The sequence below is a fragment of the Pristis pectinata genome, chromosome 29 (genome assembly GCF_009764475.1).
Source record: "Pristis pectinata isolate sPriPec2 chromosome 29, sPriPec2.1.pri, whole genome shotgun sequence".
Lineage (NCBI taxonomy): Eukaryota > Metazoa > Chordata > Chondrichthyes > Rhinopristiformes > Pristidae > Pristis > Pristis pectinata.
The window spans coordinates 14,085,744-14,189,287 of record NC_067433.1 but is presented as its reverse complement, the minus strand read 5'-3'; the positions used below and the strand labels follow the sequence as shown (position 1 = coordinate 14,189,287).

The following is a 103,544-nucleotide window of genomic DNA, read 5'->3' as shown; positions in this document are numbered from 1 at the left end:
GCTAACTTACTCCTCCAATCAATTTGGGCCAACTCATCTCTCATACCTTTGTAATTTCCCTTATTCCACTGAAATATCGATACACCAGTTATCAGCTTCTCCTTCTCAAACTTGAAACTAAACTCAATCATATTGTGATCACTTGTTCCCAGTGGTTCCTTTACCTTTAGTTCCCTAATCACCTCGGGTTCACTACACAGCACCCAATCCAAAACAGCCGATCCCCTGGTGGGCTCCTCAATAAGTTGCTCCAGAAAAACATCCCTTAGACATTCCACAAACTCACTCTCCTGAGTACTACCGCCTTGCTGCATTTCCCAGTCCACCTTCATGTTAAAATCCCCCATAATTATCTTCACATTGTCACTCTGACATGCTTTTTCTATCTCAATCTGCAACTTATGGTCCACTTCCTGACTGCTGTTCGGGGGCCTATATATGACTGCTATTATTGTTCTTTTACCCTTGCTATTTCTCAGCTCCACCCATAAGGATTCCACCTCCTCTGACCCAATGTCCTTCCTTTCTATTGATTTTATATCGCTACTAACCATCATGGCCACACCTCCCCCTCTGCCTACCCTCCTATCCTTCCTATATACTGTATACCCCTTGACATTCAGTTCCCAATCACATCCATCATGAAGCCACGACTCAGTGATTGCAACGATGTCATATTTATTAACCTGTAGTTGTGCCACTAGGTCATCTACTTTATTCCTGATGCTACGTGCATTTAAATATAGTATGTTTAGACTGGTATCTGCTATTGATTTTATTGTACCTCTATTGATCAGCAGATTATCCTGACTTTCTACCTGTCCATCCTTCTTACTATCTTCGCTACCTACTATCTTAGACATGTTCGTGTAGACCTCATCCCCTATCCTAACATTCGGTATCCGAACATCCTCATCCCCGATCCTAACATTCTGTATCCTAACATCCGGATTTGTTGTACTTCTATTATTCAGTAAATTATCCTGACTTATCACCTGCCTGTCATTCTTGCCATCCTCAATGGATTCGTTTCTATACACTTTCTCCCTCACCTTAGCATCTTGTAACCTAGCATCCTGGTTACCATCCCCCTGCCAGATCAGTTTAAACCCTCCCCTACAACTAAATTAAACATTCCCGCCAGGATATTGGACCCTTTGGAGTTTAGATGCAACCCATCCTTAGCAAATAGGTCTTGCCTCCCCCAAAAAAGGTCCCAGGTATCCAAGAATCTGAAGCCCTGCCCCTTGCAACAGTCACTCAGCCACGCATTTAACTGCCAGAGCTTTCTATTCTTCCTGTCATTGATACGCGACACGGGTAGTAGTCCTGAGATTACTACCCTTGAGGTCCTACTTTTCAACCTTCTCCCTAATGCCTTGTATTCCTCCTTCAGGACCTCTTCTCTTTTCCTACCTACATCATTGGTACCTACATGTACCAAGATTTCTGGCTGCTCACCCTCCCCCCTCAGAATATTCTCGACACGGTCTGTGATATCCCGTACCCTGGCACCAGGGAGGCAACACACCATCCGAGACTCATTATCGCTATCGCAGAATCTCCTATCCGTACCCCTTACTATCGAATCCCCAATAACCACTGCATGTCTCTTCCTCTGCTGGACCACAGTATCAGACACGGTGCCAAGGTCCTGGCTGCTGAGGTCTTCCTCTATGAAGTCATCCTCTCCAACCGAATCCAAAATGAGATATCGGTTTTTGAGGGGGACTGCCACTGAGGTGCTGTCTACATAATCTTTATAACTCCTGTCTATCTCCTGCTCGCTCTCCCTAACCGACCGAAGGTCATCCAGCTGCTGCTCCAGACTCTCAATCCGTTCCTTGAGGAGCCGCATCTCGGTGCACTTTGCGCAGATGTAGTTATCAGGGAGTCTGGTCGTCTCCCAGGGGCCCCACATCTGACACTCCAAACACAACACTAATCCCAGATGCATACTGCTGAATATCACTGAGCTCAACACTAAACTAAACTAATAACTCACCCCTCTCTATAATCTCGCCTCTTTCCCGCTCTCGCCGAAGCCCGTTGAGCCAAAGCCGAACCCACTCTGCTCCCTCTCACTCAGCTGCCCGCTCCGACGCTGCCCGCTAGATATGCTAGTCTGCTTTTTAAATCTGCAAGAATGAATCACACTGAGACCTGACTGGTCAAATTTGCAGAATGACGTGAAATGACACGGAAGTGTTGCTATTGTGTTTTCCTCTGAGGAAAAATTGATTTTCAATATTTTTCAGAGAGAAAAAAAAGATATGCAATACAATTTCCCAAGCCTACTTTACCAAACTTTTTATTTTGTTACATGTTTTGATTTACAATATGTTCTGATGTGAGTTCCGTTCTCTCGGATACATGTAACGAATTGCTGGAGAGGATTCCAATTCAAATTCCAGTTCAAAGACCTAAGCACAAACCTTGAGTAATTCTCTCATTGTCAGCACTGGGAGAAAACTGCTTATCGAAGATGCCATCTCTTGGATGAAATTTAAACCAACACTTCACCTGCAGGTTTCTTGTCAAATCACACACGAACTAACTTGGTAATATATTGCCAGTCCCTCATTGTTGCTGGGTCTAAATCCTGGAACTACCAGTCTAAATAGCTTCATCAGAAGGACTTCAGCAGTTCAAGAAGGTGACTCACTGCTGCCTTCTCAAGGGGAATGAGGGAATGGCAATAAGTGAATAAAATGATAAACGTAAAAAAACTGCATTGTAAGGTTTCAAGGAAAAGGCTGGAAGGTCTTGTTTAATTCTTACCTACAAGTATTTCTCAAATAACATAATTGAAAACTACTATCTGATCATTAACTCATTACTGCTGTGGAATCCTGTCTCTCCTGTATTACAGCATTAACTGCCTTACAAAGGTACGTATTCATTGGCTGTGAAGTAGTTTTGGTTGTCATTGCACTGTGGGAGTAGCTTTCAAAACACAACTCTGTCAGATTCGGTTTCTTTTCTTAATGTAACCAAAATTCTACAGATACTGCAAATCTGAAATAATAATGGAAAAAGCTGGCAATACTCAGTCAGGCAGGCAACATCTGTGGAGAGAAAAACAAGAATTAATGTTCCAAGTCTTCATCAGGTTTTTTTAATTTTCTTTTCTAACTCAGAAATGAATCTCTGTCAATTTGTCTACAACAAGAATAAAAACTGGCCATTATATAGCACCTTTAGTTGTCATTAAACAAACTTTGATGCTGAATTTGGACATAGAGTGGATGATCCAAAGTTTACTCGAAGAGGTAGGTCTTAACAAACATCTTAATGGAGGGTAGAAAGGTGGATGGAGTGGGTTAGCAGGGAGCTCCAGAGCTTAGGTCCTCTGTCGCTGAAGGTGGATCAGCACTGAATTGGAGGAGTGCAGGTAGCCTGTAGGTCTGGAAGATGAGTAGAGGGGCAGAGCTATGGAAAGAATTGAAACAAGAAAGAGAATTTTGATGAAAGGCAACACACTCAAAATGCTGGAGGAACTCAGCAGGTCAGGCAGCATCCATGGAGGGAAATAAACAGTCGACGTTTCGGGTTGAGACCCTTCATCAGGACTGGAAAGGAAGAGGGCAGAAGTCAGAATAAGAAAGTTGGGGGAGGAGTTCCCATCCAACACTGACATTGCCCCCTGCCTCTCCCCACCCCACCATGAGACTTCCAACCCTCAAGGAATGATTTGAACCTCCAGAGAGTGTGGAGTAACCTCCAGGGCACTGCCATTAATGACCGTGGAGGGAAAAAAAATTGGCCGCAATGAAACAGAAAATGCTGGAAATACTCCTCTGTGAAGAAACAAACAGAGTTTTGAGGTCAATGACATTTCATCATTGAATTCCAAGTATGTCATGAATCCGAAATAACAACACCGTCATTCTTTCTGGTAGGTGCTATGAGTGGTGGTTAGCACTTTTCAGAATTCTCTGTTTAATTCCATATTGCACTATATCCAGTTTTATTTCCCCTTATTTCCAAACTTTGAGCACTCTATTCCCAGCACCACTTCTCTCTATTCTCAATCCTACATCTCTACTCCCAATATGATATCCCTCTTTTCCAATCTAGCTCCAGTCCCATACCCCTCTGCAAGTACATGTCCATCCAATCCCACAGCACTTAGTCAAGCAAATGTGTCTGGAGTCCACATTCTGATTATTCGCATTAACCATAACAAAGACCCTAGTGTCCAATAATCAGACCATGTGGTGTTTGTTGTGTATTTCAGGTGCTTATAACTGTAGATGTAACAGAAATGGATGTAGTTTTTCTGGAGCAGTTATGACACCTGCTTCACCAGCTCCCAATGCCCATGTTGAGAAAAGGTAATAGTGCTTAGCATTGATCATTAACAGACTATGTGGTCAAAAATATATTTTTGTGGTGACTCACCGTCCGAGCAGGCGAACCGGCTCGACGGTCGGGGTGCACATCGTCAGAGCGGCGAGGCCCAAGGTGGCGTTGGGCCTTCGTCTTTCCCGAGCGACGGGGGAGAACCTGTGCACGCGAAAAGACTCTAATGACGTAGCACGTACATCATTTCCGCTCTCGGAAGGCAGGAACCTTTTCACTTAAAAGGCCCGCACACGGCGGGAAATAAATCAGTCTTGTTCTACAACTCACAGGCTCGTGTCTTTATTTTCGCATCGCAGTAGCAGCTGCTACATTAGTGACCCCGACGGTCCAAACGGATCTTGGACCCTCACAATGACCAACAACACAGCAGCCAACGCAGTGGCTCTCAAGCTGCCCACCTTTTGGACGCTTCTGCCCCGCATGTGGTTTGACCAGGCCGAAGCCCGGTTCCAACTTCGCCAGATCACCTCCAACTCCACACAGTACTACCACGTGGTGAGCTCCCTGGACCAGGAGACAGCCACCCAGGTCGGGGACTTCATCCAGTCTCCTCCGGAGGAAGGCAAGTACCCGGCTTTCAAGGACCTTCTCATTCGGACATTCAGCCTCTCCCGTCATGAGCACGCCGCCCGCCTGCTTCATGTCGACGGCCTGGGGGACAGATCTCCATTGGCCCTGATGAACGAGATGCTGGCGTTGGCTGAGGGGCACAAGCCCTGCCTGATGTTCAAGCAGGCCTTCCTCGAACAGCTGCCCGATGACATTCACCTGCTGTTGGCCAACGCTGACTTCAGCAGCCCACGTGAGGTAGCTGCCCGGGCAGTTGTCCTGTGGAAGGCAAAACGCAAGAGCAGTTTGTCTGTCGGCCAAATCGCCAGACCGCGGGCCCAACGCCTACTTAAACGAGTCCCAGCAGCCGAGTGACCACACCCCAGAAACACAGATGACGACACTGACGACCAGCTGTGTTTCTACCATCAGAGGTGGGGCGTGGAGGCCCGTCGATGCCGCCCACCCTGCAAGTTTCAGGGAAACGCGAGGGCCAGCCGCCGCTGATGGCTACGGTGGCTGGCCACCAACACAGCCTCCTATTCATTTGGGACAAACAGTCCAGGCGTCGTTTCCTCGTCGATACTGGAGCAGAGGTCAGTGTTCTACCCCCAACCGGCCACGACACTCACAGCAGGCAACAGGGACCTGCCCTCAAAGCCACAAACAGCACAACGATATGGACTTTCAGTACCCATACAGTCCAATTACAATTCAACGACAACCGTTTTACTTGGAACTTTACCCTTGCCGCCGTCGCCCAGCCACTCCAGGGAGCCGACTTCCTCCGGGCCCACAGCCTGTTAGTCGACCTGCGAGGGAAACGGCTAGTGCACTCCAGAACCTTCCAAACTTACTCTCTGGGAGAAGCCAGCCTACCAGCCCCGCGCCTGGACTCCGTTTCCCTGTCTGGCAACGAGTTCACCAAGCTCCTAGCTGAGTTCCCATTGGTTCTGGCACCTCAGTTCACGAATCCGATGCCCAAACACAGGGTGTGGCACCACATCACTACAACAGTACCACCCCTTCATGCCCGAGCACGACGACTACCTCCAGACAAGCTCCGCCTGGCAAAGGAGGAGTTCGGCCGCATGGAGGAACTGGGGATCGTTCGCAGGTCAGACAGCCCCTGGGCCTCCCCCCTGCACATGGTCCCCAAAGCCACCGGCAGGTGGAGGCCCTGCGGCAATTACTGCAGGCTAAACAATGCCACCACCCCAAACCGCTACCGCGTCCCTCATATCCAGGACTTTGCGGCAAACCTACACGGGGCCCACATCTTCTCCAAGATAGACCTCATCCGGGGATACCACCAAATCCCCGTCCACCCTGACGATGTCCCCAAAACTGTGCTCATCACTCCGTTCGGCCTCTTTGAACTCCTTCGAATGCTGTTTGGTCTTAAGAACGTGGCGCAGACCTTCCAGTGGCTGATGGACGTGGTAGGCCGCGACCTGGACTTTGTGTTCATTTACTTAGATGATATTCTCATTGCCAGCCGTAACCGCCAAGAACACCTTTCCCACCTCCACCGACTGTACTCCCGCCTCAGTGATTTCGGCCTCACTATCAACCCGGCCAAGTGCCAATTTGAGTTTGACTCTATTGATTTCCTCAGCCACAGAATCACCAGCGAGGGAGAGCAACACCCCTACCTGCCAAGGTAGACGCAATCTGCCATTTTGCCCGTCCCAACACGATCAAAGGCCTGCAGGAGTTCGTTGGGATGGTCAACTTTTACCATCGTTTCATCCCTGCGGCAGCCCGTATCATGCGCCCCTTGTTCTCGCTGATGTCCAGCAAGGGCAAGGACATCGCCTGGGATGACGAGGCCGCGGCTGCCTTCATTAAGGCCAAAGAAGCCCTAGCAGATGCCGCGATGCTGGTCCACCCCAGGACAGATGTCCCAACCGCCCTCACGGTGGACGCATCCAACACGGCGGTCAGTGGGGTACTGGAACAACTAATCGAAGGCTGTTGGCAACCCTTGGCATTTTTCAGCAGGCACCTTAGGCCACCTGAACTTAAATACAGCGCTTTTGATCGGGAGCTACTAGTGCTGTACCTGGCAATCCGGCACTTCCGGTACTTTTTAGAAGGCAGGCCTTTCACTGCGTTCACTGACCATAAGCCATTGTCTTTCGCCTTCTCTAAAATCTCTGATCCCTGGTCAGCCCGCCAGCAGCGACATTTGTCGTACATTTCCAAGTTCACAACGGATACCCAACATGTCTCTGGAAAGGACAATGTCATTGCTGATGCGCTCTCCAGACCAACCATCCACAGCCTGTCCCTGGGTGTGGACTACACGGCCCTGACTTTCGCACAGCAAGTCGATGACAAGCTGCCCAGCTACAGAACCGCAGACTCAGGCCTGCAGCTCCAAGATTTCGTAGTTGGCCCAGGTCAGCAGACCCTCCTGTGCGACGTCCTATTGCTCCTGCAGCCTGGCGGAAACGTGTTTTCAACTCAGTACACGGGTTGGGGCACCCGTCCATCAGATCAACTGTCCGACTAGTCGCCAGCAAGTTCATCTGCGATGGCCTGCGCAAACAGGTCAGTGAGTGGGCCAAGACCTGTCCACACTGCCAGACATCAAAAATCCAACGACCCACCAAGGTCCCGCCACAGCAGTTCGAGCCTACCCGTAGAAGGTTCGACCACATTCATGTCGACCCCATTGGTCCCCTGCCAGTTTCAAGAGGAGCACAGTACCTCCTTACCATCGTGGACCAGTTCATGAGGTGGCCAGAGGCAACCCCTCTCTCAGACATCACGACCAATTCCTGCACCCGGGCGCTGCTCACAACTTGGGTCTCACGCTTTGGTGTTCCGGCCCACATCACTTCAGACAGAGGTTCCCAGTTTACCTCCAGCCTATGGTCTGGATTAGCAAACATGCTAGGAACGCAGCTGCACACCACCACAGCCTACCACCCTCAGTCAAACGGGTTGGTAGAACGTTTCCACCGCCATCTGAAATCAGTCCTGACGGCCCGCCTGAAAGGTCCTAACTGGGTCGATGAACTTCCTTGGGTTCTGCTCGGCATACGTACTGCCCCCAAGGAGGATCTTCATGCTTCATCAGCTGAACTCGTGTACGGTGCACCCCTGGTCATTCCAGGGGAGTTCATACCCACCCTTAGGGGGCAAGAGGAACAACCCGCGGCAGTCCTGGGAAGACTGCGCAAGAGGCTCGGCAGCTTGGCACCAATCCCCACTTCGCAACATGGTCAGTCCCCATCCTGTGAGCCCAAGTAACTACGAGACTGTAAGTTCGTTTTCGTTCACAGGGGCACACTCCAGGCACCGTTGCAACAGCCATACGAGGGGCTGTTCCAGGTTGTCAGAAACAAGGGGTCCACCTTTATTTTGGACATTGGGGGCAAGGAGGAAGTCTTCACAATGGACCGCCTCAAACCACCCCATTTAGACCTCCAACAACCGGTTGAGGTCCCAACACTGCGACACAGAGGCTGACCACCTAAGCAACAGCTAGCACAGCCTGCGAACTTTGGGGACCATATCGCTGGTTCTGGGGGCGGGGGGGGTGGTGGGGATTGTGTGGCGACTCACCTTCTGAGCAGGCGAACCAGCTCTACGGTCGGGGCATGCGTCATCGGAGCGGCGAGGCCCAAGACGGCGCTGGGCCTTCGTCTTCCCCGAGCGACGGGGAGAACCCGCACGCACGAAAAGACTCTAATGATGTAGCGCGTACGTCATTTCCGCTCTAGGAAGGTGGGAACCTTTTCACTTAAAAGGCCCGCACACGGCGGGAAATAAATCAGTCTTGTTCTACAACTCACAGACTTGTGTCCTTATTTTCGCATCGCGGTAGCAGCCGCTACGTTTTGACCCTTTTGTTTAAACTGCTGGTTATCAAATAAATATTTCTTTAAACTTCGAGAAGGAACTTTAATGAGATTTTGAGGAAATGCTCAATGGAACCTTTCCAAAACACAATCATCTCCGTGTAGACGCAGCTGGATAGTACAGACAGTTACCACTCAATCACACTATCACCCCCAGACAATATATAGCTCTGAAAAAAAATCACTTCATACAATTTTAATCCAGAATTAAAATGGAAGACACAATGATCAGTCTAAACTCATTGGCTGGCAGATTAACCAAGATGAAGGTGCTATATTTTTTGCGAGATATATTGCAAATTATGGCCAAAGCGTGTTTAAATGTAGCAATCCATAATACTTCCATACATGGACTGTTATGTTTTGTGTAATAGTGTTTTGGAGATGTGCCTTGGTTGTGCCAGTGTAAGCTGTAGCTTGATTAGCTGTACTGAAGTCTTTGAGACAGGAGGTTCTGCTTGAAAGACTTATACTATTAAATTAGGCTGAACAGTGAGGGAATGCTGCACTCCAAAAGGTTCTGACTTAAATTGAAACCCCATCTGCTCTCACGTGGATGTAAAAGGTTCCATGACATTATGTCAAAGAACTACATGGGAGTTATCCCTGAACCCTGGCCAATATTTATCCCTCACTCAAAATTACTGGAGAACAGGTGATCAGTGGTTATCACACTGTGGTGTCAGTGGAAGCTTGCTATGGGTCAATTGTCATTTCTTACATTACAGCAAATCCAGAGATGTTTATATGCCCAAAAATGAATATGTTAAAAAACACTTCAAAAGTATTTCAATGGTCTAAAAATCCTTTTGCCATTTAGATTGACATTCTTTTCAAAAGGCAGTCAGAAGGTGTAGTACATACAGTCACCAGCATATTTTCATTCTGGAGAATGATTTATTCTATTTGACCAATAATCAGGGACAACACCTGTAATTCAAGAGCCCAGTGAACTGTTATCTTTGGAGCTTGGAAGGATGAAGGATGTGTAGAAAGTGTAGGAACAAGAGAATACATTAAGCATTGGTTAATAAATACTACAAAAAATTGAGTTTTGTTTTCAGTTCTGTGTTGGTCTTGTTTTCAAAATTATTACTTTTCTGATGCATGTAGTGAATGTTAAAGCAGGTATGGGTGGAGAAGTGGTACTATTAAGAAAAAGGATGCTTTTCGTCCAGTTTGGACTGATTAACTCCAGGAAATTTCCACTTAGAGTCATAGATAGAATCATAGAGTTGTACAGCACAGAAACAGGCCCTTCAGCCCACCTTGTCAATGCTGACCATTGCACCCATCTATACTAATGCCATTTACCACATTAGGTCCATGGCATTCTATGCCTTGGTGATTCAAGTGCTTGTCTAAATGATTCTTAAATGTTGCGAGAGTACCTGCCTCCACCACATCTTCAGTCAGCACATTCTAGGTTCCAATCGCTTTCAGTGTGAAAGATTTCCCCCTCAGATCCCCTCTAAACCTCTTACCTCTCACCTTAAGCCTTTGTCTTCTTGTTTTAGACATCCCCACCTTATCTCCATTACTGTTGTTTTGGATCAGGCAAGAGCTCTGTTGGTGAATGTAGGATTTTATTATCTCATAGACATCCTTACATCAGGAAGGCTACAGATCATGAGAGATAAACAGAACTGTTTGATCCCAAAGCACTGATATTTATCAGACCATGTGATTCTTTACTTAAAGGTGGATTTCAATTCTCATTGCTTGCACTGTGATCATCTAGATTTCACAATATCTTCCTCCAAGGAGTTGGTTGTAGTGGATTACCATAGGAATTGAGTGGATAACAGGGAAAATGTTTCTTCAGGTTGGAGGATTGAACCAGGGAGCTTACTCTCAGCATAGGGACCATCAGCCTTTAAGACTTTAGAAGTGATTTATTTACACACAGGAATATACGTGTTTGTAATTCTCTATTTCAATAGGACTGTGAATGCTGAGTTGTTGGCTTTGTTCAGGGCTGAAACTGATGGAGTTTCAAATACAACTAGAATGAAGTTGAATGGAAATTGGCCAGGATCACACTCAATGAATGGCAGAGCATCCTTGAGAGGACTTGTGACCTACCTTATCTTCTTATATTGTTTGGCTTCCAGATTCTGAGAAGTTACAGAGCAGAGTTCTCCAGTTAGCATACATCACCCATACCAGAGCTTTTCACATCAAACTCTGTTTCCCATATCACTTTCCTTACTTTGTTAGATATTCTTATCCAAAGACTTTAAATAACAACATACATACCTCTGGTTAAATATCTACTTTCATTAACTTGGTAACAACATTTCATCCAATTTATTCATTTGCTTTCCTGGCAAGACCTCTCCATACATACATATCTCTGACTGAAATTTCTGAAGTCATGCGATAATAATTAGTTTTTATCAGTTGAAAGAACCTCAACATTTAAACCTTTTTTTCTTGCTGATTAATATTATTTCTGTCATCATTCTGAGAATTCATCACTATACAAAGGACCCTTTCATTGCCTCAACATCCTTCCCTTCCAATCAGTTTTGGTGTAAATGAGGTCATCCATCTCACGTCAGCATTCTGAAATCCCACCTATTTCTCCATTCCACTTTAAATTTTCATTTTACAACTATAATAAATGCTGTAAATGGATTTTGCTTCCTCTCTTGTTTGGGGTTGAGTACTGTAAGTCTTAACTCTCATCATGATCCCGCTCTCTCTCCCCCCCCCCCCCCCCCCCCAGTCATTTCCTCCCTTTACTTGTGGTTGTAAATTTATAATTCCTTTGTCATAATCAGTGGAAATCTTCTCACGATTCCACACAATTTTTCAAGGTTTTAAGAGGAATTGTTTTTATGCAGTCTTGTTCTGCTAGGTGGGGAAGCTTGGACATGGGATGGTGTGTGGTGAGGGAACAATATATAAAAAAAAGTCCAAACCATTCTGGAGTGAAATGGACCTACACTGAGAGGGTGGTAGTGGAACTCACTTTTCCAGAAATGACAATTGGTATGAAGTCAATTGTTAATTGTAAATCTGGGATTGATAGATTTTTCATTACATGAGATATTCAGGGATACGTAAAATTCATGTGTATGGAGTTATGTGACAGGTAAGCCTTGATCTTGTTAAATGGGATGGGGGGGGGGGAGGTTTGAGGGTCAACTCCTGTTCCTGTAATCTTGTCTCTGTTTGTGTATTAACAATTAATCAATAAATCTGTATTAAAAAGTCCAGTCGAGAATTTAGGATAATATTTATTACCCAGAGAGTAGAAAAAATGTGAAAATATTTTATCAAGAATCCATACATTTTTTTGCTGACAGAAAACAGCAAGGTGGAGGATACAGTACAGGTAAACTAACAACACACCAACTTGTTATCACTGTCCATCATCTAACTGTATGCAAGGAAGTCTTCATATTGGGACCAAGGAACAACTGGTTCTGGGAGATCTCTGAACTGAATAATGTGGTTACATTTGAGGGGAAATTAGATAAACACACGGAGGAGAAAGGAATAAAGGGATATGGTGATTGGATGAGATGAAAAGGTGTGAGAGGAGTCTTGTATGTTGGCATAGACCAGATGGGCCAAATGGTCTGTTTCCCTGCTGTAGACCTGATGTAAATATTATTCTATTTACATTGGGTTGTTAAATTGCCATCTTTCATTTACAGGGAAATAGAAGTGAGATAGAAATGTGGGCTCCACATATGAGTAACTGTAAACTGAATACAGCAATTGTACATGTTCATTTAATCTTAGCATGCACCCTGTTCAAAAAGTACAAACACAGTTGATTATTAGTAAATGTAGTTTGCCTATGGATTACATACTTTTCTTGCTGATAGGAAGCAGCAAGGTGGAGGATACAGTACAGGTAAACTAACAACACACCAACTTGTTATCACTGTCCATCATCTAACTGTCCGCAAGGAAGTTTTCCTATTGGGACCCAGGAACTGGTTCTAGGAGTTCCCTGAATTATGGTTTGAACAAAATGGCAATGCTGTGCACATCTGTATCTCGAAGAAAAGGTAAGTTTCAATATATGATGATTCAATCAATCTTGCAGAAGGGGTTGTGAAGAAAGTATTCACAAATGAGGGGTAAAGGTGTTTGCACTACTTACGTGTGTTGCCTGGAAGCATTTCACACAATTCAAGTTAGAGTCCGTCACCAGATGAAATTACGAGTTAAATGGATATCATGCAGAAAAAGATTATGCACCATAGGCCAGAATTGGAGACAAAGTGATCCTTTCAAACACGAACATAACTTCTGTTCATACAGTGTCTTTAATGCCAGGACAAGTGCAAGGAAAACAGGCACTGAGCAAGGTTGGGAGAGTGCAGGGAAAATCAGAGTGAAATTCAGGTCACAGAGATAGTTTGGAGGAGGCAATTAAAGGAGCTATAGAAATTGAGTGAGGAGGGAATACCAGGGTGTTGGTTCAGGTTGACAAAGAGTTTACTACCAATCACGGGGGACAGAGGACATTGGGAACAGAGAATAGAAGGTCATGGAGTGATACAGCACAGAAAAAGGCAGATCGACTCACCTAGTCAGCACCCCTTACACCAATCACACACTAAAACATGTTTTATTCTTCCCACATTCACATCAATTCCCCCCAAATTTTATCACTCGCCTACACATAGGATGCAATTAACCTACTAAACTAGACATCTTTGGAATGTAGGAGGAAAGTAGAGCTTCTAGGGGAAACCCATGCAGACACAGGGAGGGTAGCAGAAGTCAGGATTGAACCCGGGCCACTGGAGCTTTGAGGCAGCAGCTCCACTAGCTGTGCCACAGTGCTGCCCCTAAGGCTGGAGGTTGATGTAGAGGGAAGCAAGATAGTGGAGAGATGTGAAGGTGGCAAAAGGAATTTTAATTTAATGCAGCAAATGATGTGGATCCACTGTCGTCAGTGTCAGCAAAGATACTGAGGCAGTTTGCATGGGGTTATACTCAGCAGTTGTCGACACAGTGGAATTTACAAGCCTAATCACATCCTTCCTACAGTGAGGTGACCAGAATTGCACATGATAGACCAAGTGTGGCCTAACCAACATTTTGTTCAACTCTAACATGACGTCCCAACTCTTATACTCAATGGCTCGGCCAATGAAGGCAAGCATGCCATAAGTCTTCTTCACCACCCTGTCTGCCTCTGTTCTATTTTCAGGGAACTATGTACTTGAACCCCAAAGTCAACATCTTGGTTGGCATGAATGAGTTGGTCTGAAGGACCTGTTTCTCATAACTCTATGACTATAACAATACTCTGTAGGGCCATGCCATTTACTGTATATGCCCTGCCTTTCCAAAACTCTACAACCTTCCAAATAGTGACCTCTACTCTGTTCCTTCGTGGGGACCCGTGGTGAAGAACTGAACAGATTTGGTGTTTCAAACCCATCGGTAAGTCTGAGATTTCTGTGCATGACAGGGTCTCTGCGGAAGACCAGGATTTATTCGGCATTTCTTTGGCAACCACAGAAATAGCCAGTGAAATTCAGCCTTACATAAGCGTCAGGAGAGATAAGTTTACTTCATTTGATAACACAGGAGGAGCCCACGGTATAGAAATCTCACTGTCTTCGCATCACATTTAGTTAAATATAGCAGCAGTCTGGCCTTAATAAGTCCTTAATGTTACTGTTAGTCAGATCAAAGCATTTAAAATTGTTAAAACTGAGCAATGACCCAGTTATTACGATGGAGTACAATAGCTTCATGATATGCTACTGGATGGGTATTTCAGAAACTAGATAAATGATCTAAAGTTACTAATTTAAATGGCATATTGACTCTGAAGGAATTTAAATTCAACTGATTAAATAAAACAGGAATAAAACCTTAGTATCAGTAATAATGACCATGAAATTACCAAATTGTCAAAGGATCCCATCTGACTCACTTTAGCAAAGGGAATTTCTGTCCTTGACGAGTGACTTCAGACACATTAACATGACCTACTTTATTCTGCCTTTTGAAATGACACTCAGTTCAAGGACAGGGCATGAACAACAAGCAACAATGTACCCATCAAGTAAGTGTGGGCCAATCCACTCCCACTCCCACTTAAAGATGGTGTGGCACAGTAGTAAAGCGGGGCAGTACAGTGGTGTAGCTGGTAGAGCTGCTGCCTCACAGTTCCAGAGACCTGGGTTCAATTCTAACCGTGGGTGCTATCTGGTAGAGTTTGCATATTCTCCTCGTGACCACGTGGGTTTCCAAAGATGTGAGGGTTGGTAGGTTAATTGACCATTATAAATTGTCCCTAGTGCATAGGTAAGTGGTAGAATCTGAAGTTGATGGGAGTGAGTGGAGAATAAATTGAGATTACTGTAAGATTAGTGTGAATGTGTGCTTGATGGTAGAGGTGAACTTGGTCGGCCAAAGGGCCTATTTTCATGCTGTATGACTCAATGACTCTAACTCAACCAGTAAGCCATCACACTCAGAATTTTTATTCACCTTGAAGGAATGGATGGATCTTGTCAGCTCATCCAGATTAATGGATGGTTCAAACTCTCCTGCTTACTGTCATCTGAACCCTCCGAGACTGGAGATAGGAAGTTCTGGGAGGCTGTGCTTCTGCGATGTAGCCTGCCACAGAAGGATTTTCAGATAATTAATATATTTGGCAACCATGATCAATCCTCTTCCTGAAGGCTGCTGATGAAAAGTTCTCTCTGTGAACCTTTTAGAAGAAGTGATCATGACTCATCCTGCTCCATGGAGTGCACTCAGGGTTGGAAGATAAAGGAGTGAGTCTTGCTAGCTCTATAACTTTTGGAGTTCCTTCTCACCTTCTCCCACCCCTGATATTGCAAGCTGAAGTCAACACTTCATCGTCTGACTCTCTCTTGCTTTTTGAATGCCTTAAGGATGAAGAACCCCTTGATATTCGCTTTAACTGCATCAGAAAGTGTGCAGGCATAAGAAGGGGTCATGATTCCAAACAGCCAAAACACTTGGGTCAGATCTCCCTCTATGTGGTGATGTCTCCATCTTCTGAGAAGATGTAACACTGAAGGTTAGGGGATTGATGAGCATCTGTGACCAGAGTTGGGAGCCAGAGTGAATTGCAGCAAAAGCGAGCCCGCATTCTTTGAAAACTAGTCTGAGTGATCCCTTGTTCACTTTAACACTGGGTCCACTTAGTCAAAGGGTCTGGGAATATGGTTCAGGGGAGCTGGGACATTCACTGAGAACTGGGTGGTATGTACTGTCAAGGTGAAGTAGAAACTGGGATTCTGGGAGCAACATTCCCTCTTGATTGTGAGCAAGGACCTAGTTATCAGGTGCAAGGTGTTCATGCTGTTGCAGTAGGTTGGCTCACACCCCGTACTTCCACTTCAGGAGGCACCCAAACCATGTTCCAATTCATCTGGAGCTTAAAAATGGATCATGTCTATGGAGACATGTTGTACAAATCTCCAGAGAAAGGCCAGGGAGGGAAATGTACCCAACATGGCCCTCTTCCTGATAGCCATCCTTTGTGTGTGGCTGCATCAGGCTGTGCGTTGACCCTGGGTATACAAAGTGCAAGTTTCACTACATGCTGGGTTCTAGTTTTCCCACTGTGGTGAAGGGTGAGACTGGTCACTTTGCCAGTGAATGCTCCATTCAATTGGACTGAACTCCACCACCTGTCCCACAAGTCAATCAGTCAATAGTCTGAACAATTGTCACCGAACACTCAAACAAACTTCTACAGATATACTGTTGAAAGTGTCCTGACTGGCTGTATCATGGTCTGGTATGGCAATCTGGGCCATACCATCTTCTTGCAGCCACCATTGGGCAGGAGGTAGAGAAGCCTGAAGTCCCACACCACCGGGTTCAAGAACAGCTACTTCCCTTCAACCATTCGATTCTTGAACTAACCCACAACCCTAAGAGTTTAGCAACACCATGACCACTTTGATCACTTTGCACCAACATGGACTTTGGTTTTTTTTCTAATTGTGTCCTTTCTTGTAAGAATTGTGTTTTATTTATGTTTATGTTTTTCTTGTGAATGCTGCTTATCTGACACTATGTGCCTGTGATTCTGCTGCAAGTAAGCTTTTCATTGCACCTGTGCATACATGTACTTGTGCATATGACAATAAACTCGACTTTGACTTTGAACAGAATGTCCTCAAGGTTCTGCAGGAAAATCAGATGGTAGATTCTGTGGGATGGTTCCCAAGCAAACTGCCGTCACCACTAGTTTCAAACAAACACCAAGACGTGTTTGGTGGTGAAAAGGCCCCTTCCTGTCAGGCCCTTCACTCGTAGTCAGAATCTCAGTGCCACCACAAACTTTGCTTAACAAGCTTGCATTGAGGGTGAGATCATTATCCATCACCTTCTGGAATATACATTTGTGTAATACATGATCACTCTGGAATATACATCCAGTCTAGAATATACGATCAGTGTGAAGCATGCTAATATGCTAGGGCATTTCGAGATAAAGAAGGAGGTAGTGTTGGGTCTCTTAAAGAACATTAAGGTGGATAAGTCCCCAGGGCTTGATGGAATATACCCCAGACTATTGAGAGAGGCAAGAGACGAGATTACTGGAGCCTTGACCAATATCTTCATGTCCTCTTAAGCCAGAGGAGAGGTCCCAGAGCTCTGGCGAGTAGCTAATGTTGTTCCATTATTCAAGAAGGGAAATAGGGATAATCCTGAAAACTATAGACCAGTCAGTCTCATGTCAGTGGCAGGGAAGTTACTGGAGAGGATTGTTAGGGATAGGATTTATGAGCATTTGGAAAACCATGGCCTAATAAGGGACAGTCAGCATGGCTTAGTGCGGGGCAAGTTGTGTCCAACTAATGCTTGAGTTCTTTAAGGAGCTGACGAGGGTGATTAATGAAGGTAGAGCTGTGGATGTTGTCTACATGGATTTTAGTAAGGCCTTTGACAAGGTCCCTCATGGGAGGCTCACTCAGAAGATTAAGAGGTATGGGATCCATGGTGAATTGGCCGTTTGGATTCAGAGTTGGCTTGCCCATAGAAGGCAATGAGTAGCAGTCAATGGGACTTACTCTGGCTGGAGGTCTGTGACTAGTGGTGTTCCGCAGGGATCCGTACTGGGACCTCTGCTGTTTGTGATATATATAAATGACCTGGATGAAAACGTGAATGGGTGAGTCAGTAAGTTTGCAGACGATATGAAAATTGGTGGTGTTGTGGATGGTGTAGTAGACTGCTTGCTAAGGGATACATCAGGATATAGATCAGTTGCAGATATGGGCAGAGAAATGGCAGATGGAGTTTAACCCAGCCAAATAGGAAGCGTTGCACTTTGGGAGATCAAATGTAAAGGGACAGTACACTGTTAATGGCAAGACCCTTAACAGTGTTGATGTGCAGAGGGATCTTGGGATCCAAGTCCATAGCTCCCTGAAAGTGGCTAAACAGGTTGATAGGGTGGTAAAGAAGGCATATGGCATGCTTGCCTTTATTAGTCAAGTTCAAGAGTTGGGAAGTTATGTTGCAGCTTTATAAAATTCTAGTCAGGCCGCATTCTGGAGTATTACATTCTGTTCTGGTCGCCCCATTATAGGAAGGATGTGGAGGCTTTGGAGAGGGTGCAGAAGAGGTTTACCAGGATGCTGCCTAGATTAGAGGGCATGTGCTATAAGGGCAGGTTGGACAAACTTGGATTGTTTTCCCTGGCGTACCAGAGGCTGAGAGGAAGTCTATAAAGTTACGAGCAGCATAGGTAGGATAGATAATCAGAATCTTTTTCCTAGGTGGAGGTGTCAAATACTAGAGAGCATAGCTTTAAGGTGAGAGGGGGGAAATTTTAGGAGATGTGCAGGTTAAGTTTTTTACACAGAGAGTGGTAGGTGCCTGGAATGTGCTGCCAGGGGTGGTGGTGGAAGCAAATGCGATGGTGGCATTTAAGAAGCATTCAGACAGACACATGAATATGCAGGGAATGGAGGGATATGGATCATGTGTAGGCAGAAGGGATAAGGTTAATTTGGCATCATGTTCGGCACAGACATTGTGGGCTGAAGGGCCTGTTCCTGTGCTGTACTGTTCTATGTTCTATGTGAATTTGCAAGTTTTATGAAAGAAGTGGCTGCCCTTGTCAGTGGTTCCACATCCCATGAATAAAAGAAATTAAAATTACTTGTCTAGTCATGAATCTGGTTTGTGATCAATTCAGTACAAGGCTTGTGCTCAATTTCATACTTAATGGAAGACTTCACATGTGTGTAGCAATGGCCTTCGATGGTAGTGAGCGATTTCCTGTTCTCAGCAGGAGACTGGTTTTGTGTTACTGAGCTGTCTGTAGTGGCCAGAAGCAGCAGACCATGCTGAATGGTTGACTCTGCAACAGCATGGACTGTCAGTTCAGCTGGGCCTCTCACTGAGTTTCTCTGTTCTTTCTTTCTTTTCGTGAAGAATGGGCAATTAATGCCAATATTTCCAGCAAATCTGAGATTTTATCAATATGTCTCCTCTAGGTATTTGTAACATTTATCAAATATAGAGCATAGAACAATGCAGCACAGTACAGGCCCTTCGGCCCACAATGTTGTGCTGACATTTTATCCTGCTCTAAGATCTATCTAACCCTTCCCTCCCACATAGCCCTCCATTTCTCTATCATTCATGTGTCTATCTAAGAGTGTCTTAAATGGCCCTAATGTATCTGCCCCCATAACCTCTGCCAGCAGTGCATTCCACACACCCACCACTCCCTGTGTAAGAAACTTACCCCTGACATCCCCCTTATACCTTCCTCCAATCACCTTAAAATTATGTCCCCTCATGTTAGCCATTGTCGTCCTGGGAAAAAGTCTGCAGTTATACAAACATAGAATAACCTTATCATGTCAACAGCTGCTGTAAGACTTCAGAATGACTTCAGCATGTGTCACTTGAGGAAATAGAGGGGTCTGTGGCCTATGATAAGAGCTTCCCATCAGAGGAAACTAGAGCAACAGAAAGGGAGAGAGGCCAGTGGTCCTGTAACTTAGATATTCTGTGGAAGTTGCCTGGTGTACGAACGATCCCTTCTACAGTCATACAGCCACACTGTGGCAGGCTTCAGTTCTGTTCCTGGGATTGAAGAGACACCAGCTTTAGTCAAATCCTGCACAGCATCTGTAGTAGAGACCAACAGTCTGAAAGGCACTTGTAAACAGTGTCCTTCTGGAAACTAAGGTCCAAGTTACAAAACGTTCATGCCTTAATATGACCAAGGCCTAGTAATTCAAAATAAAAACAGAAAATGTTGGAAATACTCAGCAGGTCAGGCAGCATCTGTGGAAAGAGAAATAGATAATTGGAGAAACAAAGACACGAGATTTTGCAGATGCTGGAATCTGGAGCAACACACACAAAATGCTGGAGGAACTCATCAGGTCAGGCAGCATCTGTGGAGGCAAATAAACAGTCGACGTCTCGGGTCGAGACCTTTCATCAGGACTGGAAAGGAAGAGGGCAGAAGCCAGAATAAAAGGTAGGGAGAGGGGGAGGGACACGAGCTGGCAGGTGATAGGTGAGTTCAGGTGAGAGGGGGAAGGCAGGTGGGTGGGGGAAGGGGTATGAAAGGGAGTGATGTATGAAGCTGAGAGGTGATGGGTAGGGGAGGCAAAGGGCTGAAGAAGAAGGAATCTGGTAGGAGTGGACAGTAGATTAAGGAATAAATGAAAGGAGGTGGGGAATAGGAAGGAGGTAGTAGGCAGGTCATCAGGGCAGGGAAGGGGAAAAAGAAGGGGTGAGGGGAGGACGCAGGAATGAGGGAAAACAAAGGGGGGGGGAACAGAAGGGAGGGGTTACCAGAAGTTAAAGAAATCAAAGTTGATGCTATCAGGTTGGAGACTCCCAAGGCGGAATATGAGGTGCTGCTCCTCCTACCTGTGTCTGGCCTCAACGTGGCAGTGGAGGCCATGGATAGACATGTCAGTATGGGAATTGGAAGTAGAGTTAAGATAAGATTAGATTTCTTTATTAGTCACATGTACATTGAAACACACAGTGAAATGCACTTCTTGCATAGTGTTCTGGACGCAGCCCTCAAGTGTCACCACACTTCCGGCACCAACATAGCACGCCCACAACTTCCTAATCCGTATGTCTTTGGAATGTGGGAGGAAACCGGAGCACCAGGAGGAAACCCACGCAGACATGGGGAGAACGTACAAACTCCTTACGGACAGTGGCCGGAATTGAACCAGGGTCGCTGGTGCTGTAAAGCGTTACGCTAACCGCTACACTGGCTGGCCACTGGGAGAAACAAGTTAGTTTAAGTAGCAAAGTAACAGAGGGTCTACTGTCCACTCCTACCAGATACCAGGGAGGGGATCTCTCTGACAGGGCGAAGTAATGGTGCAGTTAAGGGCCAGTTAAGCTCCTTTGTCTGTGTGCTGTGTTGCTATTGTTGAACTTGTTAAAGATTTTCCCTCTGTTGCATCCATCACCCTACCCAACCTGTTCTGCCGCCTAGACTAACTTGCTCCTCCCTTTCAGTGCTGACAGAGTCCCAGACCTGAAATATCAACTGTTTCCCTTTCCTCAGATACTGCTGAGTTTTTCCAGAATTTTCTGTTTTGATTTCAGATTTCCAATGTTAGAGGTTTTTAAATTTTATTTGACCCAGAATTTCAAACGTACCCAAACTGGTGCGCTGGGTGGGTGCTGAAGCAGGGTGCTCATGATATGTTTTGTCCTGGACCCTCCATTCCACTCCAATATGAATTCATGTGGCCACTCCTAGACTCTAATGAACAGGCAATGCATTTCTCTGGCCAGGACCAGTGGTGATCATGTGAGTGGCCGGGACAATGGTGGGAATCTGGAGCGGGAGGGTTGAGTTCAGCACCTCCCTCCATGGGCCTCAGTGGATCGTTAGGTGAGGTGGGTGTCACACGAAGAGATCAGATAATGGGACGTTTGGGGTGTTGGTATATTGGTGGGGGGGGGCAGCTTGTGCCCTTTGTAATCAGGAGGAGGTGGGAACAAGGAGGGGGTGAGGATCAAGGTCTCCAAACGTGGGCCTCAACAGATCACTGGGTCAGAAGTGACATCAGAGGGTCAGGCCTGGGTCTTGTGGGGTTAGGAGTAACATCAGCGGGTTGGGGGTGAGTTTTGGTTGGAGACGTGCAGGAGCAGAAAGGTAAGTAAGCAACCTACTTTAGAAGGGTCTCAGACCAGGGCTATGTTACTACAACATAGTTATCCCAGGTAACCAGTGATGACCTCTCCCAGGATAACTCTCTAACTCCCCCACAATGCCCCATAAGGAACTCTGCATCAGGAATGGTTTAACGCATGAAGGGGAAATCCTATCAGATGTGCAAGGTTGATTGACCCTGGGAAGTTTCCAAGGTGACTCGAACTTCCAGTTAAGTCCACGTTCAACCACGTAACACTGACGTAACACAGCGTGTTGGGATTGAATTTCTGGCTCAAATGTTTAAAAGGGCTTGTATCTCAGAACAGCACCCAGGAATAACCGCGCCAATGATAGGTATAGCTTTACCAGAGCAAAACAGGCTGAACCAAGGGTTTGAGATTCTCAGGACTGTAGGGAGCAGTAGGCGAAACAGACTCTTGATCCTGCTTAGCTATTCAATAAGATCACATCTGATCTGAGTTTTACCCTCAACTCTATTTTCCTTCTTGATCCTCATAACCATTGACTCCCTTGTAGTTCAAAAATCCATCTGTCAGCCTTGAATATAATCAATTATAGCTCATATACAATGAATAATTCATGCAGCTTTTGTTTTCCAGAACATTAATTAGGCCTTGGATGTTGGGAAGCAAGTTGTCTCTCTCATCTTATGATGGACCACATCATAGCAACTGTGCCAAATGCATGAGTTGAACAATAAATTCTCCATGAAAGCTAAATGAGTTTATATTCAGTACATGTGTATCACTTGACTCTCGCTTTCATCTGCTGGCATCACCCTGTTTCCCTCTCCACAGATGCTGCCTGATCTGCAGAGTATTTACGCCTGTTTCCATTTTTAGTTCAGATTTCCAGCATCTGCAGTATTTTACTTTTGGACCATACAACTAAGTTTCTTTAAACACTTAGGTAAGAGGAAAGAGTTAAGGAGGGAGGAAGGATATTTAAAGAGGCTTTTGTTATCCCAATTTAAGTTCCCACTCCTGCCTGCTGCAAAATCACACAGTGCCACGGATTGATTCTGTTAAATCTTGTATATTAGCAGTATACTACCAAGGGAGAATCCTCCTTTAACACTCATTCAGAGTCTTTATCGGAGTTCTCCACAATACAAAGCAGCAGACATTAATTTATACAGTCCTTGTCACACACACTTAATCAATGCGGTTCCACAAGATTCGAACAGGTGCCTAAGATACAAAGACAAACATCACACTCATTGTTTAGTATAATTGGTTTACTGTCAAGTTCCGGACACAATAATTACCACCTGGTCTTGAGTCAGGGGCTTGCATGGTGGTTTTTTCATCAGTTATATGTACGGTCACAATTTCTTAACCCTCTGCTTCCTCATTTGAAGGGAAAGTTTTTTACACAGTGGTTCACAGAATCACACAGCCTAGAAATGGGCCCTTTCATCTGACCTTGTCCATGCTGTGATACCTAGATAAGAGATAAGATAAGATTTCTTTATTAGTCACATGTACATCGAAACAGTGAAATGCATCTTTTGCATAGAGTGTTCTGGGGGCAGCCCGCAAGTGTCACCACGCTTCTAGCGCTAACATAGCATGCCCACAACCTCCTAACCCGTATGTCTTTGGACATTATCTACATTAATTCCATTTGTCTGAATTAGCTCCATATCCCTCTATGCTTTTCCTATCCAAGTACCAGTCTAAATACTGTCTGCCTCTACCATCTCCTCTGGCAGCTCGCTCCAGAAAACCACCACCCTCTGTGTGAAAAACTTACCTCTCAGACCTCCTTTAGATTTCTCCCCTCTTAAACCTATGCCCTCTAGTTCTACACTTCTCTGCCTGGGAGAAAGACCCTGCCTATCTATACCCTCATAATTTTATAAACCTCCATAAGGTCACCCCTCAGCCTCCTACATTCCAGTGAGAACAATCCCAGTTTATCCAATCTCTCCTTATAACTACAGCCCTCCATTCCAGGTAACATCCTGGTGAACCTCTTCTGCACTCTCTCTATTGCTACCACATCTTTCCTGTACTGTGGTGACTTTAACTGTTCACAATATTCCAGATGTAGTCTGATCAATGTTTTAAACAGCTGCAATACGCTGTCCAACTCTGAAGCTCAGTGCCTTGGCCCAGGAAGGCAAACATGCCAAATGCCTTCTTCACTACCCTATGTTGCCACCTTTAGGGAGGTATGGACTTGCACCCCAAGTTCTCTCTGTACATTAATGCCCCTAAGGCCCTGCAATTTACTGTGTATGTCCTGGCAGAATATGATATGGTTGATATCTGGAACTCACTGCTAAAGGGGCTGGTGGAATCAGATACAATAATTTTTTAATGAGATATGTAGACAGGCACTTAAATGGGTAAAGTATCGAATGATAATGGCCTAATGCAGGCAAATGAGATCAGTGTAGATGGGCAAAAAGGTCAGCATGGCCATAGACCAAAGGGCCTGTTTCTGTGCTGTACAACCCTATGACTCTTTGGTTCAGGTGCTGCTGCCTCACAGCTCCAGTGACCTGGATTCAATCCTGATCTCTGATGCTGTCTGTGTGGAGTTTGCACGTTCTCCCTGTGACCTCGTGGGTTTCCACCACATGCTCTGGTTTTCTCCCTCGTCCCAAAAGCATGCTGGTCGCTAGGTTAATTGGCCACTATAAATTGCCCTTAGTGTCTGGGTGAGTGGCAGAATCTGATAGAGATTTGCTGGGAATGTGGGGAGAATAAAATGGGTTAGGGTAGGATTCGTGTAAAAATGGGTGGCTGATGGTCACTGGGGACTTGGTGGGCTTTGTGAGGAACCTTTGAATAGAGTTTTGGGCTCCTGGTGTCTTGGATATTATTCTGCTCACTGCAAATGAATGTTGGGAATACACAACGTACCACAAATGTGGTCAGGGCTCTCAGTGCTGTCACTACATGAGCAACAGGAAATGCATGTCCTACACCAATTTAACACTTTACTCATTGATATTAGATGGCATTCTTCATTACATATGAGGAATGGCATGCTTCATTATATATTTCACGCGATGTTCTCTGTTGCTCTGGAATGATAATAACAAACCTGAACTGACACATGTACTGCAGCCTCTTCCTTGCTCTTTCACTCTATGACTCTATGACTTCCGTAGTTTGGTTAAAAAAGTGAAAGGCTATTTGATTGATGACCTGGAATCATCCAGTGGGTGACTTCAGCATAGAAGGGTAGGGCTTGGCAATGATGAACTTGCTGGGCAGCCAGGGGCATTTGGATGGTGCAGTAGGACACGGGGGGAGTCATGTGATTGGGAACATGGTATGTTGCTAGATCTGTAATCAAAAACTCTGAGCCAATGACCTGGTGATATGAGTTCAAATCCCACAGCAGCGGAGTACAATGAACTGTGGTAAATAAACTTCCACTTTAATACTGGGGAAGGAAATCAATTTGCCTCAAGTGACTCCAGGCCCACGTTGACTCACTGTCCTCTGGAATGGGTCTGCAAGTCACATGGTTCTTCAGCGCTTAGGCATGGATAGTTCCTGATGCAATACATTGGATAGATAAGTAAAGTTATTGTTTGGTCCTGAAATTGGCTTGCAGTAAAAAAAAGGGATTCCCCTGGGTTCCCAAGTAATGGCTTTTGATAAGACACACAAACCTTGGAAAAAACAGGACAACTTGTCAATGCGAGTTTAATCCTTGGAAGGATTGTTGATGAGGTACTGATGTGATTGCATCCTGTGATGACCTAAGGCATCGGGCCATGATAACCAGCTGACTGTGCTATTTCAACACATGGAAACGGAGTTATCGGTGGGATTCATCCTTGGTTTCTCTTTCTGAATCACGCCACAACGAACATTATCAAGCGTGGTGCTGATTTTTGTCCTTGGCACCCAAGGTCCTTCTACAGACCGAGTCCTTGTTGTAGAATGAAAAGGCTGATGAAACCTTGAGGGATACATTGAAGCAGAGATAGCAACACTCACCCCCATCCTCCACAGCTGTCCCAGTTAAGATTGTTCCTGTAGAAACTGGGAACTTGAGCTACATCATGTACAAGCATTCCTTCGCCCCAGAATCTCTCCTCCCATCATTTCTCACCACACCTGTCAGTATATCTTTTGGGGAACTGGTCTTCACAGTCTCCCCTTGTTAGTAGTTGATCACCTGTCAAGCAATTAAAAAATAGTTCTCTATTTAAAAAAAATGTAATTAGTTAAGCCAAGTTGTAGTTGCACTTTTAAACAGCAAAAACAACTCAAATGGTCAAATGAAAAATGCTTTGCTGTTATCGTTATTAATAATATAACATTAATTTCAGAATGTTTAAATTCCTCACTGAGCTCCCTATCTATGTAACCTCCTTTATTTCAATGACCTTCAAATCTCTGTATTCCTCCAGTTTTGGTGTCTTGCACATCCTCTGGACAATAATAACCCAATTTACCAATTTTTACCCATCCAACCCTATAGTCGTAGTTGTATTTATTGCTATAAGATGCGGAGCACAGGAGGGATACAACCCATCCCTGGGTTAGATCAGCTCCAGAGCCAGAGAAAAACTGATTACCACCAGCCCCAAACTTGAGCTGGTGTCCAGTGCAGAGCGGTGTATCACTGGCCCACAATCATGGAATAACAGAATGGTTAGAGCAGGAAGGAGGCCATTCAGCCTACTAAGGTCAGTACTTGTTCTATACAAGAGCATCCAGCTGATCCCTGCAAATCCTCTCTCTTCAGATGCTTATCCAACTCCTTTTTCAATGCCACATTTGAATGTGCCTCCATGACTCACCCTAGCAGTGAGTTCCAAAGTCTAATCATTCACTGTGTAAAAATTGTTTTCGCCAATCACCTTCATTTTATGTCACCTAGTTCTTGGCCCCTGCCTCAACAGGAGGATTTTCTGTCTACCTACCTTGTCTATAACCTCCATGATCTTAAATCCTTTTATCGCATTCCCTCAAACCCTGTTCCAAGGAGAACAGCCTCAGCCTCTCTGGTCTATCCACAGGACTAAAGTTCTTCATTCCTGGAATCATTTTGGTAGATCACTTCCCCACTGTCTCCAAAACCTTCACATCTTTTCTAAAGTGCAGCACCCAGAACTGAATACAATACTCTAGTTGTGGCCGAGTGTTGTGTGAAAAGGTTCTTTTGGAATCTCAAAGGTAGAGTTATCTGGACACACAGTCTTTGTATTTTAAAGAGGGAAAATTTATTTACAAAGACAAATGCAGGGACAGAATGGATGGGAACGGATGCACACTCGCGCGCGCGCGCACACACACACACACACACACACACACACACACACACAGGTGACGCAAACATGAGGGGGAATCGCAACAAGGATGAGATATACACACACACACACAAACACACAATAAACAAGGTACAGCTTATCAAGGAATGAACACTTCAATGCCTGAATACCCTGGCCCAAACAAGCATTGGCTCTAACACTCCCTGGAATCTGACTAAGACGCTCCCAAACCACATGGTAGTGCAGACTCTTAACAGTGGTCTCTGCAGCATTGTTTCACTACTCCTGGGGCAGTCAAAAGAGGGAGGGCCAGGGGAGTGCAACACTCTTTATAGTGCTGGATGGAGCCTGGCCAGGTAATTTAGACAGGCCAATGGTTTGGAGGTCAGGGACAAAGGTGCCTGCCATGGCCAATGGTCAGGCAGCTTCAGGGACAAAGGTGCTCTCCTAGACCAATCCTTACACCCACACCTGATGGGTGGGGGTGGAGCCACACCTTGATTGACAGTGGTGTCACTTCCAATCCGAGGAACAATGCCGTCCTCTGACCAGTGGGGTCAGTGTTGTTACTGTCACGTGACAGCCATGTGCTCCAGGTTCAGGAACAAAGGTGCTCTCCGACTACACCGAGCCAGTGGTTTTATAAAGAGGCTCAGCATATGAAACTACTGGGGAAAGTTCAGATATTCATTCCCCCCCACCTCTTTTGCTCTCTCTTTTTTCCCGTCCCTCACATGCTCTCCCTCACTTCCCACATCCTCCCTCTGCATCTTGCCTTCTCTTCCCTTTCCTGCCCCCCCTTCTGTCTCTCTCTCTCTTTCCCGAGAGAAATTTCTTCACCCAGAAGTTGGTGAATCATTGGAGATGTCTATGCAAGGGGGCTGTGGAGGTTAAGTCATGGGGCATTCAAGACCGAGATTGATAGATATTAAGAGAATCAAGAGATACTCAGAGGTGTCCTTCCCACTGAGGCAGGTAACTTGGGCTTGTCATCCTTTGGCAAGACTTTTCCAAAAATAAAATCTGATTTGTCTTGGGATATGATGCCAGGAGCCTTTTAACCAATAGAGATTCAGGTTCTGTCAAATAAAGACCACTGCATCGCTGTTTCACTCCTGTGAGGCTCTGGAATTTCAAAGGATCAAGGTGGTCTTGAATGGTGTGAACCTCCCTTCACAGACAAGCTGGTGTAGTTGAGAGATACAATGGAGAGGAGCCTTAGGTAAGATAAGATATCTTTATTAGTCACATGTACATCGAAACACACAGTGAAATACAACTTTTTGTGTAGAGTGTTCTGGGGGCAGCCTGCAAGTGTTGCCACGCTTCCAGCGCCAACATAGCAAGCCCACAACTTCCTAACCTGTAGGTCTTTGGAATGTGGGAGGAAATTGGAGCACCCGGAGGAAACCCACGCAGACACGGGGAGAACGTACAAACTCCTTACAGACAGCGGCCGGATTTGAACCCGGGTCGCTGGTGCTGTAAAGCATTATGTTAACCGCTACACCACCGTGCGTGCTTATGTAAATAATACTCAGAGAAGGTCAACCTTTGCAGTGCTGTGATAAGGAGACTTGACAGCAACATCCATGGCTAATTTCACGAATCCAAGCTTGTGTTTCTATACTGATTGCCAGCCATGGGGCACTGCAGCCCCACCAACAAACCCACTAGTGCCCTGAACTCAACCCTGAGGGTAGTAACTGGTTGTGTAACATGTCCTTCTCTCAATCTGCTTTTGGGAACAGCAACTCTCTAATTAAGAATAAAGACAACAATTCTTGCTCATGCACCATGCATTCCACTGAGAGGCGTGGGTGCTGCTACAACATAGCTGTGCCACTCCATTATGGGTATTTGTCCAACAAGGCAAAAAGACAGGTGAGATGTGATTGTCACAAGTACTTCACACCAAAACAACAGCTTAATCGCCAGGGTGTTGAGCTCTCTTCCAACCTATGGACTAATCAGTGTCCTATCCAGGTCTGGATGCTTTAATGCTCTGTTCTACAAGCCTGATTTAGGGGACAGCCCAATGTGTGAGCACGGAGATGCCAACCAGCTCCTTATGTGTCCAGCACACTACACACTGGGAGAAAGGAACTGGCAAGCGTCAGTGTTGGAGCAGTTGTGGGGTTCTGCCATATGAACGATGTGTAGGCGGGCGAATGTAAAAAAATGAGAAAGACCAAAACCTTTCCTTCCTTCTGTTCAGTGATCTTCTAGCTTGTCCTTAAAAGCACTGATGCTAACTACCTCAGTTATTCCCTACCATTCCATGTTCCATGGATGAATAAGTTTGTTTAGAGTTTCCTGTGGGATTTATTAGCAATTATCTTCTATTTATGACTTGTTCTGGTCCCATTCACATGTGGAAACATCTCTCTACATCAACGCTACCAAAACCCTTTATCATATTGAAGGCCTCCAACTGGACACCCCTTGCACTTACCCACTTCTCCTAGCCCTAGCCCGTCCAGTGATCTCATGTGCACTGTTCATTGTGATTCTTAGTCCGAGATCAAAGTCTGCTGGTGAGTAGAATCAAGGCAGTACTGGGTACCTCATCCACCCAACAGCTTGGTCCAAGCTTTACATTATACGTTAAACCCAAACTCCTATTGCTCCTCTGTGAAACCCTTCATTCCAAAACTATTTCTCCCCTCCCTATTGGATTTCACATCACATCATTGCACACGGTTCAATGATGACTTAGGAGAAAGATTTTTCACATTTTTAGCCATTAGTCAGTCGTAAATCAGTCAGCCTTGCCTCAGGGTTACTAAATGATGGGTTCCATAGTTTACCACTTGGGAAATCATTTGGCAGAGTGCTTGTTATTTGGTTGAGCAAGGACTGCCTGCCTATGTGACTGTGACAATGTTTCCTTCTCTCTCTAGCTACCTGTGACAATGTAATCTGTCAAACACCCTCTTGCTCAGTAAAGCTTAGAAGGAACAATACAACATAAAACCACAATTAGCTCCATGCCCCTGGGATAAGGTTACATTTATTACAAAGACTAAATGGTAAAGGAAAGAGGGTACATTCCCACTTCGTCACCTGCACCTGTGGACTAGATGCACCTTATCTGACTGGCACAGTGGTGCAGTAGGTAATGCATCTGCCACACAGTCCCAGTGACCTGTTCAATCCTGACCTCCGGTGCTGTCTGTATTGAGTTTGTACATTCTCTCTGTGACCACTTGGTTTTCCCTGGGCGCAGTAGATTCCTCCCACATCCCAAAGAAAAGTGGTTGGTACATTAATTGACTACTTATAGATTACACCCAGTGTAGATGGCAGATGGGATTAGAATCACAAACACATAGAGTCGTATAGATTAATGAAGTGGATGCTTGCTGGTCACGCCTTGACCAGCAAGAACCCAATTCATTAATCCAATGCTAATGCCATTTTATTCTCTCCAAGTTCCCATCAACTCCCCCCAGATTCCACCATTCACCCACATACTAGGGTCAATCTATAGTAGACAACTACAGAAACCAGCCTCCCCTCCTTGGACTCTGTCTTTACCTCTTGCTGCCTTGGTGGAGCAGCCAGCATATTCAAAGACCCCACTCACCCGGGTCATTCTCTCTTCTCTCCTCTTCCATCAGGTAGAAGATACAGGAGCCTGAGGGCACGTACCACTAGGCTTAAGGACAGCTTCTATCCCACTGTGATAAGGATATTGAACGGTTCCCTTATATGATGAGATGGACTCAGACCTCACGATCTACCTTGTTGTGACCTTGCACCTTATTGCATTGCACTTTCTCTGTAGCTATGACACTTTACTCTGTACTGTTCTTGTTTTTACCTGCACTCTGTACTCAATGCACTCTGTACTAACTCAATTTACCTGCACTCTGGACTCAATGCACTCTGTACTAACTCAATTTACCTGCACTCTGTACTCAATGCACTCTGTCCTAACTCAATTTACCTGCACTCTGTACTCAATGCACTCTGTGCTAACTCAATTTACCTGCACTCTGTACTCAATGCACTCTGTACTAACTCAATTTACCTGCACTCTGTACTCAATGCACTCTGCACTAACTCAATGTAACTGCACTGTGCAAAGAATTGACCTGTATGATCGGTATGCAAGACAAGTTTTTCACTGTACCTCAGTACAAGTGACAATAATAAACCAATACCATATGACTTTGGGTTATGGGAGTCAGATTTTAGCTGGGCCCTGTCCCAGGAAGAACAGTGTATGATAAGACTGACCATGAAGGTTAATGAGGGTGTTCCTAGAATCAGATGCAAAAACAGAGTCAACAGAGAAGTTGATTCTCTTTTTAATTAATAACTGGCATTTTACATCGACAAAATACTCTACAATTAAATCATAGTGGTGACAGGGGCAGGACAGAGCGGGGCGCTACAAACTGTCTGAGCCTTTCTGTTATTGGACACATCACTACATGAGCCACACCTGGATCTATGTCTGGTCACTGAGGATGAAGCATGTTGAAATAAACCATTAGTAGTTCAACAAACAGAAATGGTTGAACTTCTAATATTCGTCAGCAGTCAGGTTCAGTCTAATTCAGTGCACAAGGGAAGTCAGGTGCCCCCCCAACATCATTTCTGCAGCTGACGGCTGTGGGTTTGAGTTCTTGGGCAGTACTGAAAGAATGCCTCACTGCCAGAGGTGATATCGTTCAGCTAAGATGTTAAATTGAGGCTCTCCCTTTCATTAAGACTTGTGGTACACAATTGTGGGCCAAATAAGGCCCACTAGATATTTCTCTCCTACGCTCCACGGAACCTGCTACATGGATGTAATCTCTACTGGCAATTCTGTAGAATAGACAGAGGCTGAAATTAAACCATCATTAACCACAAAGCACTTCTTCTTTGAAAAACGTTTCCGTTAAAAAATTGCATGTACACGGTTGATACAAATGATGGCAATGTTTCACAATTGTATAGTCAATTCATTCAAACATCATGCTCTTCACAGCTGTAGGTTGATCAATCTCTTTTTATGAGCATATAGTGTGCATCCTCCCACACATTATTGCAAGCAAATAAATGGGATACATGACGCTGCTTGTGTGCTTAGCACAGGGCTGACTAACTTTGTGCCACTGGCTATAATATTATTTGCTCTTGGAGGGGGGAATGATGATGGGGTAATGGAACTTGCTGTTTATTGGAGGGGTTTCAGGGATGCCTCGGTCATTGAGGGAGATTCAGGGATGGGGGATGTTGGTGTTGAGTGGGTGGAAGGGAAATATGCAGAACTGAATACTATCATCTGTCCTTTTACTTAGTTCCAGCTTATAATGCATGTATGGGCAGGCTACTGACTGAAATTCCTGGAAGTGCCAGGTTGAGGATGTCATAATTGGCCGTCAGCTTTGATTTGTTGGTCTCCATGCATAGAGGTTGTAGATTATGAAACAGCAGCTAGAGGAAGTGTTAGAGATGGTACATAAGAACAGAACAAAAGAACATAAGAAATAGGAGCAGGCGGAGGCCATCTGGCCTGTCGAGCCTGCTCCACCATTCGATAAGATCATGGCTGATCTGGCCGTGGACTCAGATCCACCAACCTGCCTTTTCCCTATAACCCTTAATTCCCCTACTATGCAAAAATCTATCTATGTCTTAACTATATTTAATAAGGTAGCCTCTACTGCTTCCCTGGGCAGAGAATTCCACAGATTCACTACTCTCTGGGAAAAGCAGTTTCTCCTCATTTCCATCCTAAATCTATTCCCCAGCATCTTGAGGCTATGTCCCCTAGTTCTAATCTCACCTACCAGTGGAAACAACCTTCCTGCTTCTATCGTATCTATCCCTTTCATAATTTTATATGTTTCTATAAGATCCCCTCTCATTCTGCTGAATTCTCCCCTCTCATTCTTCTGAATGACAATTATGACATTTAAAAAGTATTTGGGACAGGTACATGGATAGGAAAGGTTTAGAGGGATATGGGCCAAAGGCAGGAAAATGGGACGAGCTCAGGTAGGCAACTTGGTCGGCATGGACGAGTTAGGCCGAAGGGCCTGTTTCCGTGCTGTATTGCTCTATGATTCTATGATGTCACATGGTGCATCTCATGGACCTAACTTCACTTTTCCTAATTTGTTTCGTATGAGTGCTCAGCAGCAATGATTTGGATTGTCAGTATGCTCCTCCAGCAATAACATTACTGAAAACAAACACTGAGCAAGTTAACTTTACACCAGTAAGTAAGTCCACACTCCCAGCAGTGGCTTTGTAGGGCACAGTCCTGCATTCATTTGTCTGAGGGATACGTATCATTGCCAAGGCTGGCCTTTGATGCTTGTATCCGAGATGGTGGTGTAGCCTTCTTGAACCACGACTCCCCAGGTAGTACTGTTGCCCCGACACTTCTAGAGGTTTAAATGGGAGGAAGTTTAGGGAGGGTACGGGATGTGTTGGTTCTGTTCCTGTAGCACAGACTTGATGTGAAATTGGCTTGTGGATATAGTCATACACTAGCCCCTTCTTCACCGACTGACGGCAACCTCATTCTGGGTCAGGTGCAGTCAAACCTCTTGGTAGTATACTCTTTCATAATCAATTAATTAGTGGAATAGAAATTTAAGAAATAGAGCACAGGGTTAGGAGAGCAGTAATCTGAAGGAATTGAAAATTGATTAATTAAATAAATTTGTGATTAAAAATGCAAGTATAAGTAATAGAGACCTCAAAGCTATGAGGTTGTTGACAAAAACCATCTGGTTTAACAACGTCCCTCAGGCGGAGAAACCATTGTCCTGATCAGGTGTAACGTGTATGTGACTTCAGGTCCACATTTTGTTAACCAGCCCCAAGAAGCTGCGCAGTTGAGAGATGACTGGAGTTGGGCAAAAGATGTTACTTTTCCAGCAAGCACGGTAGTGTAGCGGTTAGCGTAATGCTATTACAGGGCCAGCGACCCGGGTTCAATTCCAGCCGCTGTCTGTAAAGTTTGTATGTTCTCCCCGTCTCTGCGTGGGTTTCCTCCGGGTGCTCCGGTTTCCTTCCACATTCCAAAGACGTACGGGTTAGGAAGTTGTGGACATGCTATGTTGGCGCTGGAAGCGTGTCGACACTTGCAGGCTGCCCCCAGAATACTCTACACAAAAGATGCATTTCACTGTGTGTTTTGATGTACATGTGATCAATAAAGAAATCTTATCTTAAATAAAACAAAATTCCAGTCTGGGAGATGCAGAGGTAGAAATGAGTCCCCAGTTGGATGCACTAAGTGCAGACGACAGTAATGTATGGGCATTGTGTCCATCTGATTCCACAGAAAAGAATCTCAGAATTAGAATGCAAGTCTTCCTACTGCAGTGCAGGCAACTGATTAAGCATTTGCACCCCTTGTGCAGAGCTTAAAGAACATGTAGGAAGTTGAGTGAGGATCATTTCGATCCAGAGTGATAGTATCAGGGTGCAGTGGTACAACTCTACCTTGTCAAAATTGCCTGGAGCGCAGAATGCAGGGATTTGTTTGTCAAATGTTTTGAATTAACATTGTACACTTATGTACACTCATTGTACACATTGTACCTTCCTAGAGAAGGGATCCTAAAGTCACGGAATCATAGAGAGAGATGCAGCACGGAAACAGGCCCTTCGGCCCATCAATAGCATACCACCATCAACAGCCCATTTACACTCAACCTACATTACTCTCATTGTATTGTTCCCACATTCCCACTAACTCCCTCCAGATTCTGCCACTGTTCTGCACACTAGGGGCAATTTTCACTACCGATTAACCAACAAATCTGCACATATTTTGGATATGGGAGGAAACTGGAGCACAGAGGAACTGCAGGGGGAACGTGCAAACTCCATACGGACAGCACCGGAGGTCAGGATTGAACTTGGGTCTCCGGCACTGTGAGGCAGCAGCTCAAATAGCTGCACCACTGAGCCACCCCATTTCTTATTGAGTCAGGATTTCTGCTTGCTGCACTTGCAGACTCTTGTTAAGCAGACCTTTGCTACAAGGAAGATTGTTTGCAGTGAGTCCTGTCTTCAGTCCTGCCCCTGGCTCCAAGTTATTGATCAGTTGACACTCCGGTCAACCAGCTGTCAGCCAGGTCAGTTGCTGGGCCAAGTTTTCCTCTGGGCTGCTGTTGAGGTTTCCAGCTGTTGAGAGCTGTTTTCTATCTGAACATCTGTGAAGGGGATGGAGTTGGCTGCGCCTCACAGAAACTTTTATGTATAAACCAAGACAATGTTCCTGCTGCAGTGCTGAGGGATTGCTGCACTGTCACAGGTAACATCTGATAAAATAAACCCCATCTGTTTTCTTGTGAATGCCAAACCTCTTGCAGCACAGTTGAAAAAAATGAAAAGTTCTCACTAGTTTTATGAACCAGGTTGCTATTTGATGAATTTCCCTTTAAGGCACCTGGACAGTAGATTAGTAGTGTGTGAGTGTGGTGTTATCAAGACAGCAAGGCTATAACAATGTGCTGGCTGTTTTGCTCAGTGAGTTGAAGAGCGAGAGAGAGAGACTGACTGCTGGTCTCTGTATCAATGGATGAAGAACAACAGCTGTGTCTGTCACTACAATCCATGTATGGATTTTTGGAGCAAAAATTTGGAGTCCATTTTGTCGTTAACCTGTAGTGGGAAACAGGTATTTCTGTGGGTGGCCATGTATCGAATGCCTTCGGGTGGCAGATACTTCAGAACAAAGCAGTGGAGACCATCGGAGATTGAGGTGTCGTATGGGTTCCATCGTGGAACATGTGGATTTCATAATTTCTCTCTACATTGTCTCTACATTTTCTCTTCAGTCAACAGTGGCTTTGCAAAGCCTTTGCTCACGTTTCACCTTATGCCTTGCTGAACTGAACTTTGAGAACTATTCCTAGACTTGGAGTTTGGGAATTTGCTACACACAAGCCTTGAGTTTATTAGTTTGGGGTTAATGTTTAACATCTAACATTTTTGCTTTTCTTATTATCACGGTAGTTATTAATAAAATAGTTTCTAACACTTATACATGACTCAGTGTGTTTCTATTGTTGCTGGTACATAACACTAGCATCTTGACCAACACTTACCTATCAAATAACATCATTAAAACTATGTTGGATTAGACAGGATGTACAGAAACGGGCAGATGCAGACACAAGAGAATGCAGATGCAGGAATCTGGAGCAACAAACAATTTGCTGGAAGAACTCAGCAGATCAAGCAGCATCTGTGACAGGAAAGGAATTGTCAATGTTTCGGGTTGAAACCCTGCATCAGGACTCTGGTCATTTGGCCCAATCAGTCCACAGCCAGGTTTATATTCTGTTCGAGTACCGTTCCATCTTCCCTCAGTCACATTTATCATCTATTCCCTGCATCGTTGTCCAATCTGCCTTTGAGTCCATCTATACGTTTCACCTCAGCCACTCTGTGTCACAGTGAGTTTCACATGCTCATTGATCTCTGGATTAGAACATCTGTTTGGAGTTTCCCTTTGGGTCTGTTGGTGGCTGCCTTGTATTGATGGTCTCCCTTCAGGCTCTTGCCCACAACTGGAAATATTCTTTCAGCAACCACTTAATCAAGATCTTCCATCATTTTAAGGATGGGTCATTTCTCAGCCTTCTTTTCTCTAGGGAAACGAGACCCAGTCTGTTCATTTTCCCAGTATGTAAACCCTCAGGTTTATGGTATTGACCTTGTAAACCTTCACTGCTCTCTCTTCAATGTCTCCATATCCCTCCTGTAATATGGTGGTCAGAACTGTGTGGAGTATTACAGGAGGGGTCCCACCAAGGATTGACATTGCATTACCATAACTTTCCCTAATTTTCAACTCTATTGCACTGGAAATTATCTAACTACGTTCCAGAGTTATACAGCACAGAAACAGGCCCTTCAGCCCAACTCATCCATGCCGACCAAGGTGTCTTGATGCAAGGTTCTCTCTTTCCTGCAATCAGAAACGTTGTTGCTTCAGGATGTCAGGAGCTTGATGTGAAGAGGAAGTCCGCAATCATGCAGCTCCACTGTGACCAGTAAATCTCTGAAGCACCTCTTGTCCTCACCCTCAGATTTTCCGGCTTCCTCCTGAATGCTTAACTGTCACCTTGGGGCTTCGGCAACCCACCCAGCGGAAGTGAACTGACCACTCCAGCCCTTACCGGGTAACTGGCTGCACAACCCAATACACCAGATACTGGATAATAGGCACAGCAATCCCGCCCAAGCCATCCTGCTCCAAACCTGAAGTCAATGCCAGTGATGACGAGTGGTGTGTAAGATCAGACTACTGACCAAGGAGTAGGCTTCCAGAGGCTATCCCATCTGGGCAAAATAACGATACTCACAGCAAGTTGTTACGATCAGAATGTGCTGCCTGGAAACACGTTCACTAAAGGAGGGTGACAGGGTGGCACGGCTGGTAGAGCCACTGTCCCACAGCGCCAGAGACCAGGGTTCGATCCTGACCTCGGGTGCTGTTTTTGTAGAATTTGCACATTCCTCCTGTAACCTCGTGGGTTTCCTCCAGGAGCTCTGGGTTCCTCTCACTTTCTGGGTCGGTGGGTTAATTGGCCGCTGTAAATTGCCCCTTGTGTGTACGTGAGCGGGAGGGTTGATGGGAATGAAGGAGTTAAGTGTAAATGGATGTTTGATAGTTGGTGTGGACTCAGCTGAAGGGTGTTTCCCTGTGGTATGGTTCTATGAAAGTGGCTAAATTAGCATATATTATATTTCTTTACAGTAGACACAGAGGCTGTTTGGCCCATCAAGTCTATGACAGCTCTGAGAGCACACACATTTACCTCATTTACCTCCCTGCAGCCTATTCTCTCTCCCAAGCCCATAAACTCTCCACTAGTTCTCCTGCTACCCACCCATACAAGGGGCAATTTACCATGGTCAGTTAACCTACTGTCTTTGGGATATGGGAGGAAACTGGAGCACCCAGGGGAAACCCACACAGTCACAGGGAGAACGTGCAAACTCCACACAGATCATCGGAAGCCAGGATGGAACCTGATGGGGGGGGGGGGGGTGTGAGGCAGCAATACTCACTGCTGCAACACTGCAGCTACTAAAGAAGCTAAAAAATAATAATGGGGGCTAATTTGAGAGTGGGACTATGAGGATGGCTCTTCCAAAGAGCTAACACCATCATGAAGGGCCCAAAGGCCTCCTTGCTTGTATGAAACGAGACATCATTATCATTGCCATTGCCTGAAGGATTCGGATCAGATCAGATATCTTTATTAGTCACGTGTACATCGAAACACAGTGAAATGCATCTTTTGCGTAGAGTGTTGTGGGGGCAACTCACAAGTATCACCACGCTTCCGGCGCCAACATAGCATGCCTGCAACTTCCTGACCCGTACGTCTTTGGAATGTGGGAGGAAACCAGAGCACCTGGAGGAAACCCACGCAGACATGGGGAGAACGTACAAAATCCTTACAGACAGCAGCAGGAATTGAACCCGGGTCGCAGGCGCTGTAATAGCGTTACGCTAACCGCTACACTACCGTGATTTGGAGCTGCTTTTCCAAGTGATGCTCAGCACTAGCGTGAGGTGGAGCTGGAGATGAAGGCAGAGTGTCCTCCATGACTGAGGGATGTTTGGGGCCCTGGGGCTGAGATCCTGTCAGGCACAGTAGAATTCGAGCTGACTTAGTAGTGCTTGTTGTTTCTTTGCTTCCTCGGCTGTTCTGTGGAGCTGAACATTCCCTTCTCCAGCTCCGAATTGGACATCCTTCCTGCTATCAGGCCTAGGAGATACTCATTATCTGTGATGGCTGGATTTATGGACTTCCCAATGGAGGCTGCTGCTTTGGGGGTTGTGGTCAACACAGTGCACTGCCTCCCATTGGTTGGGAACTGTTGCCAAAAGCCATGTGTTTCTGCTCAAGGACAGCACCGCAGATCAATGTGGGCATTTATAGAGTCATAGAGTGACAGAGCAATACAGAGTGGATACATTTTCTTCTGAATGCTGCTTTTATGATGCTATGTTGCTGCAAGTTTTTCATTGCACCTGTGCATACATTTATTTATTGATATTTATTAGTCACATGTACATCGAAACACACAGTGAAATGCATCTCTTTGTGGTACTTAGAATGTGCTGGGGGGCAGCCCGCAAGTGTCGCCACTCTTCCAGTGCCAACATAGCATGCCCGCAGCTCCTAACCCGTACGTCTTTGGAATGTGGGAACCGGAGCACCCGGAGGAAACCCACACAGACACGGCGAGAACGTACAAACTCCTTACAGACAGCGGCGGAATTGAACCCGGCTCACTGGCGCTGTGATAGCGTTACGCTAATTGCTACACCACCATGCTGCCCATTGGTACTTGTGCACATGACAATAAACTCAACTTTGACTTTTGACTTTAAGTTCACAATATAACAGAAGAGACTAACTCCAAAAAAACCCCAATGCTCCCTTAGCTTCCTGTCCAAGACCTTTGACAGCATTGGAAGAAATCCAAAAGATAACTCTCTTCGTCCTGCTTAGCGAAAAGTGAACCTGACCTCCTGTACTGGTTCAGGGTGTGTGATCAAATACTTTAATGCTGTTGCTAAACCAGATTCAGCCTGTGACCTTGCCGCTTCAATTATGCTCACACTTGGCCTCAGCACTCCCCCTGGAGGAGGAAAAGGCTGAAGTTCTGCAATGCTGCCTCCTGTCCTTTGGCAAGATGCACACCAGCAAAGGCCAGGTGAAGATAGCTACAGTCGAATAGCTAGCTTCATGACACTCACTGCCAAGGCCAATGTGTGTGGGTGAGCTACAATATCTTCAACTGGTATGGAACTGGAGCCAGGGCCAATGGGACTAATTGGATGGATCTTTGAAAGGGCTGTCACAGGCACAATGGTCTGAATGGCCTTCTCCTGTGTGAACAGCTTCACCAGCTCCAGGTGAGGAGTGAATATTTTTAAAATGCCACCTTCCAGTATAGGTAATTCTAATATAACGCGTTTTCATAACGCGAATTGGTTATAACGTGATTGATGGATTGAGGAACACCATTTGCATTACGTGGACCGCATTGGTTATAGTGCGATCGTGATCAGGCAAACCTGCTTAAACCTGTGCTTTGAAGGCAACTACAGCCTGTTCTGCTGTAACGCGACTTTCTATAATGTGAAGCTTCTTAGGAATGTAACTATTGCGTTACAGCAGAACTACCTGTACTGTGGAAACGCAACAAACTGGACGTCCAGTTGTTAAACTTGGACCAAGCCAACTTCTGCTCATGATGACAAAGCAAATACAAGAGGGTGAGTTTAAAAAACTGGAATGGTTCAAAGAGGCAACACGGTGAGTAGAGTCGCTGCCTCACGGTTCCAGTGACCTGGGTTCGATCCTGACCTCGGGTTGTGTCTCTGTGGAGCTTGTCCTTTCTCCCTGTGACAGTGTGGATTTCCCCCGGGTGCTCCAGTTTCCTCCCACATCCGAGGTTAGTAGGTTAATTGGCTGCTGTAAATTGCCCCCAGTGTGCAGGTGAGTGGTGGAACCTGGGGATAAGTCGATGAGAATGTGTGGAGAATAAAATGCGATAAATGTAGGATTAGTGTAAATGGGTGATTGATGTGTTGTGGTATAAGTGGGCCAAATGGCCTGTTTCTGTGCAATATGACTCTGAGAAGTAAACTCACAGAACCCAGAATCCAAAGCTCAGCAACATACTGAACCAGGGAAGTTCAAAGCAGGATAGAGAAGACTTGAAGGTTTTAGGTTTTCAGATTGGGGAAAGGGGTTTTTAATTTTGTCAGGGACGTTTGATCACTCAATAAACTTTGGCCAAGACATGCACCAACATTTGGTATAATAGCAACTAACTGAACTCTATGACAGTAACAACACAAGCAAAGTCATATTACCATTAAAAGTTACTAATGTCCACCTTCCTTTCTACAGGCTGCCCTTCACGTTGAGATGACTTGCTTCTGCTCGGGCTCTGTGGGTCCTAATGTGGCTGATGAGGCCGATGTGAGATCTACAGACTCCCACAGATGGGGCGGAGGTGCCTGATGAGGTGACTTGGGTGGGCAGGCAGTTTGTCAGGTGGTTCACTCCTTACACCAGGATTCTGGGTGGTGCCAATGTATGGACTCGAGGTATGGGATTAGTCAGTGGACCACACCTGCATTGGTGGAGGGAGTCAGCAGCTTTAAATTCCTGGGCGTTAACATATCAGATGACTCACCCTGGGCCCAGCACATAGATGCAATCACAAGGCGCACCAGGGTCTTTACTTTCTTAGGAAGTTAAGTAGGTTCAGCTTGTCATAGAAGCAGGCCCTTTGGCCCAACTTGTCCATGCCAACTGTGTCGCCCACTGAGCTAGTCCCATCTGCCTGCTTATGGCCCATCGCCCTCTTAACCTCTCCTATCCATGTACTTATCTAGATGCCTTTTACACGTTGCTAATGTGCCCGCCTCAACCACTATTTCTGGCAGCTCCTTCCAAATACGCACCACCCTTTGTGTGAAGAAGCTGCCCCTGATGTCCCTTTTAAATCTCTTGCCTCCGATCTTAAACCTATGCCGTCTTGTTTTTAGCTCCCCCTCTCTGGGAAAAAAAGACTGTGTGTTTTCACACTCTCTATGCCCCTCATGATCTTATACACCTCTATCAGGTCACCCTTCAATCTCCTTCATTCCAGGGTATAAAGTTCTAGTCTATGCAACCTCTCCTTGTCACCAAACACTCTAACAAACTTCTACAGATGTACTGTTGAAAGTATCCTGACTGGTTGCATCACGGTCTGGCACGGCAATTACAATGTGCAGGAATGTAAGAAGCTGCAGAGATGGTGGACTCAGCCCAATACATCACGGGAACATCCCCCCCCCCCCCACTATAAATTGTCTTTTTGCACTATTTAGTTTTGTAATTTATAGTAATTTTATGTTTTTGCACTGTACTGCTACCGCAAAACAACAAATTTCACATCATTTGAGTCAGTGATAATAAATATGATTCTGATTACAGGAGGCGCTGCCTCAAGAAGGCAACATCCACCATCAAAGATCCCCACCATCCGGGCCGTGCCATCTTCTCACAGCTACCATCGGGCAGGAGGTACAGAAGCCTGAAGTCCCACATCACCAGGTTCAAGAAAAGCTACTTCTCTTCAACCATTCAGTTCTTGAACCAACTTGCACAACCCTAATCACTAGGTTAGCAACACTATGATCACTTTGCACTAAAATGGACTGTTTTTGTTCCAACTGTAAAATTTGAGTATAATTTATGTTTTTCTTGTGAATGCTGCTTATCTGATGCTACGTGCCTGTGATGCTGCTGCAAATAAGTTTTTCATTGCACCTGTGCACACATGGACTTGTGCAAATGACATTCAACACAACTTTGACTTTGAGCCACATGTTGCATTCTTAAAGAAAAATTAATTAAAATGTAAATTCTGCAAGGCTGGAATTTATTACAGAGACAGTGCTTTATCAGTAGTATAAAGTTAATTAGAAAAAACTTTATTTTGTTTAGGCACTTGGGTGTGTTTTTCTCAGGACTTATTGTCTAAAAGCAAAAAAATTAAGTCCAGATAAGGATGGAATTAGCATCTGCTGCCATCATGTGGTCAGAAAATGTATTGCTTGAAAATGTAGCCTCTCCCTCCCACACTCTCTCTAACCAATACAATTATATAGTTAAATTACAAATCGGTCATTTCAATGTTGTTTTTAATAAGAATTGGGGAAAATTCAGCCTGCAACAAGCTTCTCGCCAAATATTTCAAACCACTTTGTAAGCCTTACTGCATTCAAAGCAATTGTGAATTTTAGTTCTGAGAATGACAGACTTTTGTAAAACAAAACAATGTCAACATTTCAGGTCAAAACCCTGATGCAGGGTCTCAACCTGAAATGTTGACAATTCCTCCCCCCCCCCCCCCACCACAGATGCTGTTTGACCTGCTTTCTTCATTGCACCTGTGCATACACGTATTTGTATGCATATGCCAATAAGTGCACTTGCATATGCCAATAAACTCGATTTTGACATTGATTTTGCATCATTGTTGAACTTTACACCATTTTGTTTTGCGCTCATTGCTGTATTTATTATTACTACGTATACTGTTCGCTCAAGGAATTTCATTGCACCCTGGTGTATATGACAATCAACTAATCTGTACTCCCTGATTCCATTGACATCTAGGAGTCTATCAATCTGTTTTGAATGAACTCACCTGGGGAAAGAGTTTCAAATATTTACCACCCTCTGAGTGGAAAAAAATGAATTATCATCTCAACTCCAAATGGCCCTTATTCCGAGATAGTGAGCCCCGGTTCTAGATTCCTCAGCCAAGAGAAAAAGTCTCCTGCATCCAGCTTATCAAGCTTTGTAAGCGACTGCAGAAGCACAGTGGAAAGTACCATCGTCCACTGGGTTGTTGTTCAATGTGAATTGCCAAACTGGTATTTGGAACCTCCTCCCACAAGTGGCAGCTCATATTTGGCCACGCTTATTTTGAACCTGAGGTTGATATAATTGTTTATTAACGCAAGAATGAGCTACAGAGCAAAGGCTGGGTTACAAGTCAGCCAGTGGGAGAACAGGTTTGAAAAAAAAAATTAGTATCTCCAGCTTATAAGGGTGAGTGTCAGTTTTTTTTTATAATTAATTGTTCATGGGATGTAGACATTATTGACAATCCCAACAGGCAACATCCTGGGGAATCCCTCTGTAACCTCTCCAGCACAATTATGTGCTTCCTACAGCGTGGCAACCTGATCTTATAATGGAGGCCAAGGACACCACCCTGAAAAACTCAGGCAGTGACCACCCCTCTGACGGTCACCTGTCCTTTACTGGAAACCAAAGGCAAATATCAAGTCAAAAGTAACAGTGCTGTATTGGATATCAACCTGGAATCACAGCTCCAAGCATTTTACAGTTAAACCAGGTGTGCTAACAATAGCTACAGGACGAATTCTGGCTCATCGCAGAAGCATGAAGCCCCCCTTCAGGTCACGTGATGTGAGCTCCCTGCTTTTAGTCATTTGTTCAGTGGACATGGTTAGCACTGGCACAATCACCTTCATTGTCCAGCCTGAAATTGCTGTATGGTCTTTGCCGTACTTTTGTTGTTTTAAAGGCAATTGAGTTCATCTCAAGCAAGGGATAAAACACTGGCATTTCTCTCCAGCACCATCCCCTTTGCATCTTGTCCTCATTGGCTCTATATGCTGAGTAACAACTGCACATTGTGGAAAATAGCTCTACCAAAGTTCTTAAGAAATGGCTGGGTAGGTATAGCTTCTTCCTGGAACATAACAAAATTGAAGATATGAACAGAGATAGTCCATTTCTAAGGGAAGTTCAAATACAGACTTATTTGGTTAAATGAAAAATGCAGTGTCTTCAATGTCAGAGAAAGTGACAATTATGTTCCATTTTACAAGCTCTACATTTTATTTAAACTTTGATCAGTGCTGATAAACTTTAACATTCCCTCTTTGCAGATGCTGCCTGACTTGCTGGTTGTTTTTAGCATGTTGTTCTTCATCTACCCAATATTGTTGCAGGTTAATTTCTTGCAGTTTGATTGGATATGCATAATAAAAACGGTAAACTTTCAGCATCCCCCACTGCCAATTTGTTACTGGACCCAGAGACAAAATAAGTGAAAGCTACATAAAATGATAATGGTTACACACCTGAAACACTAGCTCAAGCCTTCATCGGCAGGGGCAAGGAACATGAAAGCAGGGCAATTATGACATAGGTTACAAAATATTAGTGAGACCACATCTGCAATTTTGGTCACCACAGTGTGGAAAGGATGTGATTGCACTGGAGAGGGTGCAGAGGAGATTCACCAGGAGACTGCCTGGGATGGAGTGTCTCAAAGATTGGATAGGTTGGGTTTGTTTTCTCTGGAGCAGACGAAGCACACAAAATTAAGGAATAAAGGGGATTCAGGGAAGAACTTTTCCATCCTGAGGGTGGTTGGAATTTAGAATGCACTGTCTGAGAGAGTGGTGGAGGCAGAGACACTCACAACAGTTAGGCATCTAGACAAGCAGTTGAGCCAAAGGTAAATGAGAGAAGTGCAGATAGGTACTGAATGATCAACATGGTCAGGGTGGGCTGAAGGGCCTCTGTGCTGTACAACTCAAATCCCATCGTGACAGTTTGGCTCCCAATTATATGACACAAAGTATTTGACCTGAAACATTAACTGTTCCTTTCCACAGGTGCTGCCTGACCTCCTGAGATTTTCCCACTGTTTTCTGTCTGTTTCAGATTCTGTACTGGATTTGGTTCAACCCATGGTCCACCTAAACAAACCTTGCATCACCTAGCGAAAGCGACATTCAGTGGATTAACCACACTCAGGATAAGCTAGGATCATTAATGGTGATCGTGAAACTGCAGGACTATTTGTCAGTTGAGGGAGAAGGAGACTTTTTAGTTGCAGATTGCAATGGATGCCCACAGAATTATACCAGGGAAGTGTCCAAATACCGGACCAGCTCAAGCGTAGTTTATCCCAGACCTACTGCAGGAGCAGGGTTGCAGAGAGGCACCTCCTGAGACCGAGACAAGGGGTTTCCAGCTAGAACAGTGACAACAGCAGAGCAGGCTGAAGCAGCAATGTTGTAGTAGGCACAGGATACCAAGAGAAAAAGAAGTCTAGTTTTACCACGAATCAAGTATTTTGTCTGTTCTGGGCACTTTAGGATAGTCGTGAAGGTTTCAGAGATTTACCAAAATAATTCCAGAAGATGAGGGAGGGACATTAGTTATGTTCATAGACTGGAGAAGCTAGTTTTATCGCCTTGGAACAAAGGAAGACATCTGGGAGGCATCTAAAATCATGAGGTGTATGGGCAGTTAGAGAGAAGTTGTTCCCATTGGCAGAAGGGTTAAGAACCAGAGAGCAGAGAACAGAGATAATTGATGAACTAGAAGTGGCATAACGGCATTTTTCTTTAAAATGCAGCACATGGTTAGAACCTGGGATGGACTGCCAGGGGACTAATGAAGGCAGATGCAATCACAAGTGAACTGGTGGAGTACGTGAAGGGAATAACACAGCAGGGCTATGGGGAAAGGGCAGAGGAACTGCCCTTAAATTGGAGTATGGGCTGAATGGTCACTTTCCACTCCGTTACCTGTAAAATCTCAACCCAGAATGTGAGAATGTTCAAGTTCTCACCAGATTTCTAGTGGTCGAGGCTGTCCATTCCTGAAGCCGGGTGCGAGGTAACTCACTCACACACCAAACAGATTTTTAGCAGAACTATTTGCCAGCCAGACCAGGAACCAAACCCAATCCTCCAACGCGCTCTGAAACCCAAACTTTCCCCATTCTAATTCAACAAGCAAGCAGTTAACTCCACTGAAACATTTTATTTCACTCCTTTTCATTGAACCCTCTTTATAACAAAGTGAAATGTTGGATACCATATTTACAGAAAATATCTACAAAAGCGCCAGTACAGGAACAAGACATTTGTAAAGGAGTAGGTCACCAAAGCAAAGCCAGTGAACTTCACCCACAGAATCTTCAGTTATCTCCAATGACTGCATGACAAGCACGTCCGTCTGATGGTCAATCATCATCGAAGCTCCTATTTTAGGAAGTCTCTTCATCTTCGATCTTGGGTGCCAAGTAATACTTGATGTGCCCCATGTCTGCAATTTTGTACTCCACCACTGCAAAGCCAAAATTAATCATTAAACACTGGCATGTTCTGCCCGACTTCCTGACCTGAATGTGATGGGACCCATCTCTGCATATCAAGTTCCGCTATCAGTACAATTTTTAGTCCTCGAGCCTGTATTGGCTGTAGTTGGGTCAGGTTGTCCCTTGTGAGCTGGACAGTGCAGGCACTTGAACTCCAGCTCGCTTTCCCTGGGTGAATAGAAGACAGTACGTACACCACCCCAGAATTAACAGGCACCTTCTGTCAGGAATCAATGGGTCCTAAACTCCAGCCACATCCATCACTGGCAATAGATGGTTAGCTCCCTCCAACTGTATAATTAGAAATAACTGGGCACTTAAACCCCAAATGTGCAGAGTCTCATCCCCCAGCAGACCAGGTTGTGCAGGTAAGAACCCAAGAAACAGTAGAAGATAATCGGGCCTTGAGCCAGCTCTTCCATTCAAGCTCATGGCCAATCTCTTACCTTACTATCGCTTCCCTTGCATTAATCACATCCAAAAATCTATCCATCTCTACCCTGAATATACTCAGTGGTTGAACCCCTACAACCCTCTCAGACAGAGAATTCCAAAGATCCACCTCTGAAAACTTCCAAAGAGCCAATAGAGACACAATGAGTCAAACGGCCTCTTCCTGGACTGCAGCATTCTAGTTGTTTCCATTCTAATGAACTGAACCATGAATATTAATAGGCTCGACAAGACCCCACCAACTACCATAGTATTCCATCCAGGTTGAGCCTTGTTACTGAGGCAACCCCAAAGCAAACTGAAGGGATGCAAATCTATTGGTGTGGTCATGAAGGAATCAGATGCTCAGAGTAAACGTCACAAGTCTTACAAAGTGGCAAATGCCTTTCAGTCAAACATGAGAGATCACACAATTGCTCAGTAAATCATCATGGAGGCCACTTGGAATCATTATACAAAGCAAAGGGATGCACAATCAACATACTGAAAGGTATAGAGAAACAGAGGTTACTAACCCTTGAAAGTGATACAGGTACTTATGCTGATCAAGAGGGCACTTTATTGGTTGAGGGACTGGCTAGAATAGGTCATGTGCAAGACACTAATTAGGCCACAGATAGGGTAAAGTGTACACTTCTTGTCACCACACTGCAGTAAGGATGTGATTGTATCAGAAAGGCTGCGAGTGATTTAATAAGGACTTTTCCGGGACTGGAGAACTATCTTTAAGCGAGACCAAATAGGAGACAAAGGGCTTTCCTTTGGCATAAAGCAGGCCAAAGGAACATAAATCAGTGTAAAATTACAAGAGGGCTAAAGAATGAATAGGAAGGTCCTACTCCCTTTACCAGTCACAGTGGCTCAGATTTAACGTAAATGCAAGGATTAGAGGTGAGTCAATAATTCCACCCGAATGATCTGGAATTCACTGAGAGCGAGGTGGAGGCACATTTAAATAGCACCTGGTGGAACACACAGCATGCTGTAACTTACAGGGCTTCAGACTGAGCTGGGAAGTCCCATCACTGAAGCTGCTCTAGTTTTGCTTGTGTGGGCAGGATGGGCTGAATGACCTCTGGACATTCCATCAATTCCTAAACGATTCTCAGTGACTTCACTTAAAAGTGAAGGTTTATCCCAGCAGCACCCCGCACAAGATGCCAGAGGAACACGTACCTAGGGGGATGTCTGCCGACATGCTGAGCGTGACTGTTGGCGAGAGAGGAGTTGCTTTCGTGAAGAAGTTCAGGTACCGCAGGGCAAAGGTCAGCTGCACAGGCTCGTTCATCTCGATGCCCACCTGTGGGGGAAAGGTTTGCAGTGTTAGCCTCGCAGCCTGTCGCGTGGTGCAACAAGCCCTGACAGATCACAGCCGCGACTCAGGCAATAGAGCAAGTGGACAGTTAGAGTGAGGATCCCGCTGCATCTGTAACCGAGGCCAAGTTACTCAAACAAGCAGTCAGGTAGATCAGCAGGAGGACATTCACCTCAGTGCAGTGAGCACACAGGACTGGTCCACCTCCTGCTCGTTGACCAAGTTCTGCCCACAACCCTGAAGTTGCCCCAAATGAAAACCAGACTCATTGTCACAAGTATTTACAGTGCAGCAACTGTGGAATCAGTTGGGCTCAAACAAGGGACAAAACCCCAGGTCGATCTGCGGTCAAGTTTCTGGATGGTTGATCTGGAGGAATTAGTTTTGAGTTTCACGACAGAAGCTGAGCAAGTAAAAAGTTATTGTCAGTACTGGAATGGTGGCAAGGCGAGTGAATTGTGGTTAAATTCCTGACCAGTCTTATTGAGTGAGCTCGGGATTTTCTCTTTGGAGAGAAGGAGGATGAGAAGTGACTTGATAGAGGTGTACAAGATGATAAGAGGCATAGATCAAGTGGACAGTCAGAGACTTTTTCCCAGGGCGAAAAATGGCTCACATGAGGGAACATAATTTTAAGGTGATTGGAGGAAGGTATAAGGGGGATGTCAGGGGAAAGTTTTGTTTTATAAACACAGAGTGGTGGGTGTGTGGAATGCACTACAGGCAGAGGTTGTGGGGGCAGATACATTAGGGACATTTAAGAGACTCTGAGATAGACACATGAATGTTAGAAAAATGGAGGGTTATGTGGGAGGGAAGGGTTAGATAGATATTAGAGCAGGATAAAATGTTGGCACAGCATTGTGGGCCGAAGGGCCTGTACTGTGCTGTAAAGTTTGATGTTCAAGCCTTTCAGGGAACTGAAATCCATGCCCAGTCTGGTCTGTGCGTGAGTTAAAGTTACAGTCAGCAAAGGAATTGGCCCTTAATCTGTCCTCTGAAATTTGTAGCAAGCCACAGTCCCAGGTTAACAAAGGATGAAAAATGATAGCCAGTGCCAAAGACACCCACATCCATGAACAAATACAGGTCCCCCCCAGCTTACGAGCGCCCGACGTGTGTACAGCCTGTACGTATGGATGATCCTTTGAGAGGCTGGCGGGATGGATTTGCCGGCTGCTGGGTGCAGGCATCTCCTGCTGTGCGGGAACTCAGCTTGCGACTGCATTTCCAACTTGTGAACCGCTGCACAAGTTGGAAACTTGAACGGTTCACAAGAATGGAACTCTGTCATAACCCGGGGAGGAGCTGTAAATAAAAGGGATCAATGACCTGAGAACGCTTCCCACCTCTGAGAGGATAGGATGAAAGGGAAATTGCAGTAAATCATTTGGAGCCGCCATTGGACAGGAGCACAAATGACTGCAACTGGATGGACACATTCAGTTGATCCATTTGGGCGATCTGCTCATTTGAGGTAGGCTTCGGTTCAGAGAGCAATCAAAGCCACTCACCGCCTCCTCCTCTTTATCTACGTTGCTGGTCTGTGACAGCTTAACGTTGCCTGTTCCCAGTTCGCCGCTGGCAGAGAACTTCACGCCGTCCTTGGCGCAGGAGATCACAACGGCGTCACCGATCTGGCTCAGGTCTCGGCAGATCCGGGCAAATTCACCAGATGGCATTTTCACCACACAGCTGTACTCCTGCTCCTGCAAGACACCGGGACAAAGCACACAGTCAGACAACCCGAGACCAAAAGCAAAGATCCCTTCACCGATGGATCATCAATCTGACCAATTGTCCAAATCAACACAGTGGACTTACTGGAATTCCAAGCTGCTCAACGTCCAAGTCCATCAGCTTCATCTCATAATCTGACACTTTCTCCTGATCTGCAATAAGACACAGTCAATGGCAAACATTGAACTTACTGTCCAAAGCTCCACACCAATCATAATTCCAACATTTATATGCAATCTTTAGCACTCTGGGCAGCGCACTGTAGGAACGGTGTGAAGAAGAAAGTTAGTAGAATACCATGGCTGTGAACAGATTACAGAATCCATTTGCTTTCCATAAACAGAAGGTTAAGGACACAATAAGAGGTGCTCAAGATGTGGTTTGAACAGAATGAACAGGGAGAAACAGCTTCCATTGGCAAGTCATAGGGCAGGCACGGTAGTGTAGCGGTTAGCGCGACGCTATTACAGCGCCAGCGACCCGGGTTCAATTCCGGCCGCTGTCTGTAAGGAGTTTGTACATTCTCCCCGTGTCTGCGTGGGTTTCCTCCGGGTTCCTCCCACATTCCAAAGACGTACGGGTTAGGAAGTTGTGGGCATGCTATGTTGGCGCTGGAAGCGTGGTGACACTTGCGGGCTGCCCCCAGAATACTCTACGCAAAAGATGTATTTCACCGTGTGTTTCAATGTACAAGTGACTAATAAAGATACCTGATCTTATCATTAACCATGGGTCAGATTAAGTTAATTGGTAAAACACCAGGGAAAAAATGAATTTAGAGGAAAGCAGGGGCAGCATGGGAGTCTGCGGAGTTTGGTGCTCTGTGGAGTTGGCACATTCACCCGGTGATTACCTGTGTTTCCTCCGGTTTCCTCCCACGTCCCAAAGACGTACAGGTTGGTAGGTTAATTGACTGCTGTAAATTGCCTTTGGCGTGTAGGTGGGAGGCGATCAATAGATTACAGGGAAAATTAGTGGGGGAATGGGATTGTGCTGTGAGATAGTATAGACCCGATGGGCTGAAGCAACCTCCTTCTATGTTGCAAGGGAACATCAAGTTGGTTTGATTTGAATGTTTTGCCAAATAGGATGGTGGAAACAAGTTCAACGATAAGTTTCAGGTGAGAACATGCTGACAATCTGAAGAACAAATATTTGCAGTCCTAAGAGGAAAGACAGGACTAACTAGATTGTCTTCAATAAATAGACAGACAATTGGGAAAAGTGCCCTATGATTCAACAACTGTGTGTAAGATCTGACAGAGGATGTTCTCAAATCCAACTGACTGTACAAAATCTGTATTAACCCAATGCAGTTTGGGGCCTGGGAAGGTTTCACATAGCATTAACCCAAAAAGGCAACTCAATGTTGCCTTGGCCTTCATATATAGTTTAGCACTGTCCTGTTAAACATGCTGTCTCAGCCCAAAAGATTCCAATGGAATTCTATACTTGAGAGGTTGGTAGGTGCTCAATCCAAGTCAAGGTTGAGGTTTTTGTACACCAAGGGATATGGGAATCAGGAGCGTGGACTGACCACCACTTTACTGAATATAGGAGATGTCTCAAGAGGCCATATAGCCAACCACTTATTTATTGCACTTGTCAGAAAGGAAGCTAGCTGCAACATGCAAATGCCTGATACCCACTCTGTGATTCGAACACCAGCGCCAGTGTGTCTGCGTTGTCCTCTGCTCTCAGGGTGATGATATCCTCGTTGCCAGCACATTTGAGGATTTTGGACATGCTGTAATGGAACCAGAGTATTAGAACTAGCCAGAGGTCAGTAATCACTCGATAAAATGTCCTTTCGAGTTAATTTTAAACCCATAAAGTCCTTGGTTTTAGCGACACATGGCGGAGGCAGATCATTCCCCTCGACCCTTATTGATGTGTCAAGGCTACCCTGGGGTTACCATCCATTAACCTTAAACATTCAAATCGCTTGCGTCTCCAACCTTAAACATCAGTTTCCCTCTCCAGAGATTCTGTCTGAATGTTATGTCATTAGTTTCAGTTTACCAGCATCCACAGCATCTTGCTTTAGTTTTAGAAATACAGACACTTAGGTTGGGAAAGGAACAAATAATTTATCCAGATCACTACTTGTCTTGCAGGATGCACATACTCCAGTGCCTGATAACCTACTACTGCCCAGACCAAATTACGTAGGGTCCTTGGGTGTGGTACTGGAGTATTCTGCATCTTCTTACAATTTCAGAAACCATTTTGGACCAGAGTCTACAAAGGGTTCTCAGATCACTCTAATTCCAACACCCCCCCCCCCCACCCACTAATTTTCCCCATAACATATTCTCCCATCTTCCCAATGACTCCCATAGATTCTATCACTCAGCTACCCACGAGGGGCAGTTTACAGTGGCCAATTAACCTACATATCTTTGGGCTGTGGGGGGAAAACTGAACACCCGGAGGAAACCCACACAGTCACGGGGAGAACGTGCAAACTCCACATGGACAGTACCGGAGGTCAGGATTGAACCTGGGTCACGAGAACTCTGCTGTTGTAGCTCTGCATGCCACACCACCCACATTGGCTTAAAGCGGCCATAGAATCACAGTAGGAAAATCTTCCAAGTGCGACGGTGGGAGAAATTAGGAACTCTCTTCCGCACACAGTGAAATTAAATCTTAGATTGATAGATGTTTGTCAAACATACAAATTAGCAGGGGTAGGCCCTCAAACCTGCTCTGACATTCAAGATCATGGAACCCCAGAGCTACACTCCAATCTACTGTGGTAACCTTCAACTCCTTTGCTTATCAAACATCCAGCTATCTCTGCAGTAAAGATGTTCAAGCTCAGCTCCCCCACTGCCCTTTCATCAAGAATTGCAAAGATTCATGATTCTCTGCAAAAAAAAATCCATCACCTGACTCAAATAGGGGACTGCTTATTTTTAAACTGCCACTTCTAGCCCTAGATCCTCCCACAAGAGAAAACATCCCCTCCACATCCTCGCTGTCAAAACCCCCCAGGATCTGTTTCAAGGAATAATTGCAGACTGCACCCAACTTATTCGCATCTCCCCTTCAGTCAATGTTATAACATTCGGATGAGATATGCTACATGGAGATGGGTCGGAGATCAATCATAGAACAATACGGCACAATACAGGCCCTTTGGCCCACCATGTTGTGCAACCCTTCAAACCACACCTATGACTATCTAACCCCTTCCTCCCACATATCCCTCTAACTTAAATTCCTCCATATGCCTATCTAACAATCTCATTAAACGTTGGGACAAGATAAATTAAGGAATAGTCTCTGTTCCTGAAAACTGCTGGAAGGAGAGTGAAGCGTGGGTTTAAAAAAAATATCAAATTTAAACTTAGTTACAACAGGATTAAAACTCAGCGAGTGGCTGGACTCCCCCTTCTCAATGAACTGTAGCAAGTCTGGGCAGATTCCCGCCAACCCGCCCTCCCTCCTTTCGCGCGCAAGTGACGTCACAGCCGGGCCGGTGGCGCCTTTTTGTAACAAAAACGGAGGGAAATGGGGTCTTGGGGGCAACGCAGCAAAATGGCCCGGATACCCCGGTCCAAATAAAAACCCCCTCACAAAAGTGAGGGATCTGGCCCATGCAAACAGTTACACACCTAAATACAAGTCGCTGCGTCCATTTTAGCTGCCCGACTATTATACAAGCGGTATAAAAGGAAGGCGTTCACTTGGATCATCATGTTACATTTTTGCAGGTTTAGGTAAGTCCATGATTCCAAAGCAAAAACTTATAAGATGCATTTTTAGGTTAATGTCTTGTTCCGAAAAAGTTTGAAACCCCTCTACCAGTATTTTTTAAGACTCGGACATGTCCAAAACATGTGGATTAAAGCAGCCTCTCCATTATTGCATTTATCAATATTTAGTAGTATTTTATCTTTTCGACTCATGTACTCTGTATTTTCTTTGTGGAATTAATAAAAATATCGTTAAAGGAAAAGGAAATGTCTTGTTCCAAGACTGGGCCCATCTTTCCGGTGTATTTAATAAAACACATTTCGAACACAGAATTGCATATTTTTCTTTTGCAAAAGCACGAACCTGCTGAGATTTACCCCCATGGATAGGTTCCTGTCGCAACGGTATGTATCGAACCCGTCGCTGCGGAGGGTGAGCTGCACCAGGGAGACATGCGAACTATCCATGGATTGCAGACTGATGCCGGTCGAGCTGATGTCCCAACAAGCCTCGGTGATCAGATCCTTTAAAGCCTCCAGCACCTTCTTCAGGATGCTACCCTGTACTAAGCGAGCCTCGAACATCTTTACAAATAATATCAAACACTTGCAGCGCCAATGAAACAACAAGAGGAGGTTTAATGGAAAGATTGCACCAGACACGCAATTTAATCTCTCCCAGTGTCACCAGCAAATGAACGGGCCCGCAGCACGCTCACTTCCTGATATAACCTTATGCAAATCGTTCTTTCCAAATATGGCAACGGCGCGAAATTACGTTTCATTTTAAAAATATGACGTGAACAAGATTTTAAAACCTTTATTAAAGGCAGGTATTTGAATCACATTTTCTCGAAAGTGACTCGATTAATATATGGAGATTAATATCAAACGACGCCAATGCGTTTTACATTGTAAGTATTATTTTCTGACTTGTAGTTTGTTTTTCTGCACAACTGCGACTGCTCAAAGGACTAATAAGAAATATGCTAGATAAGCATATGGAGGAATTTTAAATAGAGCGATATGTGGGAGGAAGGGGTTAGATAGTCTTAGGCGAGGTTTAAAGGTCGGCACAACATTGAGGGCCGAAGGGCCTGTATTGTGCTGTATTGTTCTATGATTCTATGAAATGTACAATTAACAAACATTATCTGATAATGTATGAATTGTCTTCAAAAGTTTGTTAAACCTTTGCAATGAATTGTAGCCCAGATGTTTATCAGTTCAACGAATACAGCAATATTGCATGGATACATATAATACACTGCCAGATACATTAGTGTCCATACTGATTTAAATTTCCACTATCAGCGTTTCTATCATGTTCCCTGTCAGAATGTCGTAATTGCACATTTTAAAGGACGTCTTGTGTTCACATACAGGGCTTCTCGTGATCTCAAAAAGTACCAACGTTAATGAAGAATAGTAGAAGTTCAATAACCTTTGAATATAGAGCGGAGCTAACGACATAATAATGTTTTTAACCGAAGAAATATCAGTCCGATTTCTTTAAGTTTTTGGTTTGCTTTTGTCTATTTTTTTTTGATTTGAGGATTCTCTTTCCATATAATTGAATCTCTTTTCAATCTTTTTTTGTATTATGCTCACTTAGCAAGAGAGCGGGAGATCCAGACTATATAGTTTACTCCTTGTGAGTGTATATATTAACTGTTATTATTGTTATCCCGATCTCTTCGCACCAGATGTATAATCATTAATGTTATGTATATTAATTTGAAATTCAATAAAAAGATTGAAAAAGAAAATAGAAGTTTGCAATGTAGCAACTTTTGGGCAACATGGGGTCCACAAGATAAATGCCAATATTAATGTTAGATGTAATTGGAACCTGGATGGTTTGAATGGTTTAATAGAAACATGAACCCACAGGATGGAAGGGCTGGAGGAACATTGTCCCGACTGCCTTTCACCTCCCATGCCCACTCCTACCCTGGCTCCCCGCCAATGTGAGAACGAATCGGCGCTCTTCTCTGCCTCCTAGCGTTGGAGGACCGGTGACCAGCGCTATGCCTTCTTCAGCGGCCCCCGGCGTTGGGAGGACCGTTGGCCGGTGCTCTCCTGCGGCCCCTGGCGTTGGGAGGACCGTTGGCCGATGCTCTCCTGCGGCCCCTGGCGTTGGGAGGACCGTTGGCCGGTGCTCTCCTGCGGCCCCTGGCGTTGGGAGGACCGTTGGCCGGTGCTCTCCTGCGACCCCTGGCGCTGGGAGGACCGTTGGCCGGTGCTCTCCTGCGGCCCCTGGCGTTGGGAGGACCGTTGGCCGGTGCTCTCCTGCGGCCCCTGGCGTTGGGAGGACCGCTGGCCGGTGCTCTCCTGCGAGCCCTGGCGTTGGGAGGACCGCTGGCCGGTGCTCTCCTGCGGCCCCTGGCGTTGGGAGGACCGCTGGCCGGTGCTCTCCTGCGAGCCCTGGCGTTGGGAGGACCGTTGGCCGGTGCTCCTCAGCGGCCCCTGGCGTTGGGAGGACCGCTGGCCGGTGCTCCTCAGCGGCCCCTGGCGTTGGGAGGACCGCTGGCCGGTGCTCCTCAGCGGCCCCTGGCGTTGGGAGGACCGCTGGCCGGTGCTCCTCAGCGAGCCCTGGCGTTGGGAGGACCGCTGGCCGGTGCTCCTCAGCGGCCCCTGGCGTTGGGAGGACCGCTGGCCGGTGCTCCTCAGCGGCCCCTGGCGTTGGGAGGACCGCTGGCCGGTGCTCCTCAGCGAGCCCTGGCGTTGGGAGGACCGCTGGCCGGTGCTCCTCAGCGGCCCCTGGCGTTGGGAGGACCGCTGGCCGGTGCTCCTCAGCGGCCCCTGGCGTTGGGAGGACCGCTGGCCGGTGCTCCTCAGCGAGCCCTGGCGTTGGGAGGACCGCTGGCCGGTGCTCCTCAGCGGCCCCTGGCGTTGGGAGGACCGCTGGCCGGTGCTCTCCAGTGCTCCCCCACCGGCCGGGAAGACCGGACGCGGAGCGCTGGCTGGAGGTGAGGCGGTTCTGTGGTTGCTGAGGAGCTGCAGGTTCCTGTTACTCCCGGCATTTGGGGGCCTGAAGCTCGCCGACCGGTGACAGCGACCGCAGGCCGCATTCGGGCTGCCCGCGGAATCAGCAGCGGCGTCGGCGGAGCCCCGCGGGGAAGCGGCGGGAGAAGCGGAGCGACATGACGGAGCTGAGGCGCCGGGCCCGCGATGACTCGCAGGATCCGCTGACCGAGCTGGTGAGAGGCGCTGGCGGCGGGGCGACGGACACCCACCCCCTTCAACGGGGGGAGGGATCTACGGTCCCGTGTCTCCCCCCTCCCCCCCCACTCCCGTCTCCCTCCCCCCCCCACTCCCGTGTCTCCCTCCCCCCCCCACTCCCGTGTCTCCCTCCCCCCCCACTCCCGTGTCTCCCCCCCCCCACTCCCGTGTCTCCCCCCCCCACTCCCGTGTCTCCCCCCCCCACTCCCGTGTCTCCCTCCCCCCCCACTCCCGTGTCTCCCCCCCCCCACTCCCGTCTCCCTCCCCCCCCCACTCCCGTGTCTCCCTCCCCCCCCCACTCCCGTGTCTCCCTCCCCCCCCCACTCCCGTGTCTCCCTCCCCCCCCCACTCCCGTGTCTCCCTCCCCCCCCCACTCCCGTGTCTCCCTCCCCCCCCACTCCCGTGTCTCCCTCCCCCCCCCACTCCCGTGTCTTCCCCCCCCCCCCACTCCCGTGTCTCCCCCCCCCCCACTCCCGTGTCTCCCCCTCCCCACTCCGGTGTCCCCCTCCCCCCCCCCCACTCCGGTGTCCCCCCCCCCACTCCGGTGTCCCCCCCCTCACTCCCGTCTCTCTCCCTCTCCCCCCCTAAGTGACCCCCCCCATATCATCCTCCTCATCCAATCCCTCCCTTTTCCTGAAATTCTGTCCCCCAAATTCTTCGCCACCCACATCCAGATCTGCATCACTGATCATCTCCCCTCACCTGCCCATTCCCCATTGTTTGCTCCACACTAGTCTCCAAATCGTTTCATTCCAGGGCATTCACACATTTTCCAGATTCCAGCCCCACGCTGTGCCACCGGTGTGAATCAGAAAGGTTCTCTGTTGAATCCTACTCACTCCACAGACTTGAGTGGACATTCGAGTACAGTGTTGAAGGAGTAAAGCACTGTCTCTTCTGTCATGTCTAATCCACAGTCTGAAGGGAAACTAAATATGTTCTTCTTGGTGTCCTGGGGCCAATATTTAATCCCTCGATCACTCATCACCAGGCAGACGATTTGATGATTACTACATTGATGTTCATGGGACTGTGCTGCGTGCAGATGATTTGATGATTACTACATTGATGTTCATGGGAGTGTGCTGCGTGCAAATTGGTTGCTGTGTTTCCCACATTAGAAATGTTCGAATACTTCATTAATTGGCTGGGAAATATTTGGATGTTGTGAAAGGCATCAGAGAAATTGAGATCTTTTTTTGAAACGGTCCTCTGAGGGCATCTGGGACACCCCCGCCCGCCACCCTCCCTCATTCCTGTGACTGGCCCACAAGATTTTGTAAGATTGGGATGTTGCAATGTGACTGTATCCTGGGAAGTGTCTAGGTAAAGTTTGGGTTTGATTATTGGTGCTTGAGGGAGACACTCAAAGTGATCAACGATGCACATAGAGCTAAGGGAAGCTTTTTGTTTTGACAGCCTTGGCAGATGGCAGCTAAACAGCTGATGAAAATATAAGAACCAGTGAATGTGAAAACATATGAAATCTTGACCAATATTTCAAAATACCAATAAAGGCTGTAAGGACAGAAATTGAGTCCAGCAAAAGAGGAATTTAAGACTAGGTGTGATTAATTTATGGAACAGATTTGTGGGAGGACTGGAGATAAAATTATTCAAGACACATTGAACATCATGACATTACTGTAAGAGCTATAGTTTTTTTTTACTTGGACGTACCTGCTGGGTACAAGGTCAGTTTGTTTTCTGCAAAAAATTTCAGAGGAGGATTTACGTTTCAAGACATTCTTTCGATGACTTTAACTTTTAGTCTTTCACCGTGTATTATGTAGTTTGGGATCTGGATTAGTTATTCCTTCCCAGTCGATCAATCTAAACATGTCATATTGTAGTGGCAATGTATTCTTCTCTCCTGAAATTCAGTTCCATTGAAATTCTGAAGAGCACAGTGATACCATTATATGACTCAGGGACCATGTTCACAATCACCATTAACTAGAAGAGCCACATGACTGCACACTACCCCACCAAACACATGCTAATCATACTAAATCTATAACTACAGAATATATAGCCAAATCCACTAAAATTTTCACTAAATAAGTCTTTTCAGTGCAATTAAAGCTAAATTTAGCTCAGGTATTTATTGCATGTATTTAATTCCTGGGTGTCAGTTTGATGAGCCTTAAGTTCCATCGAGTAGTGTTCTATGCTTGAGACAGCAAATTGCAGGTCTCTTTTGTGTGCTGCAGTGGAAGTCGAATTTGCCTGTTGTTTTTAATCTTTGATTTTATTATTGCTGAATTGGACAACAGAATTGTTGCTTATTAAGCAGACAAATTTACCTCCACTACTTGGTGCAACGAAATTGTGTTCTCACCTTTCTCTAAAAGGCATGAACATTAAATTCTCCCACTTTAAGTAATCCCCACACCCCACAACCATGCTGCTTCTTTTCCCTTTCCTAGCCTATCCCTTTTTTTCTACCCCCTCTTTTTTTCTCTCCTTACCTTTGACCCATCCCCTGGTGAATCTGCTCTCCCCTTCTCCCTCTCATCTGCCTATCTCTTACCTGCATCTACCTATCACCACGCTGTGTCCACCCCGCCTCCCCTCTTTTGTCCACCTATCACTGCTCTGCTTTTCCCTCCTATATATTGGGCTTCCCCTTTTCCTATCTTCAGTCCTGAGCTGAAACGTTGACCGTTTGCTTTTCTCCACGGATGCTGCCTGACCTGCTGAGTTTCTCCAGCATCATCGTGTTTTTCATCTGGATTCCAGCACTTTGTTTCTCTTCACTAAAAGATCTGGTTCAGTCTGCATGCCTTCATTTTTGCTTTTGCCATGTTTCATGCCCTCAGCAGGGTGTTTAACATTTGAAAAAAGGAATACACGTGATGGTTCAAAGAATTCTAATTAATTTTTAACTGATGTTAGCAGTGTATAATGGGAAACAATTATTAAAGTCTAGTTTAATAAAACTTCATATTCTAATACAGAACTGAAGGTCTTGAAGAGCCTCAAGCTGCATGTCAAAGAGCAAATTGTGGTTTGAGACTGAGTATCACTGGTCTAGCCCATTTTGTGCTATTCATTGTGGATGGACCCATTTCTCTAAGAGAGACCTAATGCTACCCCATGCTGAGCGTTGCAATTCTAAGATTTCTCTAAATTACTGACAATGGTGCAGCTTGCCATGAAAGTCCATCTGTTACTCCCTGGTGGTGTCTGTCCATGTCTAGGTTGAGATAGTTCATCCCAAGGTATAGCGGTTGTTTAAGGTTTTCCTAATGCATGCACCACATCTTTTCCTTTCTTTGAGTTATTTCAAACTTGTTGACATGACACAAAGTAGCTAGAGTTCTATCCTTGATGACCTAAGTGGTTTGAGAACAGAGGGGATGGTGACCATAGTTTCCAGAATCTTTCAGAGCAGCAAATTAAAGAGAAATTTGGAAGCGTATCTGAGAAATGGCAGGCCAGAAGCAGGGAAAGAAATTGCGTATGTCCCTCCAATTATTTCAGTGTAATTTAAAAGAATGAGTTACTTCTGAAGTGAAAACAGTTATTTACTGAAATGGATGTCAATATACACAGAGTAATTTCTTACAAATGTTCATGACAATAATGAGTAAGCGCTTAATCAATTTTTAGCAACGATGCCAGGCATATAAGGCCAACTCCCTACCCTTCCCTGAATCATACTAACCTGATCATTGGAATAGGTTGATGTTGGCTTAATATCTCACAGGAAGGGGAGGATCATCCAAAACATTGCACTCTTGTGGCATTTTGGCAAGGTGTGTCCCTATTCATTTCCCATTATGCTGAATTATTGCTAGATGATGGACAAGGATTAGCTGGTATTGCTGCAAGTGTGCATCAATGTAGAAGGTGGAGGGCCAAATTAGCCTTGGTTTGGGTGCATTCAGTAGAGAAACTAGTAGTGGACAAACAAGATCGGCCTTTTGCAGAATCAGAACCCAATTGTGGAGCAAGGTGATGGGGGTGGAGTGGTGGTGAGGGGGTGGGGGGTGCAGTGGTGGTGAGGGAGGGGTGGTGGAAGAGAAGGAAATAATTGAAAAACAGAGATGGGATAAAACCAGAAAGTGAACATAAATATTGGTATTGGTTTAACATTGTCACTTGTACTGAGGTACAGTGAAGAACTTGTCTTGCATATCGTTCGTACAGATCAATTCATTACACAGTACATTGAGGTAGTACAGGGTAAAAACAACAACAGAATACAGAGTAAAGAGTCACAGCTACAGAGTGCAGTGTAGGTAGACAATAAGGTGCAAGGTCATAAAGTAGATTGAGAGGTCAAGAGTCCATCTCATTGTATAAGGGAACTGTTCAATAATCTTATAACAGTGGGATAGAAGCTGTCCTTGACCCTGGTGGTATGTGCCCTCAGGTGCCTGTATCTTCTGCTTGATGGGAGAGGGAAGAAGAGAGAATGACCCGGGTGTGTGGGGTCTTTGATTATGCTGGCTGCTTCACCAAGGCAGTGAGAGGTATAGACAGAGGCCATGGAGGGGAGGCTGGTTTCTGTGATGTGCTGGGCTGTGTCCACAACTCTCTGCAGTTTCTTGTTGTCCTGGGCAGAGCAGTTACCATACCAAGCCGTGATGTATCCAGATAGGATGCTTCCTATGGTGCATTGATAAAAGTTGGTGAGTGTCAAAGGGGACATGCCAAATTTCTTTAGCCTTCTGAGGAAGTAGGTGAGCTTTTTTGGCCATAGCGTATACGTGGTTGGACCAGGACAGGCTATTGGTGATGTTCGCTCCTAGGAACTTGAAGCTCTCAATCCTCTCGACCTCAGCACCATTGAGGTAGACAGGTGCATGTACACCGCCCCCTTTCCTGAAGTCAATGACCAGCTCTTTGTTTTGCTGACATTGAGGGAAAGGTTGTTGTCATGACACCATGTCACTAAGCTCTCCACCGCCTTCCAGAAATCTGACTTATCGTTATTTGAGGTAGGGCCCACTACGTTGGTATCATCTGCAAACTTGTAGATGGAGTTAGAGCACAATCTGGCAACGCAGTCATGAGTATATAGGAAGTAGAGTAGAGGGCTGAGGACTCGGCCTTGTGGGGCACCAGTGTTGAGAATAATTGTGCTGGAGGTGTTGCTGCCTATCCTCACTGATTGCGGTCTGTTGGTCAGAAAGTAAAGGATCCAGTTGCAGAGGGAGATGTTAAGTCCCAGGTCTTGGAGTTTGGTGATGAGTTTGCTTGGAATTATAGTATTGAAGGTGGAGCTGTAGTCAATAAACCATAGTTTAACATAGGTGTCTTTACTGTCCAGATGCTCTACAGATGAGTGTAGGACCAGGGAGATGGCATCCACCGCAGTCCTGTTTTGGTGGCAGGCAAATTGCAGTGGGTCAAGGTTTTCTGGGAGGCTGGAGTTAATGCGTGCCATGACCAGCCTCTCGAGGCACTTCATGTTGGTGGATGTCAGAGCCAGTGGTCAGCAGTCATTAAGGCATGTTACCTTGTTTTTCTTAGGTGCCGGGATGATAGTGGTCTTCTTAAAACAGGTGGGAGCCTCAGATTGAAGCAGGGAGAGGTTAAATATTGTATGATTGATGTAAATAATGGAGGTTTAACCTGCCCGTTGCATAAGAGAGCTACAGTTTACAGTGAAGAGATTTACTCATTTAAATTTCATAATTGTATTTTGCAATTGGGCTTCAAAGGAGATTTTGAATTCAAATATCCTCTCAGACACCCATTTCATAGTCATTTCTATTCTCATTTCAAATGGTGACCAATGTACTGACATTTTACGGGATTTGCTGAAAAAAACAAATTAGACCTTTCATTGATAATGCCAGATAATATAGTTTTTTGTGTGCACACAGAAATGCTGTGCTCTTTCTTTGGGACCGGAGTGTTAATTCACTTCTGATATCATGGAGAACTAAGTTTCTTTCAACTGCAGTTAGTCATCACCAGTCCTTGCTGGGTTTTGAAGGATTGTGCTAGTTTATCTCACGCTCTGCAGTCTACTAGCCAGCTTATAATTCAAATAGCTAAGCTATGATGTTATGCTATAACTGCTATGATGTTGAATTTATTTTTGATTCTCTCATATGGAACTTTTCAAAATGCTTTGGGCTGGTGATTTATCTGACAAATGGTCTTTGAGGCACTGTGAGGCCAGAGACATTATGATAACAGCAGAGGTTTCCTTATGAAAACACATTGTTTGCAATACACTAGAGACAGGCACACAATCACACTCAACGAGGCATTCATCCTGAGAGTCCAGCTGAAACAGAGGCTCAACCTGTTCTGTTGGCTGATTGTGGACTTAAAACTTGGCATCTGATCACTCTCCAGTTTCCTCTGCTGGTGGCCCTGTAAAATTGGGTGAAGATGGGAAGAGGCCTTGGCCATGAGGTTACCCATCACGACCAAAGGCCTGGTTCAGTTTGACACTCCACATACGCATACAAATACTATATGGATAGGAAGAGAGGGTGTTGTGCAACACGTGGTGGTGCCTTTGAAGAAAAGGCAGAGCTTTGGGCTTTAGTTCTTAACCTTCAGGCACTGCATCGTACCTACTTCCATCCCCACTGCTGCAGCCCTAGTAGCCTGTATTAATCGCGTGCCAAGGGAATAACGACAGCACTGATCTAACGTGACCTGCTGACATCCAGCGATGTAGGCAATGGCTCTCGGATCTGACTTTGCTGCCTCCATTCTGCTGGGCAGTAGGACCCCAGAGAGAGACATGATTGCATTTACTTTTTCAAAACAAGGAAAACTGCCAGCTCTTCTGCAGATTTAGTTCAACAATTAATATATATTTATTTAGTTTGATTTTTTTGAAGTGTGCTAAGCTACCTTTTGTCAGCATATAAGTGAGAGGTATTACAAGATACTGATTTCAATTCCATTACTGTTGGATATCAAATATATAAAAAAAATTTAATGGCTACATGGGAAGTAAATTGTGCGGATAACATATTGAGAGTTGAAAATATGACTCACTGCAGCAAATAGATTAAGAAACAGTGGCATGTGAGGAATGAGCTCAATCTCTTTATCATGTAATCAACACAACATCACCAGCCAAAGCAGTTCCCAGGCTAAAACAAGACAAAGAATTGCATGAGGCAATGAGAAATGTAAAATATTTGATCAAGAGAGCAGGCAGGATAAGCAAACTTTCAAACAGAAATAGAAAGTCAAATGTAGATGCCAAGTGGTGGTTGGAAACACGTGAAGCAGTTCGGGGCCTTGCTCTTTTCATTTCAGTTTAAGCTACCCTCTTCCCTTAGATGATATCATACCACAAACACCTCTTCCCTTTCCCTCATGCATGCACTGGTAATTAAAATAACTTCAAATTCAAATGCTGAAAGATAAGCTGTGCCTGTAGCTGTATGTTGTCGGAAATAAACCAGTCTCATCATCTGAATGGTGAGTTGACTTGCCATTAGTTCGCTTTAGAATTTTACTATCCATGGATTAGAAAAGCACATGGATACAACATGCGATGCCCATTTTAACGAATTTCTGTAGCTTCATGTGCTTAAGTTCAGATTCAGTACAAGCACAATTTTTTGCATAGCCCTGCACCTTAGTATTCAGGATCTGTTTCCCTACACTTCAAAACAATATTTTGTGTAGTAAATGTTTAAACTTGAATTGGATCAGGATTTGCAGCAATTGGACTTCATATTTAATGGACTTGGGGCTTTTGTGGTCAGCCTCCATTACGTTTCTGAATTCCCACCAGCAAAGAGATTTTATGAACATCTTCACCCGCTGACAGCCTGTTTCAGAACACCATTGGTTGTACTGAGGGAGGTTTGCAGTACATGGTGGAGAAGGAGCATGGGGATGAGGTTCAATGATCAGCTGACTTAGAAGAAGAAAAGGCTTCTATTCCTCTGTCATGCTATGCAGAAACCCAGCACTGGAATGTCCCAGGTCTCTGGATAAAGGTAATAGGCTTAGTAAAAGAGAGTACTCTTTATTTCCTTGGAATAACCCAGTAAACTATATTTGGTTTTTCTGATTATTTCAGCCAATTGTAAACTAGTGTGTAACAGGAAGAACATCCCCATTTATTTATGCTTTCTAATTTATTAATGTTTAAGGACGTAGATGCTGCAGGTAAGGCTATCGTTTATTGCTTGCCCCAATTGCTCTTTGAAAAAGTAGTAGTGAGACACCTTCTTGAATCATTGGAGAACCTTCACCAGAAAGACTTCAATGTCCTTTGTGGTAATGAGTTCCAGGATTTAGCCCCAGTGGTGATAAAGGAATGGTAATACATTTCCAGTTCAGGAAGGTGTACAACCTGGAGCGTAAACTGCAGGTGGTAGTGCTCCAATGTGCCTGCTTCCCCTTATCCTTCATTGTGGTAAAAGTCATGGGTTTGGAAGATGCTAAGTGGGTTTCCGAAGTTCATTTTGCAGATGATACACTATGCAGCCATTATGTACTGGTGGTAGAGCAAATGACTGCTCAGGGTGATAATTGGGTGCCAACCAGGCAATTAATGGTGTTGGGTTTCTTGGATGTTGTTGAAGCTGCACTCATCCGGACAATTGGAAAGTATTCCCTCACCCTCTGCTTTGTAAGTGGTAAAAATTCTTTGGGTTGTCAGGGGGTGAATCACTTGGAATGGAATGCCCATTCTCTGACTTACAGGCACAAAATTTATGTGGTTGACCCAATTGGCTTGCTGGTTAGTGGTGACCCCAAGAAAGATGATGGTGGGAGAATCTGTGACGATAACTTTATTGAATATCAAGAGTAAGTGGTTAGACTCTTTCTTGTTGGAGATGGTCATTGTTTGGCACTTCTGCAGCAGGAATGTTACTTGCCGCTTCAGTTCATGCATGAATATTGTGTAGGTCTTACTGCATATAGGCATGGACATCTTCATTTGCTGTGGTGTTGCTAATAGAAATGAGCATTGTGCAATCATGAGTGAATGTGCCCACTTCTGACCTTGTGATGGAAAGAAGGTAATTATTGGAGCAGCTAAAGATGGTTAGGCCTAGGATACCACCCTGAGGAACTCCTGGAATGATGACCTGGGGCCAGGATGATTGAACTCCAGCATCCACTACCATCTTCCTTTGTGTGAAATATGTTTCCCAGTAGTGAAGTGTTATTCCCTTGATGCCCATTGACTTCAATTTTGCAAGGGGTCCTTGATGCCATGTTAAGTGAAATAAGATAAGATTTCTTTATTAGTTACATGTACATTGAAACACACAGTGAAATACATTTTTGCGTAGAGTGTTCTGGGGGCAGCCCGCAAGTGTCGCCACACTTCTGGCGCCAACATAGTATGCCCACAACTTCCTAACCCATACGTCTTTGGAGTGTGGGAGGAAACCGGAGCACCCGGAGGAAACCCACATAGACACGGGGAGAACGTACAAACTCCTGACAGACAGCGGCTGGAATTGAACCCAGGTCACTGGCGCTGTAATAGCATTACGCTATCCGCTACACTACCGTGCCTAATCTTGCCTTGATGTCAAGAGTGTTGTCTCTCATGGTGTTTGAAGGTGGAAGGTTGGATTCCCATGTCTACAGACAATGCTTCAAAAACATTTAACTCTTTCTCAGATGTTGGGTGACCTTTTTCCATTATCCAGCATTACCCCATTAATTCAATTGTTAACTGCTGGATCTTGTTTTAATTTAGGAAACAGAATCGGTGACAACTGGTAACGAGGTGAAAACTGAATCAGGGAACTTGGATGTTCCCCCTTCTGTTGATAACACTCCAGAGGTGCTGAACAAGGCTCTATCAGGACTGTCTTCGAGGTATAGTATCAATAGCAATGAGAACTTGTCAGGATCCTCAGGTTTTCTCTTGACGAAGATGTAAATAACAGTTAGTTCCTTTTGACCATGAAGAGTTATACTTGCAGTATGGGCAGACAGCTGAACTCTGTATGATATTGATCTATGTCAAGCTGCTTATTGGGGAAAATATTGGGATCAACTTGGTCCTACTTCTGAAGTCAACAGAAAACCAGTGTTGCACCATGAGTCTCCCATTTGGTGAGTTGGGTAATAGAACCCACCCCACACCCCCCCCCCCCACCCCCCAGCCACCAAAATTGGGAAATTGACTGAATAATCATCATATTTGTGATGTGGATTAAATCCTCTGTGTTGGAACTGAAAATGTTTTCCTTTTGATAGATGGAAGAATTGGTGGGTAAGAGGAATCCTGACGCTGGCCATGATTGCGTTCTTTTTCATCATCATCTACCTAGGACCCATGGTTTTGATGATGATTGTAAGTTACAGTTTTGAACACTTAATTTATTGATCATGCTCTGTGTATATTTGGTCTGTGTACCGTTTTCCTGGGGTACACAATTGCAATTGATTTCTGTGAATCCATTCAGCAGTGAGCCAACTTCAAATTCTTATGTTCCTGAATGTGCAAGAAATCATTTTAATTCCTGTCATCTCCTGTCTTCTTCAAAGGTGTTGACTGATACGGGGTTGGGCACCCTGAAGGTTATTTGCCATTCAATGCCACAGCCAAAGAAAGAAAGCATTTATAAAGTGCTCTTTTGCAACCTCAGAACACCCAAAAGCATATTCGAAAGCATATGAAATGTTTGGAAATGCGCCAGCCAATTTACACACTGCAAGGTCCCACAAATGGCAGAGATAAATGACTAAAGATCTGTTTTTAGTGGAAAAGTAGAAAAAAACTGCAGATGCTGGAAATCTGAAATAAAAACAGAAAATGCTGGAAATATTCAACAGGTCAGGCAGCAGCAGCTGTGGAGAGAGAAAAAGTTAACATTTCAGGTTGATGACCTTTCATTAGACTTGGAAAAATTTAGAAAAAAGGCATGTTTAAATTTGCAGAGAAGGGAGTGGATGGACCGAACAAAGGGAATGTCACAGATAGGATGGAGACTGGTGATGCAGATTGATATTGAATAGGAGAGGTGTTGAAGGTTGTTAATGACACCTCATTTCAGGCAGTGTAAATAAGGGGATAGAAGAGAAAAAAAAATCTTCTGGAACTGTAAAATACAGAAGACAGCAGTTCTGGAAAATGGAAGTAGATTGCTCGGAAAGTCCAGGAGCTCAGGCAATATTAGGGAGAGAACTAAGTGACATCAGAGCTGTCCAGGGATTGAAAGAGAAAAAAAAACTGCAGATGGCAGAAATCTGAAACAAAGGCAGAAAGTGCTGGAGGTGCTCAGCAGGCCAGGCAGCAACTGCATGGAGATAGAAAAGATCTGAACCCCAGGCCAACACGCCCTCACCTTCAGACACAAGAGACTGCAGACGCTGGGATCAGGAGCAACAAACAATCTGCTGGAGGAACTTAGTGGATTGAGCAGCAGCATTTGTGGGTGGGGCGGGGGGGGGGGGGTTGTGGAAGGAATTAACAATAATGTTTAAAGTCCTGCATCAGGACTTGTAACCTGAAACGTTGACAATTCCTTCCCTCCACGTAGTGCTTGATCTGCTGGGTTCCTCCAGCAGATAGTTTGTTACTTTTCGCGTTCAGAGATTATCAACTCAAAATGCCAACCTTCCCCTTAGCCTAACCTCTCTCCAAAAGCAGGTTCTGCCAAGCACCCCTAGCATTCCCTGTTCTTACAGCAGAACTGTCCGGTTCAGGTACAAACTGGAACTGTTGGTTTTCTGAAATTGTTGAAATCAATGTTGAGCACTGAGGGCTGAAGCATGCCAGACAGATGAGATGTTGTTCCTTGAGCTTATGTTGAGCTTTATTAAAGTAGTGTGGGAATGTGATGGAGAATTTAAGTGACAGGCAACTGGAAGCTTGGAGCCATCTTTTATGGAGTGAACAGAGGTGTTTTACAATCAGTCATCCAATCTCCGTTTGGTTTCTCCAGTGTCGAGGACACCACATCGTGAGCAACAAATGCAGTGCACTACACTGGCAGAAGTGCAAATGAATCACTGCTTCCACCAGGAGGACTCTATGTGTCCTTGGATGGTAGGAAGAGAAGTAAAAAGGCAAAGTGTTGGCTTTTCTGCAGTTGCATGGGAAGGTGCCGTGAGAAGGAGATTGGTGTTGGTAGAGATTGGAAGAGTGAACTAGAGAGTTATGGAGGGAATACTGAAAGGGGAGGGGAAGATGTGTCTGTTGGTGGCATCTCATTTAAGATTGCTGAAATTATAGGGGATGTTCTGTTGGTAGATTGGAAGGTGAACACAAGGGGAACTCTATCCTTGCACTGGATGACAGAGTGGAAGGTTAGGACAAGGGGAGTCCTATCTTTGCATGGATGGGAGGAGAGGAGATGAAAACAGAAGTGCATGAATTGGAGCATGTAGAACACCTGCATTCAGTCTGCAAGTGAGGCTCTGAGATTTCAGTTGCCTGTCACTTTAATTCTCCATCTTACTTCCACCATGATCTTTGCTGTGTTCTGAATCTCACAATTCCAGCACTTTTCCTCTTTCCTCTGGCATCTCTCCTCCAGGTGGGTCAACAGCCCTTAACAAGCCTTCAACGCTTTCTCCTCTGACACCAATTTGTGTCGTCTGGTTTCTTTTGGTCTTCAATTCCGACTTCCCTTTGTCCTTTCCATTCATCTCCTTTCTCTGCGTCTTTCCTAAATTTTCCCAGTTCTGAATGAACATCATGGGCCTGAAACGTTAACTCTATTTCTCTCCCTACAGATGCTGTCTGATCTTTATTTTTACGGTGTTTTTTATTTTAATAATCTGTTTTTAGTTAATGGTTAAATGATAAATCTTGGCCAGGACAATGTAGAGAATTCTACTCTGCTTTATTCAAATAAAACTTCGGGATATTTTAGCACCCAAGGGAGCAGGTAGATTCTTGGCTGGATTTCTCATTTGAAGTATGGCACCTACATTCCCTCAGTACTGAATACCAGCCTGGATACTTGTGCTCTTGGGTCTGGAATGGATTTTACAAGTGTACGAACTGAACCCATGACTGGAACCTAGACCATTTCTTGGACAGCAGGATTTTGACTGTGAGGTGCATTACATGGAGCTTGGTGCTGTACTTCCTTGACGCAGGTCCACAATCAGTCGATTGTGACTTGGTCTACAGTGATCAGTGGAAGGAATCCTGACTGATTTTAGTCCTCCTCACTGATACACTGATTGTAGTGTAATTTGATTATCGCACAAATCAATGCCCCAGCTGAAGTTGGCTAACTCAACACAAACCAGTGATTAAACTAAAGCTGATCTGTTATGCACAATGCTAGATGAACAAAAAGGGTTTTACTGCAGGATCACAGGGGGGTGTTGTTACCTTGAACCCTAAAGTTGAACTAGATACCTTGGAATAACAGGCATAATAAATCAGGAAAGGTCTGAAAATACATACAGAAGTATCCTGATCCTATCAAACTTTGTTTAAAAATCACCACTCAGTTTAACAACGAAAAACAATTGCATAATACTGAAACTCTGAATGTCTGATTTCATCAGTGAAACTCCCCTTTTTAAAATGAAACAACCTGTTGACTTAAGGACAGACGGTAAATGTTGAAGTCAGAGTGAACTGACAGCTAGATGAAGTGAAAGTTGCCAGGGTACACCATGCATTACGAAAATGCTCAAGATGTGCTCTTGGAGTACAATGTATATAAATGCCCTTGGGGGCATATCTCCAGGTGCATTTGTTGATTACATCGTGAGAAATATATTCATTTATCTGGGTTCTGCATTGTGTGATTGTTGTCATATATAGAATTAATGTTCACAAAAAATTGCTCTAAGTAAAATTTTAAGCCAGATACTAACCCATGTATTTTTAGACAGAAAATATGATTTGCATGCATTAAGCTTTGGCACTTTAAAGCTGCACAGGGATATTTCCAAGCTAATGTCCCATTGTATATCACAGCTGCATTTGGCTTTAAATTGGGTTTCAGTCTGGGATCCCGTGTGATTACAACTCTGTGTATATTATCGAAGGTGTTGTTGTAGTGCACGCTAGATAATTGTAATGGGAATGTTGTGTGAGGAGTTCATAGTATATCTGAAATCAAGACATTTCCTTCTTTATAATGCAACTTTATAATGTATCCCAAACTAAATATTGCACCTTTATAAAAGTGTGTTGAAATTTACCAATCAATGTGAAAACTTATTCTGTACTTTGATTGCGATAAATGCTGCCCGTGATCAGGCTCGAATGTAACCTTGAACAAAACAAAATCATGAACTTCTTGTTTTTCTATTAATTCTTTAGGTTTTGTGTGTACAGATCAAATGCTTTCATGAGATTATTCTCATTGGTTACAACGTTTATCATTCCTACCATCTGCCATGGTTCCGGACTCTTAGCTGGTGAGCATGTGATAAGATTTGGCATAAAGACACACTTGTAGAATGTTGCTGTAAAATTAAGCCCTTAGTGTCACAAGAAATGAAAATATAGAAGCATGCGTTCTTTTATGTGACCAGCCAAAGGCTTTATTTTGCTTTTAATCAGCATTTAGCTAGACAGTAGTCAATTGCAAGTTAGTAGGGGTGCTGGGATTGGAAATTACAGCTTCTGAATTTTGCGTATATTCTATCACTAGGAAGTGACCCTGACAAAGTTCTTCCTTTACTGTTGCTTGGCAATATCAACACCCTGCTGACATGCCTGGTGCCACACCAGCCCTAACCTCCCCACCCCTCTGCCTTGTTCCCACTGCCTCGTCCCTAGACAGGCCTGGGAGTGAATCTTTGGTCTCTCTAAAGCTGGACTACATTAAGCATTCCGGTTTACAGCTCTCAAATTGCTAAGACTGATCCTTATTGATAGAAATCCTCTGCTTCTCTTCACCTTACCTGTCTTATTAAATTGCCCTCTCTGCCCTCTCCATGCTCTTCTCCAAAAGTGTATGGATTTTTTGGCATATAGATCAAAACTGCTCATCCAACTGCCTTTCCCAATTTTCTTTCTTCACTTTACCTACCAAGCTCAAGCATCCCAAATATTTCCTGCTGTTCTGTCCCAAGACCTTGTCTCTCTCTTTCTAGATTCTGTCCCATCTCCCATCTTGTTGAAGTTCATCTTGTCCAGGACATTTTGTTCATTTGATTTTCTGGCCAAAACATTGACCACACAATTTCTCTTCCTAGACTCAATATTAACCAATATTGTCAATGATTAATTCTCTTCTGTATTGTTCTCACTACTTATAAATCTGCCATTATCCCCTTCCTAAAAAAACCAATAATAACATCAGTGAACTTACTATCACAGCTTTCCTTTTCCATCCAAAATCCTTGATGGTTGGTCCTCTTAAATCTTGGCCATCATTCCCTCAGTACTATGCTTGAATTTCTCCAGCCTGCCAGACACTCAGCTCGCTGGACACCATTTCTATCCTAGAAAATTGCCTGAAGCTGAGTCATACACCTGCAAGCCTGGTGTTTTGACCTGGAGCTGCGTTTTTGTCTATGCATTCACACTGTCACTGAGACAGCCTTTTTCCTCTTTCATAATGTTGCGTGACTCTTGCCCCTGCTTCAACTCGCATATTGTAGATACCCTGTAGATATCCTGATTCATAATTTTATGAGTACTAGACAATTCCACTTAATGCTCTTCTGACTGGCCTCCCTGCATTAAACATTCTCACTTCCAACTCTTCTGCCCAAACCTTAATTCACACAAACTCTCATTCACCCATTTCATAGGTGCTTACTGACCTACACAGGCAGTTGCTCTAACCACGAATCCATTTTAAAATCCATATTTTGATAGTTTTCCTTGGACTCCTAAATCTGCACCCTCATCTCTGCATCCTCTTCCAATCCCAAAGCTTTTTGGATGTCTTTTGCCTTTAAATTCTGGGGCATTGGTTTCTTCAGATATTCATTTCTCAGTCAGTGCTTTCTCCGTGCTTTCAGAATTAAATTTTGGAATTCTTTCTATATATTTCACTGTTTTTCTATAGCAGTCTCCATTAAGGAACATTATAGAACTTGAATCAAATGAAAATCAAAATGCTGCAGATGCTGGAAGTGTGAAATAAAAACAAAATATACTCAGAAGGTAAGGCAGCAGCAGGAAAGAGAGACAGGGTTAATGTTTGAGGTCAAAGATCCTTCAAAACTTACCTTGTTAATTTGATTCATTTGCATTGATCTTTCTCTTGGTTAGTGTCAAATTTCTGCTTGATATTACTCATGTTAATTGCTTTGGAATGTTTTATTTTGCTGGAGGTAGTCCATAAAATTAAAATGTAGTGGTTGATCTGGCGATCCCGTCCAATCTGAGCCATCAACCACAGAAGCCCATTTAATTCCAGTGTAAATTATTATTAAGAAGCATTGATGTTTGCTGAAACATGACAGCATCTACTAATGTGCATTTTATTGAGAGTGATAGTCCAGACATTGATTATTAAATTAGTGATATGGAGAAGCAAGAGACTACAGATGCTGGAATCTGGAGCAAAATACAAACAGCTGGAAGAACTCAGCTGGTCAAGCAGCATCTATAGAGGCAAAGGGTCGAGAGGTTTCGGGTCGAGACCTTGCACCATATTAAATTAGTCCCTTGTGCCATGACTCACTATGCTGATTTTTGTATCATTTGCTGTAAATACTTTGTTTTAAAGTAGTCATCAATGATGACATGTATATTTTGCAGCACTTTTGATGTAATAAAGCAATAGACGATTCATGGGAGTGTAATAAAGTCATCAAGAAATACAGCATGGAAACAGCCCCTTTAACCCATTGAGTCCATGCCAACCATCAAGCACCCATTTACATTAATCCAGTTTTATTTTCCCTACATTCCCATCAACTCTGTCCAGATTCCACTACTTATCTACTCACTGGGGGCACTTTATAGCAGACAATTAACCTACCAATCCACACAACATTGTAATCAAACAAAACATTTGACATCTGATTAAGAGATATTTGAATAGTTTTAAGAGGCAGGATTTGAGATACATCCTGAAGGAGATAAAAGATGTGGAGAGGTAGCTGAGGTAGGATATTGGCAGCATGGTTTTGATTGAGTATGTCTATGGAGACTAGAAAATACTAGCTAAGAAGTATTGGAGTTTGCAAGTCCAGAGGTAACAAAGGCCTGGATTAGGGTTTCAGGAGCTGAGACAGGACACTTTAATTCAAAGGAAATGCCTGTTGATAACTAATACAGTGTGGTACCCGAAAGTGTTATTTTCTACTGGAAAGGTTTTTTGAGATTTTTCCTGTTTTTCTCTTAAAGGTATTTCCTACTATGTGCAAATTACTTCTTCTATGGAGAGACGGTAACAGACACATTCTTTGCACTGGTTCAGAGGGAGGAGCCTCTCCGGATCCTGAGCAAATACCATCGCTTCATTTCCTTTGCTCTTTACTTGGCAGGTACTGCTGTGAATTTGTGCCATGTTGAAGAAATTTTCTGAAGTAACATCAAACAAACCACTTAATCTGTCTGAAAGCTGAGAACAATCTTCCCAACAACAGCATTTAGTCATTGAGTGCAGAGATTTTACTGGAAACCATCTTTGCTTAGAAATAAGATTTCTCCCATTTTTAGTGCGTTAAATGAGTGCTTTATTTTGCCCTCATACCAAATTGTGGAATGCCGAAAATAAATCCCTCTTTTAGAAATGACTGCCATGTTTTATGGTATTTAAGAAGCTGATTTGAGAATTCACAGACTGTGGCTGCAGAAAGCTGCTGTCTCATGCAGGAACAGGTCAGTGTTGTTAAAGAAATTTCTCCATGGTGGCCAAACAAGATTATGTTGGAAGCTGATGTGGGGAGATAGGAAGGAGAGGGATTGTGTGGGTCAGGGGAAATCTTGGTGGGGGTGGGGGGGGGGGTGGTGAAATTAATGACATAGTGAAGGTGGACTCCCTGAGCAATACAATAACTCCGTCTGGCTAGGTTCCAACGTGCCACTGGGCCAGATCGCATCCCAAGCTGTCACGGACAGCAGTAGCATCAAGGCTATAGTTATCTGTGTACTGAAGATACCAGTGCATTAATCTATGCTTAGGGTAGCCAGCAGTTAAATGTTTAATACAGTAGAATTATTGAGGGAGGGAATTTATAAAATCATACTCAGCAATGTCTCTTTACTTCATACAGGATTCACTACTTTCAGTGTAATGCAGTCTTTGTTTTACTGAGAGCTAATTGTGAAAGCCATATATCATAGTTTTTTGGTATTAAGTAGTTAATGGGTAATGGGCACAGTGATGATACCATTATGTGTGGAAATATGACAGTGGAAATGACTTTAGTGTAAGCTGAATTGCAACAGGCAGCATGAAGGTTTCCCAATGAGGAGTTCAACAAAAAATGGACATTAGCACTTCAAAACATGCCACAAACTGTCTTATGTACTATTTGTGCATCAAATGGTTTATTTTTGTTTCTTATTCCATGATTATAAAACATTACAAATTATATTCATGTTAAATTAGCAAATTCATTGAAGGTCAACAGGAAGTCAATACTGCACTTAGAGAAATGTACTCTGCATAAGGTGCTCTGTGGTTAGTCTTCAAATGTAATTGACGTCATCTTTTGTCAGTTACAGATTAATGTTTCTACAGAGAGAGCCAGCCATTGTTCTGGAGTTCGAAGCTTACAGGCAACAAACAGTTGTGGTCTGCAGTTAGCATGGAGCTGCCACTTTAGACCCTGTTAGTACAGAAAGCATGACCAACAACATTAAATCCCAGGCTAGGTTATAATTGTATGGTAGAACCTAGGTCCCCTGTGTGGCACTTGAATCTCTGATGGAGATCCTTGGTCAGAATTGGGAGAAGCACACAAATAGGACTGCTCCATAACGGCTTGAAAGAAACTTCTTCAACTTGAATGTGCATGTTTCACTTGAAAATTTAACCTCTGTTTTAGAAGCTGACTAATCTGTCTTTGTTAGCTTCTGCTTAGACTGTTGAATAGGTACCTCTACCTGACAATGCCATGGTGTTCAAATGTTCTTACTGAAATTCTCTCTTAATAGGAACACATAGCTTTTTAATGTCCCACAACATGTCCAAGTACCAACAGGTAAAATTATGCTGCCATAGAAAATTGATAATGCTCATTTTCAATTAAAGAGAGTGTTTACAAGTTGCTTGACTTGAATGCTGTGGTTTGAGGTTTTCTCAACTCTTGAATCTATTTACTAAGCAACACCATGCATTGGAACAAACTGAAAAACTCACTGCAGGCTTTCTTAAATGAATAAGCATTACTAGGAAAGCTGACAAAATGAATTCGAATGGTAGTGCTGCTGCATTTTCAGTTAGCAGTACAGTATAATGCTGAGCTGAACCAGACTATTGCAATCATCCTGGATAGCTCCAAGTTGACAAGGCCTTGGTGCAGAAATTTGTCCTCAATCACTTATGCTAAATGTGCAACATAGTAGTACCTGTGTGTTGCCCTCTGCTTCTAAAATTCGGTTGTTGAATCAAGTAGCCAGAATGCATTTAAGGGAAAGCTATTTAAGTACACAAGGTAGTTGTGTTAGGGAAAAGTAGGATTGAAGGAGTATTGTGTAGAAGATAAGTGCTAGCATCCAGGACAAATAGCCTGTTTTGTGTGTAGATCTTCCGTATAATTCAATCTTTCCTGTGTAGTGATGCTGAACATGATTGCCACACCCCAACTGCTGTCTCGGGAGGTTAGTCAACTGGATCATTGACTCTCGGATCTCCCTAGCCAATGTGAAGCAGTTTCACCCATGCATTCTGAGAACATATCAGAGGGACCACAACTGTAAAAGAACAGCCTTCCCTGTTCATTTCCAGGGGACTAAATTAGTTTCAGCAAATCCAGTTAAAAATAAGACCTGGTGACTTTGACCTTCTTGTTCCTAGGATTCTGCATGTTTGTCCTGAGTCTTGTGAAGAAGCATTACCGACTGCAGTTCTACATGGTATGTAACTTACTAGGTTAGAATAAGGGGCTTTTCACCTGGCTCTGTATGCAGTACACCCGACAATCTGGGATGGGTGAGGTCAACATACTGTTTGAGCCTGAGTGGTCCACCATCACTTTGCAGTGGAGCATTTATGAGGTCTAACCTGACCGTCCTGTATTTTGTTCTGCTGTGGTAATGGGAATGGGGCAGAGAGGCAGCAAGAGAGAAATCGATCATCCAGCACTGCCAGTCTTTAATACAGATCTCATGCTAGTAGGTGTGTAACAAATCCCAGTACCTACGCCAATCATCCAACCGCATTATAGTACAACAGCAGGTCTATTCTAGTGTTATATACTCCACACAAGCATTCTAATTAAGACCATTATTCTTGATTTTCCAAGGAACCAAATAGGTGTTATAACAGTTTTTAATGGTGTCATGTCATCTGGAGAACAGTGTACAGTGTTAGCCTACTTAAATTTAAGAGAGGTGAGGTGAATTTTTTTGCTCTCGGGTACCCAAACTTCTTTGAAGCTATTTTCCTCAGAGGGCGGTGGAAGCAGAAACACAGAGGCAGGAGAAGAGCATTCTCCTGCTGTTCGCGCCTGCTCAAACATTCAGTGTGATCATGCTGACCATCTGCTTCAGTACCATCTTCCTGCTTTCTCTCCATATCCCTTGATCCCTTTAGCAATAAGAAATATACCTATCTCCTCCTTGAATATATTTAATGACTTGTGTGGTGGAGAATTCCACTGAATCATCATCGTCTGGTTAAAGAAATTTCTGTTGATCTAAATGGCATATCCAGTATCTTGAAACTGTGATCCCTGGTTCTAGACTTCTCAGCCACTGGGAACATGCTCCCTGCATCTTGCTGCCTGTCCAGTCCTTTTAGAGTTTTATTAGCTTCCATGAGATCCTCTCCCATTCTTCTAAACTCCACTGAATATAGGGCTAATAAATCCAATCTCACTTCATATGTTAGCACTGCTATTCCAGGAATCAGTTTTGTCGAACTTTTTTGCACTCCCTCCCTGCACCATAAAAGGCATGACCATCCTTCCTCAGATAAGGAGGCCAAATCTGGCATATAATTCCAGATGTGGTCTCACCAAGGCCTTGTAGAGCAGTATCAAGACATCCTTGCTTCTGTACTCATCCTGTTGCAATGAAGGCCAACGTACCATTTACCTTCCTAAGTACTTACTACACCTGAACACTTGCTTTCTGTGACTGGTGTACAATGATATCCAGGTTTCATCTCCAAACCTATTACCATTCAGGTAATGAGCTCTTTTTGTTTTTAGAACCCAAGTGGATAACCTCACATTTATACTGCTTACATTATTCTACTCCTTGTACTGCTTCCACCAAGCATTTGCCAACTCGCCCAACATTCAGTTCCCTCATTCACATATATTGTGAATAGTTGTGATGGGGGGAGCTGGTGGCAGGGTGGTTCCTGTCAGCTGCATAAAGACCCATTTATTCCTACTGTGTATTTCCTGTTTGTCAACCAATTCTCAGTGCATGCCAGTATATTACCCAAATCCCTTGTGTTTTTATTTTGGACTCAAACCTCTTACATGGGATCTTATCAAAACCTTTAAGTCTAAGTGCATCATATCCACAGGTTCTCCCTTTTGTTTTCTGCTAATTATATACTTAAAGAAGCTCAATAAATTTGTTAAGCTTCAGTTCCCTTTCATAAACATCTGCTGACTTCGTCTGGTCCATTCTCGTGTCTGTTATGAGATCTTCTAGCATTTCCTCACTTCGGACATAGGGCAAACTATAATTCCCTGTATTTTCTTTCCCTTCTTTACATAGTGGAGTTACATTTGCCATCCTCCAATCTGTAGGAACTGTAGTCTTGGAGATGACTGCCAATACATGTGTATTTCCAGGGCGATTTTCTTTATTACTCAGGGATGTAGATCTTCAGGCTGTGGGGGGTTTGTCAGTCATAAGCACCATTAAATACTCATTATCTTCAGTTCTTTCTTCTCGCTAGACTCTGATTCCTTAACATTTGGGAGGTTGTTTGAGCCCTCCTGTATAAAGACAGAACCAAAAGACATGTTTGATTGTTCTGCAATTTCTTTGTTCCCAATTATAACTACCCAATTTCTGACCATAGACTTGTATTTGTCTTCTCTAACCTTTCTTACTTTTCATAGTTATAGAAGCATTTACAGTTGCTTTTTAAGTTCACTACAAGTTTGCTTTCATGCTCTACCTTTCCCCTCTTAATCTTTTTGTCCTTTACTGAATTCTAAACTGCTCCCAATCCTCAGGCCTATCGCCTTTTCTGAGAATTCTCTTTGGATCTAATACTATCTCTAAATTTATTTGCTAAATTTATTTGTAAGCCACAGTTTTTCCATCTTTCCTGACTTATTTTTGTGCCAGATAGGTAATTGTCATAATTTGTGTATACATTCTTTAAATGTTATCCAGAACATATCCACCATCAACCCATTAAGTAAAGTTCCTCAGTCTATTATCGCTAATACACATCTCATACCTTCATAGTTTCTTTTGTTCAGATTCAGGACCTTGGTTTCTGATTCGCCGACTTTACAGTCTTTGAGTATTTATAAACCAGAGGCAGACAGATTCTTAATAAAGGAAGTGAAAGTTTACTGTGGGTAGAGTTGAGTGTGGAGCTTAGGTTACAATTAGATCAGCCATGACTTTATTAATTGGTGGAATGGGCCAAGAGGTCAGGATGCCTACTGAATAGTTTGTATGCAAACTTTTATTTGAAGGCTGATCAGCTCTGTCATGGTTCAGTCTCAGTGGCTGTGGTAACTTTGTAGAGAATGCTCTGCTGACACAAACAACTCCAGTTTGTATCAGTTGTTTACATTCTGTTGACCTAATATGTTAGTGACCTGGTCTGATTTTACAACCTCCTACATATAATGTCTGATGTTGATTTTTAATTCACAGTTCGGATGGACCCATGTGACGCTGCTAATTGTAGTGACTCAGTCCCATCTCATTATCCACAACCTCTTTGATGGAATGATTTGGTATGTGACAGTCCAGTTCTTCCTTTGAATGTTATTGCTTAAAGTGCACAAATTAACATGTAATTCTAACAGGTGGAGAATGGAGAAAAACTGCAGAGAGCTGTAGCACAAAGTGGCTTGAGTTCCTTGTGCATGCAACATAGAAAGCTAGCACATGAGTGTAGCAGGTAATAAGGAAGGCTAATGGAACGTTGGCCCTTATTTCGAGGGACTGGAGTATAAAAGTGGGGGAAATTTTACTATAGTTGTACAAAGCACCTGTAAGACCATATTGAACAGTTTTGGTCCCCTTACTTAAAATATTATTTGATTGGAGGCAGTTTTAGAGAAAGTTCAGTAGAATTATATGAATTATGGAAGGTTTGTCCCTTGAGGAAAGGTTAAACAAGTTGAGACTATACTCATTGGAGTTTAGAATGAGAGGTGTTTTAATGCAATGTACAAGGTTCTTAGGGGGCTGGACACTGTAAATGCTAAGAAGATGGTTCCCCTCATGGGAGAGTCCAGAACTAGAGGGCATGGTCTCAGGATAAGGGGATGCCCATTTAAGATTGAGATGAGAGAGAGTTTCTTCTCTCAGGGTTGTGAGTCTTTGGACTCCTTGCCACAGAGAGCTGTGGAAGCAGAGTCCTTGTGTAAATAGGGCTGAGATAGATTTTTTTAAATCAGGGAATCAAGGCTTCTGGGGAAAGGGCAGGAAAGTGGGCAAGAAATGTCAAATTGGCAGAGAACCTGTTGAATGTCAGAGCAGGCTTGAGGGGCTGAATGGCTTGTTCCTGCTCCTAATTCTTGTGGTAGTGCACTTTTGGTCACTAAATCTTCTGTCAAGTTTATACATTTTCTTGTCGCAGGATTTCAGTGGTGTTTTCAGCCGATTAATTTTAATAGCACACATGAATTTGCAGGGTGACATATGACTGCCTTGCATTTACACAGGATCTTTAAAGTCTCTTAAAGTCCCAAAGCACTTCACTAATTAACTACTTTCAAAGAGTAGTCTTTGTTGTGAAGCTGGCAATGTGGCAGATAATTTGCACCTCCCACAAATGACTGTATAAACTGCTTTGGCAAGGATCCTGATGATAACACTTCTGTGCTTCTTCAAGGAGTATCATGGGATCTTTCACGTCCCCCCGAGGAAGCAGATGGAGCTACAGTCTAACTAGTTGGGACATCTGGCAGTTCTGTACTCCTTCCTTGAGGTTACAAAGTCAATATACTGGCTCCTTCCAATTCTCAGAAGCCTGAGACTCTCAGCAGCTGTGAAGTTAGTCATAAATCATAATGTTTATTTTTACAGTTCACAAAATCCTCCATAATTCCTATACAACAGGAAGAGGGTGTGCCCCACAATCCTTTCACCATAATGTTAGAGAAACAATATGGATACAACATGAGATGTTCTCTGCTGCACTTCAAAAGTTTTTCCAAAGTATTTATGTTCATTTTTCTTTCCTTCAGTATAGCAATGACTAGTGGACTAGTTTTTGTGCTCAGCTCTGGAATACGATTTTAAATACAATTTTCAGATGTGAGAGTGCTACAAACTGAACAACAGTTAGTGATGCTGAAATCTCACTGACCGAATCATACAATGCATTACTTCTGAGGTCAATGACTGTGAGTGTTACCTGTCAAATATGGCAGGAATTTGCACCAGTGAGGTTCAAACAAATGAACTGTATATTGGTGACAATAGTTTCAGGTATTGAGGATTTTTTTCTGTGAAATATCTATTGCTGTGATTTCTGTTATAGCACAACCAATATGCAGTGAAAACATTGCCACTGAGCCGCAATAGCACGTTTGATGTAGGATCACCAAGCCATCTCTTTAACTCTTCCCAAAAGTATCTTTTGGGAATCTAGGGTCCTGGCCATAACTGATATTGAAGACAATTGTTTGGCCTTAGCACCTTGCTATTCTCAGTTCAACTGAGAACCCGTCTTGCTCCCACTCTGTCAGCATTTACCATAAGGACTGATGATCATTATGCTTCCACTTAAGCCTTGAACCTGTATTACTGTAGTTCCTGAATTTGAATGGACCCTAAGAACTCTGGTACAAGCAGCATCATTACAGGCACTTGTTAGTCTCCCGACAGGGCTACATCTGAGCCAGCTTACTATAGGGTACACTGAAGACAGCAGAGCTGAGGTTGTGGGTCTCCACATAAATGATTCTCTAGAAGGACAATATCAAGTGTGTTGTGAGTTAAATCCTTTAGACACAGCTTCACAAAGTTCTATTTCACTTAACATAGAACTTGCAATTGCCGGTTTTAGTGACTGACAAGAAATAGCTTGAATTTTCTCAAGGAATGAAGATCATGAACCCTGTTAAGTCTTTCTCTCCTGATGTTGTTTTAACTTTGCCTATTCTTTCTTGTTGCTCAGGTTCATTGTGCCTATTTCTTGTGTGATCTGCAATGATATCATGGCTTACATGTTTGGATTCTTCTTTGGCCGAACCCCACTCATCAAGGTCAGTAGGAAGACCAAAACACATTATCCCATTTCAAAGCAAGACATCCAATTTTTCATTTAAAATTTTGGTGCGTGAAATGAAAAGTTCCATCTAGATGAAGGAGGGGCACTCTTCTAAGGCACATTGTGAGGTAGATCGGAGGGAGCTTCAAGGTATGATAGTTCTGTATTTGTTCTGGGGAGTGCTAGAAGCTGCGACTGGAACCTATAGTTTTCCTTTCCAGCAATTTTTTTGTGCATCTAATAATTACCCTAATAAATCCAGTCTGGATTTCAAACTTTGATATGATTTTTCATGAGCCACTGATATAATGCCGGTGATCAAATCTGTTGATTAGAGGTAAAGATTTAGTATTTTGGAAGAAACAAAACCAGGACACACACATAAACTAGTTAGCAATAGAAAATATTGCCAGCTTACCGGGATTGAAGAATGTCTGTGTTGTAGTAAGGCTGCATCAGGGAACTGAAGGCTATGGGGAACTGACACAGCAGAGGAAATGTGAGGCCTGGGACAAATCAACAAGATCATATCGAGGATGAGCTTCAGGGGCCAAGTGGCCTATTCCTCGTCCTATTTTCTTGTGTTCTTATATACCTTCCTCACTTCTAGTTAGCAGGAAAGTCCGAGCCCCGGAAACTGCAGAGAAGGACAACGTAGCTAATTCTTTGCATGAGGGACTAGTTCCAATGCAGTTGAAGAAGTTAGATAGGAACATGAAGGAAAAATGAACAGGCACAAACTATAATGCACACACTTACAGATGGCACAGTGAAGTTTATTCTGGAATGATTCAGAACATGTTGGTTGCTGTTGCAGCTGGAAGTACCGATTTCTGTGCAAGGGTTACTTACTGAGATAAGTACGAGAGGACATGGCTTTAGGGGGAACATTAGAGGGAACTTCTTCACTCAAAGAGTGGTGGGAGTGTGGAATGGGCTGCCATCTGATGTGGTAAATGCGGGCTCGCTCTTAACTTTTAAGAGTAAATTGGATAGATACATGGACGAGAGAGGTCTAGAGGGGTATGGGCTGGAGGCAGGTAAATGGGACTAGTGGAATAATGTTTCGGCACAGACTAGAAGGGCCAAATGGCCTGTTTTCTGTGCTGTAGTTTTCTATGGTTCTATGGTTGGGAGTAAATGTCTTTGTTTTCAATATATTTTCTATAAATTAATTTGGATTCCAGATTAGGACTTAATGGAATAACTCCAATACAGGAATCGTTGGGGGGAGGTTGTGTGGTTGACATGGGGGTGGTGGGGGTCGTTGTGGGGCATGGAATTGGAGGGGGAAGAGAGAGAGAGGAAAAAAGAGAGACTGAACAGTAGTGCATGTGACCATTTTGTGACACAGTTTACTTACACGTGAGGGTGTTGCACAATGGGAATCAACTCTGTTTTGCAGTCCACAGGTTCCAGTGCAATTCTTAGTAAACTATAGAAATTTCTTCAACACTAAATTGGAAAAATAATATGTATTAATTAGAACCTTATAATGGTTTACTGTAGTGAAACATCATCAGTTTATCTGTTTTCACAGCTGTCCCCCAAGAAGACCTGGGAAGGATTTATTGGAGGATTCTTTTCAACAGTCTTGTTTGGCCTTGTGGTGAGACTCTAGATTGTAACAACTGACCAATTGTAAATAGCCAGAAAACCAATTCCAGTGGTGATTGAAATTGAGCCCTCCTGCTAATATTGGTCTCTTTTTGTAATTGGTCATCTCCAAGCTAAGCAAAGCATTTGAGAAAAGCAGCTGGGATTAACCAACCGAAAATGCTGGAAACAACAAAATCGTTCCAGAAGTTGGAAGGCAAATGTTGCCTATAAGCCCCAACCTGAATTGCACCTTGCACCAGTTGGGAGGCTTAAACAAAAGTCCACTTACACAATGCGAGAGTGCGTTTAATGTGAGGAATTGCTGAAGAAAATATATTTTATTGTTTTTTAAGAGGAATAGAGAATGTAGAAAAAAATTCCAGATATGATTTATTTGAACTTTGTCAAGGATGCAGCATTTCAATTACATGGGGAAAACAGAAAAACTGTGAGTTATTCTTAGAGCAATGAAGGTTAATAACAGAATGTGCACAAAATCATGAAGGATTATAAAGTAATAAGGAATAGCTGACAGGGAACACTTCCAGTCTAATGTGATGGTTAAGTGTAAAAAAAAGACAGGGGAAGTTGAGCTGCTGCTACATTGTTGCATTGCACTGTCCAACTAAATGCTGAACTACTGAAAGAAATAGGTATGGATTTAACTTGCATTTTCCCAACCTTTATAAAACACTGGTTGAGCTAGTACTATATATAATTCTGAACAAGACGTTACAAAGGATGTCAGACCTATGGAGAAGGCACAGAGGAAATTTATCAGAATGAAAGCAGGTGTGAGGGACTTCAGTTGTGTGGCGGGACGAGAGAAGTTGCAATGCTGCACTGAGAGCAGAGAACACTTTTCGGATGCTTAACAGAATTGTGCGAAGATCTAAGGAATTTAAAATTATGAAAATCAGTGAACAGAAGTCATATGGATATTGTATACTTGGCAATGGACCAAATGTGAGGTTAGAAGATCATTGTTTTTATTTATTTATTATTCAACAATAAAGAAATAGATCAATTATAATGTTTCAAAATCTGATGGCTGAAAAACTAGTGGAAGTGAATTCAAAAGGATGTTTGGTTAGATACTTGAAGGGGATTAATTTTGCAGCGAAGGAGCAAGGGAATGGAAATAGTTGGATACAGCTTTCAAAGGGCCGACACGGGCGCAGTGGGCTAAGTGTTCTTCTGCCCTGTGTTACTTTAAGATGGCATGCGGTGACGTTTACCAGGAGATGTTTGTCAGAACTCAATCAGTGTTAAATAACTCCAGGTACAAGTTTACAGTCAGATGATCTATTGTCAATAAAGTGAGGCCAATGTCAAATGAAGCTAGAAAACAGACTTGAAACTAACAGTAATATCAACACCCAGGAAAGCATTTGGGAGGTATTGAACTGATCAATGTACTTTCCTATACCTCACACTGGCATGCTGTTTTCAGTCGTTGCTTTCTTGTTCATGCAGCTGTCCTACGTGATGTCAGGATACAAATATTTGTTTGCCCTGTTGAGTTCAACAATGAGGCAAACAGTTTCACGCGTGGAGTGTGAACCATCGGAGCTGTTCCTGCTGCAAGATTACACAATCCCTGGTGTTCTTCAGTCCATTATAGGCTGGGTATGACATTGAAGGTTTTGTATATTCATTAAGTTTCAGGGAGTGACTTTCTGAGTTGTGCAAGCTGGACAAAATAAAAACATTCCTGCCATTTCCTCAGTGTGACTGGGTGAAAAAAGCTCAGAAATCACCCTTCAAAAGTTACAGTGGGAAACCTTGATATCCATGAGTTAACTGCATTTCTTCTCGTCTCATTTCTGTAGCGGACTATCCGAATGTATCCCTTCCAGATTCACAGCATTGCCCTTTCTACTTTTGCATCACTAATCAGTCCATTTGGAGGATTCTTCGCCAGCGGCTTCAAGAGAGCATTCAAGATCAAGGTATTTTTCATCACATGCCAGGTGGCAGATGTTGGAGAAGAAAGGGTGGGTGCAAGAGAATCCATGGCATCATTTCAAAGGAGAGTAGGGTTGTCATCCCCCGTGACGTGGCTGGCATTTATCCATCAGTCAACATTACTTTTACAGATAATCTTGTGGTTATCGCATTTGATTTCTGTGGGAGCTAGTTGTGCACAAATTGGGTGTCACGTTTCTGGGACATTAGACACTATATAAAGTTTTCTTTGGAAACACTGTATCTGAAATTATGATCAGAAGAATATTGTTTTGGGACCAAAATTGTGCCTTTTGTGTCAGCCCCGAATCATACAATGCTCTCTTGGTGAAAATGTTAGCAAGTGCAACTAAGTCAGTTGTAAGTATGGAGAGCAGGTCACTATGTCAGTTTACTTTCAATACTCAACAGTCCAATCCAAACCAAGTGGTTGAACGTGTATTATCGGCAAGAATTCACAACCCTCACTTAGTGCTGTATCATCACCTCCTGTGGTTCATTTCCTCTGGCAGTTTGAGGTACTTTCCATTATTTCAACCCACACACATATATGCACCTAATGAGAAACTATGCTGACACAAGAGTTGTGAAAGATCAGACTGACGGCATGCTGAAAACATTGACTTCACTTCCCTGTAGTACTAGGTAGAGTGGGTTCCAGGCTTCATAAAGGTCTGTCGTATATTGCACAATCCCATCAACGCAAAAGGATAGCCATTGGCACTGGCTACGTAGCAAGTAGCTGAGCAACAGGAGGAGGAGGCAACATGGTCATCCTTTTCTGTTCAGCCCACTCCTCCAAGTTGCTCTTTCTGTATATTTTTTCCTTTTCAAGTGTGGAAGAACAGAGGGATCTTGGGGTCCACGTCCATAGATCCCTCAAGGTTGCCACGCAGGTCGACAGGGTTGTTAGGAAGGCGTATGGAGCGTTGGCCTTCATTAGTCGGGGTATTGAGTTCAAGGGCCGTGAGGTGATGTTGCAGCTCTATAGAACTTGGTCAGACCACACTTGGAGTATTGTGTGTCAGTTCTGATCGCCTCATTATAGAAAGGATGTGGAAGCTTCAGACAGGGTGCAGAGGAGATTTTACCAGGATGTTGGCCTGGATTGGAGAGCATGTCTTATGAGGATAGGTTGAAGTGAGCTAGGGCTTTCTCTTTAGAGAGAAGGACTTGACTTGATAGAGGTGTACAAGATGATGAGAGGCATGAATCGGGTGGACAGTCAGAGACTTTTTCCCAGGGTGACAATGGCTAACACGAGGGGACATAATTTTTAAGGTGATTGGAGATTTTAAGGGGGAGGTCAGAGGTAAGTTTTTTTTTACACAGAAAGTGGTGGGTGTGTGGAATGCACCGCTGGCAGAGGTTGTGGGGCAGATACATTAGGGACATATAAGAGACTTATATAGACACATGAATGATAGAGAAACGGGGAGCTATGTGGGAGGAAGGGTTAGGTAGATTCTTAGAGCAGGATAAAATGTTGGCACAACATTGATGGGCTGAAGGGCCTGTACTGTGCTATGGTGTTTCTATGTTAAAATACTCCAAACTGCAGACCGTGAGGAGTGGTGGAGGCACTGGAGGGAGAATTGTTGCTGGGTTGTTGTTATGCCCTTTCAGCTTGCATTTGTAGAGCAGAAGGGTGAGAGGATTAAGTCTGTCACATTTCCTGCTCCAGATGACAATTAGTCGAGGAAAATGAGGAGCAGGGGGAGGGGTCTTCAGGAACATGTCAAATGACATGATAATTATTTTTAACGAGGGGTGTTTCAATCAGAAACAATTTGTGGGGTTAAATCATTCCCTTTGATAACTGACGCAAAAAGTTAGCCTAAGTTCAAAAATGTGATTTCCTGTCTTTTTTTTATTATTATTTTTCCTGAACTTTAGTAAATTAGCAGTTGGAAGGTTTCAGTGTTTCGTTGTTTATAAGCATGCCAGTAAAGACAATGGGCTTGTTTAGTACGAGTTCTCACTAAATGCTTTGCATTCCTTCTCATCATTTTGTTATTTTGTAATATTCAGCCTTGCTAGTTGGTTATTGATCATTTAACATACCTGACCCTGTATATGCACCTGACCCTGTTCCTCTGTAGCTCCAGTTTTAGTTTTGAATCAAGGAACACTTCGTAAACTCTGGAGTTAGATCATTATATTGGAACGTAAAATTCCTGGAGGGTTTAAGAGATTATTTTTCTTTCACAAATTGTTTTGGCCATAGGAGTTTTAAACTCAGAATAAGGGTTGGGCCATCGAGGATTGAAGGGAAGAGAAATTCATTCAATGAGGGTTCTGATTCTTTCTTATGAAAAACTAAACCTCTGTGTCACATTCAAGCTGAGAGATTGACATTTTTTTGACACCAAAGGAATTAAGAAAATGAGATCAGGTGGAAAGAGGAAGAGGATCTGCCATGATCTAACTGGATGGCAGAACAGGCCCAAATGACTACATGGCCTACTCCCCCTTATTTTATGAAGCGCCTTTGAAGTATTTACTTGGGCACCGAGTGCAGTTTCTCCTGAGGGCACTCAGCAACTTCCAACCTTTTATAAATGATGAGCTGGCAAAGGTGGAAAATCAGGAGATTTTCACAGAGTATGTTTAAACATTGCCCTAGAGTTATCAGCATTCAATCTGGTGACATGGGATAATTCCATACCCAAATGGAGGAGCTAGTCTCTCGACTTAGAAGATCAAAGACACACCTGTAAGAAAGGGTCTTGCAAAGACTTTGAAATTCTTAGATTGTAACTGTGAAGCTGCTATAGCAATTCTGCACAGAAACTTATTTTTAAGGCAAGTTTATTATTTAAAATGGAAATTTTGACATTTGGAAAAATAATTTCAGTAATCTATTTACATTTCCAAAATGGCCCTGTTATTCCCACAGAGATAGCTGGTAACAGTGAGGAAAATGTGCCAACCTGTGAACAAACTCATTTTTTCTCTTCCCAGGATTTTGCTGACACTATCCCTGGACATGGTGGGATTATGGACCGCTTTGATTGTCAGTATCTCATGGCAACCTTTGTCAATGTCTACATTGCCAGCTTCATAAGGTAAACGCCGCTCACTGAATCTGACGTTTCATCGTCTTATAACAACGAGGAGCACTTAGCTCTCTGATGCAGAATCTTCCAAAAATAAATTCATTAACTGTGAGGCCTTTTCAAGATAAGGTGCAACATGAATGCAAGTTACATAGATTCATATGATACCTCCTCCAACCTTGTACTTCTTCACAGAACTCGGAGCTGAATTAGGCCATTAGGCCCATCAAGTCTGCTCCGCCATTCATCACAGGCTTTTTTGTTTAAAACCCCATTCTCCTGCCTTCTCCCCATAACCCTTATCCCCCTTTACCAATCAAATACCCATCAATCTCTGCCTTAAATACACCCAATGAGCTGGCCTTGCACAGCCCTCTGTGGCAACAAATTCCACAGATTCACCACCCTCTGGCTGAAGATATTCCTCCTCATCTCAGTTTTAAAGGGATGTCCCTTTATTCTGAGGCTGTGCCAGACCAATAGGAACCATGCCTTCACCTCTCTCAGGCCTAGGTTCGAGAATATCCCTTCTTAAACCTTGCGCTTCACTCATTCCCTCTCCTTTAAGAAACAGTGTAACCTTGCGCAAGGTCTTCTTTGTTGGCGCAATGTCATTTTATCATGGTGAATTTTCTTCTCTGCATTAATGATGCTTTTAAATGGAAGTTCTTTTGCAGTTTGCCTAGATGTTTGGTAAGAAATGTTCCTGACTCCCCTCCTTGGTGTGAAACTTGCCCATCAGAAGCAACATTGCTGTTCTTTAATGTGACCCTTGCCTACAAGTGATTGGAAGATGATGACTTTGCCCAAAAGCTGCTTCCCAGCGCAAGTACCTTCAGTGTCACTGGGGACTCTTTTTTCCTGTGAATAGAATGCTGCTGCTTCATGTCTTGCTTCGTGAACTTGAACATAAAACTCAGGTTGATATTCCAGTGCAGGACTGAGGGGTGCCATTGTCAGAGGATCTATGTTTTGGGTGAGATGTTAAACAAAGGCCCCATGTATCTTCTCAAGTGTACGGTAACAATCGGTGGGGGGGGTAAGAGCAAGGACAATTCTCCTTGATGCCATCCGAAATATGTACCCTAAAATCAATGTCCCTGAAAAGCAGACTGCTTAGTTCTATCACATGCAGTTTGTGAGAGCTTGTTGCATGCAACTTGCCTGCTGTGTTTCCTAAATCACAGTCATGGCAGCACTGCAAAATTTTTTCATTGGTACTTCTTGAATTGTGAAAGACAAAGGCACCATAAAAATGGCAAGGCTTTCTTTTATTCTCAATGGCCATGTTCTCCCAATAGGGGTGTGCAGCAGCAAGAATTTCCTTTGAAAGGAAAGCATAAAATGTATTAAACTGTTTCTTTGGTTCTTTTTAGGGGCCCGAATCCCAGTAAACTACTGCAGCAATTGCTGGCTCTCCGCTTGGACCAGCAGCTACAGATATACAAGAACCTGAAAGCCAATCTGATCCAGAAAGGCATGCTGCCTGCTGGGGCATAGGACTGGGGGATTCAGTGAAGTGGTTGCAGTGAAAAGCTTCAGGAAAGAGTCCAGCCAGTGACCTTTCTCTCAAACTCAGTGCGTCCAAACTATCCTAACATGAATTTCCATATGTAACTGAGTGGTCCAGACTCCTTCAGATGCCAAGCAAAGCATTCTTTATTCGCACACTGGTTGATGGAATTAATAAGAAGCAATATGTTTAATCATGGGCCCTTAGCTCATCAGTAGAAGGTGTAATGCTGTAGTGGCCACTGATGTGCCTAGCCCATGATTAACCATTAAAGTAACACAGAGGTTTTATTTTTGTTTTAAATGACTTCCCATTGTTGTCTGCAGTGAGAGATTGGGAGGCTAACTCTGAACTCTGTATAAGTCATGGGTTTTAGTCCAGTTGAATCCCAATGCAAGCCTGTTCTACACCAGTGCAGGAGTCTCATGTTAAAAGTCCAACTGATTTTCCATGGTTTATTTGTTCCTCAGCTCAAATGTATGCTTTAGGGTGGAGTAGATGTAGTATTTGGTCTAGCTTTGACCATGTAGTTTGTGAAGAACCTGCTGTTTTACATTTGCATTCATAGGGCTTCTTGAGCCAGCTGAAGGAGCTTAGAATATGACGTTAACACTGGCTGTATTTTAGGAAATAGAGGAGTCTAGTAGAAAAAGAAATAAGTAGCATTTGCACGCAGGAGAGCTTGCAGTGGTTATCAAAGTCAGATTTAGGGGAGGAACAATGTGCCCTAGATACATGTCATTTATTGCAACTTATTCAACTTGCAACTTAAATGGTATTGTAACACTGCGTAAGACTTTGCCTTTCTTTTGAAATGGGTGGTGTGGTACTTTTGAGACTAGCATCTCCATTTAACAGAACCTGGTGTCCCTATCACTTAGAAAGGAAAATCTTAGCTTTTACAAATGTATTTAATCTAAAAAAAATATGTGCACTCAAGTATTATTTAGATAATAACCTGTAATCTTATCTGTTTTATGTGAGGTCATTCAATTGCATTGTGATTTCAAGCCACTTCACGTCAATGATTTATATTGGGAGTGTAATTTCAAGGAATGCAGATGACCTCTGGTGTCTCAACCAGGTGGCTGCTCTTTGAATAAATGGCATCTGCAACCTATTCAGTTACATGGGGAATCACTATGAAGCCTGCTTTTTTTGTTGTCCTCCTCTTTCCATTCCTCATCCCCTCCTCCAGCCCTCACCTCACCTCCCCAAGTGTTCACTCAGACATACTGGGTAACAAACAAATGGCCCAGCAGATTTACCGTTCTCCCAGCTAATTGAAAGCGGGATTAATCATATTGTCTCTGTCAATCAACCTAGTCAGATCAGTGGAGGCAGCTTGTATCTGTGCTGGGGATGGGGTGATGATGGAAATGAGGCCGGGCTGCATGAGTGCGAACCAGGCCAGCTACTGTTTGCTAATACTCATGACAGCAAAAGGTAACGGTGGGGAGGGCGTGAAGGTCATTTCTCAGGAGCATCTTAAGGACTGTATAGTGCCAAAAGACTGCTACTGTCATTAGGTTCTAATGTGGAAAATCTCACTTAGTGACTAGGACTGTGGCTTAGAATGTTACTCATCGACTCTAGTATAAAACCTGAGGGATAGAAGAATGCTCAATAATTCAGGGAAAATGTGCAAATGATTATTTCATCAATATTTCCAACAAAACTTAAGAGTTGAATGTTTTCCTAACCTAAGTATTATTCTTCAGTTATCTGCCCTGCTAGTGTTCACATTTAATTCCCTGCTCAAGATTTAAAGTACCCCTAACGTTTGTCAATAGCTAATGGTCGGTATCACCCATAGGGTCACTGGAATGATTAGTAGTTGATGCTATAAAAATTTTACAGATAGCTGTTGTGTTGACAATCCTTATGTAAACAGTGGAGAGGATACATCTCTATGATTAAGTATAGGTACCTTAAGAGTGAACATTGACCTGCTGTGAAATCTTCTTCATTACACAGTTCATTCTCTGTACTATGTTTAGTTGGTAGAGAAGGGAGACCATACTGTGCCACTAATTACCATCTTCTACTTGTTTTATCTTCACTCTTTTTAGCCTTCATTCCAGCATTATTATTAGTTGTCCTGCTGCACTGTTTGCTGGGCATGGAAGGGGAGAGAGAGAGAGAGAGAGAGAGAAAAGGAATGTGTGTAGAAAAGTACTATGAATCACTGAGTGCAGCTGTCAAAGACCCCCAGATACTGCACCAGAGGCACGATGTGCCATCAAGGTTTCTTCCTCTGCTGCAGGACAAAGTGAGATAGCTTTCTGCCAAGAGTGGATTTGGTAGAGACAATATATAATGACAGGACAAGAATGAAAAGAACTCAGGAATTGTCTCAGTCTGGTGTGTTGTTACTGAGAAGCTTTTTTAAACTCATTTGAGAAATTTCATAGGGAAAGATAGCCACTAACTTCATTCATTTGGAGATGTCCAACTTTGAAATTGATGCACTTGGAATTGAAGAAGTTACTTTGGGTTGTTATAACGGTGATGGCATGGAGTGTGGCAGTGAAAAGAGGTGACTAATTACTGGCTGAGCCTCACAAAAGCAGAGGCTTTGCTTCTCAGGTTTCTTAAAGGCCAGCAGCGCAGACCATTCATTTGTGGAATTAAGAAATACTGAAGCAGGGTTCATCCTCAGTATGTCTTTAAACCACATTAACAGAGCTATCTATGTCACTGCAGTTTCATTATCTTGAAGTTAGGTGCCTGGCTAAGGAAGGAATGATGAATTGGTCTTCAGAGTGACCAACTGCCTTTCTAGTTCTCAAACTCTCTTTTCAATCTATTCTGATTTATGTAACTGACCAAGGTTAGTTTGGCCTAATTTAATTTAATTCAATTCAGCATCTTTGTGACAATTTCAAGCAGGGCTAGTAAAGATTATAAATGTTCAGAAAGTTCTGTAAGAGACGCTGGCAAACATTCAAGTGGGAGAAACTTTTACAAAGCATAATTGGCCCGTTGTACTCACCTTTCAGTGTTTGGGTCTATTGACTTCAACGTGTGGAGGTGAGTATAAGTGACTGCCTGTATTCTCAGTCACCTATTTCTTGCTGCCAGCCAAAGACAAATGTCTTCCCCACAACTCCCCACCCTCATTCCACGTTCTAAAAATCCTCAGATAGTAGAAAGTGTCAAATAAAATTCTTGAGATCGCCAACCTGGAGATTTCTCAGTGTTCCTTGGCATTTGTACACTGAAGCCAATTCTCATCACTACACGGGAGAGGCGTCAAGGAATAGGAGCAGTCTTGGTTAATATATCAGCATTGCCTGTGCTGATCTGATGAGCATTATACAAATTCTCTGCCATGTTTTCTCCTTACCAACTTGAATAAATAATTTCATCTGTGCCGCACTGTACAGCCCCACATGTTGCAACAACCTTTCATGTTTCACTATAGGCCTATGAAGGTAACAGTAAAGTATCTGTAATACACAAATTTATTCAGCATAAAATTTTGATAGTTCGGGTTACTTTTGTATACTGTGAATTAATAATGTTTCTACTGTTTACTTTTCTGATTGTTTGAATATTGCCAGACAGTACACGGTTTTGCAAAGGTTTGTATTTAATTTAATTACATAAGCCTGTGAAGTAGTGACACCTATTAAAATTAGTATTTAAAACAGCTGAGAAAGAATCTATTTTTTAACAGAAAAAGTCAGCTGAAAAATCAGTGATGCACAAAGTAATTCAACTTTTTAATCAGCTTGATGAAGGACATTTATTACAAATGTTATCTGTTCTGTTACGAAAAGTGCATCTCTTTGAAACATATTCCCATAAGTCTTTGTTGAATCAGACTATTATATGCCACAGCTCTGCAACAATATACATGTTTGCACTGGGTATTTAGAATATTGAAATTCGGAAAAAGTGTATTTGGGACATGATTCCAACTCCGACCGAATAATGTTCTGAAAACCAGTCTGTGGCTGTTACCTTGCAGGAGTAGCAGTTTGAACAGCATCAATGAACATGTGCAAATGAGCAAGTGTTAAAGGTGCCTCTCAAAGATGGGCTGTCATTTTAGGATGTGTTGTATTAAAATGACACCCAAAGCTTCTGAGATAATGATAATCCCTTTAACATATTAAAAGTTTTCTCCTGAAAGGTGTCCCAGTTTTATTGAGGGATCTGAGTTCGTTCTAAGGGAGTATATTTTGTGCCAAAGTATCCTTTAGTCTTGAATAATAGTGCACAAATACTTAATACCATTACATGAAATTGCTGTCCCCAGCGTAAACTAAACATTTAATGCCTTGGTAGGATAGCTGAGTAGATTTTTGGAACTTTTTTTTACATTGGAAAAGCCTAAATTCAAAACACTGCATCAGAAACACTGAAAAATGGAAATTGGGAGAGATTTGGTTGAAAGCTTCATTATGGGGTTGCAGAGGTATGAGACCTTGATAGTTGCTGTTTCTCTGAGCCTTGTGCAGGGGTTATCCAAGGAGAAGGGGGCATTAAGTGCTCTTGCTGTGACTGCCATGGAGGGATATGCAAGTGAGTTGTGTAGGGGATATGCACAAGCTTATACATGGACCTGCAGTAAATATAATAGTTGATGTGCATTTCAGTGCAACATCTGAAACTCTTCCTCACTGCAACTTGTGGTACCTGCAGAAGAGGCCCTGTGCCTCGCAGAAATGCTATTTCTAGCCCCTCCCCACCTCAAGGTATTAGAGATGCTAATGAGACTCAGAAAGCAGTCACAAATGTTTTTTTAATTCACAGGGGATATTTCCAAAAATAAAATTAAATCTATGAAGGTGTTGGGTGTGAGGATGCTTTCAAGAACCATATTAATTGAAATTTTTGTCATGCAAGGTGTCTTTTGTGGAAGTTCTGAGACGTTTTTATTCTTTAAACAATGTCCACGCACTGTTGTACAAAATCATTAGATTAAAACCTCGTGAGTAAGTGCTGTGTCTGACCTCAGAGGTTCAACTTTCTGCTCCTTGCCTGGATTTAGTAGCACAAAGTACAGCCAGACCCAACTCCTATTTTTACACTCTGGGGATGTATGGGTACTTAATTTTTTAGACATCTAAAATCTGGGTCTGCTGGTTGATATAGTTTTAAAGTTAGTGCAGAAACCAATTATTGCATTTTGCAATATTTTAAAATAAATGTTAACGTGCTGTAATAGCTCAAAATATGTTAACCAATGTGACTTAAAAAAAATACAAAATGACATTTTGTTATGTCTGAGGACCTGAGACCTTGTTTGCAGCAGTCGAAAGTCGTGTATAAAGCTAATGCATAGAGAGATAGAAGGGGCAACACGCAGGGGAAATAGTAACAGAGCTCTGGAATAATATGAAGTGCCTTCTAATGCATTATTGAGGGAAATATTGCTTTATTTTTGATCCAGGCCTGAGAGTGCATATACTGAATAGATTTCCTAGTTCTGACTCCCAAGCATGCGTAGGTTAGAATTAAAGCCTGTTCCAAAACAAGCTGGAATGCTTTGAGCTGAGACCCAAATAAAAATGCTGATGCAGATTTTTCTTCCAGCTTGAATATTTCCTGAGGATATTTTTTGGATGTGATTTCTCTTATTTAAAATAGTTGCTTTATCTGCTGAGGCGGATGCCTCTGGATTCAAGTGTGCCTCTCCAGCTGACATCAATTAAGTGAAAAGCCGTACTCTTTGCTGCCTCCTGCTGGAAGAACTACATTTTGCCATGGCACAGTTGAGAATTGAACCAAATAGGATTCTAGTTTGTATTATGGCATTTCACATTACTGGATGCTAAACTGTGTGCCATCAAAAACATTGAATTCAACAAATTTTGTCAAATTAGAAAATTTTAATTTTTTATTAAAAAAAATCAAAGAATTCTCAAGCTTTAAACACCTGCATTAATCAAATAGATAATTATAATAAATTCATTGTCGGAATGCCTTGATTGATGCTAAGATGCCAAAATAGACCATCTATCATGTACAATTTGCACTCTATTTTCCACACAGTGAAGTCAATGGCCCAAGTACAAAACATGTGCAGAGCATAAGGTTGTGTGTTACAAGAGCTGCCATATAAATAGAAACCTGAGAGAGGAGTTTTGTAGACTGATAGAGATGTATGGAGTGCCAAAAACTGGGTGAAGTACAAATGCTGTAGAGGTCAGAGCAGGTGAATGATCTTCATAGAATGTGTTATTCCACTTAAGATGACTGATTTATTTTCACCTATCAAGGCACTAAAGCTGAATTTCTAATATGAAATGCGAGCTTATACACTTGCCCAAGAGAACCTCATTCAGAAATGTAACAGTTCTGCATATTTAATGAATTAAAATGAAGGAAGCTGCAATAATGTTGAAGCCTCTTGAAGGCTAGACACAGCATTTCTTTTGGATTAGATTACAGCACAGACTAATGCACACACTTATTTAGGTAATGTGGTTGAGTAAGTTGCTTATTTTATTAATGCTATATGTCTATCTGTGTGAAATATAAAACATTCAGTTCAAGTGAAACCTACCATGTGTTACTGTACATGTCTGTATTTGTATTGAACATTTCAACTTGTGTGTTTGTGTGTATGTGCATGTGCATATATAGTGTACACAGGGATGCGCTAACACACGTATGTGTATATTTGATGGTGTTAAAGTCTACACATTATTTACACATTATTTATATATGTTCCAAATAAAAAGAAACTTATTAAATGACAAAGCTGTCATTCATTCTTTTTGACCATGAAGCTGTAAGCTTGTAGATAACCAGTTTACTTACGAACTTTAGAGAAGGAAATATTACCTGGTCTCTTCTCTGTGACTCCGTTACCACAACACTGTCTCTTATTGTCCAAGTAACCTACACGTAACCTAGCAAGCGCCTCTGGTTATAACAAATGATGAAAGAATAAGTTGCAGTTCTTTTAAAATCTACAGCTGCCTTTTTATTGCAGTTAGGATGGGCACTAAATAACAATTCTGTCAGCAATGGCCACAACGTAAAGATATGGTTTAATAATTAAAAAGCTGTTATACAATGGGTTTTAAGAGAATTAAAAATAGTCCATGAGGATGCTGAAACAGAAGTCTAACAGCATTGCAGCTACTGAAATTTCACATTTTGCTCTTGTTGCAAAAACTGATCTGTGATTCAACCATTTTCTAGTAATTATTTCAGTTTTCACCCTCAATAGTCTGCAGTTATTTATCGTAGTAAGATTTTATAACTACTAAGCATAAGGGTACACTTGAAGATTAAGCATTTTCTTCCTCATTTCAGAGCCTATGACAATACTTTAATGGAATTGAAAAGAGTAGAAGTTAGGATTCATGGACTACTCACCTATCCCCACCACCATGAGACATTTGTCACATTCTCAGAGATTCCAACCGTGGTTGAATATATTCCTGGAAGTGTCATCATGTGGCAAACTGTTATTGCTTTGTCTGACATGACCACACAGTGTGCTGCCTGTAAGTGGAAGGTGGATTAATCTTGGTTTACCAATTGGATGTCAGATTTTCTCTAAAAGGGGCATTTTCTTAGAGCAGTGCATTACAATGCACTACAGTATTACTGGAGATTAGGGATGAAAATTAATTTCAGATGGTTGTGCAATATTAAACACATAACAATCATGAATGGAGTTAAATATCAGATGGTAATGGGCAGATATATTACCACAGGTTTGGTACTGCAGCTCCAGACAAATTTTATATCCCTGGGTTACTAATTCCTAATAACTTCAGGACAATAAGAACATAACACAAAGAAATGAAGCAGGAGTAGGCTATTTGGCTACTTGTACTGCTCTTGCCATTCAAAAGATCATGGCTGATCCTTTTACCTCTGGCACCATTTTCCTCCACTAAGCTTTTTCCTTTGATATCTAAAAACTTACCAATCGCTGCCTGAATATATATCAGCACTGAGCTTCCACAGCCCTCTTGGACTGACAATTCCAAAGATTCACCACCCTGAGTGGAGAAATTTTCTTCTCATCTCTTGAATAGCTTTCCCCTTATTATTGAGACTGTAATCCCTGGTTCTCAGCACCCCAGCTGGAGGAAGTATAAAACATGTACCAGATCAAGCCTCAAAAACGTTGTATTTTCAATAATACCTCCTCTCATTCTTCTATACTTTTATAGCCAGGCTGCTTAATCTCTGCTCATACGACAAATCCTTCGTTCCAGGAATCAATCTGGCAAATCTTCAGTACACTCTGGTTAGATAACACTTGGAGTATTATGTGGAGTTACAATTGTCAAAAGGGATGTGGTTGTGCTGGAGAGAGAGTGCAGAGATTCATCAGGATGTTGCCTGGATCAGAGGATTTTAGTTATAGGGAGAGATTGAATAGGCTGGGCTTGTTTTCCCTGGAGTGAAGGAAGCTAAGGGATGACCTGATACAAGTATACCAGATTATGAGGGGCAGAGATAGGGTAGATAGTCAAGAGCTTCTTTCCTTCATGGTAAGAGTATCAAAAACAAGAGGATATAGGTTTGTGAGAGAAGGAGTTCTAAAGGGGATCTGAGGGGTACATTTTTGCATAGAGAGTAGTTGATATCTGGGACGTGCTGCCAGAGGAGGGTGGTTTGGGGAAAACAGGTACAATCACTATGTTAAGAGGCAATTAGACCACTCAAAATAGGAAAGGCATAGAAGGATATGGTTCTAATGTGAGCAAATGGGATGTGTAGATGGGCAAAAAAGGTTAGCATGGGGGCTTTTAAGAGGGGCTTGGATGGGCACAATGAATGAGAGGAAAATGAAGGGATATGGACAATTCTGTTGGTAGGAGGGATTAGCTATGTTGGCACAACATTATGGGCCGAAGGCCTGTCCTGTGCTGTACTGTTCTGATGATGTAGTGATCCAAAGGGCCCTTTCCTGTGCTGTACACCTCAAGGACTATGTGACACACCCTTTTTCGTAAGTATATTACATTGGGAGTACAGAGCCTGCACACAATATTCCAGAGTGGTGTCTCACCTTGATTCACTATATGATCAGAGCAATGCATCTCTTGTATTCAAATCCTCTCACAATAAATGCCACATACTGTTTGGTTTTCTAGTTATTTGCTGAAACTGCATGTTTACTTTAAGTAATTTATGTATATGGACACCCAGGTCCCCCTGAACTCCAAAATCTTTTAGTCTCATATCCATTTCCTTTCAATGTTGTCTACCTCACGTTCTACCATGTCACATTTCATCAGTCCATTCACTTAACCTGCCTATTTTCCTCTGAAGCACGCTGCATCCTCCTGGGAGCCCACACAGCCACCTAACCTCGTATCATTTGCAAGCTTGTGAATATTACATTTTCTCAATCTGTAAATGACCCACATTTATTTTAGCTAATATTTTCCTATTTACATAGCTACACAAGCTCTTACAGTCTGCTTTCATATTTCTTGCTATGTCTTTTGTACTTCTCTTATTACTATGTTGGTCCTCCTTTGCTGAATTCTGAACTTTTCTCAATCCTCAGGCTTACTGTTTTAATGGCAACATTAAATGCCTTTACCTTTGATCTATCTTTAACTTCTAGCTGGACCACTTTTTCTGTTTACTTGCTTATGAAGGATATATATTACTTTAAAACCATGTATTAATTTCTATAAATGTTAACTAGTGCTTGTTTAGTCACAATTTTCTATGTAGTTTCCCAGACTATCATGGCCAGCTCATGCCTCTGCCTTCGTAGTTTTGATTTATTTAGATTTGTGATCCTAATTTCCAATTGAACTAATACTTTTCAATCGTTCCCTAAATGCTTCTTAACTAACCAGATCATCAATTAATCCTTTCTCATTAACAGTACTAGATCTAATATAGTCTGTTTTCTCATTGTTCTCAACACAACTGATCTAAAAAAACTACTTTATATTCCACAAATTCATCCTCCATATTATTACATCTCAATTTTACTCAATCTATATGTAAAGGGCCCCATGATTATTGATTTACCCTTATTACATACCCCTCCAATATCCTGATTTATACCATTCCCTACATTACCAATACAACTTGGGGGCCTAAGACAACTCCCACTAATGTTTTCTGCCGTCTGTCTCTTACCTCCACCCAAACTGTTCTTCTCTTCTTGACTTGGTGAGCCCAAGATTCTTCCTCTCCAGGGCCTGTTGCCCCTTTCTTTAATATCAGGGATACTAACACTCCTTATCTCTTTTGCTAATCTTTTCTAAACATTGAGTCTCATCCCTGGTCATATAGCAACCTCTGTAAAGGCTTCCAGAATATTTATCCTCCATGGAGGATTGCCAACCTATATCCCTAATTTGTAGTCTGTCTCAGCTAGGTTTATTGTACAGCGCTGAAATAATGGATATTGAGTTGGATGCTCACATGATAATTAATAAGGATGATAGATGTCTGCAGGCATAACCTTACTCTCAACCTTACTTCTTACTCTTTTATTGGCAACATTTTGATTTTATCCAAAATATCTCAATCCGTCCTGTTGCTTTTGGTTCTGAACTTGTCTTTTCTCCTGCAATGCTCCTCCAACTCTAATACTTGGAACGTCTTTCCCAACACTCAACATTATGGAATTCCTTCCCTCCTTCAACAACCTTCTAAGATTTGAGCTTGTTATTGCTGTTGCCAATTTCCAAACCCCTTGAGCTGCTTATCCTTCTACATCAAACAACTGCAGTCTGTAGACGCTAGAATGCATTTGACTTGTTTCAATTTCACACCGTGTTTACAGAGACTTCTGAAAAATCTCCAGAACACTCAAGGTTTATTTCCTCTATCACTGTGCTCTTCTTCAGAGGTTGTTGGTGTACTGGTGACTAAAGGTGGACGAGAATGGGTTGGGGCCATCGGATTGGGGCAGGGGGAAGGCGAATGGGGAACGGCCTCAAGAGAGGCTGAGGACAGGTTAGTTTCACCTTGGGATTTGGCAAGTGGAAAGTGCCTGGAGTGTGTTGTGGGCGGTGGGGAGAGGGAAAATGTAAAGGGGGAGGAAGCTTAGAAGAAATGGGAGAGTAGGAATGTGAAGATAAGATCAGATAAGATTTCTTTATTAGTCACATGTACATCGAAACACACAGTGAAATGCATCTTTTGCGTAGAGTGTTCTGGGGGCAGCCCTCAAGTGTCGCCACGCTTCCGGCACCAACATAGCATGCCCACAACTTCCTAACCCGTACATCTTTGGAATGTGGGTGGAAACTGGAGCACTCAGAGGAAACCCACACAGACACGGGGAGAACGTACAAACTCCTTATAGACAGCGATGGCAATTGAACCTGGGTCGCTGGCGCTGTAATAGCGTTACGCTAACCTCTACACTACCGTGCCTAGGGAGGTATTGCGAGAGGAGTAATTAAGAAAAGGAGTGAATAAAGGAAGGAAATTAGCTGGGAGGCTGAGGGAAGGAGGCCAAGAGTGTAGACAAGATGTGTGTTTGTGTCCTCATGAAAGAATCTCGGCAATTGTGCGTGTGACCACGCACGTGTCAATGCAGTCTCCAGTTCTCTTGGACCTTCATGCTATTGGACCAAGACCTTGTCCTGCAACGGCCAGCCCACATTAAAAGACACATGCAGACATTTTCCACTCCTTGAAAAAGCAGGTCAGCCCTGCCTGAGAAGAATGCTCTGGAACACAGAACCCAAAAAGCACCACTAGATGGTGCTGACCAATAAATAAATGTAAGTTGGAGGTGGAACCAGCATCTAGTCTGATAACAAAGTATTTTGTTTTCCATTGCATTTCTCTGCCACCACACATGAAAAATGAAACTTGCTGGGCACAGAGAGAGAACTATACGTCGTGTGATGCACTGCGATCCTGACAGCATTTTAAGTGAAGCCTAATGGGCCATTTTGGAGGCCAGTCAAGGTTGTGGGTGTGGAGTCACATATAAACCAGATCAGGTCAGCATGGTGATGAACTGGATTGGTTTTTAATGACAAAAAACTCTCCATTTTTGATACTGAAAGTCTCCACTGTAATAGCCTTCTCTGGTAATTCATTTCACAGCCAAATGTTAAGGAAAATATACGGGCACTGGAGAAGGAGCAAAAAGATTTACAAAGATGACGCCAGAGAGGTTATACCTAAAAGAAAACTGAATCAGCTGGGGCTCTTTTCTCAAGAAAAGAGAAGAGCTAAAGCAGTGATCTAATAGAAGTCTTTAAAATCATGAAAGGTTATAACATTGGGAAGATGTTTACATTTTTGGAGGTCCAAGCTGGGGGCCATGACTTATTACAACAGGAAAAATCATTTTACCCTGGTATTTGTGTGGACGGCCACTTCTCGAATGCCTTTCGGGGTGGCAGATACTTCAGAACAAAGCAGTGGAGATCATTGGAGACTGAGGTGTCGTATGGGTTCCATCGTGGAACATGTTGGAACATGGAACTCAGTCCCACTATGTATAGTTGAGGTGAATAGCATCGATATATTTAAGGGTAATTTATGTAAGCACATGACAAAGAAAGGAATAGATTCTGCTGTCAGGATGAGGTGAAGATCCCTGTATGGAACATGCCACCAACATGGACCAGTTGAGCCACATTCTGCCCTGCACACTGTATGCAATTCTATGTAACCTCACAATCAATGATATAAGGGTGGAAGCAATTCAAAACTTTTAACGCTATCCCCCTAATATTTAAATTGTG

General features: G+C 43.6%; 2 protein-coding genes and 2 long non-coding RNA genes across 4 annotated transcripts; 2 read left to right on the top strand and 2 right to left on the bottom strand.

The window, feature by feature from the left end:
- Nucleotides 1–23,277: 23,277 nt before the first annotated feature.
- On the bottom strand, nt 23,278–41,273 carry LOC127584381 (uncharacterized). The gene is made up of 3 exons (XR_007958381.1): nt 41,067–41,273; nt 25,914–26,094; nt 23,278–23,391 (listed from the first exon to the last, which is right to left on the bottom strand). It is a non-coding gene; the product is annotated as an uncharacterized LOC127584381 (long non-coding RNA).
- Nucleotides 40,391–42,959, top strand: LOC127584380 (uncharacterized). The gene is made up of 3 exons (XR_007958380.1): nt 40,391–40,463; nt 41,104–41,221; nt 42,181–42,959. It is a non-coding gene; the product is annotated as an uncharacterized LOC127584380 (long non-coding RNA).
- A 3,595-nt stretch (nt 42,960–46,554) lies between these two features.
- pcna (proliferating cell nuclear antigen) lies at nt 46,555–54,819 on the bottom strand. The gene is made up of 6 exons (XM_052041155.1): nt 54,483–54,819; nt 52,064–52,161; nt 50,499–50,566; nt 50,189–50,383; nt 48,536–48,659; nt 46,555–46,875 (listed from the first exon to the last, which is right to left on the bottom strand). Exons 1-6 carry the CDS (start codon nt 54,701–54,703, stop codon nt 46,796–46,798), a joined length of 786 nt encoding a protein of 261 aa, XP_051897115.1. The 5' UTR covers nt 54,704–54,819; the 3' UTR covers nt 46,555–46,795.
- A 2,147-nt stretch (nt 54,820–56,966) lies between these two features.
- Nucleotides 56,967–97,582, top strand: LOC127584242 (phosphatidate cytidylyltransferase 2-like). The gene is given in 15 exon segments (XM_052040878.1): nt 56,967–57,321; nt 67,005–67,126; nt 67,511–67,607; nt 71,550–71,647; nt 74,541–74,680; nt 77,161–77,219; nt 80,166–80,248; nt 82,645–82,732; nt 84,278–84,346; nt 85,813–85,840; nt 85,843–85,886; nt 85,888–85,965; nt 86,169–86,288; nt 89,269–89,372; nt 90,740–97,582. Coding segments are annotated over 15 exon segments (1,311 nt in total). The 5' UTR covers nt 56,967–57,264; the 3' UTR covers nt 90,864–97,582.
- Nucleotides 97,583–103,544: the final 5,962 nt, after the last annotated feature.

What these genes read in the sequence shown, in the direction of transcription:
- pcna (XM_052041155.1), bottom strand. Translation starts at nt 54,703, where the DNA reads ATGTTCGAGGCTCGCTTAGTACAGGGTAGCATCCTGAAGAAGGTGCTG. An exon ending in GCTGGTGTTCGAATCACAGA is followed by an intron (nt 50,567 to 52,063) that starts GTGGGTATCAGG and finishes GTCTTATTGCAG; the next exon opens with ATCAGGAGAAAGTGTCAGAT. An exon ending in TAGATAAAGAGGAGGAGGCG is followed by an intron (nt 48,660 to 50,188) that starts GTGAGTGGCTTT and finishes TTTCCCCCACAG; the next exon opens with GTGGGCATCGAGATGAACGA.